The sequence below is a fragment of the Lynx canadensis genome, chromosome A1 (genome assembly GCF_007474595.2).
Source record: "Lynx canadensis isolate LIC74 chromosome A1, mLynCan4.pri.v2, whole genome shotgun sequence".
Taxonomy (NCBI): domain Eukaryota; kingdom Metazoa; phylum Chordata; class Mammalia; order Carnivora; family Felidae; genus Lynx; species Lynx canadensis.
Window position 1 is genome coordinate 32,236,832 of NC_044303.2, and position 144,179 is coordinate 32,381,010.

The 144,179-nt window shown below is 33.6% G+C and overlaps 1 pseudogene; it reads right to left on the reverse strand.

Annotated features, from left to right (window-relative positions):
* Nucleotides 1–16,366: 16,366 nt before the first annotated feature.
* On the reverse strand, nucleotides 16,367–105,294 carry LOC115523534 (annotated as a pseudogene).
* Nucleotides 105,295–144,179: the final 38,885 nt, after the last annotated feature.

Genomic DNA, 144,179 nt, shown 5'->3' on the forward strand with positions numbered 1-144,179 from the left:
TATGATTCTATATTCTATATTCCAGTGACATTTGAGAATGTTATAGTAGGAAAAATTATTAGAACTTAGTCCCCATTGGAGAGGAAAAATTCCCCAGTAATTACAATTGGGTAAGAGTTTCTGGAGTACCAAAACCAAAGATGTATAAGTAGACCATTTTGTTCTTAATAAGCATGCCACAGCCCTTTGATTTTAGTAAATGAAAAGCAGTATAGCATAAGCATATGATATGAAAATTTCAAGCCTGACAGTTATTAAGCAGAAACTTAACAGATAAAAATATCATATAGATAATTATGTTCTATATTTAAGCATACAGAACTATAATCTTGAACCAAATAATTATTTTCACCTATCTTCACTGAAAGCACTCTATGTCACAATAAGGTTCAGTGTGATTTCTTGGATTGGAAAGGAAAATCACTTAAATTAAAATAAGCTTTAAGTAATAGAACATCCTAATTTTTTGTGACTCTTGGCCAGATTTGAACTTGCAAGTTACTTCATTCTTGAAAATACCTTCTTTACATATTTATTTTATAACTTAAAGCATAGTCAATAATATTGTGCCACACTTATCATGATATTTTGTAATATATAATTAAATCACTATGTTATACACCTGAAACAAATTTAGTATTATAAATTCACTGTAGTACAGTTAAAACAATTTTTAAGAAAGAATATCTTCCTTTAACTTCCGTTTAATACTCTTGATAATTTTTTAGCTCTCAATATTTTACAATGACTCCTTTGATTAGTTGTTTTCCTTTTTTCACCATATTTAGGGCTTTTCAAGGCTTAAATCTTTAGTTTTAGTTCTTTTATTTTTATCCATACTTTACGACTTAATACATTATAATACATCTCTGCACAGAGATTTGATTTCTATATTCCCATTGCAAAAATGTCTTCTGAAGTTTGAAATTTTGCCTCCAGTATTAAGATAATAGTTATCACTTATTTAAGTGTACTATGTGGTAGGCAATACTTGTATTAAGTACCTACGTTGTCTCATACGACCCTTGAATCCTGTAAAATAGGGGAAAAAAACAAAAACCAATGATCAATCCTGCAACCCATTCTGCTTTCCTATCAAGGATTTGGGAGGTAGGGGGTAGGAGTGGAGAAGATTCTTGGATTAATCATTGTGTCTCTGTGAATGGATAAAGATGTGGTATATATACACCATGGACTATTACTCAGAGATTAAAAAGAATGAAATCTTGCCATTTGCAATAATGTGGATGGAACTAGAATGTATTATGCTAAGTGAAGTAAGTCAGCCAGAGAAAGATAAATATCATATGATTTCACTCATATATAGAAGTTAAGGTGAACAGAGGAGAAGGGAAGGAAAAATAAGATAAAAACAGAGAAGGAGGCACACCACAAGACTCTTAAATACAGAGGACAAACTGAGGGTTGCCTGAGGCGTATTGGGTGGGAGAATGGGCTAAATGGGTGATGGGTATTAAGGAGGACACTTGCTGGGATGAGCACTGGGTGTTATATGTAAGCAATGAATCTCTAAATTCTACTCCTGAAACAATTACTACACCGTATGTTAACTAGTTTGGTAAATAAAATTAAAAAAAAAATCATTGTGTCTCTATGTAATATGTAATTAGAACTAGTCTTCTATATGTTCATTGATATTATTCTCAAATCATGACAATAATTTAAGTTTAGAATATCAGTAAACATACAGAAGTTTTCAAGTATGCTCTCTTTCCCTTTATACAGATTCTTTTTTTATTTAGAATAGTTGTAGATATCTAGCATTCTACTATTTTATTTACCAAATATTTCCTTATGAGACCTTTGTTAAATATTGTAGCATGATGGCTTAAATTCAATTATAGTACAATTCCATGAACAAGCAAAGATTGGGGAAGAAGAGCATGTTTTTCATTCATTATGGTAATAATCTGGAAATTTTATATTTGATATAATTATAAGAATGTTGAAGTTATGGCCTTTTTTTGTAAAAACAAAGAGTAAAAACTCCTAGGCAGTATCAGAACATTCTACTTATGAACCTTGAGGATATGGCCTCTGTCTTTCAACTTGAGAGATGTCACGTTGCCAAAATCTTTGTATGATTCTTCTCTTTGTAAGTAAAAGATTAATCTCAGCTAGTCTGTTAAAGCCCTGTGTTTATATTCAGGGATGCTTAGAGCCACGGTGCTGACTGGTCATTGGCAAAGTTGAATCACTAACTACTGATTAATATATCCCAGGGTCCAAAACAGACAAGGGGATGACCTGTACCAACATATCAGAATTGTTTATGGAAAATGTCCAGACCGATAATTTGTACCCCTCGTTTCTGTTATATTCTCATGGTTTCTGTTTTTGATCCTGGTAGTAGTCTGGTGTATAAGCTATGTGACCAGAAATGTATAAAAGACCGCTCCTCAGATGAGCCTGTGGGTTCCCTGAGTCCAAGATAGTTCATACATGTCCTGGTGGTTCATGATCCAAAGATAAAGCATGTCCTGTGTAACAAAAAGTATCTTGGCAGCTGTATTTGGAATTCTTGGACGTCTCTGATGGGTGCTTGTGCTTTATTTATCTTGCTGTTCTGTATCTTTTGCTTTACTAAAGTCTTATGTGACTATAAAATGTGGGATCTCATGAATTATATCAATTATACATCCCTATGTAGTAGCTGCAGGCCAACAATTTTTATTTAAGTTCCTCTAAGATCCTGAAATAAACACAGATATAAAAGATCAGATATTCTGATAATTCTCAAGGTAAATATAAATGTTTTTGCTTCTGATGTATTCTTAACTATTAGATTGTTTTCTTCAAAAAAAGTCATGAGGAAATACATTGTTATGAATTTTTAACATCTAGGAATAATTGACTATACACAAATATTTTTTTAAAATTCATATCATGTTTTATTGATATATCTTAGGCAAATTCCCAGCAATATTATATATATATATATTTTATTTCTAGTACACAACTTAAAAAGACTTTAAGTCTTTGAAAATAAATTTGTCTTTAAATAAAAATGGTGCTTTCTATTGGATTAAAAATAAATTTGTCTTTAAATAAAAATGGTGCTTTCTATTGGATATGAGCTTTCCAAATTATGCAGTAACACATTCCAATGTCTTCTCAAAGACTTTATTTACTAAACATCACCGGTAATTGTTTTAATCTTTCTATTTTGTTTCATGTAACCTGAAACTGTAAATATTTGTTTTTAGTTACTTTCAGGGAATTCTTTTCATTTGCTTGCTTCTCCTATTCCCTGAGTAATATTTTGACCCAAATACTGGTTGCATGTATTCTACAGTCACTCCTGTGGGAAGATATCATTGTTCTTTTTACTTATATAATTTTCCTCTTTCCACATTAAAACGGAACATAAAATATTTACTTTCCTTTAGCTTATCTAGAATAAATAAAAACTTACTTCCCTCTTATTTTCAAATATATCTTCTGATTACTGCTATCTTTGCATGAAAAAATCTCCTCTGTGAAAAAGCCAACATCAAAATATTATGGCTACATTTACATTGACACATCTCAAGTGAAATACATTATAGTATCTAAAAAGAGATACATCTGCTGACTTTCTTTTGAATATACCTAAAATAATTGTGTTCAATAACTTCAATGGGATAATTTGAGAAGCATTGCATGAAATTATATAAAGAGTTCTAAACTTACCAAAGGCCTAATAGTTGCAATTTTTCATATTTACATTTTACATATGCCTATTGTTCTGATTCATGAGTTCCAATAGGGTTTGAGAGATACACTGAATTTTAGTAAATGAAGGTCGATCCTTCCACATGTGCTGACTAGTTCCTTACCCCAAGGAGGAAGCAGCTGCTTTATTACATCTAAATAAATGGACACCAGTTTTTCTGCACTATTAGGTTTACACCTCTAATTTGCTTTTGTTTTTGCTTTAATAAAGCAGTAACAGAAATTTTTTCTTAGTTCTGAACAAGAATTGTAAAATATTGCTAAATCAGTAATAATAACCACTGACTATAGAAAAATTGAACCATTTGTCATCTCCTGTAAAGGGAAATGGTTGGGATAATTTGTTATAGTAGGAGGGAATGAGGCTCTATTCAGCAAAGAAGCTGGAAAAAGAGAAACTTTGGTAATATTTCTAACAAAACATTCTGGAAAGAAATAGCAAACCTTAGAGCCACTTTATAGATCTAATGTGCTCATTGATATCATTAAAAAGGCATTATTTAAAGGGCATTGGTTTAGTCATTTAAATATTTCTATAAATTTTATAAAATATCAAATGAAAAGCAAGATGATAAAGAAAGAGATGGCTAAAATGCAAGCAAAAAGAGACAATAGCATAAATGTTGCAGTCAAACAAGAAATTAGCATTAGGCTAAGTGAAGTGCAAATTTGGCACTATAGAAATGTGTATTGAGAAAAGAAACCAAATTCCAAACTATAAACAATAAAAATAAGTTGAAAATATTTTTCATATGAATGACATACATACAAGGCATTATAAAAATAAGGAGCTAACACGACATTTTTAAAAAGTGTTTGAAGATATGCCACAAGACACCTTTTTTTCTGAACTGCAGGAAATTATTTAATGTTTATTTTTGGGAGAGAGACAGAGTGTGAGCGGGGGAAGGGCAGAGAGAGAGGGAGACACAGAATCCAAAGCAGTCTCCAGGCTCTGAGCTGTCAGCACAGAGCCCAACGCAGAGCTCAAACCCACAAGCCTGTGAGATCATGACCTGAGCTTAAGTCGGACACTCAACCGACTGAGCCACCCAAGCACCCCTACAGGAAATTCTTTTCTATAAATTTTTTTTTTTCAACGTTTATTTTTGGGACAGAGAGAGACAGAGCATGAACGGGGGAGGGGCAGAGAGAGAGGGAGACACAGAATCGGAAACAGGCTCCAGGCTCTGAGCCATCAGCCCAGAGCCTGACGCGGGGCTCGAACTCACGGACCGCGAGATCATGACCTGGCTGAAGTCGGACGCTTAACCGACTGCGCCACCCAGGCGCCCCAGGAAATTCTTAATATGCAAAGAGAGTGTTCACTATTTACCAATCAAGACTTATAAAAAGTAACTAAAAAAGAAGAAATATCCTCATGAATGTAGAGAATTTCAGAGGCAAAATAAGTCCTCATTTAAATGGAGAAATAGGGCAACAACAAAGAAATAGCTGGACCTCAAAATGCAGATTGTCAAAAAAACAATGGAAGACCAACCTTAAATTATTGAGTGGAAAAGATATAATTGAAAATTCTATACCAGAAATGATGGCACTTACAGATAATTACAACAGAAATATTTTTTGATAGTAAGACTTGTGTTCTCTAAAATGTGTCAAGATCAAAATCTCAATACAATGAACCAGTATACCAGAGCACAGGTAATAAATGAATTAAAATGAAACCTAATGATCTGAGATTTTAACAGCAAAAGAATATTGGATAAGTACCAATTTAATTCATGGAATGAAACAAAAATAGTTATGCTTAAAGAGTAGAATAAACTTAAGGAATTTTAAAAATTGACATAATTTCTCTCTCTCTGTGTCTGTCTATATATATCTATATCTATATCTATTTATCTATCTAGACAACAGGAGTTATCTGTTTTTTGATAAGTGAAAATTATAGGATATTTAATTTCTAGGAATAATAGTGTTTATGTTTATTTTTGAGAGAGAGAGAGAGCGAGCAGGGGAGGGGCAGAGAGAGAGAGGGAGACAGAATCTGAGGCAGGCTCTAGGCTCTGAGCTGTCAGCACAGAGCCCAATGCAGGGCTTGAACTCACAAGCCATGAGATCATGATCTGAGCCAAAGTTAAACGACTGAGCCACCCTGGTGCCCCTATTATGTGGATTTTTAAATAAATTTCTTCATCATCCAAATAAAACAGTATCCAGTTATCTAATTTCTGCTGATAACGAAGTCTATGTAATTTTATCATTAAATATATTTTATATTAAATAATAAATGTATGTATATTAAATTAAGTACATCTTAAAGTATCTAAAAATCTAACACTATAAACAAATATAAAGTAGTTTCTCTATTCATAATTACATGCTCTAAAAGTATAAAAAGTGTTAAATACTACAAATTTTTTCATGGTAGCTGATAAACCTAAAATTAAGCAAGATGAAATAAATGTTGATTGCTATAATATGAAATCAACCTGATCATCATTTTGAAAAAAATGGCAATATTCAAATTCCCTAAAATGGTAAGAACTCAGACCTTTGATTCTTTAAGATGATATGACCAGAGACCCTGCAAAGTTAAATCTTATTTGAAAGACAGCATTTCCCTGATCACTAATTGGTACAGCCCAAATTCTGGACATCTACTCATTTCTTCACATTCTCTCTTCTTAAGCAAGCTCAACTATTTCTGCGGCTTGAAATGCCACTTTTATAGGAACATTTGGCAAACACGTATTTCTCTCAAGACCTTTCTAAGCTTTAAATATGCATAACTGATTGCCTATTTTTCTCATGTAATTGAGTAATTAAGTCAATCCTAGCACATACAACCTGATTTCACCACCCTTCCTATCAAGTTTCTTAAATCAGAACTAAACATTCATTTCTGTTTATAGCCCATTCTTAATCTATTACCAAATACTATTTGTTCTACTAACAATATAAAACCTTACCTTTCTTCAAAGTATATCGCCATTATCTTAAACTAAGACACCCATTCTTACATGCCTATCATTTCATAATTATACACTAATATCAATGCATAATAATTCTAAAATATATTTTACATATTTTGTCATTCCTAAGATGTGCTTTGGGCTGTATCTTACTTATTTACAGCAGTACTCAATACCACTATAATATAAAAACTATCTTAGAAATGAGATGATGATATAAGGCAAAATACAAATTGGCCCCACATCCACCTAATGTACCCCTGTGTCTTTAGAGTGGTAGTGGGAACCAATTAGTATGATGGACATACAAAAGGGTACTGAGAAAAGACTATGGCATAATAAAAACACCACAAAAATGTATTTATGAACTAGACCAAGAGTCATTGGAAGGATATGGCATAATACCTAACTTACAATGAAAAGAAGATTATATTGATTTTCTCCTTCCCATCATGATTCTCTGACTTAAAAAAAACTGAGTATGTGGCCTTTAGTGAATGAAGTTAAAGGAATCACATGAGAGAAAGCTGTGCCAGTTATTTATTATTTTTTCTTTTCTCTTTCTATCTTATTTTGGCCTGGAGCTTTATTTTCCCTGCTTAAGAAGAACTATCGATTCTAAGAAGACTAAAGGGGTCACCATGGGACCCAGGGAGAATCAGCAAGGACCAAACTGCTTAGAGCTGTAGGCTAGAATTTCAAGTGAAAAGAGGTCCAGCTGGGATCACCAAGTAGAGGTAGAGTTAGGATTTCAGAGGATAATTTCTCTTAAAATATAAGATGTGGCCTTTTGCCTATAAATTTCTGGTTGAAATTTATAAAACCCTGTGTACAGCAATCAAAACTCAGGACAACAAGTTACCACCAACTTTACCTGGGGATAAATAGTTGTACAGATATAAATCTCCTGAAGAGCTTTCATCTTCAAGAACCAAAATAAGTCATAAATACCTACTGCAGTGATAATCCCTAAGTTAGTTAAAACAGGACCTCGGCACTTCCCAAAGCAGTTGCTAGTTATTTCTGAGAATCCTACACATAGTATGTTCTACAAGGGAGTCTGCAGTCATCTTTTGGCATTTCTATCCTTCTTTCTGTTTTACCCCAGCAAGATACTTAGACACACTTAGAGTATTTCCACTCTCCCACATAAGCTTGCCAAGTGTCCATGATTATGCTCAGTATATCCTGATATTCCCAGAGCACACAGATTTAGGCTGCCTGATGTGCAAAATGGCCGACTCCCTTGGGGCCTGAAGCAGTTTTGTTTTTATGCAGAGTATCAGAATATCTCCCCAATATGTACACTTGCCTTTATCATAATAACTGGAGCGACATTCACTATGAGATATTTTCACAATTACATACTTCCTCTTTTTTGCTAAGACTTCTGTGATAGAAACTTTTCTTCTTTAATCAACATATACGAGAGGAGTTTTGATGTATGTCTGTGGCAACAATCAGATCATTAGAGTGTGCTGTTAGATGTGTGTGTGTGTGTGTGTGTGTGTGCGCGCGCACATGCTTGTGAAGTAATCAAGAGTTGGAAATTGGACTTATTACACTAACAAGAACAGCATAAAAACAACTAAAATAAAATTTCCATTTGGATTTATTTTGATTTATTTTGTCTCCTTTATGTTCCTTGTTAGGCTCTTATTTATTCCTATCAAGTTATATATTAATGTCATCTCTATTTACACTTTCAGGTACTTTATGCTGTCACTGTCAGTCTTTCATAATTAAAAAGTGTTCTTATTGTGCCTGTATTTATCAGCCTGCCCACTTGTGAATTATAGCTTCTAATTTCTTGTAATACTGGAAACCAGCTAACCAAGCAAATTAAAATTGTGTGAAAATTGGCTATGAGTGAATAGCCTGTAAGTAAAGACTTTATTTAAGAACTGTTAAAATTACTTTGTGTTTCTGGCAATTACTGGCAATTCTCTTGATAGCTGATGTTACCAAATATGGGACTCTGTGTCGAGTGAGATGTTGTGACACAGTTTAAAATACGGGTTAGGTAGTATAGTTTTTAAATACTGAGACACAGGTATAGACTGCAATAATTAAATGCTACTTGTCAAAATAATTAATAACTGGTGTTGACGTAAGCAAATACTATTTCACTGTCAGTTAATATTTTTTCTAAATACCTACATATTAACATACTTAACATTCTACATGTTTACTTTCCTAGAATTAAGTGACTCTGTATAATCTGCATTGATTAGAATCAATAAATTTGAGATGCATCTCTTCATTTAGGAAGAGCCCAATAAATGTCCTGTCAAACTGAATGAATAAAACCACATACACTGAGACCATCATATCCCACAGAATACTTGAATTTGAAATCACCTTTAGACTCTTACATGGAAATAGGAGAAAGAGGACTCAAATGTTTTCTTTCTCTTTCTAGAATTTTCCTTTATCTCTCCTCACCAACATGTCTTTCAACTCTTCGTAGTATCCTTAGAAACCCACTTTCGTAGACTATTCAAACGGAATAGGCTTTTAGAAACAAGCCAGGCTACCTCCTAAACACCTTCCCTCTGGGAAGAAGCACTAGGCTAACAAACTGATTGAATTGATGACATGAAATAAAGGATTAATAATTTAAAAAATATATGATTTCCAAGTATTAAACTGTCCCATTAGAAACCTGAACAACATTTTTATCATATTCCACTAGTTTCCCCTTTTATCATTTCTTTAACATCATTTCTAACAAATAGTTCTTAAAAATACTGCATAAAATTGGACATTATTCATGAAGCCTTATATTAGAATGAAATTTATTTTAGGATTGGTATTCAGAAACTCTGATGCTTAGTATTTAACTGAGAAAAATATTTTTGATTTCAAATGCAATACATGTCACTAAAAACTATGTCTGTGTACCTACCTACCTATTGAATAGTACACTTCACAAAAATAGAAAATATAATCTTACCTTTGAGTAATCAGCTATGCATTCAGTGGATATTCTGAAACAGAATTAACATATCAAAGCAAATGATGTTTCCTAGTAGCATACTATTATGTTCTAGGTGACTCATTTAAGAACACAAGCTATATATGTTAGACATAATTTTTTTTTGTATTTTTATTGAGGGTGCTTGTTTGAAGAGAAAAACTTTTATTGATAATATAAATGTTAGTTAAAAGAATCACTTTTTAAAAACTCATAAAATTTATTTTCTTTTGCCAATAAATATTCTTGATTAAGTAAGGAGGAAGAGATATTTTTGGAGACTTTTTTTGGTTCTTCCCCTCCTATGTTTTCTATTCAACATAAATACAGAATGAAATTCATGTATTGCCTTCTTCTATCCATTTTTAAAGCAATGTAGGGAAATGATATTGAGCATGACATTGTCACCTCTGCAATATCTATGGAAGAAAAACAACCATTAATTGAGTCTCATTCCTATAAGCATCTATCGCAGATGCTTTAGTTCCTTTAATGCAGAGAGGCTTTTTGTTTTCATATGTGTACACATTTTTTTAAGTGAGATAGATACCTAAAGTCTTTGCAGTACATAAAAAGAAAAAGAGCTCTATTAGAAGGAACACAGATATTACAGAATGTTCTAAATATGGCAGCTAGTATATTAAGAAGTCTCAAATCATAGGGTTATGAATGAAATATTATTTTTTCCATTAACTAAATTTAATCACCACCTGTCAAATCTCCATGTTTGTCTCTTAACTGTGCCTTGAGCAGATTCCACAATTATCTAGCAATTTGAATATTTTAAAGATCAATCCAGTTAAGGATGAACTGGTTTAATTTTTCCCATTCTTCAAGTCCATACCCCAGTTCATGTTTTGTCTATGACTCTAAATGGTCCAAATGAAAAAGGAATTTTGGTTAACTTTGAGTCACTCCTTCTCTTTTCCCTCTTCCATACTATTGAGGAGAAAGAAGAAAGGTATAACGGAAGTTCTTTTTACCCAACTGACACTTGCTTTATTCTACTTTGCTGTTTTTTTATTCTATGGCTGACATTAATTGGTCATTAATGTCCTCTGTGTGGCACAAGTCCAAGGGGTTGAGGGGTTGCTGATTCAAAGAGTTGATGTGTGAGTTTTTTGGAAGGCTCTGGGGTTCTCTACCATGGACACCCTGTTCTATTTATTTAGTCCTCCTCCATGAATCCCTTTACCTCTTGTACCTCATGCATCCACAAGCTCATGCTGTTGGTGTTCACAATCTGGCAGACAATCCTCTTGGGATAACAGAAACTCAACCTCTATTAATTTCTGGGGATCCACTTGCCCTGTGAAAAACTCACTCCTTTCTGTGTTAGAGACACAATGCTTTGAGATACATCTCCAATTCTCTTCTCCACTGGGCAGAGATGCACAGGAGAGGTCAGTAAACCTTTTGCTTCAGCAGAATTCCAGCTGACAAACGAACTTTCTCCTTGTTTTAGGGAGCACACATCCTCACACACATACATATGCTCGGTTAATGGGAGGGAAAAACATATTCCTCCCCAAAGTGTGGACATTACGTGCTCACGATCTGACTACAATGATGACGCACATGTGTCTCCTGCTTTTCCATACTGCCTTCTATCTTTTTCTCCTTCCTGGTAGTTTTATAGAGCCAGGGAATTTAGGAAGTATACCGTGATCACCTCTTAGTTCTAATAAAATCTCCTGACTCCAACTGACCTTGTCTTTATAAAAATGGGTTACTTTTGGCATTTCTTTGGCCTTAATTCTGTTTCAATGGAGAAAGCACTAGTAAACACCCTATTTTCTTATGGAGATCAATATGTATTCTGGCTTTTACTTTGGACTATTCTAATTTGAATTGATATTCAAACTTTATAAGTTTCTATAGCCCAATGAAATGCAATTTGTTGAGTATTTATATACATTTTTAGGAAGTTTGTGTTTCATGTAACCATAAATAAATAATGTATAATCTATGAATGTATTATTGCCATTATCACTGAATTCTAGATTATCAGATTAAATTTATAATACACAATTTAATATGCTAAAACATTTTCTTCTTTTTTGTTATGACAATTATTATAGTATATAAAGTATTATTTTCTCTGCTCTTAAATTATATTTGACATAGACATAGATTTTTTTTAGAAACTTCGATATATTTCTCTGTATTATGTAAGGAGTAATCTGTTATTTTGATAATTAAATATTATATGATATTTCATTTCCAGAAAAAATATATAAAACTGCTTTCTGGATAGATAAAATTTTCTTTTATGCAATTAATTTTAACTTTTAGTTTATTTTTCAATTAACAACATAGAGAATCATATTTTCAGTTTGTAGTTGTTATCCATCCCTCCTTTGAAGGATTTTGCTTTCATTGAGGAAAACTTAATTGAATTTTAATAATGTAGAAGAAAAAACACACATTTTAATTTCCAAATTGATTTATTTCTGATAAGTAACATTAAAATTTTAAGGACGTAATGCTTATATGAAGATGTAATGCCTAGGGACCCCTGGGTGGCTCAGTCGGTTAATCATCTGATTCGACTCAGGTCATGATATCACAGTTCCTGGGCTGGAGCCAGGCATCAGGCTCTGTGCTGACAGCTCAGAGCCTGGAGCCTGCTTCAAATTCTGTGTATCCCTCTCTCTCTGCCCCTCCACCGCTCATGCTTTCTCTCTCTCTCTTTATCACTCTCTCTCAAAAATAAACATTAACACTAATTTTTAAATAATGCCTAGATCTATTTTTACTTGAGGCTTCCTTACCTTGAGATATAAATTGAAACCATCACTCAGTGATACTTGAGCCAAAATTCATGTGAATCTTGTGAATTAAGCAATTTAGCTCCATCTATAGTTTTTTGGTCTACCAGTATTACTGGAATGAAATAATGATTCTCTCTATACGTGGAAACGCTAATACAGATGATGTCTAAAAATCTCTTCTGATCTTTGTTTTCCCAAAATTCAAATTTTGTCATAAAATAGACCATTTCAATCAGATTAAATTAATGAATTATCTATATCTATATCATCTATATCTATATCTATATATAGATACCTATATCTATATCATCTATATATAGATGATATAGATATAGATGATATAGATGTAGATGATATAGATATAGATATAGATATAGATATAGATATAGATATAGATAGATATTTTTTTCCCCTTTGGCATTACTCATGACAGGGTGTTACGTTTTTCTAGTATAAGAATCTGATGTAGGCTGCCCATGTATTTTTTTTGATGATTTTGGTAGTAATTTTACTGTATGTATACATCAATTGGGAAAAATGACATATTTTCAACATAAAGCCTTCATTCTTTGAACGTGGATTTTAATGAACTATGCCCAATGCAACTGTAGACTCAAATACCTGAGTAGATCATGTACTCCTACAGTGAGCTGGCATGTTCATATGATCATGTGTTAATGTGTTTTTAGGATATAGTTCTTAAATCTTATTGTTCATTTTTTTGATATATGAAAAAGTCTTCAAAATCAATCATTTACTTATTTACCTGTTTACAAGCTAACTTCCTTTGTAATCAGAAGTACCGATTTTATAGTATAGTATCACTCTAAGTATGATCTGAGTATCATCACTTTTAGTACTGCTACCTTTTTAATTTGGTAAATATAGCTCTGTCAATTTTATCATTGCATTATAAAGTTCATAGGATCAGGTTAGATATTTTTAAGAGCATATTTTTAATTTATTGTTCTTTTGGAGTAATAATTTTTTTTTAATTTTTTTAACATTTATTTATTTTTGAGACAGAGAGAGACAGAGCATGAACGGGGGAGGGGCAGAGAGAGAGGGAGACACAGAATCGGAAGTGTCCTCCAGGCTCTGAGCCATCAGCCCAGAGCCCGATGTGGGGCTCGAACCCACGGACTGTGAGATCGTGACCTGAGCTGAAGTCGGACGCTCAACCGACTGAGCCACCCATGCGCCCCTGGAGTAATAATTTTAATACACTCTATTCAGTTATTTTGCATTGTAAAATTCACATTTTCTTAAGGAAATTCTTTGCTTTCACCTGAAATCTCTTTGAAAAGAATACCTTTATCATATTGCATTGTAGTACTTTTAATATATGATATACTTAAATAATACTGGGTCTATTTTTTGCTTAAAAATCCTCATGTAATAAAGGAAACTAAAATTATAGATAAATAAAATAGGATCTAAAACCAGTAACTTAGAAAAAAAGGATATAATCAATCACTTAATGACCATTACGTAGGGAAATATTATATTTGCTGCAATAAGGGATTTGCCATATATTGTTACCACACATTTATAAAATACCTGGTTCTGTTTTCACACACCTGAAATTGTTAATCTTCACAATAATATAGTGATGTAGATATTATTATCTTCCTTTTACAAATAAGGAAATAAAACACAGGAATATTATATAACTTGTCCAAGTTCAGTTAGGAGGAAAAAACAGCTAAGATTCACACTCAAATAGCTTGTATCCTTATCTATATAGCTCTATACTGTCCCTTCGTAAGATGCCTAAGTAGTTTTAATTCATTATGTGTTTCTATTAATTTTTAAATTATTTCTTGGTAAGTGAAAAATGTGTTCTCAAGCTCATAGTTATATAATTAATTCAGTCACAATTCAACAAGTAAAGTCTGTTGATATTTCAGATTCGTGGAAAAACTTATGACTTTGGCAAAATATATATTAAACACGTACAATTGGGAAGAATTGTTTTTTATGTATGGTACTACTTTTTGGGTTTACCTAACATTGCACTATAATTATTAGGGAAACATTTATGTCCCAACTTAATGTAACAAAGTTTACCGAATTAATTACTACCATGTAGCATGTAAAGCACTTGGTCAGTTTAGCTTGAACCTGTGCTGAGTGCAAGTGCTGGCCAGCCCTCTGCTCTCAGTCAGGTGGTGGAATTTCTGTATGACCTTCTCCTAGGCCTTTAGCACTAACTCCAGTTTTTTCTTTTAGTACTCTAATTAAGTCAAGGCTCTGTAGACATATTTTCTATTCCAACTAAAAAAAAAAAAAGTATAGAAAGGGTTTTCAATTTTATATTCCCCACTCCCCAGCATTATATAATTGAAATTATGTGTTTGCTTTCTAATATGAACCAAGAAAAGGACAAATTTCAGCAGAAAAATGGTGTGGTATATATTCCTGACATTCTTGACCGATAAATAAAAATAAAAAGTGAGTAAAAAAAAATTACATATCTAACCTTATCCATGACACAGAAGCATGATAAGCCAGAAAAGCATACTGATCACTGTGCACAAGGCTTTCTTTTTGTTTTTTCTCTCTCTCTATTTACTTTTTTTCCCTTAACTTCCACTAAAATATTTTTGAAGTGCCATCCTTAAGGAAGGATTTTTGAAAATCATTAATAGCTCAAATGTGGTTAATATGGCATATGTGATCAGAATAAGCAGACATTGGTGAACCTTTAGCTCATGATTAAGAGTTTTTAACTTCTGTCCTTGAGTCTCACAATAGCATCTCATTTCTTTTCATCCTCCTAGATTATGCTCCTTGAGCTCTTTTCTGTAAACACCAATCACTTGAAAATGAATATCCAGAAGATTAGCCATTTCAAGAGTCGTATGTCCTACCTTACTAAAATATGCTAATATAGAAAATTCTAAAGGATGGAGTTTTGTTTTTTTTTAATCTCTGGATTTTTTTTCCATTCACTGCAAATATCACCACTAAATACTGAAGTATTATTGCAGGCATATTTTTTATATATAGCAAACATTAAAATCTGTGATTTAGTTAAATTTTTCTTAGACTCCAAGATTGCCTGCAAAAATTATATAAGACGAACTCACATTCATGACAGATTTATTAAGGACAAGTGATATATTAAAACCTTGGAAGTTATATTTTACATTAAAGGTAAATTAAAACCATAAATTAAATGTGTGCACAGATGAGCCCGGTCTTAGCAAACAGTAATCAGGTTCTGTTTAATTTTCCTGTACTAGATAGATTCATCAAGACTCACTGAGTCTCTCTAGTAATTTTCCACATCCCCTTATGTCTGACATTTGCTTCATTAGAATCAGGTCTCCTTGCAATCATAAGGCAAAACACATTCTTATATTAAGGAGAAAGGATGGCATTGCCATTACAATATTTTAATCTGGAAAACATATATCTGCTGTTCTCTGTAATGACATATTTGGGAAGTCAAATAGCCTTTAGAGAGAGGTTTACTGTAATAAAGTCCATCTACTCCTTAAATACTTAAATAGGGAATCGAGTTTTGTTTGTAAATGTGTGCTTGTTTTAAAATGCACAGATTTTTTTTTAACTTTAGCTTATGTTCCATCAGTTTGTTTTGTCAAAACAAGTAATATCTTGAGTATTATCAAGTCAACAGGACATCAAAACAAAAATTTGTGTAAAGTTAAAGGCACAGTACATTAACAAACAAATGATCCTGTTATAAAATTATAAATGTAGTTTGGGATGGGGTGGGCAGGAGGGCAGTTACTCTAAAGTATAGGAACTGATGTCTTGAAAGTATCTCTGAAGAGGGCTGATTATTCCTTTCATCTCTTCTTATGACCTTAAGTTCTTTTAAACAAATCAGTGGAATATCACAGTTGGTAACTTGTTGTGAGTTCTTGAGGCTATACAGGTATTGTCAGGCTACATTACATGTGGTTTCCCTATTAGTTTGTTGGACGGAGTGACCCACTGCCAAGCAGATTCAATTGTCTCATGGCAACTCCTGAGTACACCCCTTGGGAGTTGTAATTTCCTCTAAATCCTTACTACTGTAAAAGCCTCCATAACCATCTCTAGCAGTCTCTGCTGCTGTAGAGTTGCTACCACTGTGGCAAGTGCTCCCACACATAGTTGCTACAGAAGCTGGAATTGCTAGTGCCAGTACTATGTTGATAGTCTCTGGCACCAAATTGTCTACTGAATCTATGACTCCTGGAATGCACACAACTGCTACCCGTGTAGTGGTGTTCATATGCCGTATTTCTAACCAAGATGACAGTACTTGTTTAGTCCCTGCAAGAAGATCCAACAAACCCTTGGTAATATTTACGCTTCTCTTAAGAGAACAAGGTAGCAGTTTTCGTACACATTCTGCAAAGCCAATGTGATGTACGTTTCTTCAATATCATTGGCGAGTCAAAATTGACAAGTTGTTTCATATTTGAAACACCCAATCTTCTTGATGCTATTGATATAGCCACTAGAATTGGACTTTTTCCATAAAGGAACAGGTCAAGGCCTCTTCTCTGTCTCTATAAGGCTGTTCTTCATGGATACTGATGTAAGCGTATCCTTTTTTGTATAAAAAAAATCCTCCAGAGAATCTGCACCCTTTTTGGTCTCTGCAAACGCTAAGGGTCAGCGAATCCTTGCCTTTTGAAAGTCAAGCCGAAACTACCATTTGTCTGACTCCTTCTGTGGGATATTCTCAGAAGTAGAACCAATCTTCCCACAGCCAGAAAGATATATTCATCAAAGAAATCATGAGCAAGCATCATTATTTCCCTAGGGAAAGTAGCACTAAACATCATGGAATGGTGATCTCCCTTTGATACCATGCTATTTTTTCAAGTATTTTACATATTTGAGCTTCAAACTCCATAGCGAACATACTATCAGCTTTATCCAATACCAAGTATTGTCAGAAGTCTAATCCAGTATTTCCTCTTTCCATCATATCTACAAGGCCTCTTAAATGGTACTAACAAGTAGCATCCATGTTCTAAGTCTTAAATCTGCTGACCAATATTGGCACCACCAGAAATAATCCAAAGAAAAACCCTAGATATAGCTTTCTCATAGGTCAGTACTGCCAATTCTCTCATTAGTGCTAATACAAAGAAAACTGGATATTTTTTTGCAGCTCCCAAACCTTCCCTTTTCTTTTCTGGTCCTCAAAGTCCCCCCTGGACCATTGGAATATATCAGACTCAAGATGGGCAAGAGAAATACTGCAGTTTCTACAGACCCTGTTTGGGTACAAGCCATCAAATATCTTTTCTCTTTGATAGTAAGAATAGCATCCCTCTGCACTGAAGTCAGGGGAGTATAACAAATAAACTGTTTCTCAGGATGATTTCTCCCCTCTCAACATCACTGAAACTTTCATTATGTGGGAGACAATTGTTGCCTGTTGCCTCAATTGGAATGTCATATTTCTCAAAGTTAATTCCAGTCTTATCTCCAGAGAAGGGTTTCTGTTCCAAGCACTCACTTAATGGGAGGGGTTTTGATCAATCATCTTCATCTGATTTGTCATACCATCAACTGTTTCCACCATATTCAAGTTTGTCAGAGCCACTTCCGTAATCATGGCTGCCAGTGCTATCAGTCTCCTTAACCGTGATCACCAAACCTTCCCCTTTGTCCATTTCCACAATCACTGAAAAACTAGACTTTCCTCTTGAGTCACCATGGACCTCAAAAGTGTTGTGCACATCCTTTATTCAAACTATGAACTGTCTTTATCATAGACTGTTTTAGTAACTTCTCTGTTCCTTAAATGCGGAGGAATATAGCACCCTTGGCTATCATCTGTAACTCCTCTATGCTGAATTATCAGAAAAATTCAGATATGTGTTAGCAAGCTGCTGGTTCAGTCTGAGCTCATTTTATACCACCACAGGATCCATATCTGAAGAGTACAGAGAACTCAGAATCTTCTTCCATGGCTCTCTAAAATGTGCAGAATGTTGTTTCAAAAAATGAGGTCTCCAGATATATAACCATGTTTGAAAAAAAGTATTTTTGAACAAATTATGACTCAAAAAAAGTTTTAAGACATTATTATTCAATAATTATAAAGCATGGCTGAGCAAACTATTTGATACAGGTATTTTCGACATTTTACACAGTTTCTGGATGAATTTTAAATTATTTAAAAATCATCTCTTCATATTTGTTTAATTGATAAATCTCTAATCATGCTGTCATTTTAGATTAAACATTACTATATACATTTCAGTCAAAAGGACTGTGATTTTGAACTTTTTTACTTGTTTATTCTATTCTGAGTTACAGTGTGATTTATGGTCTATACTTTTCTCTTTAATAAGGAGTTTACTTAATTAAGTTTTTGGCCACTAAACAAAGAATTATGAATTCACTTAATGGTTTGCAAGTAGCACGATGTAATACTACAAAATCAAAACTATAATTTTAGGAATTGTTTTGAATTCCAATTCTGATCATAAATGGGTTTGTATCAAATATTATGTATAGATAGAATCACTATGACTATATGGATTTGGGAACATATTGTTCAAACAAACATAATAGCTAATATTTCTTGACATATTCAAGGTTAAATGTTGACAGGTGCTGTGCAAACTCTTCACCCTCCTCATTTTAAATATTACATGTAAAATGCAACATGAGCAAATGCCACAGGTTAATAGATTTCCATAATCCTGTTCTATGTATAGAATTTTTCAGGTCCCAAGATACAATGCAAATAATCCAATTCCCGATACAAAATAAATTATTTTATTAGTGATGTTTTCTGGATTATGCACAGATAAAGTAAATCAATGCTTTTTGTACTTTTTGTTTCTTTGCTATTGATAAGGGATAATGAAATACAAGCCTTCAGAATGACATGATTTTCAAGCTGTAAAAGACCTACGAAAATATATACCTGGCCCATAATTTTATAGATGAAGAAATGGAGGTAAAGACGTTAACAGACTTGCCTATGTCAAGCTTGCTATCTAGGACAGATTTGAGAGAATATCAACATACCTGATTCCTAGGTCAACGTATTTTCTCTACAAGATACAACCCTTCCTTTCAGCTAACACAAATGCATAATAAAGGAATGTTTCACATTGATACTATTATTCCTTGAATTCAGCCTTTCTGTTTCACAATGATTATGCTTTCTGGATTAACTAGGAAAATAACCATCAGATTTCTTCTTTTTGTTCTGAGTACACAGTTGTTCCAAACTCTACCTTATGTGAAATTTTCTACCTCTACAAAAATCCATTGCATATCAGAAAATTAATTTCTTCCCTTTCTCAGATATTCAGAAATGTCCCAGAAATAATTGCAGCAAAAGGCTTAAGGAGAGGGCAAGCCATATGTTTAGAAGTTTGCATTTGGTGATAATTTAAGCATTCTTGGTGAAGAATGTTTAAGTATGTGAAAGATGTATGCTTTTTCACCTTATATATGATTTCTGAGCAAAGAAAATAGAGAAGATCAAACTTTAGTTCAGGAAAATCCTTCCTTCCTTCCCTCCCCCTCCCTCCTGATTTGTTTCTCTTCCTTTTCTTTTTTTTCTTGCTTTAAAATATTAATGCAAAGTGAACATGGTGGTACATACTAGAGAATCAATGTTTTCTAAATTTATATATGTTCAGTACAGCATGACTAAAAATAAATAATCAGAATATTTACATACCTTAATTCGTAACTACTAAAATTGGAAGATTAACAAACTATATGTATATAATTTTAGAAGAGAAGTTCAAATGACATAACATTCAATATATACTTTAGCTTAACTTTACATTCTGAACCCTCAGCTCTCAAATGAAATATCAAAACATTTTTCCTTATGGTTATTTAAATGGAGAGCAAACATTCCCAAAACTGTGTAGTGTGGGATTTAATTAGGGGAGATTAGTGGTCGTTTGGTCCCTTGAACTTAGTAGTTTGTTCCCTGAAAGTTAGAAATATGAAAAACTAGGTCCTCAGGCTTTTCTTCCTCAAGTTATAAATAATCCCCAAACAAGCATACTAGCTGTAAAAAAGAAAAAAGGGGAAAAAACAGAGACAATAAAAGTCTACATACTCTTCAAATACCTGCATTTCTAATCCAATGAATAATAAGGCAACTGGTCCCCTTATTACCACTGAGCAGGAGGTGGTCAATGAGGAAATCTCTAGAGATCCACGTATTGCCAAACTATTAAGATTATCTCCTTCACAGCCCCAGGACTGAAAGCCATGTCACTAGGTACATATTTTTTAAAATTATGATTTATTAATCTTTTTACTCATTTCCTCCCACTCAAAAATAAAAGTAAGGAAACTATCTGATTTCCTAAATAATGGCTATTGAGAATCATTTAGATTTTTATTATTAATATACAATGCCGAAGAAAAACTCTGCAACAAAGTAATTCCAGAGAATTTCTTACCTAGCCATATCCATCAACCAGCTCTATCTCTGAGTTGTCATATTCAGTCAGTTTCATTAAACTTAATTGTGAAAAAAAGATAAAGTAATATAGGGTTTTACCTTTTCTCTTCATATCCATATACTATGAAAACAATTCACTGAAGTTTCTACAAGTCTACTATCTACTGTTTTAGTCCATTCAGGCTGCAATAACAAAATGCCACAGACTGGGCACTGTATACACACTAGATAATCATTTCTCCCAGTTCTGCTGGAGTTGGAAGTCTGAGACCAGGGCGCCATCATGGTCAAATGAGTGTTCTTGTGTCCTCACATGGCAAAAGGGGCCAGGAATCTCTTTGAAACCTCTTTTATAAGGCATTAAACCCCATTCAGCAGGGTTCCATCTCTATGACTTAAGCATTTCTGAAAGGTCCCACCTACTAATACCATCACCTCCAGAGGTTAGGATTTCAACATGCGAACTTTGGGGGATAAAAACATTCAGAGCATAGCATCTGCTATGAGATTTGAATTCTCATTTGCCTTATAGGTTGCTTATAAGAAAATTACTTTACTTCTTTGTTTCATAGTATCTTTAGTATTCTACAATATTTTTTTTTCTGGCAATGTTGTTATGGGATCAATTAGATTATATAAATACCAAATTTCAGTGATACTTCGGTATGCATTGATGGCAAAATTAGGTTTTGCCTCTTTTTAATGACTTATACTGCCTTTTTTAACTCTAAAATTAAAGCAGTTAATATTAAATGTCTTTTCAGTTGTCCATTGGTAAATTCTGTTATAAGACAGAAATTTTGTCTGTCTTATTTGTGTTGACTCCCCTTGTAGTAGATTCCTGGCACTTAGTAAAATTTCAATGAACATATAGCAAATAAATAATTCTGGGGTTTCCAGTTCTGCATGTCAGGAGCTTGGAAGGTACCACTCCATCCTAACAACAAGTAAAAAAGCTGAAGAGACTGGCAAAATTGTCACTCTTCTACAATCCCTTAGAAAGGTGAAGGCACAAGGCAAACCACTGTCCCTAAGAGAATCTGACCAACAAACAAATACACAGAATAACAAACGTAGCAGAGTACAAACTCCAGCAGAAACTGCTGCAGGAACCAGTGTCAGGGAAGAGACCTGAGCTGTAATTGCCAAATTGCTGGAGGCTCAGTGTGTGCAACTCAGTGTTAAAAACTCCACAGGGAGGGGTGCTTGGGTGGCTCAGGCTGTTAAGCATCTGACATTGGCTCAGGTCATGGTCTTATGGTTTGTGAGTTTCAGCCCATGTCCTGTGAGCTCCAGCCTCGCTTCACTTTGGGCTTCTCTCTCTCTCTCTCTTTCTCCCTCTCTCACTCTCTTTGCAACTTGCTCACTTGCAGGCTCTCTCTCTATCTCTCAAGCAAAAACAAAACAAAACAAAACACTCCATGGGGAACCCAGTCCTCGGGGGACACCCACAATATGAGGTTTACCTCTAGAGGCTCAACCAGGTTCTCACCAATCTCTTGCAGCTTCCGGCAGGGGTAAGGAAAAAGGAGCTATTTTGAAATATACCAGACATGGCCTGCCCTTAGGAGAAACTGTTTAACCTGATGAGATATTATCAGAACCTAATTTACCTGGGAGAAGGAAAAACCCAACTTCATACTACGTTAGCCCACGTGTCCCATCCAAGGAAGTGGGGGGAGGGTAAGAAAAAAATGAAAACACTTGTAATGTTCACAGTCCTGAGGCATAGGCTCATTAAAAACCTGAGACCTGATCACAGGACTGTAGAATGCTCCCCCACCCCCCACACATCTCACTACCACGTTACTAAAGGCCTATTTATAGCAGTTCTCACCAGTATCTCCTGTCTGACTAAAAATAAAAATTATAAGACATACCTAAAGGAAAAAAAAAAAAAAGAAACCAAACAAACCAAAAAACCCACACAATTTGAAGAGACAGAACCAGACATGACAAGGATGTTGGAATCATCAGAAGGAGAATTTAAAACAATTCTGACTAATATGCTAAGGGATCTCATGGATAAAATAGCAGCATCCAAGAACAGATGGGCAAAATAAACAGAGATGGAAATCCTAAGAAAGAACCAAAAATTTTTTTGTAGATAAAAAAATCACTGTAACAGAAATGAAAACTGACTTCGATAGGTTTATTAGTAGACTGGAAAGAGTTTCTGGTCTTAAAGATATCTCGATAGAAACTTCCCAAACTGTAAAGCAAAGGGAACAAAGACTGAAAAAGAATAAGATAGAATATCCAAGTACTGTGGGGTAACAATAGAAGGTATAACATAGGATAATAGAAATACTAGAAGGAGAAGAAAAAAAGAAAGGATCAGAAGAAATATTTAAGACAATAATGACCAAGAATTTCCCCAAATTAATGTCAGACACCAAATCACAGATCTAGGAAGCTATAAAAACATCAAACAAGATAAATGCAACAACAACAACAACAACAACAACAACAACAACAAAAAACTACATGTAAAAATACTATTTTCAAAATACATTTATCCAAAAGATGTGAGGTGAGAATTTATATCCACACAAAATAGGGATGTTTACAGCAGCTTTATTCATAATTGCCAAAACTTAGAACCAATCAAGATGTTCTTCAATAGGTGAGTGGATAAATAAACTGTGGTACATACAGACAATGGAATATTATTCTGTCATTCAGTGCTAAAAAGAAATGAGCTATCGAGCCATGAGAAGTCATGGAGGAAACGTAAATGCATAATTACCAAGTGAAAGAAGTTAATCTAAAAGCCTATATACTATATGACATTCTATAAAAGCTAAACTATGGAGGCAATAAATAGATCACTGCTTTCCAGGAACTGGGCTTGGGAGTGAGGAGGGATGAATAGAATAAGCACAGAGAAATTTTATGGCACTAAAAATATCCTGTATGATATTATAATGATAGACATATATTTTTATACATTGGTCCAGAACCATACAATGCACATCAAGAACAAGCCCTAATGTAAACTATAGATGAACTTTGTGTGACTACAATGTGTCAACATCAGTTTATCAACTGTAATAAATGTGCCATTCTTGGTGAAGGAAGTTGATAATGGGGGGGAAGGCTCTACATGTGTAGGAACAGGAGATTTATGGGAAATCTCTGCATCTTCCTCTCAGTTTTTCTGTGAACTTAAAACTGTCTATAAAAGTCCTTTAAGGGAAGCCTGGGTGGCTCAGTCAGTTAAGAATCTGACTCTTGTTTTCAGCCCAGGTCATGATCTCATGGTTCATGAGTTCGAGACTCACATTGGGCTCCACACTGACAGTGCAGAACCTTCTTGGGATTCTCTCTCTCTACCCCTACCCGAATTGCACATGCATTCTGTCTCTCTCTTTCTCTCTCTCTCAAAATAAATAAATTAATTAAAAAAATAAAGCCCTTTAAAATAAAAATAATGATATACTAGTTTTATTATTATTATAAATGTTACTACTTATTATCATTTTATATTACAAATATCATTATTATTATGAAGCATATACATTTCTTTCTATATGCTACTGCCAACTCAAATAGGTAATATCATGCTCACAAATTTAAGAATTATATATATATATATAATGCTATAAAAGTTAAGAGGATAAATGTAAATTTATTATGCTATCATATTGAAGCAATGGAAAACCAGTTGTAAATAAATTTACTTTGGTAATACTGAGATATTCATTTAAAATTTACTTTTCCAAAATTATAGCTGAGTTAATACATGTATAATTATCTCTATTTAAGAACATCTGGAGAAATTGAAGTGTTCTTATACTGAGGTGAAAAATACATGTAACATGACAGGGCTTAGATTACAGCACTGGCTATGTGTCCGAAATCCTTCTTTCTACTCTCCATATGAAACTCTGTCCCTCCCCACCGTATTTTGCACTGAATCCAGTGAAGTTACTTGAATTCATATGTTCACCCCAAAATCGAACCAGTTTTCTTGGCTTCACCTCCAGGGTAAACAATGACTTCTCTACTGAAGTGGACTTCTTTACCTCTAAGTTTAGATTTTAACTAGATACGATTCTGGAAATTGAGGTATAGGACAACTTTAACCTAGGCATTTTGTTTTTAAAGTGTTTTGGGGCACCTGGGTGGCTCAGTCAGCTAAGTGTCCAACTTTTTTGGTTTCGCCTCAGGTCATGATTTCCCGGCTTTGTGGGTTCCAGCCCCGCATCAGGTTCTGTGTTGACAGCTTAGAGCCTGCTTGTGACCCTCTGTCTCTCGCTATTTCTCTTAAAATAAATAAATAAACTTAAAAAAATTAAAAATAAACAGTGTTTTGCCAAAGATATCATTCCCTGTTGTTCTTATACCTCTGCAGTGTAAATAGTATAACCACTACGTCAATATACCAAAGATCTCCCTAAGGCCTAATTTAATAAAGAATGAGTATTTTTTCATTTCTGATACAAGCATCAAAAAATAATTATGATGAGATGTTGCCTACAAGATGACCTTTAGCATGGATGCTTTGAGAATTTGTTATTGTTTTTTTATAGTGATACTATTATAGTAAAAATAATAAAATGCTAAGTACTAGGAGGAAGAGAAATGGTATGATTTAAATTATAATATTTTTGTGAGACTCTAGATTAATATACTCTGATTACATGTGGCATTTAATTAATTTATTTCATTTATTTCATTTCAATACCTGCATTACAAAAATGTCATTAATATAGCGCTTTCATTCAGATCACCAAATATTGAGTGATGTTAGAAATTTGCAATCATGTGCTAAGCACTAGAGATTTTTAAGAGAATGTCATGATCTTTCTCTCTCTCTTTCCTTGTTCCTTTAGTAGAGTGCAATCTATTGGGGAAGACATTATAATGAAATCACCATGTATTGCAGTATATAAAATACCTGTACTATATAAATGCAGATTATCAGTGGCAGACAGATACAAAGTGATCAAAGTAGCAGGTATCAGAAAAGAGACATGGACACTACATATCAGTAGAAATAGAATCTAGTCCAGGCTTTTCCATTGCCTTAATGTGAAAGCTTGAGCAAACAGTTTCACGTTTGATCAAGTTCCTTTAATCATTAAATTACTGACCAAGAGTTAAAATAGCTGATATTTCTTGGGAAGTTTCACTTTATGTAAAAACCTACTCTGGCTACTCCCATGAATATGATGATCTTATTGAGTGAAAACTGAAGCCTTAGAGGTAGCACATAAAGAGAGCATAGCATCAAGGAATCATATCATGGTGCTCTACCCCCTGCTAGTTAATGCATTCAGCAAGCAAATCACAATACAATTTTCTAAGGTCCCAGAGGGGGAAAACGTGTAATTGTATGAAATAGGATTAAAAAAATGGAAGACAGCACATGAATTCAGCTACCTACGTGAGGAAGATAACATTTCCTTTTTTTTTTTTTTCATTGCATTTAGACTAGTTTTTGTTAAGGTAGCAACTATTGATAAAAATGAAATATAAAAGACATTTACAGTTATAAATAAATCCTAAGGATGTTAAGCACATCATAGGGAGTAGAGTCAATGATATTGTAATAACTGTATGGTGACAGTAACTAGACTTATCATGTGAGCATTTTGTAATGTACGCAAATGTCAAATAACTAAGTTGTACACCCGAAACTAATAGAATATTGAGTGTCAGCTAGAATAATATAAGAAGACATTTTGAAGTGTGATTTCACAATACAAATCAGACCACCCTGGATAATGTCAATGTTTCTGTTTCTGCTTTTGATCTAGATGGGGATGTTATAACACGAGGCAGGGGCTGATAGGAGCAGAGGTGTTAAAGTATTTCCATTAAAGCAAGTGAAATTACAGAGTGAAACTTTAAAGCTTTCCTCATGTTAAAGCAATTCCCTTTCATTGGAAGGGTATAGACCTGTTCTACTGGCAGAACTCTTCAGTATCTTAATTGCAAAAATTGCCTCAGATAATAAAATCTATTTCCCCTTAAATGAATATCCCTTCCTTTTAAATTAAATTTTAAAAGTTACTGGCAAACTGATTTTTGCCTTACATTTACCCTCAAGCAAGAAGAAGAGGAAACGGATCGGGTGTTAGATATGTTCATAAAAACATTCAGTTTGTGTGAAAGAAAACTTTTATCTTTCCTGAAGGTATTAATCAAAACCTAGTACCCAAAGTAGCTAAGCTTGTGATAAGATAAATAAATTGTGCAATACACACAGAACCTAAGATGTACCTAATATATAAATGTGATACATTCTACAAACTTCTGCATAAGTATATTCCCCTCCAGAAAGTGTTTCTTTGTGAGTTTTTGCTCTCTTCTGATATTATAGAATTATTAGGACATACAGCTATTAAATAGGAACCTCATGAAGTTAAGACACAGAGTTTAGGAAACACTTTTATAACTTAACAATTGTGAAGATACTTACTGCCTGCTGCTTAAGAAAGTTGATCCTGGGGATATATAAACCATTAGACCTTGAGAAAGTATCTAAAGAAATGTACTGTTACCCCTGTAGGTAGCTATATGCTCCATCTGGGTGAACTGAACTGTGCAAATTAGCATGTGATCACAAACCAAAATAAATCCAAGTCATGAGGGAAAGAAATTAAACAGGAAGGATGAGAGAAAGTAAAGAAGAACCGCTGTCTCTTTTTCCAATTGCTTTCTTATTAGGTTTTTAAAGGAATTTGTGTTGGATGAGAAAGATTTTTACTCAGATCCACAGATATATTTTCTTATATATTTGGGAAACAGTGAGGGTATAGAAAAATATATGGGCTTAAGATGGGATGAGCAAGTCAATAGTACCTGAAAAGATTCAATGAATTGGAAAGAATCATCTATTCTTAAATCATCTATAAGCTTCGCTAAATTAAATGCATCTAAAGAGAAATCACAATTCTTTCTCTTTAGAAAAGGTTTAGGACTAGCAAGAATATTTCATTGAATTTTATTTTAGGACAAACTAAATGTTAAATTCCTTATGATAATATTTGTGAGTACCTATTATGAGTACCTATTATGTTATATTCTACCTTTAGCTCAAATGTGTGTAAATCACACAAACACACGTATTTAATGGTTTGAGTGTGTAGAATGATGACATCACATGCACACCAAGAAGGCATGAAACAGGGCTGACTCCCAAGGAGGTCTGAAAATAACTTGAAAAAGCAGGAAAAGCATATTGACTGGGGTTGCAGTGTGAGATTGTGGTGAAGGTTTCCTATGTGAGGGCTGGGTGTGCTCTGACCTTCCCCTGAGCGCCAAAGGAGGGCGCACTCAGGCTTTCTGATCCCTTTGCCAACTTCTGTTTGATGGCCTGAATGTGGTCTAACTGCAACTGTTTCATGTGTGGGTGAGAAGAATGTGTTTTCTGTTGGGTTTGGACGGAGTGTTCTATAAATGCTAAAATGACCAAGTTAACTGATAGTACTGTTCCGGTCAACTCCACCCTAACTGATATTTATAACAAAGAAGTTTCAAATTCTCCAACTTTTTAATTGTAATTTATATTTTTTTCTTTGTGTATTATTTATCCTCTTTTAAAACTATTTTAGTGCTTCTTCTAGTATTCACAACATGTATATGTAAGTAATGTATATACATAATGAAATTTCACTGTAACGCTTCATGTGTGATGCAGTTGCTGAACGGATTTCAGCAGAGTTGGGAAAGAGAGACTGAGCTGACTGAAGTCAATTGGCCAATTAAAGGAACAAGCCAAAAAAGTGGAAGAGTTAAGTGTTTAATCATTTGCTTCAATGGATAATAAGCAAAAGGCTAAAACCAAGGAAGCCCATCCCCCACTCCTAGTCCATTTTACCCCACAGAACCACTCCTGCTCCATTTGCCCCCACCAATCAAGGGGCAATGAAAATGTGGGGGTTGGCTCACTGTTGGCCTAAAGTCTCTGTCACTTTCATGGTCCCTGAAGTCAGGGAGAGCTAGAGGGAAAGGATAGGAGTGGAAAAGTACTAGGAACTGAGGTTGGGGAAAAGTGTCTTCATGGTTTCTACTTCCTCTTCCTCCCCCATATGAGACATCAGCGGAGGAGCCTAAAAAAGACCTCTGTCCAAGGCCTCAGATAAAGAGACCTAGAAATGGAGGTGATGGCAGTAGAAATGCACGTGTGTGAAGAGCATGATGTCCAGGGGGCCTCAGACCTTGACTCAACTTCCTTCAGAGACTGTAGTATACCATGTCTGTGTGGAGAGGGCAGCTTTCCTTTGTAAGATGTGACAAGTAAAGCCTTTGTAATTGCCTGTACTCAGGCCTGAAAAATCACACATAGGTTTTTTGTTTTTGTTTTTTTTTGAAGTTTTTAATTTAATTTAATTTAATTTAATTTAATTTAATTTAATTTAATTTATTTTTTCAATATATGAAATTTATTGTCAAATTGGTTTCCATACAACACCCAGTGCTCATCCCAAAAGATGCCCTCTTCAATACCCATCACCCACCCTCCTCTCCCTCCCACCTGCCATCAACCCTCAGTTCTCAGTTTTTAAGAGTCTCTTATGCTTTGGCTCTCTCCCACTCTAACCTCTTTTTTTTTTTTTTCTTTCTCCTCCCCCATGGGTTTCTGTTAAGTTTCTCAGGATCTACATAAAAGTGAAAACATATGGTATCTGTCTTTCTCTGTATGGCTTATTTCACTTGTACCCCAATGTTTATAGCAGCACTCTCAACAATAGCCAAATTATGGAAAGAGCCTAAATGTCCATCAACTGATGAATGGATAAAGAAATTGTGGTTTATATACACAATGGAGTACTACCTAGCAATGAGAAAGAATGAAATATGGCCCTTTGTAGCAACGTGGATGGAACTGGAGAATGTTATGCTAAGTGAAATAAGCCACACATAGGTTTTTAACTAGGAACCAAACTTCGCAGTTACCTTTATGAATTTATCCTCCATTCCTTTCTGGTATGCTTTATGACGTTGCTGCCATTTATATCAATTATTCATATGTTGTACACACGCAACACATTGTTGGTACAGTGCTTTGAACAGTGGTTGTCTTTTACATCAACAAAGAATAAAGAACATAAATGATTTTATTTTGTTTTCATTTATGGTTTTTGCAACCCTCTTCTTTAGGTAGTTCTAAGTTTCTGACCTATATCTTTTTTGTTCCTGCCTGAAGAATTTTATTTTATATTTCTTTTATAACAAGTCTGCTAAAAAATGATTTCCCTCATTTTTTTTTTTCAGTCTTTACTTCTCCTTCACTTTTGAAGGATAATTTCCCTGGATATAGATTGGAATAGATTTCTAGATTTTTTTTTCCATCTCTGAACAGTTATTTTAATCCATACTGCTTTTTTGCATGTTTTTTTAATGAGAAGTCTGCTGAAATACTTATCTTTATTTCTCTATATGTAAGCGTTTATTTTTTTCCTTTTTCTTCCTTTAATATTCTCTTCTATTTCCCCCCAGAGTTTAAATATGATATGCCTAGTTTTATTTTTTTGGGGGGGAAGTTTGTTTTTGTTTTTCTAATATTGCTTGTGGTTCTCTGAGATTCTTGAATTTATGGATTAGTACCTATTGTTAATTTAGTAATAATTGGCCATATTACTTTAAATATTTCTTCTGGGGCACCTGGGTGGCTCAGCCGGTTAAACATCCGACTTTGGCTCAGGTCTAGGTCTTTGGGTTTGTGAGTTTGAGCCCAGCATTAGAGCCTGCTTCCTGTCCTGTCTTCCCCTCTCTCTGCCCCTTCCCAGTTTGTGCCTAGCCATTCACACCCGCATGCACACTCTCTCTCAAATATGAGTAAACATTGAATAAATGAATAAATAAATATTTCTTCTACCATTTTTTCTTACTACTGGTTTTCCAATTATGTGTAAGTTATTCCTGGTTATTATCATTATTATCGTACAGTTCTTGGATGTTGTGCACTTTTCCTTTTTTTTTTTTTTTTTTTTTTAATTCATTTTCGCTTTGGGTTTTAGTTTGGGAAGTTTCTATTGACCTATCTTCAAGTTCATTGATTCTTTCCTCAGCTGTGTAGAATCTATTAAGGAACCTGTTCAAGCCATTTTTCAGTTTTGTTCCTGTATCTTTAACTTCTAGAATTTCCTTTAATTCATTCTCAGTATTTTCATGTCTCTGTTAATATATTATCTACATATTCTTTTGCACTGTTTATTTTTTCCTTTTGGTTCCTCACCAAATTAATTATATCTCCTGTCTGATAATTCCGACATGGGTCATATCTCAGTCTGTTTTTTTTTTTCTTCAAGTTTTTATTTAAATTCTAATTAGTTAACATATATGGTAAAATTGGTTTCAGGTGTAGAATTCAGTAATTCATGACTTCAGAGTCTCATTCTGATGGTTGCTTTAATTCTTGAGAATTTGTTTTTCTTGCCGTTTAGCATGCCTTTCAATGTGTTTTGGTTTTTTTGTCAAGTGATGCCAACATGCTATATAGAGTGATAAGGACTGAGATAAATGGGCCTTCATTGTGAGGATTTATGTTAATCTGGCTGAGAGTTGGGCTATGTTACTATATATTTTGGATATAGGTACCATAGACATCAAATTCCTTTAGTGTCCTTATTTTTGTCTTCTTATGCTTTAAGGTTTCCTTTTGTGCAGATTCTGAGAGAGATTCTGTGTCTGACATTTCTTTTAGCTGTAGTTCATAGCTATTATCCTGGAGGTTCATGGTTTGGTGGTGGGACATGGGGGAGGGAGTATTCTATAATTTCATGATTTTGTCTGTCTTTTCATGGACTACTTTTGGGGGTATGGCTTTCACAAGTGTTTCTGTTCCCCCCTCCAATGAAATAGACTTTTGCCCCAGACATCTGTTTCATTTCCTATGAGCAGCATTCACATCTATTTTTTGAAACCTTATATTCTGCTGATTTTTCCCCTTTGATAAAACAAACAAACAAACAAAAAACCTGTAACTGGGACATAATTCTCTTTTTCCAGGTAAGGTAACGTTTCAGAATATCCCTTTAGGTAATTTTTCCCCCTCAAGATTAGAACTTTTTAAAAAAAAATTTAATGTTTATTTTTTGAGTGACAGGGAGAGAGTGCAAGTGGGGCAGGGACAGAGAGAGGGCGACAGAGGATCCAAAGCAGGTTCTGCACTGACAGCAGCGAGCCTGGTGTGAGGCTTGAACTGTGAACTAAGATCATGACCTGAGCCAAAGCCAGAGGTTCAACTAACTGAGTCATCCAGGCGCCCCAAAATTAGAACTTTATTTAAAATTTTTTTAATGTTTAACTTATTTTTGAAGGAGAGAGAGACAGAGAATGAGCAGGGGAGGAGCAGAGAGAGAGGGAGACATAGAATTTGAAGCAGGCTCCAGGCTCTAAGCTGTCAGCACAGAGCTCAATGTGGGGCTCAAACTCACAAACTGTGAGATCATGACCTGAGCCGAAGTCAGACACTTAACCGACTGAGCCACCCAGGTGCCCCCAAAATTAGAACTTTTAAAAGAAGAAGAGTTTCAGCAGTTTTCCAGGTCATTACTGTCCCCTCACTCTGATCATGCCAGGAAAGAATTTTTCTCAGATCCAATCCTTGAGGAACTGCAGGGAATCCTTACATAAAACTCTGCATACCTATGAGGGATGACTTATGACAGTGAGCCCCAGGAGTTTCTCACTCTCACTATATGCTTCACTCAACTTACAGCAACCTTATAAAATAGACATTTTTGTGTTCCTACCACCCTATTGATTCTAGCAGCTTCTGCTGCAGGTAATAAAATTTCAGGATTTTTATCTCTTTGGATGTGCTGATTTTTCAAGATCTCAGTGTAGGCGTTTGTGCAACTATGTCAATAATCTGATGGGTCTCAGAAAAGCCACAGGTTTTCAGCTTGTATCGCTTTTTCTTGTCATAAAGACAATGATGACTTCCAATATGTTTACATTTCATATCTGATACTGGCAGTCCTAAAGAGCAACTTGTGATTCAGATGTCCAAGCACGTCCAACCAATGGTGACCCAGTAAGAATCAAACATCAAACCCACATGACTCCATACATAGGGAAGTGTGCTTCCAGTGAATTTAATCAGAACTCTTTGAAAATGGTTGACTTTCACACCATTTTGCCCAGGAACAATGTTATTTTAGGGGTTTTTGGTTCTTTTTAACTTCAAATAAAGTATTTTACCTAATCATAGTAACAGAACATGGAAGGGTGGCTTAGAAAATTAAATGTTTTACAATACTATTGTTCATATGGGGAAAATATGTTTCAGGTTTCTCATAAGTAATGATAAACAAGTTCTTGAAACACAGCCAGGCTATAAATTATAGTCTGCCTTTAGAGAGTAGATATATACAAAACCTGAAGAAAGTGCTAGAGCTTAATCTTAGCATTAAAACATCTAAGAAAAAATTACTTACTTAAAATGTGCATTTATTACTTCAATACATGGTGATAATTATCTGTATTTTGTCTCTTAATGTCATGTATTCATTATATAATTTATTTATTTTCATACAGATGGAACATGAAGGTACATTGTTTAGGAATAGGTATTGTACTTGGTGAGGCTTCAGTTATTTCAAACAAATCACTAACATTTATTATAGGAAAGGGGACAAAGGAAGGAAACAGAACATGAATCAATTGCACTATACAGATATGAATATCTAAATCTAAGGGGATAAATAAGTACATATTCATATTCAGGAAAATGTAAAATATGTTAGCAATAGGGGCTCCTTTTACTCATAGGTAAAATCTGATTTCCATCTATATTTCACAATAGAACAAATAACTCTCCGTTCAAAATGAATTTTAGAGTTTTACAATCTGCCTTATGTTGAAGAGTATACAGATGAAAATCCTTAAAGCATAAGAAAAGCTTTCACCAAAATAGTTTTGGGGAGTTATGTACATAATAGACCAGGGTGAATTTACTGTTTGATTCACATAATCATCACTGTCAAAGTCCGTGGAATAGCATGCATGACAAATTGCAAACATAAACCACCTGATATTTTTTTCCTTTTTGTGTTCTGAGATGGAGCTAGTGTTTGTAATTTATTCCCTATAAATCCTTCTTATGTCCTCTGTCTTCTCCTCACCTTAAATGGCATCAAAGGAACCTAGCTTGCTAAGTTTCAGTAGCCTCTGATTTTGTGGGGATTTTAGCTACCGTAAAAGATTATCATAAAATGGGTTTATTTCTTCCACAATGGCCAAAATTTCTGGAAGTGTATCCCAGTTATGCTTAAGCCATGGGTTTGAAGATTGGGTTCTTGAATGGCGGCTTTGAACACACATTAACAGTGTGATGCCTTGAAAAAGGGAAATAGAGATATGTCACTGTAACCTCCACAACTGTTTTTTAAATCTTTATTGCTTACAACTTTTAATTTTATTTTTTTACATTTATTGATATATGACTTACATTTTTTTTAGTCACACTCCTTAGGTATATGGTTTGGGGAATTTTGGCAAATGTATGCAGTAAGGTAACCAATACCAACACCAGGATATAGAATGTTACCACAAACTCAAAAAAAAAAATTGCTTGGAGTCATTTGCAATCAATATCCACTCCCTCCCTCAGATACTGACACCTAGTAACTTGATTTCCATCCTTATTATTTTGCCTTTTCAAGATTTTATATAAATAGAATCAGATAGTATGCCTTTCTCATTTCTCTTTCTTTGATCACACAAAACTTTTGCACTCCATCCATTTTGAGGGGTTTGCATCAATAGCTCATGTTGAATAGTATTTCCTTTTATAGATGTACCACAATATGTTCATCAATATGCCAGTTGATGGACATCGGTGATGTTTCTAGAACTTGGCAATCACGGAAAACGTTATACACATTCATGTACAGATGTCTGTGGGGATATTTTAATGTCTGTTGTATAAATATCTATGCGTAGGATTACAGGGTCACATTAGAAGTATACACATAATTTTATAAGCAACTGTCAAACTGTTTGGCAAAGTGGCTGTGCCAACTTGAATTCCCATTGGCAATATAAAAGAAATACAATTGTTTTGTATCCTATCAGCCATTGGTATTGTCAGGGTTGTTACTGTTTATCTATCCATCTGTCTACTTGTGTCTATCTATCTGCCTATCTGTCATCTATCTTTCATCTTCATTTTATTTATACTAGAATGTTTGTAGTGATATCTCACTATGATTTCAATTTGCCTTTCTCCAAAAATGAAGACATTGAGCATATTTTCATGTGCTTATTTATAATCCTTATCTTTCTGTTAGTCACATGTCCGCTCAAATCTTTTGCCTAGTTCTTTTTTAATTGAGTTTTTTTGTCTCCTTATTATTCAGTTGTAAGAATTCTTTAACACATGCATGTTTTGCATATGCTTTCTTCCAATCTGTAGCATGTCTTTACATTTTACATTATTTTAAGAATGAAATCCAATACATCATGTTTATAGTTTATGGTATTGTGCCTTTCCCTAACCCAGTATCACAAATATATTCTAAGTTTCTTATAGAAAGTTATGGTTTCACCCTTGATTTTGAGCCATGGCCCACTTTGAGTTATTTTTTTAATGTTTTTTTTTATTATTAATTTTGAGAGAGAGGAAGAGAGTGAGAGAGAGAGAGAGAGAGAGAGAGAGAGAGAGAGAGAGAGAGAATCCCAAGCAGGCTCTGTGCTGTCAGCATAGAGCTGACATGAGGCTTGATCCCACCAACTGTGACATCATGCCCTGAGCCAAAATCAAGAGTCAGATGCTTAAGCAATTGAACCACCCAGGTGCTCCCCACTTTGAGTCATTTTTTAAGTGGATATCTGACTTCTCTAGCACTATTTGCTGAGAAGACTTTTATTGCATTTACTTGGGAATTTATTAAAAATCAATTGACCATACATGTTTACCTGTTTTTTTTCTTAGTCTTTTTATGCTGTTGCATCTATCTATCTATCTATCTATCTATCCATCTATCATCCAATTCTGCACTGCTTTATATATGGTAAATTTATACCATGTCTCAAATTCAGATGAGTTCTCTTTTACTTTTTTCTTTTAAACTATTTAACTATTCTAGGTCTTTTGGTTTCTCATGTATACTTTTAGAATCAGACTGACAGTTCTGTAAAAAATACTTCAAGGATATTGATGGAGATTGCATTAGATCTATAAATCAATTTGAGGAAAATTGACATTGTCTAATATAAATTCTTCTATTCTTTTTAAATTTTAATTCCAGTAGTTAATATACAGTATTATATTGGTTTCAGGTATACAGTATAGTGATTCAAAAGTTCCATCCATCACCTGGTGCTCATCATGACAAGTGCTATACATAATCCCCATCACCTATTTTACCCATCCCCCCCCCCCCAACCACCCACCTACTTTTCTTCTGGTAACCATCAGTTTCTTCTCTATAGTTAAGAATCTGTTTCTTTGTTTGCCTCTTTCTCTCTCTCTTTTTCTCCCTTTGCTTATTTCTTTTGTTTCTTAAACTCTACATGAGTGAAATTATTTGGTATTTGTCTTTCTGTGGCTGATTTATTTCACTTAGCATTATAAGACCCATCCATGTTGTTGAAATGGCAAGATTTCATTCTTTTTTACAGCTGAATATATCACATCTTCTTTCTTCTTGATTCATTCATCAATTCATGGACACTTGGGCTGGTTCCATATTTTGGCTATTGTAAATAATGCTGCTATAAACATAGAGGTATATGTATCTCTTTGAATTAGTATTTTCATATTCTTTGGGTAAATATCCAGTAGTGCAATTCCTGGATGATAGCGTAGCTCTATTTTTAATTTTTTGAGGAAACTCCATTTTGTTTTCCCCCAAGTGGCTACACCAGTTTGCATCCCCACCAAAGTACAAGAGATTTCCCCTTTTTCCACATCTCACTAACAGCTGTGTTTCTTATGCTGTTGATTTTAGCCATTGTGACAGGTGTGATGTGATAATGCATTGTGGTTTGATTTGCATTTCCCTGATGATAAAGATATTGAGCATCTTTTCATGTATCTATTGGCCATCTGGATGTCTTCTTTGGATAAATGTAAATTCATGTCTTCTGCCCATTTTTTAATTGGATTGTTTGCTTTTTAGGTATTGAGTTATATCAGTTCTTTATATATTTTTGATACTAACCTTTTATCAGATGTGTCATTTGCAAGTATCTTCTCCCATTTTGTAGGATGCCTTTTAGAATTGTTAAGTCAATATTAATTATTTTAATCAATATACTTATTACACATCTTCATTTATTTTGTTCTGGTTTAAATATTCTCACAAGTGTTTTGTTGCTTTTATCACATAAGTCTTGCATCTTTTATATTAAATATATTAATTTGCTAACTTAAATTTATCCTAAAAATTAATTTTTATTTGATGCTATATATACATATATGTGTGTATGTGTGTGTGTGTGTGTATATATATATATATATATATTTACACACACATATATATATATATATAAATGGATTTACAAAAATAATGCCCAATGATTATTTTCACTAAATCATTATGTGGAAATGCAATTTATTTTGCACATTGCCTTTATCCTATAATATTACTAAATTAACTTATTAGCTACAGGATATTTTATGTACAATCTTAGGTATTTTTTTTAATTTTAAAATATTTATTTATTCTTGAGAGAAAGAGCGAGAGAGAGACAGCAAGCTGGGGAGAGGCAGAGCGAGAGGAAGACACAGAATCCAAAGCAGGCTCCAGGCTCTGAGCTGTCAGCACAGAGCCCAGTGTGGGACTAGAACTCATGGACTGTGAGATCATGACCTGAGCTGAGGTTGGACACTTAACCAACTGAGCTACAGGCACCCCTGGTATCTTCTACATAGATAATCACATTGTCATTTTGTCTGAAAATAAAGAAAGGTTTTCTTCTTCCTTTTCAGTCTCTATGATTTTATTATATTTTCTTGCTTTACTATATTACTTATGTCCTCCAGTATAATGTCGAATAAGGAGTGAGAGTAGACTCGTCTTTGCCTGCTTTCTGATCTTAGGTGAAAAGCTTTGTCAGTTTCTTTTTCTTTTTCTTTCTTTCTATTAGCTATAATGTTAGCCATAGAGTTTTCTTTACATTTCCTTTATTAAGTTAAATTGAGAAGGAAAGCTGGTAAAAACAAGATAAAAGGGACGAGCCAGATGTTGGAGGCTGGATACTCCCCTTGCTTGCTTTTGGCTTCTGTAATCTTGCTTGCCTCCTGCATCTGCCACCTGCTCATGTAGCACAACTGATAAGTGCCCCCTCCCCTTTTTCTTTTTTTTCCTTTCAAGCCCCTGCAATCCCACCCATAAAAAGATGCCAGGGCCAAGGCTCAAGGCTCAGCCTTTGGAGGTGACTCCGCTCTGCCAGCACTGGTGTGAAATAAACTGTCTTTCTTGATTCCCCAAGTGCATATTGCTCCTCTCTTCCTGGGCACCAAGTATTTGCTGTACCAAAATAAGTTCCTTACTTGCCTTAATATGCTAAGAGTTTTTTCACGAGGAGATGCAATATTTTGTCAAATTCCTTTTCTGCATCTATTAGTAAGATTGGACGAATTCCTTTTTTTAGACTGTTGATATGATGAACTATATTGTTTGGTGTTCAAATGTACTACCCTTACATTATTGGAATATAAAAACTGGTCATGAAGAGTTTCCTCCTGTTAATTATTGAATGTGATTTGCTAATATTTTAAGGATTTTTGTATCCATATTCATAAATAATATTATTCTATAGCTTTTTCTTCTTGCTGTATCTTTGCCTGGGTATGCTGTAAGGTAATTCTGGCCTCAAAAGATGAGCTGGTAAGGCTCTCTCTCTCCCCTTCAACTGTTGGAAGAAACGGTATAGAATAGATTCATTTCTTCTTTCTTTTTTTTTTTTTTTTTTTTCAACGTTTATTTATTTTTGGGACAGAGAGAGACAGAGCATGAACGGGGGAGGGGCAGAGAGAGAGGGAGACACAGAATCGGAAACAGGCTCCAGGCTCCGAGCCATCAGCCCAGAGCCTGACGCGGGGCTCGAACTCCCGGACCGCGAGATCGTGACCTGGCTGAAGTCGGACGCTTAACCGACTGCGCCACCCAGGCGCCCCCGATTCATTTCTTCTTTCAATATTGGGAGAATTCAACAGTAATGTTATCTGGGCCTAGAGTTTATATGGGAATTATTTTATTGTGAAATCTAATATTTTAATAGCTATACAGCTATGAAAACTATTTATTTTTGAGTATTTTAATTTCAGTCCCTCAAAAAATTAATCCATTTCATTTACTTACATTATCAAATTGGTTGGCATAATATTGTTCATAATATTCCCATTATTTCCATAATATTTTCTTAAAATTAATGTGTAAAATATATGCATAAATGTCAACTTCATTCTTAATAATTTATGGTTTCTCTCTTGTTTTATTATCAGTTTGGCTATATGAATCTCTAGGAAAATGTTTTTGGTTTTATGGTTTTATCTGATATTTTTATGATTCTAATTTCATTGATTTCTATGTCTATATTTATTATTTTCTTCCATCTACTTAAATTATTTTGTTCTTATTTTTCTATCTCCCAAGACTTAAGCTTAGATCATTGATTTAAGAGTATTTTTTCTTCTCTCATAATTCTATGAATTTCCATCTAAGAATGACTATAGCTGCATCTCACAAATATTTATGATTTGTTTTTATATTTATTCATTTCAAATCTTTTCTATTTTCTTATTATTTCTTCCTCAATTCATGGGGAATTTAGAAGTTTACTGGAGATTTCAAGATATCTTTTGATTATTGATTTCTAGTTTAAATTTTGTGGTCAGAATATGTTTTTATGTGATAATAATTGTTGTACATGTAGTGAAGTATTTTACATGTGGTCTGTCAGTGTCATACATGCCCATGAGAAGAATTCATATTCTGCTGGGACCCCTACTGGATGGAGTGCCCAAGTCAGTTGACAGTGTTGTTCAAACCATCTGCATCACATTTATTCTCTCCGACTTATTATATCACTTATTAGGACAAAACTTGGGAGTATCCAATTATCGTGTGTGTTTGTCCTTTCTGTTCATTCCATTCTATTTATTTTAAGTATCCTGAAGCTCTCTTATTAGGTGCATACACGTTTTAGATCTCACATTGTTTTAGATGGTGACAGAGAAAATGCTTAGATGTTATGGCTCCCTCATACATAATAGAAACAGTAGGTAGAAAGATAAGAAGACTCTATACTTCTTTTTCTATTTTCTTCTCTCACTGTGAGATACCAATATCAGAGGATATATTTTACTATGCACTTTTGCATAAAGATCAATCAAATTTGCAGCATTTTAGAAGAAAATGAAATTTAGAAATCTAATGAGTCTATTGTTATTTCAAGGTAATGCAAATTAAATAATAAGAAATTTTAAAACTTAATGATTTACATGCAAAATAAGTTATACACCAGCTAAGACAATTTAAAGTTAAAAATCGGATTAGCTCTCTTTAAAAAATATATTCAAGACCTCTGACCAGCAAAAACTTTGCATTAACTCATGTTGAACAGTAGTTTGTTCTGCTGAATATATCCATTATAAAAAGATGATAGCAGTTAAACATAAATAAGATATGGTTAATGATGAGAAAAATCAACATCAATAACATACCTATCCTTAGATTCAGACCTACATTTCTTTAGTAAATCACTTTACTGATAGAAAGTATTTAACGTCTGTTAAGTTAATAGGATTTCCATGTCTCATAGTATAAAGGTAAATATAAGTACATAAATAAGTCAACTAACAGTCACTATCACTGTAATATAATTTTACCCTTCAGGTCAGAAATATGGGGTCATAAATAAATTAGATAAATAGGTAGACAGACAGATAGACATACAGAAAAAAAATATGTTCTTAATTGACTTTTACATTTTATTCAATTTTTCACAAAGAGTAGACTAATTTCAATTAATTTACATTGTTTTCATATAATATTAAGTCTTTTTTCTTGAAAACTATTATGTAAAACCATTTATTTCAAGTTGACAAGAAATAATATTGAGATATATCTTCACGCCTTATCACATGTTTAACTTCATGGAGCTCACTTGGTATTTAGCAGCATAAGAGCAATTTCATGATGTTATAAAATTAAAATAAATAGAATATTAGAAGAAAGGTGTTATCAATGTTCACAATTTCGACTTTTTAAAATTAAATAAGCCATATTTTAAAATATATTTCCTGACTAAATGGTTTTGAAATACTTACCATAAAGTCACTGCATTAAGTGTGTTATCACAGTGGACCCTTTGGATATTAAGAAAGGAAATAAAATTAAATAACCAATTTTCCTTCAAGTAGCTTCTCAGTCATTCTGAAGAGTCTTGAAATACCTGTGATTACAGCTATTATTTGGGCTATTCGAGTAACACAGGAGAAGATATTCACATTTGTTTTCCTTTTTGCTGTAATAACTTATGGGTCAGCTTATTCTGGGCCGGCATTGTGTGATGCCAGATGCATTCAGTTGGGTGTCTACTGTCAACCATGATTCCTTCCTATTTAGGTTAATGTACCTATTAAAATGATCCACAGATGAAACTTTTGGCCATGAGGCCCTACACATGGGAGTGAAGATCAGCAATGGCACATCAGATTACCGGAAGTAGGAAAGAGGATTTTGAAATGAGGCCTAGGGAAAATTGGTCAAATGCGGAGAAATAAGTATGCAGCAAAGAAAGCAGTGGCTGCAGTGAAAGACATTAGTTTTTGTTGTTGTTGTTTTTAGTAATAGTGTATATGGTATGTATGTTGGAAAAAGGCATGCTCTGGGCCAAAAGTGTATACTGATCTAAATACAAACTAGAGTGGTACACATAGATTTTGATATCTACTTAGATTTGAAAGTAAATAAGTTCTAAGCTACACATTACTCTTTGAAAAGTTAAAACTCAGCAAGACAGAGGTGTTAAAGTGTCCAAGCTAGTACTTTCAGTGGTTTAATTTAAACATTTCAAATATATGTTAATGTAATTATGATTTCTACATCATAGTAGTACGGATTTTATACCCCAGTGACCTTTCATTTTAGAGAGTGTAGAGAAATAACGGTTTTAAATTGTTGATGATATCAAATGCTACAATTCAGTTTCATCTCATTTGTAAAACTATAAGGTTGAATTACATGCTATTATTATCTCACAATTCATTTCTTTGGCTGCAGTGAAGCAATTATATTATGTCTTCTTGGGGAATGGAAAAGTGTCTCTCTCTGTCTGTAGCACCAGAATAAGCCCTTTTCACAGTCTACTATAGTCTTAGAGACTACATAAGATTTAAGAGGAGGGAGATACACAGATAACCAAATAAAGCTGTAATAAACTAAATAGTCCCATCCTTGCATTCCTATAAAGACAAATAATGCCAGTTAACAGAAAAAAAATTTTTGCAAGCATCCAAACTTTTGGGAAGAGTAATCTTGTTCTTCAATCCATCTCATAAATATGAACACTGATATTGACTTTCTAGGCAACTACATTAACCCAATGAAATTGTCCCTTTGTGAATTCAGCCAAAAGAGAAAAAAGAAAAATAGACGATGGTCATTGTAATGGCTAAAAATGTACTGTAAGTTGAGAAATTGAGAAAAATTAGAATAGAAGGTACTAGAATAGGATCAATGATAACAACACGGACTCTTATTCTTCTTTATGCTATCCTCACGACATAGTTATTTTTAAAAAGATGCTAGTTTTAGGTTTTAGATATGAGTTAGAGGCAATAAAGTTAATTTTAGTAAGAGCTATGTAAACAGAAATAGATGTTTGGAAAACACTGGTAGGGAGCTGGTGGTTGAAGATATTAAAATAATAGCATTCATTTTACCATCGTCATAGAAAACTAGGTATTTATTGGTCATTCCTCTTAATTTATGAAGGAGTCTTTTCTATTCAGGGTCTAATAGCAACAAAAGCATAAAGCTTAACAGAAAGGTCAGGGAAAGAGACAAAGAGAACCCTAGAAAAGCCACTGTCATCTTAGAGGAGCTGTGCATTTGAGAAGCAATATTGGAGATTGCACACTATGGAGGTAATAGGAATCATTAAAACAGCTCAGCCAAATCAGTAAACAAATAAGCAAACAACAACAAAAAGTCCTAGTGTTCGTGGGTCAGTGTACAGAATTATGCATTATTTAAAATGTCCATTTTCAACAAAAAAAGAAATTCATAGAAACAGAAGAGTGTAATCCATAAAAAGAACAAAAGTATGCAACAAAAATTGTCTTCAAGAGGGGCCACTTGTTGGATTTAGCAGACAGGACGTTATTTATTTTAAATAAATTCAAAGAACTAAAAAAACATACTTACACAAATATAGGACAGTATGACAATGTATTATCAAGAAAATAATATTGATGAAAAAGACAGAAAATTCAAAAATAAGAAGCAAATGGAAATTCTGAAATTGAAAAGCACAATAGCCACAATGACAAATTCACCAGAAAGAAGAAGCAATCCAGAAATTTGAAGATAGATCAATTAAGATTTTTCAATCTGCATAACAGAGAGCAAAAGAATAAATACAAATGAAAAACGCTTCAGAGAAATATGAGGAAGCCAACTGGGAGATCAACATACCCAAATCAGAGCAAAGAGAGTAGAGCATACAAAATATTGGAAAAAAATGATAACAAAAACTCCCTAAATTATATGAAAAACATTAATCCACACATCAAAGAATCTCTAACTCCAAATAGGGTAAATCAAAGAGATTCATATCTGGACTAGTCATACAAAAATGTTGAAAGACAAAATTATTGAAAATAGCAAGAGAAAAAGAACTCCTCACTTACAAACAAATGCCAAGAAAAATAACAGCTTACTTCTCATCATAAAAAGAAATGAAGGCCAGAAGGCATTGAGACATCATATTCAAAGTACTGAAAGAAAGGGGGGAGAGGAAGCCTGTCAACAAAGAATTTTATATACAGTAAATCTATGTTTCAATGATAGAGGCAAATAAAGACATTTACAAATAAACAAAAATTGAGAAAATCCATTGCTAACAAACTTTTACTATGATAAATAATAATAGAAGCTTTTCAGGCTGAAACAAAGAAACATCAGAGAGTAATTAAAATGTATATTAAAAACAGCAACAACAATGAAAAACAGAGTACCATTAAAGGTAATCATGAAGATAAATATCAAACAATATTATAGCATATTTTTACTACTCTGAATCACAAATAAAACAATAGCATAAAACAACATGTATTGTTGGGAATAAAAGAAGTCCAAGAGAAGTTGGGGGGAGTACATTCTTACTGGAGCAAGAAAATGACACCAGATGATTACTCAAATTCAGAGAAACAAAAGAAGACACACAGAAATGGTAAGGAAATTCTCAAAAGCATATTTTTACTTTCTTTTTTCCTCTCATCTCCTTTAAAACCAATAAAATTATGTAAAGTAATAATATTATTGTTTTTTTCACATATATAGATGTAATATTGTATAAAATAGTAGCATAATAAGGGAGATGAGAGAATAGTGGTATATAAGAGTAAACTTCTGTATCTCACTGAAATTAGATTAGTATAAGTCTAATGGAAATTCTGCAAAGAACGGATTTATCTTATAAATCTCAGAATATTACCACTATGAACATAATTCAAAAAACTATAGTAAAGACGAAATTAAAGGAATTATAAAGGAATTATAATGTTAAATAAGAAAGTATTTATTTAAAGCAAAAAAATGGGGGTGTTTGGAGGAACAAAAAAATCATGAGAAATTTAGAAATCAAAATAGTATATGTGATTGATAATATATCAATAGTTATATTAATTATAAATGGATTAAATCATCCAATGTAAAAGCAGAGTTGTAATATCAACAGTGCATAAAAAGGAGTACAGACCATGACTAACTGGGATTTATTCCAGAATTCTATGTTGTTTTACCATCCAAAAATCAATAATTTAATAAGTAGAAATACATATTTATATTTAACAAAGACCACAGGATCATTTGAACAAAATGCAACAACCTTTCATGATAAAAATAATCATATGCTCATAGATTAGAATACTTAATACTATTAGGAGACAATAATCCATAAATTCATCTACAAATTCATAACAGCTCAGCTGGCTTTTGCAGCAGTCTTTTTTTTTTTTTAAGAGTCCATAAATAAACCTTCATATTATGGTCAATATTTTACACAAGCCAAGATAATTCAATCCTAAATGAATGGTCCTCTCAACAAACAGTCTGGGGCAACTGATACCCATATGCAAAGAATAAAGTTGGACTCCTTCCTCACCATACACAAAAAAATAAGATAAATCATGAACTTAAATATAAGAGCTAAACATATCAAGCTATTAGATTAAAAAGAAGAATAAATCTAGTTAACTGTATTTTAGGCAAAGAGACTTCTAGATAGGACACAAAAAGCAAAAGATAAAAGTAGATAAATTGGACTTCATGAAAATTTAACAATGTTTTGTTTTAAAAGATAACTTCAAAAAAGTGAAAAGGCAACTCACAGAGTGGAAAAAAATATTTGCAAATCATATTTAAAGAAGTTGTACCTGGAACATGAAAAGATCAATTATAACTATGATAAAAGGATATCTTATTTTTCAAAAAATGTAAAAAGTATCTGAAGAGAGATTCCCCACGGGAAATATGCAAATTGACAATAAGCGCCTAAAATGATGTGTAACATCGTCAACCATTAGGAAGCTGCAACTCAAAATCACAAAGAGCTACCACTTCAGACAAATTGGATGTAAAATGAAAAAAAAAACAATAGGTGGTAATAAGGATTGGTGAGGATGAGCACAAACTGAGACCATTATAGATTGTAGGTGGTAATGTAAATGGTACAGCTGTTTTGAAAAAAAATTGATAGTCCCTCAAAAAATTCAACATAGAGCTTACCATATGACCCAGAAATTCCACTCCTATGCATATACCGAAGAGAGATAAAAACATATGCCCACACTAAAACTTGTGCAACAGTGTTTAAAAGGAATTACACATAAGAGCCCAAAGCTAGAAACAAAGGTCCATAATCTGGTGAATTAATAAATCCAAAGTGATGTATCCACTTAATAGATTACTATGGCAACAAATATGAATGCATTCCTGATAGATACTAAAACATAAATGAACTTGAAAACACAATGCCAGTCACAAAAGAGCACAAATTGTAAAATTTAAAAGGAAGTTTCAAATAGAAAATTAAGAGAGAAAATAGATTACTGATTGCACAGGGCCAGGGGGTAGTTAGAGGAAAATGAGAAGTGACTGCTAATGTGCATGGATTTTCTTTTGGGCTGAGGGGGAGAATGTTCTAAAATGGAGTGTGATAATGTTTGTACAACTCTGTGATTACACTAAAAACCAATAAATTTCATACTCTAAAGAAATTAACTGCATGATATATGAATTATATCTAAATAAAGCTACTTTAATAAACAAGCAAACAAAATCAACTCAACCTTGGAACCCTTCCATAAGCCTACAAATTCTGCTTATCTTGGCCTTTTTTTTTTGTTTTTGTTTTTGTTTTTGTTTTTTTAACTTACAAAGACCTAACCTATTGCACAATTTACTTATTTAACTGAAGGCTTTCTCTTCCTTAGCTGTAATATAACCTTTATGTAAACAGGAATTTTTTTAGCTTAATGAAACCCCTTAAAAGCATTAAAGTTGGGGCACCTGGGTGGCTCAGCCAGTTAAACATCCGACTTCAGGCTCAGGTCTTGATCTCATGGTTCCTGGGTTCCAGACAGTGTCAGGCTCTGTGCAGACAGCTTGGAGCCTGGAGCCTGTTTCAGATTCTGTGTCTCCCTCTCTCTCTGATCTTCTCCCGCCCACTCTCTGTTTCTGTCAAAAATTAATAAAACGTTAAAAGAAAGTGGGGTGGGGTCAGACCTAGGCACAAATGACAGATAAAGTTTGGTCTTAAAGCAAAAAAAAAAAAAAAAAAAAAAAAAAGAAGAAGAAAAAGAAGAAGAAGAAGAAGAAGAAGAAGAAGAAGAAGAAGAAGAAAGAAGCATTAAAGTTGAACAAAAATCAAAATGGCTACACTAATGCTTCAAAGCTCAATTTAAACTAAGTAACCTTTTTCCTGTCTTCCGCAAATCTCCCCTCTTCCCTTCTTAGCCTTTTGTTTCAGGAGACTGGTACCACCCTAAAGATAGGACAAAGGAGCCTGGAATCAAACACACAATTTCTGTTGAAACCAGCTAGATCTTGTATTTCCCTATAAAACCCTCCAGCCCCCTGCTACTGGAGGGCTTGCAGTTTTTGAAGGCAATAGCCTGCTGTAGCTTCCTTTGCCCCAGAAAGCAATAAAGCTATTGCTCCTCTGTATCCCGAACTCTGTTTCATGATATATTTTGGACCAGAAGCACAGAGGTCAGTTTTTGACAGCACTCTTCTTTTCTATTGATATTTTTCAAGAGCATAGAAGATGCTTAGCATACAGTAGTAGTACCATCAGAATATCTTCCTCAAAATATATGACACGTAAAGGGAGGGAAGATGACTTTACATGGAGAAGTCTGACAGAAAAACCTAATTAAGGTTAACATCACCAGGGGTGAGGATGGTCTGCAGAGTGCACATGTGATATGATGCTGTGAGAAGAGCTAAGAAATCATTTTGCAGTGTTCCTGCCAAAAGCACATTGCCAAAGTCTGGTCGTGAGAAAATACTGGCCAGGAATTCATAGAGGATTTTTCTACAGGGTGGTCAGCCTATGTCTTGTAAGACTGTCAAAGACATACAAGACAGGGAAAGACAAGAGAGAAATAGTCCAGAAATAAGTAGATTTTTGAGATATGGCAACTAAATATAATGTTCCTTCTGAATTGGACCTTAGCACAGAGTTGAAAACAGTCTTTGTTGGGACAGCTGGTGTAATTTAAATGAGATTTGGGATGTTGGCTTCCTGATGGAGAGTTTTGCACCTTAATAAAATTAGACAGTTCCCTGGTTTTTAGAGTATGTGCTGCATTCAGTACACAAGCATAATGAAACATAATTAAAATCTATATTCCACTTGTACAACTCTTTCCATGCCTGTATGGTGAAGGGAAAAAGGAGAAACAGAGAAGAGACAGAGGAAAAGACGGGAAAAAAGAGAGGGAAGACAAGATGCTTACAATGATAGTATCTGGGATAAATGGGTCATGGATGTTCTTTGTATCATTCTTGCAACTGTTCTATACATTTGAAATTATATACAAATGAGAAAAAATAGTAAAAGGCAATAAAATAATTGAAACTGTGAATGAATGAATTATACATGATGAAATGTAGGTATGAAAGTGCAAAAAACAACTGAATGTATGGAATGTCCACGTTTATGAGAAAAGTTGGAAAACAAGAGAAGGAAAATGTAAATGCCACAAACGAAAATATTTACCAAAACAGAAGACTGTAAGAGATTTTTGCAGTACATGAATATAATCAAAATTGCTAAATTCCACTGAGGTTTCAAAGAAAACATTTGCAGGTGATAACTTGATAATGTTCATCTGTATTTCGATTTTATCAGTTGAGCCCTTAATGTGCTTTACATTCAGGGATCCAGGGGAAGAGAAAAATGTAAGGATATTCTCTAACACTTCATCAGAATAAAGATTTATTTGACAAGGGTTCATAAAAACCAGGATGATCATGTGATTATTTTATTCCCAAAAGAATCTGACACGGATATTCAGCAAAATTTGGTTAAGAGAGATGATTTATCTTATTTTACCATATCGTTTATTTAATTAAATAAGGTTTCTAAGATAAAGAATTTAAATTTTTTTTTTTCAACGTTTATTTATTTTTGGGACAGAGAGAGACAGAGCATGAACGGGGGAGGGGCAGAGAGAGAGGGAGACACAGAATCGGAAACAGGCTCCAGGCTCTGAGCCATCAGCCCAGAGCCCGACGCGGGGCTCGAACTCACAGACCGCAAGATCGTGACCTGGCTGAAGTCTGACGCTTAACCGACTGCGCCACCCAGGCGCCCCTCTAAGATAAAGAATTTAAAGAACGGGAGTTCTCTCACATCTTTCAAAAGCACAGAAGCAGAGATATTATTGTCCTTCTTCCTTTTCTTCCTCTGATGAGTTCTTAGTCACTCTTTAATATGTAACCAGTATTTCTCTTTCTACAGATTGCCTGGTACAGTCTGACTGAGTTCTCCATGCTCTGCTCTGATCCACATCTCTGTCTATGTCTCTAACGTAGCACATACTGCATTTGCTGACAATGTTCCCACAATTTCAGGTTGCAAGCTTCTCAAAGACAGATAACAGAGATAAGCTCAGACATTAGAATACAACCGGTGCATAGCAGATAATTGAAAACTTGAGAGATGAAAGAATGAAGAAAAATGAATAAATCTAGCACAATCCTTCATTCACAGCCTTTAAATCAGTAAAGAATGTTGATGGATAGTAAATTGAAGTATCAGCAGGTAATGCCCCAAAGAGAGAAGGCATTACCAACAAATCCCTACTACTCCCAACAAATAGCTCTTTTATTCTATGACAGCATACTTGATACTCTGACCTTCTCAGAAAAACACTGCCCTACCATATCTTAGTTTGATTTGTAGTTTTGTCTTTTGCTCTCTGTCGCTCAGAGACTGTCATCTAAAATCTAACACAAAGTAGGGGAAGTAGGGAGTTGTGAAAATTAGGATATTTATGTTTTGGTTGCCAACTAAGGAATGCAGTTTTCTAGAAAGAAATCAAAGAAACATTTAATAAATATGTGTTTGGTTAAAGAAAAAAATGATGTATTAATAATAAGTTCAACCATTAGGTTTCATAATAAATCATTATTAAATATAACATTGAAGCTTGATTAAAATACAATTGGCAAGTGGTAGTATTTTCATAATATTTTGTATGCATTTAAAGATTACTAGCTATAAGTTTTCCAAGGATGAAAGAATGTATTATTGCTCTGAGTCTTATACTGTTATTTGATAAGGTGGTCTTACTACCCAGACAGAAGTTTTATTTCTATAGTGATGTGTAAATTATTTTATTTATAACTATTTGTATTGCTTATTAAAGAAAGGTCCAATGTTGACCCAGGAAGAATCCTGAGGATACAAGTGTGGTCTACATTAGTTAGTGGCATAAATGTTAAAGGTCAAATGTTAATACACTTTATTGTTTCTCAAAAGCACTAACATTGAATTAAAAATACCACCATTGTCTTAAACCCCATGGAACTCATCAAAATTCATGACGAATAAATGGTTTTTCAGAGAGAGAGAGGAGGTAACTTAGTAAATGACAAAAATGAGGCTGACTTTTTAACTTTGTATGATTGGATAATTGTTCCATTTGGGTTTTTTAAATATAAAATTTAGTGTTTATGTGTGTTTTAAGTATTATTTGCTTAAACCAGGACCATCAAGTAAGAAAAACAAAAGAAGAAAAAAAAACCACTGATCAGACCTACTCAGGATGCTTAACAAGATAGTCATTTGTAAGATAAGCAAAAAATCCATACTATTCTCCAACACCAGCTTGAAAAATAACCTAGGCTATATCACAGAAAATGACTCTGAAATTTGAATGATACATCTGCACAAACATTCAATCATATATTCAAAAAAATGTGGGCATCTACCTCCCATTAATCAGAACATAATTAAACTAAAACAAATTTTACAGAGTTGCATTTCAAGGCGTTACATCTTTCCTTAAACCATAGACAATGCATAAAAGAAGAAAAATAATGTTTTACAGAGTTGATGTTATAGGAGTTTGTTATATCTTCCAGCAGCCTTTGTATTTCCACTATATGAAGGTCTAATTAAGGCTATTTTATTATGGTTTATCAGGATTTGGGACAGAATTGGCTCTCTGATGAATATTCTGTATTTTTATAGGGTTGTGGGATATAAGAGTATACACATTTGCCAAAGCTACTAAAATATAATACTTAAAATCTGTGCATTTCACTGCAGGCCTTTATGTCATAACTCTTAACAGACAAAAAAAAAAATGACACAGAGGATATGTTGGAAATTTGCTGCTTCTCAGACTTCTCAAGTCAATAGAGCATGCATCAAATTCAGTGATTAGAAAGTCCCAAAAATCTAAATTATGAAGGACGGAGGGATAGATTTCCTATATAGAGTGAATCCCAATTCTCCTACTTTGTACTGGATTTTAAAAATTAAGGCTTTATTTAACAACAAAGTACCTGTCTTGGTTCTGTAACTTTCATCTTCATTCATAAATAGGTAATTAGGTCCCTGATGATGGAAATGCATTTTCTATTAAACCAAACTTCTTTTAATGTAACAGCACAACTCTTTTATTTTGTGCCTTAAAATGCATATACCCTGGGTGTGATATATTAGAAATACATTTAATTAGAGTCTGGATGTGTATGATTTCAATACTCAAAAAGATGAAATTGGTATAATAATGAAAGATAAACCTATTTTAAAATGTTTTCATTTTCAACTCTGTTACATTTAAAGCCACTAGTGGAAACTCCTCTATGCAAAATGAAATATGACAACATGAGATTAAATTAGAATATGGGATACAGAAAAAAATGTTTTCAGTTTTGTAAGATTCTTGCATTAGGTGTCAAAACAATACCAGCAAAAATCTTAAATAATGAACAATGTAGATCAAACATGATAAATTGCCTTCCAAAAGAGAATGCTAAAAGAAATAGAAAATAAATTCCCTCTGAAAATAAAATGCTGCATATTTAATCAGAAAAAACTGTCATCATACTACAACTTTAATGTCATCCTGTAATTTCACATATCATGCTGATAGATGGCATCTGATATTTGACATGGCATGAATTTAAAAGATTCCAATCTAGAAACTAATATTGTAATGAAAACTGAAGCAAACTGCCTTGCTAAGCCAAAACATTTTTTCTAAGAATTAAATTAAACAAAACTATTGTAGAATATATTGTTTTAAATTAAGGAAACCTAAATAAATTAGAATGAAATAAAATTTTGCTAATTTTGTCATATTTGTGTAAAAGTCCATTGAAATTAGTAGGCAATTTAAGTCATAAAAGGTATGACATGTATATAAACTAAAAAAATTTTGTTTTTAACTATGTATCTTTTGTTCACCAAATGGCTAACTGCTTCACTTCTCAGAGAACCTAAATAAGTAGATGTTTTAAATGTGTCTAAAATAGTTGGCAAGGGACAACATGAGGAATTAGCCACATACATGTTTGTATTTTTACTTCTCTATTTCCTTATATCTTTGGGCCACTTGTTACTTATCTCAGGGACTGTGCTTTTGAGTACGTAAAATAGAATAGCAATATTTATTTCATATATTTGATCAAAAAATCAGGTAAAAAATATATAAACTTTTAGGCAAGTTCCTGGTTACTAGTAGTAGATAAATACATGTTAATTTCCTTTACCATTACTATTTTTTTTAGACATGCAATCCTTGAAATTGTTGTTTAATATTGTGAATACACTTAAATAATTTTTCTTTAACATTGTATTTCTATTTAGTTAAGCACAGATTAACACAAAAATATATTATGGGTAATACATATCATAAGTCATGGAAACCCAGTCAGTATAAGAGATAATTATGTGGCACTTGCAATATTGGAATTCTATTTGTTCATTATATTTTATGAGTTAGTTTTTTCTTCAGAAAATGGGATTAAAACATCATAGGATAAAGTTATGACATTTAACATCTATATTTACACTTAAAAAGTGGTACAGTAAAGCTAAAGTGCTTTATTCCATGACAAAATCCCCTGGAATATCTAATATTAAACATTACCAAGTTATATCAAGCTATTGCATTATTACAATTCTGAAGACCCCTGGTAATTTATTTCATAAGTTTTTCATGTTCCCTTAAGATTCGCCTCTGAGTTGTGATTAAAGTAAACTATGCTTACTATCCTATTTTTGATATTATGGTATAAAATTATTTAAAACTAATATTTTCCACAGATTCATTTATATAGAGACTTGGTCCAATAAGGTGTATTCATATAAAATGTGCATTTCCTTCAGTTGATTAAAGAGTTCAATACACATTATATCCTTTCACACCACTTTTATTTTCATTTGTAATTGACATTACCTAAACTAGCAAGGGATATAATTTAAGTAGAAGAAAAAAACATTCAATAGCAAATTCTCAGATGTGTAAAAATGATAATTTATATTTCCACTGATAGTTCTTGCATCCATATAAATAGTTTCAACTAATCCATTTGTTTTTTTTTAAGGTTATTTATTTATTTGGGGGGGGCGAAGAGAGAGAGAGAGAGAGAGAACGTGCAAGGCAGAGAGAGAGGGAGAAAGGGAGAATCCCAAGTAAGCTCCACACTATCAGCACAGAGCCTGATACAGGGCCCAAACCCACAGAACATGAGATCATGACCTGAGCAGAAATCAAGAGTCAGAGGCTTAACTGACTGAGCCACTCAGGCACCATTGTCTTTTTTAAGTAGCTTCAAAAAAAACAAAAAAAACAAAAAAAAAAAAGCATTTTGTGATACACAGGGAAGTTATTTCAAACACAGTTATCATCTCAAATCCTCTAAACTTTAATTCTGTTTACTATTGAAAATGAGAGAAATGAGGTTTTCTTATCTAATTTGTCATTTTCATTTGACTTTTTGAAATAGGCAGATTATGATGGCTTCTTAAAATGTGCTGATGTTTTAATTCTTGGGGTACATGGGTGTCTCTGACAGTTAAGCCTCTTCTGCTTAAGTCATGATCTCATGGCTGGTTCTGGAGTCTGCTTCAGATTCTGTATCTCCCTTTTCCCTGCCCCCCTCTCTCTCACAAAAATAAACATTAAAAAAAAAAGAAGTTCTAATTCTTATATTTTTTGAGAAAATGAATAAGAATTATTTTTGTCAAAATGTTTTCTTATGAAACACATGTATGCAGGGGAGAAAGAGAGAGAGGCAAACCATAAAACAGACTCTTCACTAAAGGTTGCTGGAGAGGAAGGAGGTGGGCAGGGGAATGGGCCAAATTGGTGATGGTCACTGGGTGTTACATGTAAGTGATGAATCACTAAATTCTACTCCTGAAACTAATATTATACTAAGTGTTGACTAACTGGAATTTAAATAAAAATTTGAAATAAAATAAAATATAAAATAAAATGCTTTCTTTAAAATTGCTTTCTGCAAAAAAAAAAAAAAAACACACAAAAAAAATTGCTTTCTGAAATTTTAAAATTGCTTTTTGCAGGAAAGAAAGAGTTTTGGAAATATTGCAGGAAATGTCTGACTTCCTTTTTAATGCACATATATAGATAACTTTAAAGGAATCACATATAAAAGTTTTTTTTATAAACACTGTCAAACATTAAAGGATTTGATTCATTAAAAGTAGAATCAACGTGAGAATATGATACATTTAACCTGCTCTGTCTCACGTTACATAAGGAAAACTTTTGGTTACACTTATTTTAACAGATTGTGACAAATTTTGCCAGAGTAGTATATGTAAAGACAAAAGAAGCAGGAGTTGGAAGAGGAAGTTTAGGTTTGACTTTCCATGTAGTCTGAGTGTGTTCTTGTAGATTACATTTACTGTATCAGAGGATTTGTTTTCTGCTTCCTAAAGGGAGGATTATGCAAGCTGTTTCCACTAGTTCATAGGGATACCAAAAAAGATAAAATAATTAATGCATGCTAAAATGTTTTGCAAGTTGAGAATTAATGGAAACATAAGGTAGTATTGTTTCTAATATACTATATTCATCATCATCATCATCATCATCATCATCATACACAAGTAGATTCTAGCTTACACCTAAACATAAAACTTATTTCTCTTGCCTTCATATGGTGAAGTTTTCCGAATTTATTCCCTTTGATGTTGGAGTACCCTGGTACCAGGAATCCACTAAGAATGGAGAGGTACAGTGATCTAAACGTGTTGATCCTTCTCAGTTTTCTACAACGAATGAAAAAGCAGAATTTTATCCTGACTCCCATTATGTTTAAGCCCCTTGGGTTTAATGTTATCATCAGTCTTGTTTGCTTTTACAAACCAGCTGGACACAATGATTAGAATGACTCTTAAACCAGCTCTAGCCTTAAGAAAAATTTTAAACTGCTACTATAGAGCACAATACTAGGTACCAAACAGGACACAACACTATTCCTATGGTGAAGAATTACAAAGTATATTAAAACACCATAGAAAGATTATAATTTTAAAATATAAATGTGGAAAATTGGGCCTTTTGAATATTATTGTAAATAAACTGCTTAATAGCAATAATCATTTCTGCTAGAAGTAAAATAAATGCTAAGGCATATTTCATTACTTGCATTCACTCATTCAAACAAATTTATTGATCACCTACATTAGATTTATGAACTACTAAATCAATTATTCTATACACCTTTCCCTCTTGTTCACTGAAGGCAATCAGAAGTCATACTAACAATGAGGCAAGGGATCTGATGGAAATATGTTTAATACAACGGAGGAGAAAGAGGAGATCTTCAACATAAAGGCCCAAAGTCTTAATAAACTAGGAGGTTATTAAGTTTCAGTAAAAAAGCAGTATGACATATATGCAAAAAACAACAGAGCCCCAAAACGTTTGAAGCACACATAGATAGAATTGAAGGGAGAACTAGATAGTTCTACAATAATAGTTGGAAAACTCAATACATAATTTTTAGTAATGGATATAACATCTAGACAGAAGATTGATAAGGAAATTAAGGGCTTGGACGATATTAAAGATGACCAGACCTAACAAACATATATAAAAACCTCCAGCCAACAGTAGCAAAGTATTCATATTTTTAAATATACAAAATGTTCTCCAGGAGAGACCATGTTAAGCCAAAATACAAATCTGAATAAATTTAAAAATATTTAAATTATACAAAGTGTTTTCAAAGACCATTAAAGAGGAAATCTAGGAATCAATAAACAAATATGTAGGAATTAAACAACATATTATTAAACAATGAATAAGACAAAGAAGAAACGACAAAAGAAGTCAGAAATTAATGAAAATGAAAACACAGCCTACCAAAACTTAAGGGATATGGTGAAGACAATATACACTGGGGAATTTAGAGCTGTCAATATCTACATTAAAAAAAGAAAACTATCAAATCAGTAATCTAATTTTATGCTTTGTGGAACTAGAAAACGAAAAACTCGCAAAATCAAAAACCAGATGATAAAAGAGTAATAAAAATTGTAGAGAAATGGAACACAAAATAGAAATAAAATTGAGAAAATCAATAAAACCAAAAATTGGTTCTTCAAGAAGATCGAAAGAATTGACAAACCTTTAGCTAATCTGACAAAGAAAAAAAGATGGAAATAACTAAAATCAGAAATAAAAGAAGGGTTATTACTATTAAACCATTACTACTCTTAGTATTAAAAATAAAAAATATTATAAGAAAATTCTACAGTCATATATTGACAAATTAAATAACCTAGATTAATTGGATAGATGTCTAGAGACACAAACTCAATAATAAATAGAAAATCTCAGCACCTTATAACAAATAATCAAGTTGAATAGGTAACCAAATATATCAAATCAAATAAAAGTCCAGGAACAAATGCTACCACAAATTTAAAGATGAATTAACAACATCCTTCTCAAACTCTTCAAAAATGAAAAGGATGGAGCTTTCCCTAACTCATTCTATGAGGTCAACATTATTCTGATATCAAGACATAAAGAAATCACAAGAGGGGCACCTGGGTGGCTCAGCTGGTTGAGTGTCTGACTTCAGCTCAAGTCATGATCTCATAGTTCGCGAGCTTGAGCCCCATGTCAGGCTCTGTGCTGACATCTTGGAGCCTGGAGTCTGGAGCCTGCTTCAGATTCTGTGTCTCCATCTGTCTCTGCCCTCCCCTGCTCGTGTTCTTCTCCCTCTCAGAAATAAGTAAACATTAAAAAAGAAACAAAATCACAAGAAAAGAAAACTATAGACTACTAACCTTTTTGAATATAAGATGAAAAAGTTCTCAACAATATATGGCAAAACAAATTCAATAGCATATTTTTAAAAAAATTATACATTATGACAAAGTGCAATTTATTTTAGGAATGCAAGGGTAGTTCAACATTAGAATAAAATCAATATAATCTCTGTTTACAAATGGTAAAATTCCATGCATACAATATCTGAAGATTCCACAAGAAAGATACTCGAGTTAATAAAAAAAGACTAACCTCAGTAGCAAAGTAAGATAAAAATCAATTGTTTGAATGGGACCATAATAACTAAATATGAAAAATATATTAAGTAAACAATTCCATTTACAATTGGACTCAAAGGGACAAAATAACTAGTGTTAAATTTAACAAAGGAGGTATAAGACTGGTATAAGGAAAACTTAATAAAAAAAACACTGTGGAAAGAAATTTAAGAATAAGGGAGTGACATAAGCGAGATGACAGAATAAGAGCTTGTAGCTTTCAACCTCACAGAAAAACAATTTTAACAAATATCTCTAGGTGAGAATGCATTTTTAAATAAATGTAAAAAAAAATGTTTATTTATTTCTGAGAGACAGAGTGCAAACAGGGGAGGGACAGAGAGAGAGAGACAGAATCTGAAGCAGGCTCTGGGCTCTGAGTTGTCAACACAGAGCCTGATGCCGGGCTTGAACTTACCAACCGAGGGATCATGATCTTAGCCAAGGTCGGGTGTTTAACCAACTAAGCCACCCAGGCACCCTGAGAATACCTTTATAAGAGCCATTAAGTCCAGCTGAGAGGTTCCAATGAGGCAAATATGCTAATAGATGTATTGAAAAGGATAAAAAGAACAGTTTTGCTTTACATGGGTCACTGTTCCTCCAAGGTGGTACAGCTCACTGCCAGGAAAGACCTCATAGCCTGCAAGTTCTCAAACAGGATTACATGAAAGCAGTGAGATCCCAGCTTCCTCAGCCTTGTGGGACCTGGCCTAAGAGGTCCATTCCTGTCTCACCCATGCAGAACCCTGAGTAGATTGGCACAGGGGAATAGTCTGGAAACAGATAAGACCAGGGAAAAGAGGTGGAACTCAACAATTGGCTACCAATCCTACCAACCATTCATGGACTCCAAGGGCCCTGACCAAAATCCCAAAGAGCATCTCAACTTCGGAACCACTCAACTAGCTAATGAGCTCTCCCAACACTAGGCAATAGTGAATTTGAGGCCTGGAACAATCCCATTGTTATGGGTTGAATTGTGTCCTTTTCATATACTGAAGTACAAAATGCCAGTACCTCAGGATGTGACCTTATTTGGAAATCAGGTGGTTGCAGATGTAATTAGTTAAGCTCAGATGAGGTTATACTAGAGTAGGGAGAGCTCCTGTTCCAAAATGACTAGTGACCTAATAAAAAGAGATTTTGTCACAGACACACATACAGGGAAAACACCACAGGAAGATGAAGACGAAGATTGGAGAGATGCTTCCATTGAGCCAAGAAATACCAGAGACTGCCAGCAAAGCACCAGAAGCTGAAGGAGAGGCTCTGAACTGATTCTTCCTCATGGCTCTCAGAAGGATCCAACCCTCCTCATGTCTTGAGCTTTTGAATTCCAACCTCCCAAACTATGAGACAATACATGTTAGTTGGTTAAACCACCTAGTTTGAGGTACTTTGTTACAGAAGCCCTGGCAAGCTAATACAACTGTAAACTAATTAAACTTAATAGACATATATAGTGCACCTCACCCAATTATAACAGAGCACACATTCTTCCCAAGTACCCAGAAACATTCTCCAGGATAGACCATATGTAAGGCCACAAAACAATGCTCAATAGATCTTAAAAGCTAGAAGCTAGAAATCCATTAACAGAAGGAAAATTGAAAACTTCGTTAAGTATGTGGAAATTAAGAAACAGGCTCAATAATATTACTTAAGAGTGCAAAACACACACACACACACACACACACACACACCAGCTTAGTTTATGCAAAAAAAAAATTTGACAAAACCTAACTTACTTTCCTGACCAAAAAAAAAAAAAAAAAACAGAAACAAAACAAAACAAAAAACAACAAAACAGTTCAGAGAACCAGAAAGAGAAGGGAAATCCTCAACATGATTAAATATGTTTATGTTGATAGTGCTGCTATAAACATGGGGGTGATGTTTATGAAAAATCCAACATAACATTGTGAGTTGTGAATTGAATGAAATTGTAAATCTGTAAATTATACTGAATGGTCACTTTAAAAAGGTTGCTTTTATGTTATGTGAATTTCATCTCAGTTTTAGAAAAGAACAGTATAAAAATCAGTATTTTTGGTTTATCCTGAAAAATCCTGGAGTTAAGTGTTGCAGAAGTATAATAATAACCAAAACTTTCAAATATAGGATAGATGATTGGTGATGAAATATACAAGACTTGGGACAAGGCTCGTCTTCATTTGTATCATTACTGAGAATCTACCTGTTTCCTGACAGCTTTTATTTGTTCTCTTCATTTTCATAAATGCACTGAGTACGAGTTCTTTAGAGCACTCATTCCCTTATATCATATATTTTTATTCTCTGGTCTATCATCTATCGTTTTGTATATATATGAGAGAAAGGTCACATTTCCTCTATGGCATATATAAATTGCACAATGTTAAATCTTTGATAATCAGATACCGAACATAGTGAGCAAGAAATCTTGCGTCTTAAAATAGCATATTAAATGCACAGATTTAGGGATTTTCTAGAGGAAACAATTCTTATGAGCAGATAAGTGATGAATGATGAGATGCTCTAGACTTCTGGGAAAAATCTACTCAAATGGTTATTCTACAAGGACAGTCACCTATAGGTGAGTATCCTCCTAACTTTGTTTTCGTTTTTCCTAATGATTCTATTTTATGTGTATATCATGTTGTTGTCTTGATGGCTGATGGAAAATTGGGATGAAAATGGGAAGACATTTTAATGATACAGTTTCAATGATACTAAGATTATAAAAGTGTCCTCCCCACACTCAGTATTACAGGAGATATAGATTTCTCCCATCATAATGGTACATAACAAATTATCAGTAGAATTTTCCAAAATGGTGTGATCCAAATTGGTCATTGCTTTCTGTATGTTATCTGGGATGCCACATGGGAGATTAATTACCATAGAAACTTACATTCCACTCTACACTACAATATATATGATATACATACTATACCTATACAGGTAATTTGCATTTTTCTCCTTATATGTCAGAGCATTTAAAGTTTCAGATGATATCTTAGGAATAAATGTTATGAGACATTAAAAAATTATTAAATTAAAATTTTTGTTCCTGCACACTTAAGCTGTTTTGGTAAACAAAAGCAGAATTTCATGAATGGTAACTTATGCAAATAAAGTACAAATGCCTGAAGTAATTGACTGGTTTCATATGAGTAAACATTTCACCCAACTAGTGAGGAGTTTTTTTTATACACTCTGAATTTTGCTTCTGGGGTTCCAAAGACATGCCATTGAACAACCTGTATCCCTTCAACCTCAATATCATTAGAATAATGTATTCAAGAGTAATAAATCTCACATAATACCTGAACAAATAATAGGAGGAAGCATACATACATACTCATGCAAACGTACAGCTATCTATGCCTAGTACCATCATGATAGTCACAATGGTATGTTTCCTTTCTGCTACTTAAGATTGACCCATTCACCCTGCTCCCAACTTATACTCCTATCTTATAGTTATTATTTTCTGCTTTCAATGTTTAATTGCTCTATCTTTAGTTCTACTCCCCTAAGGATTATAATAGGTTCAAAAACTTTATAAAACTAATGACCTAATGAAACAAACACAAAACAATTTTTGACACTTTACCTCCCTTTAAGATCCGTAGACACCATCTCTATTTCTTCTCCTCTCATTCAATTCTTGACCTATCAGTATCTAGATATGTATTCTTTTTATATGGAATTGTAATCTCTTATAAAGTTAGAACTGAGATGTGGAATGAACACATACACAAAATGGAAAGTTTCTATAAGAAATCTATGCTAGCTATGATCCATCTATCTATCCACCTGCATACTTACAGTGACAGAGAGATCTGATCTTTTCCCTAGGTTGGCAGGGGTGGTAGAAAGAGAATAGTGTCTTTTCTAAAAATTAAGATAAGGCCCAAAGACAAATTACTGCTGGTGAGAATGCTAATGCTCAATCTTTTCCAAATTATCTATGTAGAAGAAAATATTTTTCAATCTATCACAAACCATTACTTTTTAAAAATATAATAAAAGGCAATATATAAAAATAAAATGAAGTAAAAGTCATATTGAATAAAAATTCATAATATTGTCAACAGAACCAAAATTATCATATTAAATTGTTAGCAAAACATCTAAATTCTTACTCTCATTTTTGGTATTTATGTTACAGTCTATGACCAAACAGTTCTCATATCAGCTTGGGCCCAAGAACCATTGCTGTATAATGGCACTGTCCAGAATTTTTTTTTCTTTCCTCATGTGTGACTATCCATTATAATGAAAGGGGATTAAAAAAAAAAAGTAATGAGGAGTTGGAGGCATCAATATCTCACTTTCAGTAACACATATAACAACTAGATAGAAGACTAAAAAGAATTGGGAGGCTTGAACAAAACTATAAGACCTAACAGACTTCTATATAACACTCTACCCCAAAACACGAGAATACACATTCGTGTGTACTGGAGTGCACATGAAATATTCTCCAGGAGAAATCATAATATATATTAAGCCATAAAATAAGTCTCAATAAGGTTAGAAGAAATTGAAAACATACAAAATATATTTATTCACAACTGAATAAAATTTAAAGCAGTAATTGAAAGATATTCAGGAAATTCACAATATGTGAATTTTAAACATATTTTTAAAGCATCAAAGAGTTACAGAAGAAATATAAAAGGAAATTAGAACATACGTTGAGATGGATGAAAATGAAAACAACATACCATCACGTATGAGAGTCACCTCAAGCATTGTTTAGATGTAATAGCTATACAATCTTGAAAAAGAACAAAGCCGTAGGACTCCTCAATTTCAAAACTCTCTCACTGACATTTATCTCCTATCTTTTGATAACAACCATCTTAACCGACGTGAGGCAATATGCATTATGATTTTGAATTGCATTTCACTGATGATTAGTGATGTTGAGTATCTTTTTATACACCAGTTGGCCATTTGTATGTTTTCTTTGGAAAATTGTTCATTCCTTTGTCCATTTTTAATTTAGTTATTTGAGTTTAATGATATATATATGATATATATATATGTTTAATGATATATATATGATATATATATTTAAAAATATATAATGATTTATATATTTTCAGTCTTAACCCCTGATTTCAGATATGTGGTTTGCAAATATTTTCCTTTCCTGTCGGTTGTGTTTTTGTTTTGTTGATTGTTGCCTTTGCTGTACAGAAGATTTTTTTGTTTGGGATAGTTCCTACTTATTTTTTTTTGCTTTTATTGCCTGTGATTTTGGTTACAGACCTAACAATTTAGGTTTATTCCCAAGAGAACTGAAATTTTATTGTTACGTGCAAAGTTGAACATGATTATTCATAATAGACAAAAAGTAGTAATAACCCAAAGTATGTCAATGAATGGATGGATAAAAAAATGTGGATTTTCCATAAAATGAAATATTATTTAGCCATAAAGAAGTAAAGTATTGATACGCAGTACTATTTGGATGATATTCTTAGCATTATTCTATGACACAGAGGGCAGCACAAAAGACCACACATTGAATGATCAAAGCAGAGTAATCAAATACATAGAGAACACATTAGGGGTTGCCAGGCATTGGAAGGAGAGAGAAATTGAAAAGTGACTGACAATGGATATGAGCTTTTTTGAAGGAATGATGAAAATATTCTGGATTTAGAAAATGGTGATGGTTGCACATATTTATGAATATACTAATAAGCACTGAACTACATTTTCAAAGGGTCATTTTCATGTTCTATGAATTATACTGCAATTTAAGAAATAGGTAAAGAAAATGAAAAAATAAAATAATCATATAGATTCAATCATATAGATTCTAAAACTAGAACAAAAACAGCAATTTTAACAACAATGAAAACAAAGAATATTTATTTGAAACAGAACAAGTAATTCCCATATATAGGCCTTGTTTAGATCACCATCAAAACAAATGAACTACAAAAAAAGCATTTGGGGGGCAATTACAGAAATTTTAACGTAGCTGCTAATTAGTTGATGCAGAACAATTATTGTAAATTTATTTCACTATGATAATGATATTGCAGTTATTCAAGAAAATGTCCTTATTTTTCAGTATTTTATATTGAAATATTTAGAGATGAAATGTCATGATATCTTGGATTTGCTTTAAATACCTCAATGAAAAGAAAAAAATAAGAAACAAATGTTCAAAAATATGAGTAATTCTTAAATCTACATGGTATATGTATCATGGTTTATCTTGCCATTATCTCTTCTTTTATGTTTGAAGATATTCATTATAAAGTATCTTTTAAATAGCAAACTTTATCAAATTTTAGAAAGTAAAAGAATGCTAAAATCTTGGATTTTATCACATAAAAATTTCCATTATTGACAATGTTTGCTGTTTTAATTCTCGATATTATGTTTCTATCACATATATGAACAATGATCATTAAAAAAAAGTAAAAACAAAGTACAATAAATAACCTTGATCTTAATCTTGCTCACTAATAAAACACAATATAAACAATGCCCATTGGAAGAGACAAAACATTTTAAACAGAGATCCAGTCTTAGTTCACTGATTTTAAAAGCTTATTCTCCATATCTAGCATTATCATGCTTTGTTTTATAACGGCTTCTATATCAGGCACAGAATCTCAATATTATTTGATTAGAACATTTCTTCTAAATGCCAGCCTATCTTACTTCTCACTTCAATTCTGTGCCTCAGTTTTCATTTATACATTTGTTCCTGACAGAAATATTCTGAAGTTACACGTGTTCTTTAAGGGCCAATGTTATTACTGCCTTATCAATATCATTTCCCACATTTAGCTAGGTCTAAAAGTATGCCAAATTTCTGGGACTAGCTTTAGAGAAGTTTGTAAAGGCTAAGTTAAACTTTCCTTTCATGTTGGGAAATGCCTTTTATTAAAACACGCTAGTCTTTTTTTTTTTTTTTTTCTTTTTTAGGTGTTGAAGTTCTGATTGCTTGGAAAATGCCTTTATCATAAAAATAGATGCTCAGATACTAGCATAAAATTGTATGCAAGATATTCTCTTCAGGAATGTCAAGCAATCAAAAGAAATGATTACTTCTCTCAAGTGCTGCAAAGAGCCTGTAACCCCTTTCTTTTTGTACCTTTCACATGAACTACAGTTTATTCTTTTATCTGTTATTAGTTTTTCCTCAAATGACATCAAATAAATGTTTTCCACATCACCATAATACCTCAATTCTTCATTCTTGCAATAGAAATAGAACTGAAGAAAATCTGTAAACTTTGTCTCTAGCTTTTCTGTCAATGTAAAACATTTGCTCCATGGTATTAAAGGTAGTCCCATAAGTCGTAACAGTTTCTGTGCATAAAATCTTGCGACTCTAATATGGCATCAAAAAGAGATGTGAGCATTAACCCATACTAAATATATATATTTAATCACTGAGATTTTTTTAAAGTATGGTTAAAACTCAATATGACAAAGCATCTTGGGCACTGACACATATATTAAATTTTTATCAAGTTATCTAGTACTTTATTTCAGCATATTGTTAATATTGTTCATAACACTGAGAAAATTACCCAATAGTGAGATTTTATCAATATTATTATGAGGAAATTGAAGTAATAGGCTTAGCAATCGCTGTTATATTCAAAGAGAGTAAAATGCTCAACTTGTGAAGAGTAATTTTTAAATTTATATTATTTATTTAATTTTAAGGAAAATGTAGTGATATAATTTTTTGAGAAAAAATGGTGTACAAGATGACTGAGCAAGGTGGTCTAGATTGGAAATAGAAAAGTAAATACAATCAGTTAATCAAGATATTCTAGATGTGAGTTTGATATCTAGTTAGGTCATATTAAGAATAATAACATCAAGGGACACCTGGGTGGCTCAGTCGGTTGAGCATCAGACTTTAGCTCAGGTCATGATCTCACAGTTTGTGGGTTCAAGCTCCACGTTGGGCTCTGTGGTGACAGCTCAGAGCCTGGAGCCTGCTTCAGATTCTTTCTCTCTCTCTCTCAAAAATAAGCATTAATTTTTTTAAAGAATAATAACATCAAAAAGATTCTTCATAACTGGGGTGTCTGGGTGCATCAGTCAGTTAAGTGTCGAACTTCAGCTCAGGTTATGATCTCGCGGTCCCTGGGTTTGAGCCTCGTGTCAGGCTGTTTGCTTACAGCTCAGAGCCTGCTTCGGATTCTGTGTCTCTCTCTCTTTCTGTTCCTCCCCCACCTATACTCTGTCTCTCTCTCTCAAAAATAAGTAAACATTAAAATTACTTTAAAAAGATTCTGCATAATGAACCATTATAAAAAAGATACTCTATTTCACTGTAGCTGCTTAAAGTGTAAAATAATATTTCTAACATAAAATCATATTTATCCAAGTGAGTACGGAATTTTCTCAATGACAGAGACTCTAGCAGATTAAAGATGGAAACATTTGACATTTTTCCCATCAAGTAATGTGTGTGCTTTTTCCTCCCTTTCAATTTGAATGGGCTCTATAATTGCTTTAACCAATAGACTATGGCAGAATGGACACTGTGCCAATTTCCTTTCACTGGCCTTAAGAGCTGAGAGGTTTCATTTTATAAATCTTGAAAGATTTGCTCCTGGAATTTACAGTTCCTGTGTGAGACATTCATTCACCTGGTAGAAAGAACACATGGAAAAATACGGAGACTACAGTGGAAAGGGCGATGGGCCTAGCTTTGCAGTCCTCTCTACCAAGATGCCTATAATGTGAGTAAAGGCATTTGGGGTTCTCCATTCAAGTCAAGCCACCTACAGAATATCACACGCCAAAGTCATTCAAAATCATGTAGAGCAGAAGACTTGGCCAGCGAGCTGTTCATATCACTGACCCACAAAATCATGAGATGTAGTAAGATAGTTGCTGATTTTACCTGATAAGTTTTGGGGTAGTTTGTTATGTAGAAAAATGAAAATCAGAACAGTGACCGGACTCATTCAACACTACTGAGCATGTACCCTTATCATCTATCTGAAGATACTTATTTATAAACCAAAATGTTAAAGATTCTTCCTAACAATCACCATTCCAAGGGAATTCTTTCAGAAGGGGAAGTGTAATGGTTGCTCCTTTTCACAGTACAAATGCACCAAATTCATTTTTACGTGTGTGTTTCTAGCCTAAAATGTAGACTTCCTCTGTATATGAGTGTTTCATTTAGTTCTTATCAGTATGCTTAGGGGTAAGAACTGGGTATTGGCAACCGGAGGGATACTGTTTACTTATAAGTAAATAATAAAAATATCCTGTATTTTACAAACCTTGCATGTGAATTCAGGACATTAATTAATGTGGATATTAAAGACCTAACGTACTTGTTTGCCAGAAATTAGCTACAAGGGCATATCTTGCTTCTAAGATGACTGGGATCTTTAGGTTGACTGCCAGAAAAGGCTAAAATATTATTACTATGTAAAAAAGAAAAAATCATATTGGAGGAAAACTGGCAATCTTGGCCCCAATGTATAGTAGATACATATCACTGTTAGAGACATGTTAACACTATGGCAAAAACAATGTCAAGTCATTAAGATTTATGTTTGCAATTATATATTTACTGTATACCATTGGTTCAAAATATACTTTTTCACATTTTCCTATTTTATATATGTACTTCTTTTTGTCAGTTCTTCTGATTTCTGTTTCCTTCCAATTTTTGTCATGTCACCACACTGACCCATACTTAATCTTTCATCATTAAGTATGATGTTAACTAAATTTTCTATATTGCCCCTTATTAAGTTAAAGAAATTCCCTTCTATTTCTAACTTGCTGAGCATTAGTATCATGTCTGGATGTTAAATTTTGCCAAATGCTTTTTCTGATGATTTCAGATGATTTCTAAAGTCTATGAACATAAGTTAAAATGATTGATTTATATGTGTAACAACAAACTTGTATTTATGAAATATATTGCAATTAGTCAAGATGCCAAGATGTATTTTCTATTTTTTTCTGGGGGGAGGGAGGTATTTTTAATATGACTTGCTAAGGTTTTAAGAATTTTAGCATATATATTTAAAAGGGATATGAATTTTAGTTTTCTTTTCTTTTTTTTTTTTTTAAGTTTGTTTTGAGAGCGAGCCAGTGGGGAGGGGCAGAAAGAGAGAAGGACAGAGTTTCTGAAGCAGGCTCTGTGCTGACAGCAGCAGGCCTGATGTGAGACTTGAACTCACTAACTGTGAGATCGTGACCTGAGCTGAAGTTGGACACTCAACCAACTGAGCCATCCAAGTGCCCCTAGTTTTATCTTCTTATAATGTCTTATTTTAGTTTTGGTATCAGGATAACGTTGACATCATTCAATGAACTGTTAAATATCCCTGTGATGATGAATTTTATGCGTCAATTTGATTGGCTTATAGGATGACCAGATAATCTGGTGAAACATTATTTCTGGCAGTATCTGTAGGAGTTTTCTGGAAAAGATTAGTATTTGATTCAATAGATTGAATAAAGAGGTTCACCCTCACCAACATAGACAGGCATCATTCAATCCCTTGAGGGTTCAACTGGAGCAAAAAAAAAAAGGAAAAAGAGGGTAAATCATTTCTTTCTTCTGGAGCTGGAACTTTGATCTTGTCCTGCCTTCAGACATTAGAGCTGTTGGCTGTCCTGCTTTTGGACTCTGGGAATTAACCATTGGCTCCCCTGGTTCTCAGGCCTTCAGCCTAGCACTGAATTATAACCCTGGTTTTCCTGACTGTCCAGCATGCAGATGGCAGATTGTGGGAGAGTTCTTGGCCTCTATAACTATATGAGACTATTCCCTATCATAAATCTCTTGTATCTGTCTATTTTTAATATAGAGCCTATTGGTTCTGTTTTTCTGGAGAACCTCTACTAATATATACCCCTTCTGAATTTTCTGGGCATGTTTGAGTAGAGTTAGTATTATTCCTTTTTAAATATTTGGTATATTTTTCCAATGAAGATATCTGAATCTAGAGTTTTCTTTGTGGAGAAGTTTTAATTACAAATTAAATTATTCTTAATAGCTAAACACATATTCTTGAGTGAGATTTCAAATATTTGTTTTTCAAGAAATTTGCTCATATTTCCTAATCTAAATTAATGTTGTGTTTTCAGTGTTGGGGTCTTATTCCAAAATTTGTGCCCTAATTTGTCATATTCCATTGACTCTAATCCAAGTCATTCTCATTTTATTTTACTTTATCTTATTTTATTTTTTTTAAGGTATCAGACATCCTTACTGCAATTTCAGCTGGGATATTGGTACAGTTGACACTTATCCACAACTTTTATAGCTATTACACACTGTTTAAATGGATGTGCTGGGGCGCCTGGGTGGCGCAGTCGGTTAAGCCTCCGACTTCAGCCAGGTCACGATCTCGCGGTCCGTGAGTTTGAGCCCCGCGTCAGGCTCTGGGCTGATGGCTCGGAGCCTGGAGCCTGTTTCCGATTCTGTGTCTCCCTCTCTCTCTGCCCCTCCCCCGTTCATGCTCTGTCTCTCTCTGTCCCAAAAATAAATAAAAAAACGTTAAATGGATGTGCTTATATAGGGATTATAAAAATAATTTAGGGATGATATAGTATTCCTGGAAATTCCTTCACTTAGCTTACATATATGACATATTCCTTTAATTAAGGGAGGAAACCAAAAACATGAAGTGTGTTTGATATAGATTGATTAGGGCTTGATTAGTAAATATGAATAATAATTAATTTAGCAGATATAAGAACGTCTGGGTAAAATTTGCCAAGTTTTCTTATATAATTTCTTTAATGTTTATCTTTTCTACTTGGAAAGTAAGTAGTTCATTAGTGTTTTGTCCTAAGTGTAAGTTAAATAATTCATATATGCTTTTAGTTAAAGAAGACATTTAATTCAAGTATTATATATGGAGACTGCTCTGTAGAGAATAAATATCAGCTTATTTATAAATGAATTCTAAGAAGTCTTTGATAAAGAAATGTCAAACTGTCATGGAATTTTTTGAAAAATAATTAATTCAATAATTACAAACCAAAATGCATGTACAATGTGCCATGTTTAAAATTCTCAGGTACTTTTAGCGACCAACTTCAGCTCAGGTCATGATTTCACGGCTCATGAGTTTGAGACCCTCGTGGGGCTCCATGCTGACAGCTCAGAGCCTGGAGCCCACTTCAGATTCTGTGTCTCCTTCTCTCTGCCCCTCTCCTGCTCTCTCTCTCTCTCTCTCTCAATAATAAAAATGAACACGAAAAAAAATTTTCAAGTACTAATATATGTACTATAAAAATAGGCTAAAAAGGGGCACCTGGGTGGCTCAGTTGATTAAGCTTTTGACTCTTGGTTTCAGTTCAGGTCATGATCACATGGTCCCTGGGATCGAGCCCTGTCTCAGGCTCCACACTAACAGCATGGGGCCTGCTTGGGATTCTCTCTTTCCATGTCTCTCTGCCCCTCCCTACCCTCTCTCTCAAAATTAATAAATAAACTGAAAAAAAATACTCTAGGTACACAGGAAGGAAAAACAACATTAGTTTAAAGATATTAGTAAGTGGTTTTATGGATTTATGTTTTGGAAGACTGGGGAAATGATTTCAGACAATCTAGATTATAATTTCAGCCAAAGATATGTCAACCTTGGTATATATTCATTCCATGTAATAGAAGATTGAATTTCAATGCAAATTAGAATAATAATACCCTAGAATCTGGTGGAGTTTTTCCATTACTAATAGAAGTATTCTCTTCAATTTTCATTATTCATACAAATGGAAAAGAATAAGATTTTAACATTCTTAAGCCCTATTTACTAAAAATTGTAAAACAACTAAAAATTTTCAGTGCCCTAATATGTATAGTATGAAACACCACTCTTTCAGGCTCCTTCAATTTTACCATTTGTGTATTTACATATGGGCAAATTAATATCAAAACTAAATCTCATTGTAATGAACTAACACAATTTTGCAATTGTAGGAATAATGAAGTTAATATAGTGTCTTCATCTGAATAATCTTGTTTAATTTTATTCAGGAAAATCTTGAAAATCTGTTTCTAATAATATATTTTTGTTTTGATGTGAATCCCTTCAATTGTGGACTTGGATGAAAGTGATTTAAGAACGGAAATGGCATTTGCTTGTTCTTACCTATAAGTGATTTGCCTTGGCATCCTGGACCTTCGATTTTGTAGAAAAGATTGGTAATTACAAAAAAAGAGAAAATATTGGAATTATAAACAAGAAAGCAGGGCACATTTGTACAGATTTACATGATGTTCTCTCTTATGTTACATAAACTCCAAATCAATTAATGTCTTGAACAACATACACATACCTCCAGGGGACATATCAAATACCATGTTTCATTAAAGGTTAAATTAGACTGAAAAGATATCAAAAAAATATAAAATTCACAGTTTTCCATAAAGAATAACCATAAGCACAACAGAATTAGATCTAATTCTTTATTATCCATTTAATGTATTTATTTGTATTCTTTTATCAATAATTTTCTTACATTCAGCTAATAGTACCATTAGCTTTAGTTTTGTGGTATTTTAATATTAGCATTAGCTTTGTTCATATGGTGTTTTATGTCTATGTTAATTATCCAAATATAGAGGAAGTCATTTTAGAATAAAGCAAAGAAAATCAAAGCAAAGCAAAAATAGAGCACAAAAATCAAAACAAAAACAACTACATAGTATTTTTGATTTTTTAAATTATTCTTCGGTACTTACCCCATGGGTATGTACATAGCAGGTGTTCAATGTATGATTTGCAAGCAAGTTAGTAAGGGAGAAGCAAATAAAATTATGATTAAGAATATTTTCTTTTTTATTGATTAAATTTTGTGTTTCTGTGTGGAGTGTGTGTGTGTGTGTGTGTGTGTGTAGTGTGTGTGTGTGTGTGTGTGTGTGTGTGTGTGTGTGTGTTAGAGATAGAAAGTAAACTCCAGAATTTAAGATTGACTGTGAGGGCCAAAAGTTTTAGTCATGACAAATTTGTAATATCAAAAGATGAATTAAGATACTTGGAAAAATGGTAAAGTTGAAACACCTTCAAATATCAAAAATAATATTTCTTATACTTCTTATTGTTTGTCAAAAGTAGAGGGATGATAATGTAACATCAGAGAAGGGACTAAGATATGGGAAGAAGATTGAGGAATTTAAGCTTACAAAATCTGTGCAGAAATCTCCCTGGGAAGTGAAGTTTAGAGTTGACAACACCTGATTTCATGGCTTTGAGGAATTCACGTGTAAAGAAAATCCCTCAATTTAGTGGGCTGCTTCCTCATTTATCACTTAGGATACTCAAAAAAGGACATGACCAGAGGAGGAGGAAGCTTGGTATTTTATAAGATGTGTTATAATATTAAATTGGCCATGAGTAGACACAAATGTTTTGAGAGTATAATAAAGTGATCATCTTTGTGTAATGAATGTGGTATTTGTGCTACCATTTATGTAGCCTTTTAAAAGTCTAAGATCAAGAGGAATTCCAAGGATACACAGAGACACTAATGTTCAAGTTAAGATCATTGTGCTTCCAGACTGTGATATAATTGATCATAAAGATTTTGTCAAAATTTATTTAGAATACGATCCTTTAGGGAAAAATAAATACTGGGGAAAAACTGTGATTTTCTAACATATACATGATCAGATCTACATTTTAGGAAAATATACTCTTAAGATGATTATTAGGCTTGTGAGCTCTACTTCTCATTTCAGCCTATGCTATGTATGGCTTCATAGATCATTAGTTGCCTAAAAAACATCCATCTCCTACTAGAAAGAGAGCTCTGATGTTTAGCTAGGCAATACCTCCTGGAGTAAAGACTGCATTGCCAACCTCCTTTCTGCATGACTATGTGATAAAGTTATAATTTATTAACTTCAAGCAAAACATTTTAAGACATTGAAAGGGCTACTTAGGGGAGCTAACTCAGTCAGAAGGGGTCTCTCCCTTTATCCTTCTCTCTCCCCTTCTTCAGGCATGTAACTCAGATGTGATAGATCGGTACCTACCTAGGTTTGGACCATAAAGTGACTTTGAGGATGGAAGCCACTCATCACATATTTCAATTTATTTTTAATATTTTAATTTGTTATTAAATAGACTTTGTGGGTATGGGTAGATGCATGTGGGATGTATGTGTGCGTATTTGTATGCATGTTTTTGAAACATATACTGCTTTCTATATATATATATATATATATATATATATATATATATATATATATATATTTGTATTACTTTTTCTTACATATAGCCAAAAAATTAAAATAGTAGTGGGTTGAAGAAAATAGAAGCGTCCCTCTCTAATGTAAAATCTCCGAAGTTGTCAAGCCAATATGATGGTTCCATGGTGTCTTTTGCCACCATGGCTTCAGTACTTTGCTCCAGCAGTTTTGTGACTAATTATTGGAATCTAGGGTATAGGGCTTGGGGAGATAATGGGGGGAAGTGTGAACATTTTGATTTGTTCTAAATGAGAAAATACATTTTATTATGGATATCAATATAATTACTTTTATCCATAAAGAAGATATTGTAAAGCCTTGGAACAGTGCAAGAAAAATAGTAACATGAAAGAAATTATTTAAATAAAGTTAGAAATTTATTCAAAAAACTGTTTTTTAGTTATCTATAATTGCCACGAATTCAGAGACTATCTTTCATTTAGGCTATCTCAGTGATTTTGGCATGGCTAGTTAAATGTATAATAAAGGTCAGACAGACATATAGTCTGTGCAGACATAATATTAGCAACTAAAATGCAATTCAAGATGAAAAAGTAGGTATACGAAAACAACCTCAAGAAAGGAAAATTGATACTTTTAAATAACCTCCTTATTAAAAAATGCTGACAGTTTGACTCACACCAGAAAAGCCTTTTAAGGGAAATGTCTTTTAAGCCATAAACCACAAACCTAAGCCTTACATGGATGTTCACAGCTGCCAGCCTTTTCTAGAATAAAAAATTCTTGTGTGCAATCTTTCATTAACTCTTTTCTGTCACAATTACAAGCATCCAAAAAAGCGATGAGCAATAAAAAACAATGTAAAAACTCTTTGGATTAATTTACTTGGATTTATAATTTCTTTGAAAAAATTAATTTAATTCCCATTAATAAAAATCTTTACATTTTATGGTATTTATAGAGATGTTAATTTTTTTAAACTGAAAAGACTTTCTACATGCTTTCCTGTCAATGTGTTGCCATTTATCATTAGTTTATGCTTATGGTCTGTTAGTCAGTTTCAGTCCATGTGACAGTACTCATGTCTAAGCCAATTTCAATTAATTTCTTAGTAAGATTTTTGAAACACAGTGTCAACTGATTTATTAAAACCATTTTTACAACAAATGAATTAACAATAGTCACTAATTATTTCAAATTAAGCAATCTATTTTTTTTGACATTACATATTCTCCAAACTTTTTTCCTACACTGATTTTTATTACATAGTACTTTTCCAATTCTTTGTTTCCTAAATATGCAGTTGTTGAAAATAACTTTTATTGATCATCAACAAATTTTTGCCTCTCTTCCTTATTAACAAAATCCAAAGTTTGTTCAGGTATCTCAACTTCGTTGGATTCAGGATACGTGTAACACAGTTCTCAACCAAAGGGTGGGACTACAATTTTGTCTCATCCCATCGTGAAGTCCAATTGCATATGGCAGTGAAAAAAATATGTAATGATATTTGCAACAATTTGGGCAATATAATTAATGAAAATATATTGAGAATAATCTTGAGAGTGGTTTTACTTGTTCATTATGAGATACACTCCTCTTTTGAGTGGATATTTTCAGTTTTACATATGATTCCTAGTATTGCAGTAGTTCCCTTTATAAACCATGAGAAAAGTTATTCTAGAAAGAATATTCTGAGAGGGACAATTTGAAAAAAACAGAAAGAACTTGGAACTTGGAAAACAATGTTGAGCCCCGTATAAATCGTAATGGAACTTTCTGGTTTCTAGAATTTTGATATTGGTTAAAGTAGTTTCATTTAGATTTTTGTTATTAAGGCTATGCACATTATTACTTATATCACAGTGGAACATAATTTTATTGTAATCATCCTTTGTCCACAAGAACTTTGTTCTATGGCATAAAAATGTCTTGGCTTCCAGAAAAAGACAAAATCCCAAAACCAATGTGATCTACAGTTAATATACAGTGTCTGTTAAGTGTTCATAGAATTAAAAGGCCTATGAATTCAAAAGGGATTGTTATAAGATCAAATAGCATATTATAAACTAACTACATAAGAATAGAAATAATTATACTAAAGAAAAATAATGTGGGTGTTCATTAATGTTTAATATGCATGTCTAAATGTGTACGGTCCACCAGACAGACACTAGCCCTATGTAATTATTTACATTCATATTTAAAGTAATTGGTTTAAATTAAAATTAAAAATTTAGTTTTTCAGTAACATTTCAAGTGTTCAGTAGTCAAATGTGGCTAGTGACTCCCACACTGCACAACAGACACATAAAACATTTCCATCATTGCAGAAAGTTCAATTGGACAGCACTGGTCTAAATCAAGAGTCAGCAAGCTATGATTCACAGACCATCACTTATTTTTGTAAATAAAATTTGCTGAACACAGCTATGCCCATCCATTTATTTATTGTCTGTGGAAGCCTTTATACAACATTGGCAGAATCAAGTACTTGCAACATAGACCATATGGCCAGCAAAGTCTAAATACTGATAATTGGAATCTTTAAAAAAAATTGCTGAATTGCTGGGCCATGTCTAAACAATAGTCTAACTGTCATAAACATATATTGATATAATAGCTACATGTAAATATTTTCTTCAAGGGTGACACAAAATGCTTTTTAAACACTTTTTTCTTTATTCTTTAAAGTTTATTTATTTATTTTGAAAGAGAAGGAGGAAGCATGCATGAGCAGAGGAGAGGAGAGAGAGAAGGAGAGAGAGAGAATCCCAAGCAGACTCCATACTGTCAGTGCAGACCCTGGTGTGGGAGTTGAACTCATGAACTGTGAGGTCATTACCTGTGCGCATATCAAGAGTCAGACACTTAACTGATTAGGCCACCCAGGCGCTCCTTGTTTATTCTTTAAACAAAACATTTGAAGAACGTAATATATATTTTGAATCATAATATATATTTTTATTCCTCAGTCTTCATAATATTCTGCATAAAAATTACACCTTTGTTCATATTCGGACATATAAAAATTAAAAAAGATGAACTTTGATTTAAAAGTAAAAGATACTACCTTAGATTTTGTTTGACTTTGGCATATTTCACAAACACATTTGTCATGTAATTTGTAGAGTTTTTATTTCTTCCAGAAGGATTGCCTTTGATCACATGTATAAGAAATCACTTTTCATATTGCCAATCTTTAGCAATAATGCCAGTTTAAAGAGAATCACTTCTTGCACCTGCTAACTGCATATCTGTAGAATGTAAATTGCCTTGGATGTATACTTTTGTCATTGTAAGAAAACCACAAATCTCTTCTGTATTCTGAATAATCAGAAATGCTGTATAATCAGAAGAGTTGATTACAAGTGAAATTGACTTATACCCACAAATGAAGTATTTTAGGAATTTCTAAAATTATAAGGATTATGGTTTTTTCCCCAATTTCCTATGATTTAGACATCAAGTTTTGCTTAGAAACTAATTTTAAGGTCTGTTTAGAAGCCAGTATATGCAAAGTGTCACTGGAAAGAGCCAGAATGTTGTAGAAGTTTGGAAAGAATTATCATTTGTTTATCATCACTTTATAAAATACGATGTATTGATTAAGAACTTCAGTGTTTCAGTCAGACTTCCATGTTTTGATTTTCCATTTCCACTTTTCTCACTTGCTAGCTGGGTAAACTAGGGCAATGTGTTAGGGTACAAGTTAAGACATGGTAACAAACATACAAAAAATTGCGGTGACTTAGCTAAGAGAGATGATTACTTCTAAGTTACATAATATTCTAGAACTGAGCAGTCCACATGATGGCACATCTGCCCAGTAATGTGTTTCACAGCACTAAGAATCATTTTGTTCATTTATTCACTTAGATATTGCCCTATTCTTCATGGTCAAAATAAGACGATGATGAAGTCTGCTTTTTCAACCTTCAGAAAGAGTTATGAAGAATAATTGTGAGGGTGAACAATTTCCTTTTAACCAACTTTAGCATATCACTAACAGTTGTATTCCATTGGTTAGAACACAATTAAATGTACATAATTATCTTCAAAGAAGAATTGGTGTTTTACCTAGCTAACCAAGTGTCTAGTTTGCGAAAATCGTGTTGGAGAGCCATTGTTTCTTTCATGTTTCACAATTTTCTTGTGTTTACCTTGCATCTATTCATGGATTTGTTGTCAAGCAACAATGTGAGTACATGCAAAACCCTTGGACAGGCACCTGAATCCTTGATAACCTTATGTCTATTTCTACTTATGTAATTACTTTCTTCTGTGAACTGCTTTGGTATAATAGAGAATTATAAAGAGGAATAAAAATGCTTTATTTATTAAAATTGTGTTTTTCAATTTTGTGATGATGAAAAAATTAATGATCAATAATAAAATAAATAACCAACTTAGTGATTTAGGCTGATCGTCATTTGGATAACTTTATAAGATTTTATTTTAAAAATAGTTTAATTGGTGTTCCAATATACCACTCCAGTGCCTTTTGCTAAATTATTATATTGCAAAGGAATATTTCAAGTAGGTTGGGAGAATCATTAAACTATTAAGAAAACATAAAGTACTATGAGCGTTTTGAAAATTCTGGGTAAGGCAGATGAAAATACATGATTTTCTAATCGAAATTTGATAATAGTTGTAGGTGAGAAAATAACAGGATTTTAATGTATAAGACAAAGGACAAATCACAATAGACTCTAGCATTCTGTTAGCGGAAACTTTATTTAATGTATTAATGGAATTTAAATTTAAGAGTTAAGTTCTTAGCTAAGGAGCTAACCTGCTCACGCATCATCAGGTTCTCATCCTGAAGAGCCAAGAAAAACCCTGTTGCTTCTGGCAGAGGGAAGGGAAAAAGTAGCCATTCTGAAACAGCCCAGGCACGCTCTCCATCACAAAGGTCTAATCAAGCGAAGTAAACACTTAACCTGAAACTTATTCCTGGATAAAATAAAAATATCCTATTCCAGCACACACTAGCCCTCCAGTTTTAACTAAGGTAATAAACAAATGTTGAGAAACATTTGTGAGGAGCCTGGGATATGGGAGAAGACAGATTTAATTGTAAGATTATAGAATATTTTACCTCCCCCCTCAACACTTACTACCACATCAACAGGGCTTCAGTATAACTGGATTATAGCTAAAAGACCTGCAAGACAAGGAGGAAGAGGAGTTATGGATATCCAAAGACAAAAGGGGAAAAAATCAGAACACAAGAGAAGTTTAAACCTCTCACATATACTACTACAAGAAACATTAAACAGCCTAACTCCTAGCCAGATTAAAATAAACATTTACACTAAGCCATCCTCAGTCAAATCCCAGCAAACTCTTCTTTGGACATAGAAAGTTTATATGAATAACCAACATAATATTGAGGAAGGAGAACTAATTTGGGGGAGTGACACTACCGACTTCAAGACTTACTATAAACAACCATAGTCAACACAGTTTAGTATTGGCAAAAGAACTGACAAATAGATCAATAGAACAGAAGAGAGAGTCCAGCAATAGACTCACACTAACTGATCTTTCAAAAAGGTACAAAGGGATCTCAGTAGAAAATGGATATTCTTTTCAGCAAAAGTGCTAAAAAATTTTTAGTTTGTAAGTGTGTAAGCAAGAAATAGATGGATAAATAGATCTAATCAAATGCCTTACAGCTTTCACAAAAAACAACTCAAACTGTATCATTGGATAACAGGACTAATTTTCAAATTTAGTATTATAAAACTTATAAAAAAAAGCATAGGACAGTATCTAGTTATCTAGAGATTGGCAATAAGTTTTTAGATGCAGAACCAATGTCATAATCCATGGTATGAAATATTGATAAGTTGATCTTTTCATTAAAATTAAAAACTGATTTAAACTGATTTAAGACACTGTTTTAAAAAAAAGTGAAGACAGGGGCGCCTGGGTGGCTCAGTCATTTAAGCGTCCGACTTCGGCTCAGGTCACGATCTCATGGTCCGTGAGTTCGAGCCCCGTGTCGGGCTCTGTGGTGACAGCTCAGAGCCTGGAGCCTGCTTCAGATTCTGTGTTTCCCTCTCTCTCTCTGCTCCTCCCCCGTTCATGCTCTGTCTCTCTCTGTCTCAAAAATAAATAAACATTTAAAAAAAATCAGTTAAAAAAAGTGAAGACAACTAGAAATTTGGGAGAAAATACTTGTAAGCACATATCTGAAAAGTACTTGTAACCAAAATAGTTAAGATCTGTCTTAAAACTCAAAGTAAGAAAAGAAAACAAAATAAGAATAAGGCAAGAGGTCTAAACAGATACCTCACCAAAGAAGATATACTGATTTTAAATGTCTATGAAAACATATTCAACATTATTTTTCATCTGTGTAATTAAAAGTACAATTCGATACCACTTTATATCTTTTAGAATGGCTAAAATTAAAAAAAAAAAAAAAAACAACTGACTATGCCAAATGCTAACAAGGATGTAGAACAGCAAGACTCTCACTCATTATACATTGAAATGCAAAATTCTACAGCCACTTTGGAAGATACTTCTGCAGTTTGTTACAAAGTTAAACAGTCTTATCATGAAATCCAGCAAAGTTGTCAGTAGGTATTTATGCAATTGTTTTCAAAGCTTATGATCACATAAAAATCTGCAGACAAGTATCTATTGCTGCTTAATTCATAATGACCAAAAACTAGAAACAACTAAGATAATCCTTTAATCGATGAATGGATAAACAAACTGTAGTATATCCTTACAAAGGAATATCAGCAATAAGAAAAAAAAATGAGCTCTCAAACCTCAAAAAGATTTGAAAGAAACGTAATCAAATACCACCAACTGAAAGAACAGAGTCTGAAAATTCTACATAGCATATAATTCCAATGATATGACATCCAGAAAAGGGAAAAAAAATATAGGTGCACTAACTAGATCATCGCTTGGTGTCAGTGGCTTACAGGAGTAAGGTGATAAATAACTTATTTATCCTTATGGAAACCTTATGTTGGCAAAATTTTTTTTGGTACCCTAATGCTGGATGCATGTCGTTATGCATTTGTAAAAACCCATAGAACATAAAAGCATAAAGAGTGGACCTTAATGTGTGCAGCTAAAAAAAAATCACTTAGGAGGTGGGAGAACCAAAAAGGAATAAAGATCAGAGAATTCAATTTTATTACAAAATATTGAAAAAAATCCGAAGAGGAGCAGGAGATAGGGTGGGGACCAAATTAACTTTGGAAATGAGTAGAATCTGTAAAATTAAAAGCACAAATGGACTGTATTTTAGTTGATAAAATGTTTCCCATGGTATACAGGTTTACAAAGTAATACTGGTATACACACTGGAATACTGGAACTGAATTTGAAAAAATGGTAGATGGTGGAAGTTAAGTTTCCCACTCTTAGAATGGGAATTTACAGATAAGCCAGAAGAGGAGGCTAGAAAGCTCTATGCGGTAATAGGTTAGAGTTTGAGACATCAGGAAATATTGATGTTTAGCTTAATCTACATATTAACCTATAACATATTGTTATATATAAGAATGCTTACAGATATGTGTTTATGCATGCTTTAGTATACACACGTTTTTCTGTGCCCTGTCTGCTGAAAAACCTAGAAGAAATGACACTCTAGGAGCAGCAAGCATTGGTCTCACATCACTATCTTAGCTTCCAATACCTTTCTTCAATGAAAGGAATCAGTCTTCCTTACTGAAATAGCTTATTCTAGTACTAGGATGGGAAATACATGGCAAGCATGGGTCACCCTACAGCGTCAGAAAAAAGAAAGTGTTAAGAAAATAAATACGCACACGCGCGCGCATTGGTGGGGGGGCAGCACATCAGTGAGCACAGGAGTCAGCTGAAACACATCCTCATGGTCAAAACTGAAAGGAAGAATTTGAACAAATATCCAGAGAACTATTACCCAAAATACAAATAATAATAATAAAATATGTATATATATATATATATATGTGTGTGTGTGTGTGTGTGACATGAAAATTATGAAAATCAAATCAAACTCAACAATATGTAAAAAATAGGATATCACTTACCTATTTTACACATATTTTAGCACATGGCAAAATGGAGTTACCCCACATATTCAAGCGTGGTGTAATATTTTTAAATCAGTCAGCATGTTAACATTAATAGACAAAAGCATAAAACCACATGATCATCTCAACACATACAGAAAAAATAATGTGTTTAAGTGGATCCATTCTAAATAAAAACTTTCAGTAAACCTGAAATAGAAACAAACCTTTTAACCCAATAAAGGGCATCCATGAAAAACTGAAAGCTAACACTATATTTAATTGTGAAAGTTTGAATAGTTGAATTGTTTTGAATAAAATAGTTGAATATTTTGAAAGTTGAGTTTTTAGGGGGAATCCTAAAAAAGAACAAGATAAAGGTATCTGACCTCAAAACTTCAGCTCAAATTGTCCTAAAAGTTCAACCTAGCAAAATAATCCAAAGAAAGAAAAAAGAAAAGAAATAAAAACAATGAACATTTAAACGGAAAAAGTAAACTATATTTACTCACAGATTACATGATCATCTAGGTAGAATCCTGATGCAATCTGTAAATCTTACCAGAACTAATAAGTTATATTAGCAAGGTTGTAGAATACATGATCAACATACAAACAGCAATTGTGTTTCTATATACCAGCAGATATGAAAATCAGAAATTAAAAGAAAATCCTATTTATAATACAATTAATTTAGTGAAGTGCTAAGGGCTATATATGACAAGAATGCAAAAACCTGTACATTGAAGAAATATAAGACTGATGAGAGAAACTAAATATTAGATTTTGAGAAAAATAGAGACACACCGTGTTCATTGATTGGAAGATTCAGTATTTCTCAGGTAGCAGTTCTCTGTAAACTGATCTGGAGGTCCAACAAAATCCCAAATTCATACGGAAATGCATGTGTCTTGGAACAGCCAAGTAAACTTTGAAAAGTGAAAAACAAAGATGAAGGACTAACACTACCTAATTTCAAGACTCTTAAAAGTTAAAGCAACCAAAGCATTTTGGTATTGGTATAATCATAGTTGAATGGAACAAAAAAGAGTTCAGAGGTAGATCTATTTGCATATAGACAACTTATTTTTGACAAAAGTTGAAAGACATGTAAATGGAGAAAGAAAAAAAATTTCAACAGTTGTGCTCGATTAGATGAGTATCTGTATATAAAAAACTGAACAGTGACAAGAATCTTACACCAAATAAAATATTAATAATTTGAAATAAATCATAGGTCAAAGTGTAAAGACTTAATCTATAAAATGTTTAGAGGAATACATTAAAAAATGCTGTGTTAGTCAAAGATACCAAATATGTTTCTATGTTTATACAAAATGTTTATGTTTTTGTTTATACAAAAACAGAGAAATTGACAAATTGGACTTCATCAAAATTAAAAATAGTTTCTATTTGAAAGACAATTTTAAGAGAATGAAGAGATCAGCCTTAAACTGGGAAGAAACACTTGAAAGTCATGTATTCAATAAACAACATAAAATGCAATTACATGTGTTGTCCTCAAATTCAGTAATAACTCAATAGAAAGTGGCCAAAAGATTAGAACAGGACTTGACCAGAGAAGATACTTGGATGGCAATTAAACACTTATAAAGATGCTTTCCATCATTGTTCATTAAGGAAATGAAAATTACAGACAAAATGAAATGGTACTGCATAATTATTAGAATAGTTATAATTTCAAAAGACTGACTATATTAAAAGAGTGAGAATATGAAAAAACTGAAACTGTCATAAATTGCTAGGAGGAATGTAAAATGAAAGAACGCTATTGGAAGTCAGGTAGTCAAAAAAATTAAACCCACATTTACCATATTATCTAATCATTCATTTATAGGCATTTTTGCAAGAGAAATGAAAGCATAGACCCACACAAAGACTTTTTAGAGATAATGCTTATAGCTGTATTGATTGCAATAGGCAAAACTGAAAACAGCCCAATAACTATTAACAGGTGAATGAATAACAAATTGTTGTATATACCTATGGTAGAATACTATTTAGCCATAAAAGGAGTGAACTAGTAACATATGCTACAACACAGGTGAATCACAAAATAACTAGCTGAGTAAAAATAAAGAAAGAATACATACTGCATGATTCCATTAATATAAAACTCTAGAAAATGCAAATGAGTCTATAATGAGAAAGCATATTAGTAGTTGCCTGGGCACAGGGTAAGGAGGAAGAAAAGTACAATAGGACATGGGGAAACATTTGAAGGGTCTAGATATGATCATCATCTTGCTTGTAGTGTTGATGGTTTCATGGGTGTAAATATTGGTGTAACAATATTGGAAATGTTTGTTAAATTGTACTTTATTCACAAATCATTGTATGTCAATTGTTACTCAATAATAAAATCAACCCAGGAAAAAAAAATGATGTGTACATTAAAGAAATTTCCTTAGAAATAGAAAAGTAACCAGGTTAATAAACTCATATATTTATCACCAAATTTTATCATTATTATTGCATGAAACTGGAAATATTTTTGGCAAAACTGTAATTTCTGTTACATATGCTAAAATGTATAAAATCAATAAATTACAATAACTTCAAAATAGTGCCACACTGAAATAAAAATAAATTTTTAATTTAAAATTTATGTAATAGAATTACTCTTGATCATTAAAATATGTTCACCAGGAAAGAAAGTATCTAATTATGATTTTGTAACAGAAAAAAATGTAACAGATAAATTGTACATTTGGATCTCTCATTGCATCTAGGGTAAACTAGCTGAACAAATAAAACTACTTGGAAAAGTTAATGTGGTAGTGAAATTGCAGGTGGGCTTTTTACCGCTTAACATTATGCCATTCATGCCATTTTGATACATTATAAGAAATAAGAGCAAAAATAGTAAGTCTATATGAAACAAAACATTTTTGTCCTCTCTTTGTACAAATATATCTGAGAGAGTAATAAATAGAAAAAAAATAATAAATAAAATAATCAATCACATAAATATTTTCACTAAAATGCTACGGGACACCAGGATATTATGAAGAAAGTAAAATAATGTAAATATGTTTAACAAAAATCCAATCCCACTACCAGACATTTTGCCTGTGGCGAGGATCTCATTTTCTAGAACTTCTCTGAAAATTATCTATCATGTTCATTTTTAAAATAGAGTGTATTATTCTAAGCAAAATAAGTCAGTCAGAGAAAGACAAATACCATATGATTTCACTCATACGTGGATTTTAAGAAATAGATGAATATAGGGGGAAAAAAGAGAGGGAGGCAATTCATAAAAGAGACTCTTTCTTAAAAAAATAAACTTTATATACTTATTTTGAGAGAGGGAGAGAGAGACAGAGAGAGAGAGAGTGTGTGTGCACACATATGCTTGAGCAGGAGAGGGAGAGAGAGAGAGAGAAAGAGAGAATTCCAAGCTGGCTCTGTGCTGTCAGCAAGGAGCCTGACACGGGGCTTGATCTCACCAACTGTGAGCCACCCAGGCATATCAACAGACTCTTAACTGTAGAGAAAAAGCAGTGTTGCTGGAGGGGAGGTGTGTGGAGGGATGGACCAAATGGGTGATGGATATTAAAGAGGGTTGAGCACTAGGTGTTATATGTAAGTGACGAATCACTAAATTTTACTCCTGAAACTAATATTACACTATATGTTAACTAACTAGAAGTTAAATAAAAATTTGAAACATTAAAAATAAATAAATAAAATAAAATAAAATAAAATAAAATAAAATAAGAAGAATACACAAAATTTGGAATGTAGGAAATTGTAAGCAATCTCAAGAAAATTTCCAGGTTTTCAGACCTTGCTTATTTAGAGATACAAAGAAAGTGTATTTTATTCCAACAGATTCCTCAATAAAATGCCCTGGAACAAATATCCAAGGAAGAGACTTAATCATGTTAACTTTAATGCTTTTTTTCTTTTTTTTTCTAACTTTTGCACTAACAGAAGTCACTTGATATTTATTCAGAAAGATAAATTATAGACACTGTTTTACATTCAGATCAAATAAGTGATTTGGGGGCACAAGAGAGGGCAAAATTAATTAGACTGAGAAATAAAATTCTTGATATTAGCACTTTGCTTTTTTAAAGTACTAATGTGTAGTTATTTGACTTTTTTATTTTTGAAACTGACAAATTTCAAAAGGACTGAAAAAACTGTACTTCTGAAAATGCATATTCCTTGTTTAAGTCTTCTCAAAGTATGAACTATACACAATAAATGGTTTGGATAAGGCTGAAGTCATTTTGGAATTGTTGCTATTCCTATTTTTAATGCAGTTTAATTAATTATATTTGAACTGCAAGTCTTTCATACCTTTTTAAAATCTACAAAAGGAATTGAGTAAAAAGTTGCCTTCCATTAGTGTCCCACAGCTACTCATTACCCAAAGCAACCTGGTATAATTTTCTTCTAAATTATTCCAAGAATATTTTGTTCATTTACATGCAAATTATGATATTTTAGATATATACTTTTTGTTATTTTTAATTAATAGGCTTTATGTTTTTAGAAGAGTTCTAGATTTAGGGAAAATTGAGCAGGAAGTAAAGAGTCTCCATAGACCATACACCCACCCTTCAGCACAACTGCCCCATTATTAACATTTTACATTAATATGGTATCTTCGTTACAAAAAATATATGTATTTATACATTGCTATTAATTAAATTCCATAGCTTACATCTGGTTTAATTCTTTGTGTTTTGCTTTCTATGAGTTTTGAAAAATATATGTCATGCATCTGCCATTACAGTATTATACAGAATAGTTTCACTGTTCTAAAAATCATGTGTTTCACATATTCAATTCTCCCCCTTAATACTCCAGCAACCACAGGTATTTTCACTCTCTGCAGTCTTTCTTTTTGCAGAATGCTATATAGTAGAATCATACAGCTTGTAGCCTTTTCAGACTGGCTTCTTTCACTAGCACTATGTAATTAAAATTGTTTTGTGCCTCATCTTTTCATGCTTTGATAAATCCATTTCTTTTTTGACGTTGAAAAATATTTCACTGAATGAATTAAACACAGTTTTTCCATTCACCTCTGGAGGAGATTTTGGTTGCTCTCAATGATGGGCAATTACAAATAAAGCTGGAATAAACATCAGTGTGCAGGTTTTTGTGTGGACATAAGTTTTCAACTCAATTGGATAAATACCTATGAGCGCTGTTGCTGGATCATATGGTAAGACTATGTTTAGCTTTCTAAAAAAATCATGCCAGCTGTCGTCTAAAATGGTTATACAATTTTGAATTGCAACCAGATATGAATGAGAATTTATTTTGCTCTGCATACTTACTAGCATTTGGTATTTTCAGATTTACGGATTTTAGCCGTTCTGATAGATGTGAAGTGGTGTCTCATTGTTTCATTGTACAATGTCTTACCATTCGATGTTGACCATCTTCTCATGGGCTTATTTGTCATCTGCATGTTTATCTTGGTGAGATATCTGTTCAGATGCTTTGCCCTTTCTCTAACTGGATTATCTGTTTTGTTATTGTTGAGTTTTAAGACCTCTTTATAAATTTTGGGTACAATTTCTTTATCAGGTATGTGCTTTACAAGTATTTCAAATCAGTTTTTGGCTTAGCTTTTCATTCCCTTCACAGTGCCTTTCACAGAAGAGAAGGTTTTAATTTTAATAAAGACCAACCTCAATTTTTTAACAAATCATGCTTTGGTGGATTGTATTAAAAACTGATCCTTAAACCCAAGTTCATTTATTTTCCCCTCTGTTACTTTCAAGAATGTTCATAGTTTTGTATTTTCATTCAGGTATGTGATCCATTTTGAATTAATGTTTGTGAGAGGTTTACGGTCTGTGTCTAGATTAATTTCTCTGTATATGGAGATCCAATTGTTCTAGTATCACTTGTTGAAAGGGCTATTGCTCCATTGAACACCCTCTGCTCTTTTATTACTGAGCTTTCTAGTCTGTTCCATTGATATATTTGTCTATTGTTTTACTTATACCAAACTGTCGTGATTATAGTAGCATTATAGTCAAGTCATGTCAGTCCCCCAGTTTTGTTCTTTGTCATTGTTTTGCCTATTCTAGATCTTTTACTCTTCAGTAAAAACTTTAGATACAATTTGTCAATACCTGCAAAACAATTTTTTCTGAATGCTGCTTAGGAATGTGTTAAATCAGTAGGTCTATTTGAAACAACTGACATCATAACAAATCAAGTCTTCCCATTCATGAACACAACATTTATCTCCATTTATTTACACCTATGTTCTTTCATCAGAGTTTCATTACTTTTCAAAAATAATTAATGGGGGTGCCTGATGGCTCAGTCAATAAAGTATGTGACTCTCTTGATCTCAGAGTTGTAAATTCAAACCCCATGGTGGACATAGAATTACTTAAAAAAAATCTTAAAGAAAATAATTTGTGTACATATTTTGTTAGATTTACATCTAAGCATTTCTTTTTTTCTTTATTTTCTTTCTTTGGTGCTAAAGTAAGTGATTTTGTGTTTTTAATTTCAAATTCCAATTGTTCATTGCTAATATATAGGAAAGAAATGACTTTTATTCTAACCTTACTTTAATAATTTATTCATTCCAGGAATTTTTTATATGAGATTTTCTACATAGATAATCGTATTATTTGTTAATAATGGCAGTTTATTTTTGGCTTTTCCAAACTATAGAACTCTCTTTTTTTCATCCTATATTAGCTTCCATTAGCTGGATTTCTCACACTGTTGAATAGGAGTAATGAAAAGAATAATCCTTGCCTTGTTCCTAATCTTAAGACAGAAACATTTATGTTTTCACCATTGAACATGTTAGTAATAGGGTTGCGTGGGTGACTCATTTGGTTAAGTTTTCAACTCTTGGTTTGGCTCAGGTCGTGATCACGGTTTGTTAGATCTCACGCTGACAGCGCTGAACTTGCCCAGGATTCTATTCCTCTCTCTCTCTCTCTCTCTCTCTCTCTCTCTCTCTCTCTCAAAATAAATAAATAAACTTTAAAAAATATGTTAGCTGTAGAGCTTTTGTAGATGTTTTATAGCAATTTGAAAAATTTACCTCTCTTCTTAGTTTTTTGAGAATTTTTGTCATGAATGGGTATTAGATTTGTCAAATGTTTTCTCTATCAGTTATATCATTTGATTTTCTTCTTTAGCCTGTTAATGTAGTGGAATACACCAATTGGTTTTTAAATGTTGACAAGCTTTTGCATAGGAATAAATCCCAAATGGCCATGATGCAAAATAATGCTTTTTATGTAATGATGGGTTTTATTTGCTAAAATATTCTTAATACATTTTGAATCTGCATCCATTAGTTTTGGTTTGTAGTTTTTCTCTCTGTAATGGCTTTATCTGTTTTTTTCTTGTATTGGAGTTATGCTACCCTGATAGAATGTATTAAGGGTAGCAATTTTCTGGAAATTTCTGGATTCAGTTTTCTGGAACAGATTGGAGAGAATTGATATTTCTTGTTTAAAGCTTTGATAGAAGCCACTAGTGAAACCATCTAAGACTGGTGTTTTATTTTTCCAAATTTAATTGTTGATTCAATTTCTTACTGGATAAAGGTATGGTCAGAAAACCTACTTCTTTTGTGAGTTTTGCTATTTTGATCTTTTAGGATTTGGTTAAATTCATCTACTTTGTTAAATTTGTGGTCATATTTGTAATTTGTAAATATTATCTATTTATTATCCTTTAAATGTCTACAGAGTCAGTAGTGACAACCTCTCTTTTATTTTGGGGTCAGTAATATGTGTCTTTTCCCTTTTTTTCTTGATTAGCCTGTCTAGATATTTATCATGTTATTAATATTTTTAAACAACAAGCTTTTCATGCAATTTTAGCTATTGGCTTCCTATTTTTAATTGCACTTTTAACTTTTAATTATTGTTTTCTTATGCTTGTTTTATGCTTATAGTACTGTTCTTTCTCTAGTTTCCTAATGTAAAAACCTTGATTGATGATTTTACATCTTTTTTTTTCTAACATGTGGATTCAATGCTATAAATTTCCCACTAAGTAAGCATACTTTCACTGCCTCCCACAAATTTTGATAACTTGTATTTTTATTTTCATTGAGTTTAAAATACATTTTCACCTTTCTTGAGACTTCCACTTTGACCCATGTGTACTTAGATGTGTAGTGTTTAATTTCAAAATATTTTCAAAATTTTTCAGCTCATTCTGTTATTGGTATCTAGTTAATTCCACTGTGGTTTAAGAGCATGATATGTATGATTTCTATTCTTTTAAATTTGTTAAGCCTGTGTTTTTGGACAAGAATGTGGTCTATCTTGGCAAATGTTCCATTGTACCTGAGAGGAATTTGTATTCTGCTATTGATTGATGAAATATTCTAGAAATGTTAATTAGATGCAGTTCATAGATGGTTCCATTCAGTTCCACTATATCCTTACTGACATTCTGCCAATTGAATCTGCCAATTACTGACATAGGGCTGTTGAAATATCCAACTATGATAGTGGCTTGGCAGATTTCTCCTTGTACTTTTATCAGTTTTATTCTCTCATATTTTGATGTTCTACTGTTAGTTGCACATATGTTGAGGATTGTTATGTCTTCTTGGAGAATAGACTCCTTTAACTTTAAGTAATGTTCTTCTTTGTCATGATAATGTTATTGTAGTTCCAAAGACTGGTTTTTCAAAAATAAATAGGGCTACTCCAGTTTTCTTTGAGCTGTATTAGCATCGTATATATCTTTCTCCACCTCTTTAATTTTAAACGATGTATTTATAATTAAAGTGGGTTTCTTATAGGCAACACAGTTGTGTCTCTGTTTTGTTTGGTGTTTTAAAATCCATGCAGTTAAACTCTGTCCATTAATTGGTATATTTAGACCTTTTAGATTTACAGTAGCTATTGATACAGTTGAATTAGTATCTAGTATGTTTATAGCTGTTTATCTTCTTTACATTTGTTGTTTCATTTTTACTTTCCTTTTTTTCTTACTAATCCAGTTTAAATTAATAAACCACTTAAATCATTTTGTAAGATGTTATGAACTTTTATACCTTAGTATATCAGTTGTACTACTTATTTTAATTTTCTATATTTCCCTATACATTTATAAATAATATAACTCTACTTTCATTTTTTTAATGTTTATTTATTTTTGAGAGAGAGAGAGACTGTGCACATGAGCAGGGGAGGGACAGTGAGAGAGAGGGAGACACAGAATCCGAAGCAGGCTCTGGGATCTGAGCTTTCAGCACAGAGCTGGACGCCGGGCTTGAACTCACAAATCGTGAGATCATGACCTGGGCCAAAGTCAGGTGCTTAACCCACTGAGCCACCCAGGCACCCCAATATAACTCTACTTGCAAATAACACTATATCTCTTCAGTTACTGCAGATAGACTTAATAGATTAGGCCAATTCTCTCAATCATTGCTATCATTTATTTCATTTATGAATATTCTATGACCACTCTATACATTGTGGTTCTTATTAATTTAAGGTTATATATTTGATTAATTAAAAGTATGGAAAATAAAGATTTTATTTTACTCTAATTAATTCCTTCTCTGATTTCTTCCTTTCTTTATGTAATCTGCATTTGTGATCTATTTTATTTCCCTTCCCTCTGAAATACTTAACATCTCTTACATCTATTTGTAATAGATGCTCTCAGTTTTTGTTTATCTGAGAAACTGTTTATCTCCCTTCATTTTATGGAAGGCTAACTTTGCTGGATACAGATTTCTATGTTTCTGGGGTTGTTTTCTTTAACAATTTATGTATTTTATTCTACTTTGTCCTTGTTTATATTGTTTCTGATGAGGAGTCCAGTGTAATTCTTATCCTTCATCAGTAGGAAAAATGGTTTTCTCTTTCTGGCTGTTTGCAAGATTATCCCTTTGTCTTTGGCTGCCTGTAGTCTCTTAAGATGAACCTGGATGTAGGGTATTTATCCTGCTTTGCATTCTCTGAGCTTTGAGTTCTGTGGTTTGATGTGTCATTAATTTTTGAAAATTTCCTGCTCTTATTAATTAAATACTTCTTTTCCTCCTTTCCTTCTTTTCCTTCTGATCTTTCTAGCAAAGTATGCTATGCCTTTTGTAATTACCCCACAGTTCATGATGATCTGTTAGTTGTTTTCATCCATTCATTTTGTTTTGTTTTGCATTTCAGTTTGAGAAGTTTTTATTGACATTATCTTCAGTCCCACGGATTCTTTTTTCAGCCTGGTCCTAACTGTCTGATGAGACCATTAAGGCATTCTTTATTTCTGTTACAGTTTAATTTTTTTCTAGCATTCCCTTTTACTTCTTTCTATTAATGTGGTGGAAAGGGATTGACAGTAGAATGTATTTGTTAATTGTATGATTAAATTTAAGTTATTGGTGAGCCTGACTTCCTAAGCTCTGACTTTTGAGTGTCTTTCTTATCCTTTTCCTCTCTACTTCAGAGGAGCAGGTTAAAGGGGGCTGGGATTGGATACGTGCTCTTTCTCTATAGCAGATAAGTATCTGGTAAATTTCCTTTCAAGGGGAGATCTTTGTAATGGAGAATATTCTGGGCATATTTCAAGATTTTTTCCCTGCTGCTGCATGAAACTTTTAAAGGATATTTTTCAGATCTTCATCATGAAAATCTGATATGGTTCATAGAGACAAAATCTTATAAAGTTCAAAAGACTTCAAAAACTAGGGCCTAGCAGATTTTAACTCACAAGAGAGTCTATGTTCAGTCTCCATCAATTTGCCAAATTACCGGTTAATGTTCTTACCAGTTACTAGCTCCTGTGGTTTATTTCAGGTAAGTTAATCTCAGCTTTGATTCTCTGTACTTGTCTGTCTCTCAAATTTCCATTGGATGTGATTTCAAATCTCTAATGGATCTAAGAAAAGTTCCTGAATTTCAATTTGTTAAATGTTTTTTCCTTGTTTTTAGGATAGGAGTGACAATGTCCAAAACAGTTATATATTGTAGCTAAAGCTGGAAGTTCTTTTTTTTTTTAAACAAATTATATGCATGCTATATACCCTGTACATTGCTTTTTGTTAATTAGTATATCTTAAGGGTTTTTTCTCATTTTGCAGTTGCTTAGTGGTTAATGTTTAAATGTTCATCTATTTATTTTAGAAATATTTATTATCAAGTGCCTGGGTGGCTTAGTTAAGTGTCTGACTTTGGCTCAGGTCATGATCCCATGGTTTGTGCATTCAAACCCCACTTCGGGCTCTGTGCTGACAGCTTGGAGTCTGGAGCCTACTTCAGATTCTGTGTCTTCCTCTCTCTTTGCCCCTCCCCAACTCATGCTCTGTCTCTCTTTCTCTCTCAAAAATAAATAAACATAAAAACATTTTTAAAAAATGGTTTGGTGTGTTAAAGCAACTTGTGTAAATCATCTTGGTAGTTATTCAATATATTCTAGAAGAAGGGTACCTGGGTGGCTCAGTTGGTTAAGCATCTGACTTTTGATCTTGTCTTAGGTCATGATCTCCCAGTTCATGAGATCAGGCTCCACACTGGGCTCGGTGCTGATGGTGCAGAGCCGCTTGGGATTCTCTCTCCCTCCCACTCTGCCCCTCTCCTGCTCATGTGTGCACACAGTTGTGTGCACACACATTCTCTCTAAAAATAAATAAATAAAATTTAAATATGTGCATGTATTTATATATATTCTAGAGGACATACGTTTCATAGATACATAACTATTTTAGATTCAAAAATGTATTTCAATATGTTAATTCATTTATGAAACACTCAGCAATGTATTCACAAAAATCCTGAAACTGTCAATTTGTTGGTAAATAGGTAAAATATGTTGTAGATACACTAAATAGTTACATCATTATCAGGAGGAAAAGAGATTATGGGAGTTAGTGCTTTTACTTCCATTTTAGTACTGCTTTACACTTTTAGTAAGTTGTATTATTGAATAAAAATAAATGAACATTAATTAAATTATAGTAACACCTTGGTTTGTGAGCATAATTTATTCCAGAAACATACTTGTAATCCAAAGCACTTGTATATCAAAGCGAGTTTCAAGAGCCATTGGTTCAGTTGTGCTCATGTGATATTCGGCATCACATATTACTCGTATTGCAAAACATCGCTAGTTTATCAAGTTGAAATTTATTAGAAATATTTGCTCACTTGAGGAACACTCACAGAACAAGTTACTCACAATCCAAGGTATTACTGTCTATTAAATCAACAATGGCAACATTTTATTAATATTTATTAATATAGACACACTTGTACATTATTGTTTGGAATGTGACTTCTAAATAAGCTTTATGAGAAGTTTTGCAATATGTATCAGTACTCTTATCGGTATTCATGTATTGATAAGCAATATTTAATCTTTAGAGAGAAAAAAGCAGCAATGCAAATAACATTTAAATAGAAGAGCCATTGCCTTTGTGTTAATTTAACAAGAAAACATAGGAGCAATTTATAGGTAACAGAATGTTGAACTCAAATATATTATTGCATATTTACAGAATAACATTATTTTTGAAACACATTCAGTTGTACGTAAAATGATTAGTATTTAATATTAAAATTTAAAAAGCAGTATACAAAATAATAAAACACATGTTGCCTATTTTTAGTACCTTAAAACCTAAGAACACAAATGTGAAAATATAGAAGATTTGGAAAAGTATATCAAAAATTTTTTTTCTAATTTTTGGCTCTTACAAATAGCACTGTTATGAATATATTTACATACATCTCTTGGTGCACGTATGTGTGAATTTCTTTTGGCTATACGTTTAGTAGTAGGATGCCAGTGTCACATCTCATGTCTATACTCAACTTCACTACCTACACCCAAACAGTTTTCCAATGTGGTTCTACCAATATATTTTCCTACCAGTAGAGTGTGAAAGTTCCCATTGCTTTCCAACCTTGTCAATATTTGATACTGTCAGTAATATTAATTTTACAGTTGTAAGTTTTTGGTATTCTTTTCCTGTTCATCTTTTATGTTCTTACATTCTAAAATGAATAAAAATAAACATTATAAAAATGAGATAATAATATACTAAATGTTATGTTTCTATAGCTCTTCTACTTAAGTTTTATATTTCCTAGGTTACATATGTAGAATTCATTGCATAAACCGTTTAAGTAACAGGATTAATATTCACGCCAAATATATTGTGGAGATAAAATGTTCTATAGATTTTAAATGACATGGGATAAACTGCATCATTTTGTAAAAGGGACATCCAGATGTGGCAGAGGGATAGATTAGGAGGCCTTTTTGTATCCTTAATGTGCCTGCATCTGTGATGATAACAGTCCTTTATTAATAAGAGGGTTCTTCTCCTTAATTGGAAATTTCTTGGCCTGCTGTTCAGCGTTTGTTAGGAGAGTTGGCAAAAGGAAACATAGTATTACTTCTGTTTATTTCATAAGTACCCTTGTAAATAATTGTGTAAAATCCTGTTATTCACAATTCTTAAATAACGAATAGAGATTATTAGTCCTTGTGAACAGAGCTCATTATCTTTAAGCTCTACTAGAAAATATCATAGAGGATTTATTTGCTATTCTCCGAAAGAAACATATCATAGTATGTGTACATATGGTCATAATCTCCTGTCTTTCAGGTCTCCCCCCCCATAAGAATTGTCTGCACAATTAATATGTATAGGAACATTACATATGTAGAATATGTCTTTCACCTTTTCAGTTTGTTCTCTGGGATTTGCATGTCCTTACTTAACATGTTCCTTGTTTCTGTTATTATGCAAGAAATCATGCCTGATTAAGTTCAGACAGTTTGCAAGGCAGGGGGTTTGTGTAATTGCGATCATGCTCTGCAGGTTTTTACTTAATTGTCATCTCTTCTGAAACTAGATTAAAGGATTTTTTTAGAGTGTGCTGCTCACCTGTTTGTTCATTACATTAATTTAAGTTGTCTTCCCTGCTATTTGTTAAAAACCTACCACCAGGAGAATTCGGTGAGGTCATTTTTTTCCCCATCCTATCTGCCTAAAGGCATTATATCACTTTGTCATACAGTATCATGTATCCAGTAAACTCCGACTTTTCTCAGATATCTAGGATGATGAAAGTACCAGAATAGGTCCATTTGTCCCTTGGGATAATTGTGTCTACCATTCCAATCCATGAGGATGAGCTTTAAAGCATTTAAAGTATAAGTATCCATGAAAGAGATTCTAATATAAAATCTAATATAAAATATATTCCTTTTAACTCAGGGTGCTGCAAATCCAAGGAACATCAATTGTGCCACTTTTTTTTTTCTTTCTAAAACAGGCAATAATAGGGAATTCATTTTCTGACTTAGGGTCTAATTCTTCACTTTCTATAGACATGGCAATAAACCCCATATTTATTTACCTGTATTGTCAATTAACCTTTACATCTTTAATTTCTGTACTTGGAAATTTGAGAATATACATGTGACATAGTAACTGAGCATAAAATATTATGTAATATCATTTATTACAGTATTTTGCTGTATAATAAATCATTTATAGTTCCTCAAAAAGAGATAACCAAAGGAAAAAAGTAGTTAACTTGCACGTTAACCCCAGATTACTGGTAAATGTACAGTTTGTATTGAAAACTGATTCTGTCTGATCAAACTGATTCTGTCAAATCATAGGCTTTTTAATTTTTGGCACATTTTTTTCTGTGATAACATGGTACTTCAGCTGCTTTTTGAGCTATTACTTGAACTGTGATTGTGAATTAAAGCCCTATTGTAAAAACCTACTGTGTAGCAGACCATGAAAACAGTTTGGGATATAGGAAATATATCAGCATAACACGAACAAAACAACACAAAGAGAAATCTAAATCAAGCATCCACACAATATAAAATTATTTTAATAAGAATTTCTACATTTTCATAGTGAGCAGCACTTGGAAATTTAAAGAGTAATCCTATCACCTACCTGTCATTTATGAATTGCTACATATAATTAAGATGAAGCCTCCTGTAGGCGCAGGAAGATGGCGGCGTAGGAGGACGCTGGGCTCACCGCGCGTCCTGCTGATCACTTAGATTCCACCTACACCTGCCTAAATAACCCAGAAAACCGCCAGAGGATTAGCAGAACGGAGTCACTGGACCCAAGTGCAGACGAGAGGCCCACGGAAGAGGGTAGGAAGGGCGGCGAGGCGGTGCGCGCTCCAAGGACTGGCGGGAGGGAGCCGGGGCGGAGGGGCGGCTCGCCAGCCAAGCAGAGCCCTCTAGTCCGGCTTGCAAAAGCGGAGGGGCCTGACGGACTGTGTTCCAACAGCAAGCGCAACTTAGCGTCTGGGAGGTCATAAGTTAACAGCTCTGCTCAGAAAGCGGGAAGGCCGGAGGACAAAGGGAGGGTGAGCTGCGGAGCCCCCGGACGACAGAGCTCAGTTTGGCAGGGAACAAAGGCGCTCGCCAGCGCCATCTCCCCCGCCCATCCCCCAACCAAAATCCCAAAGGGAACCGGTTCCGGCCAGGGAAATTGCTCGCTCCGCGCAAACACCCAACTCTGTGCTTCTGCGGAGCCAAACCTCCGGCAGCGGATCTGACTCCCTCCGGCTGCCACAGGGCCCCTCCTGAAGTGGATCACCTAAGGAGAAGCGAGCTAAGCCTGCCCCCCCTCCCGCCGTGCACCTTGCCTTCCCACCCCAGCTAATACGCCAGATCCCCAGCATCACAAGCCTGGCAGTGTGCAAGTAGCCCAGACGGGCCACGCCACCCCACAGTGAATCCCGCCCCTAGGAGAGGGGAAGAGAAGGCACACACCAGTCTGACTGTGGCCCCAGCGGTGGGCTGGGGGCAGACATCAGGACTGACTGCGGCCCCGCCCACCAACTCCAGTTATACACCACAGCACAGGGGAAGTGCCCTGCAGGTCCTCACCACACCAGGGACTATCCAAAATGACCAAGCGGAAGAATTCCCCTCAGAAGAATCTCCAGGAAATAACAACAGCTAATGAGCTGATCAAAAAGGATTTAAATAATATAACAGAAAGTGAATTTAGAATAATAGTCATAAAATTAATCGCTGGGCTGGAAAACAGTATACAGGACAGCAGAGAATCTCTTGCTACAGAGATCAAGGGACTAAGGAACAGTCACGAAGAGCTGAAAAACGCTTTAAAGGAAATGCAAAACAAAATGCAAACCACCACAGCTCGGATGGAAGAGGCAGAGGAGAGAATAGGTGAACTAGAAGATAAAGTTATGGAAAAAGAGGAAGCTGAGAAAAAGAGAGATAAAAAAATCCAGGAGTATGAGGGGAAAATTAGAGAACTAAGTGATACACTAAAAAGAAATAATATACGCATAATTGGTATTCCAGAGGAGGAAGAGAGAGGGAAAGGTGCTGAAGGGGTACTTGAAGAAATAATAGCTGAGAACTTCCCTGAACTGGGGAAGGAAAAAGGCATTGAAATCCAAGAGGCACAGAGAACTCCCTTCAGACGTAACTTGAATCGATCTTCTGCACGACATATCATAGTGAAACTGGCAAAATACAAGGATAAAGAGAAAATTCTGAAAGCAGCAAGGGGTAAACGTGCCCTCACATATAAAGGGAGACCTATAAGACTCGTGACTGATCTCTCTTTTGAAACTTGGCAGGCCAGAAAGAATTGGCACGAGATTTTCAGGGTGCTAGACAGCAAAAATATGCAGCCGAGAATCCTTTATCCAGCAAGTCTGTCATTTAGAATAGAAGGAGAGATAAAGGTCTTCCCAAACAAACAAAAACTGAAGGAATTTGTCACCACTAAACCAGCCCTACAAGAGATCCTAAGGGGGACCCTGTGAGACAAAGTACCAGAGACATCACTACAAGCATAAAACATACAGACATCACAATGACTCTAAACCCGTATCTTTCTATAATAACACTGGATGTAAACGGATTAAATGCGCCAACCAAAAGACATAGGGTATCAGAATGGATAAAAAAACAAGACCCATCTATTTGCTGTCTACAAGAGACTCATTTTAGACCTGAGGACACCTTTAGATTCAGAGTGAGGGGATGGAGAACTATTTATCATGCTACTGGAAGCCAAAAGAAAGCTGGAGTAGCCATACTTATATCAGACAAACTAGACTTTAAATTAAAGGCTGTAACAAGAGATGAAGAAGGACATTATATAATAGTTACAGGGTCTACCCATTAGGAAGAGCTAACAATTATAAATGTCTATGCGCCGAATACCGGAGCCCCCAAGTATATAAAACAATTACTCATAAACAGAAGCAACCTTATTGATAAGAATGTGGTAATTGCAGGGGACTTTAACACCCCACTTACAGAAATGGATAGATCATCTAGACACACAGTCAATAAAGAAACAAGGGCCCTGAATGAGACATTGGATCAGATGGACTTGACAGATATATTTAGAACTCTGCATCCCAAAGCAACAGAATATACTTTCTTCTCGAGTGCACATGGAACATTCTCCAAGATAGATCATATACTGGGTCACAAAACAGCCCTTCATAAGTTTACAAGAATTGAAATTATACCATGCATACTTTCAGACCACAATGCTATGAAGCTTGAAATCAACCACAGGAAAAAGTCTGGAAAACCTCCAAAAGCGTGGAGGTTAAAGAACACCCTACTAACGAATGAGTGGGTCAACCAGGCAATTAGAGAAGAAATCAAAAAATATATGGAAACAAACGAAAATGAAAATACAACAATCCAAACGCTTTGGGACGCAGCGAAGGCAGTCCTGAGAGGAAAATACATTGCAATCCAGGCCTATCTCAAGAAACAAGAAAAATCCCAAATACAAAATCTAACAGCACACCTAAAGGAAATAGAAGCAGAACAGCAAAGGCAGCCTAAACCCAGCAGAAGAAGAGAAATAATAAAGATCAGAGCAGAAATAAACAATATAGAATCTAAAAAAACTGTAGAGCAGATCAACGAAACCAAGAGTTGGTTTTTTGAAAAAATAAACAAAATTGACAAACCTCTAGCCAGGCTTCTCAAAAAGAAAAGGGAGATGACCCAAATAGATACAATCATGAATGAAAATGGAATGATTACAACCAATCCCTCAGAGATACAAACAATTATCAGGGAATACTATGAAAAATTATATGCCAACAAATTGGACAACCTGGAAGAAATGGACACATTCCTGAACACCCACACTCTTCCAAAACTCAATCAGGAGGAAAGAGAAAGCTTGAACAGACCCATAACCAGCGAAGAAATTGAATCGGTTATCAAAAATCTCCCAACAAATAAGAGTCCAGGACCAGATGGCTTCCCAGGGGAGTTCTACCAGACATTTAAAGCAGAGATAATACCTATCCTTCTCAAGCTATTCCAAGAAATAGAAAGGGAAGGAAAACTTCCAGACTCATTCTATGAAGCCAGTATTACTTTGATTCCTAAACCAGACAGAGACCCAGTAAAAAAAGAGAACTACAGGCCAATATCCCTGATGAATATGGATGCAAAAATTCTCAATAAGATACTAGCAAATCGAATTCAACAGCATATAAAAAGAATTATTCACCATGATCAAGTGGGATTCATTCCTGGGATGCAGGGCTGGTTCAACATTCGCAAATCAATCAACGTGATACATCACATTAACAAAAAAAAAGAGAAGAACCATATGATCCTGTCAATCGATGCAGAAAAGGCCTTTGACAAAATCCAGCACCCTTTCTTAATAAAAACCCTTGAGAAAGTCGGGATAGAAGGAACATACTTAAAGATCATAAAAGCCATTTATGAAAAGCCCACAGCTAACATCATCCTCAACGGGGAAAAACTGAGAGCTTTCTCCCTGAGATCAGGAACACGACAGGGATGCCCACTCTCACCGCTGTTGTTTAACATAGTGCTGGGAGTTCTAGCATCAGCAATCAGACAACAAAAGGAAATCAAAGGCATCAAAATTGGCAAAGATGAAGTCAAGCTTTCGCTTTTTGCAGATGACATGATATTATATACATGGAAAATCCGATAGACTCCACCAAAAGTCTGCTAGAACTGATACATGAATTCAGCAAAGTTGCAGGATACAAAATCAATGTCCAGAAATCAGTTGCATTCTTATACACTAACAATGAAGCAACAGAAAGACAAATAAAGAAAATGATCCCATTCACAATTGCACCAAGAAGCATAAAATACCTAGGAATAAATCTAACCAAAGATGTAAAGGATCTGTATGCTGAAAACTATAGAAAGCTTATGAAGGTAATTGAAGAAGACTTAAAGAAATGGAAAGACATTCCCTGCTCATGGATTGGAAAAATAAATATTGTCAAAATGTCAATACTACCCAAAGCTATCTACACATTCAATGCAATCCCAATCAAAATTGCACCAGCATTCTTCTCGAAATTAGAACAAGCAATCCTAAAATTCATATGGAACCACAAAAGGCCCCGAATAGCCAAAGGAATTTTGAAGAAGAAGACCAAAGCAGGAGGCATCACAATCCCAGACTTTAGCCTCTACTACAAAGCTGTCATCATCAAGACAGCATGGTATTGGCACAAAAACAGACACACAGACCAATGGAATAGAATAGAAACCCCAGAACTAGACCCACAAACGTATGGCCAACTCATCTTTGACAAAGCAGGAAAGAACATCCAATGGAAAAAAGACAGCCTCTTTAACAAATGGTGCTGGGAGAACTGGACAGCAACATGCAGAAGGTTGAAACTAGACCACTTTCTCACACCATTTACAAAAATAAACTCAAAATGGATAAAGGACCTAAATGTGAGACAGGAAACCATCAAAACCTTTGAGGAGAAAGCAGGAAAAGATCTCTCTGACCTCAGCCGTAGCAATCTCTTACTCGACACATCCCCAAAGGCAAGGGAATTAAAAGCAAAAGTGAATTACTGGGACCTTATGAAGATAAAAAGCTTCTGCACAGCAAAGGAAACAACCAACAAAACTAAAAGGCAACCAACGGAATGGGAAAAGATATTTGCAAATGACATATCGGACAAAGGGCTAGTATCTAAAATCTATAAAGAGCTCACCAAACTCCACACCCGAAAAACAAATAACCCAGTGAAGAAATGGGCAGAAAACATGAATAGACACTTCTCTAAAGAAGACATCCAGATGGCCAACAGGCACATGAAAAGATGTTCAGCGTCGCTCCTTATCAGGGAAATACAAATCAAAACCACACTCAGGTATCACCTCACGCCAGTCAGAGTGGCCAAAATGAACAAATCAGGAGACTATAGATGCTGGAGAGGATGTGGAGAAACGGGAACCCTCTTGCACTGTTGGTGGGAATGCAAATTGGTGCAGCCGCTCTGGAGAGCAGTGTGGAGGTTCCTCAGAAAATTAAAAATAGACCTACCCTATGACCCAGCAATAGCACTGCTAGGAATTTATCCAAGGGATACAGGAGTACTGATGCATAGGGGCACTTGTACCCCAATGTTCATAGCAGCACTCTCAACAATAGCCAAATTATGGAAAGAGCCTAAATGTCCATCAACTGATGAATGGATAAAGAAATTGTGGTATATATACACCATGGAGTACTATGTGGCAATGAGAAAAAATGAAATATGGCCCTTTGTAGCAACGTGGATGGAACTGGAGAGTGTAATGCTAAGTGAAATAAGCCATACAGAGAAAGACAGATACCATATGGTTTCACTCTTATGTGGATCCTGAGAAACTTAACAGGAACCCATGGGGGAGGGGAAGGAAAAAAAAAAAAAAAGAGGTTAGAGTGGGAGAGAGCCAAAGCATAAGAGACTGTTAAAAACTGAGAACAAACTGAGGGTTGATGGGGGGTGGGAGGGAGGGGAGGGTGGGTGATGGGTATTGAGGAGGGCACCTTTTTGGATGAGCACTGGGTGTTGTATGGAAACCAATTTGTCAATAAATTTCATAAAAAAAAAAAAAAAAGATGAAGCCTCCTGTGCTAAACCACATGCAATAATTTAAATCCATAGTATATTTGCAATTATTATCAATTATTTTCAATACCCTCTGAGAGTTTTTCCTATTGAAGCCCTACTACATATTAAGAGAAATTCATGTTGTAAACGCTGTTTGCACAATACATCTAAAAATTATTCCCAAAATGATTTAAGTGACTGCATTATGTTCAGAGGGATAAAATTAGTCCAGAAATTATTTGAGTGACAGTATTATAGTCAGAGGATGTTTATTTGTGAACTATATAAATGACCGAAATAAAATGGTGGCCCCAAACAAGAGACTGATTACAACCTAGTTTTTATAAGCGAATATTATATTAAAAATGTGTCATATGAGTTTTAAAATGGTTGCAAATGTTCAGGTATTGTGCTTGCTAAAAAGCAAGAGGCATGCCACTTCCATTATATTATGATTCCCTTTTAACATATGAATGTATATATTTGAGACTAATTAGTCTTAGAATATATGATAGTGGATGATTTATTCTCTTTTTAATTTTTTTTTAAATTTTCACTTTTTGAGAGAGAGAGAGCAAACAGGTGCAGGCTCATGCACAAGCAGGGCACAGGCAGAGGGAGAGAAAGAATCCCGAGCAGGCTCCACACTCAGAGGGGAGCTGGACACAGGGCTTGATCTCATGACTGTGAGATCATGACTTGAGCCTAAATCAAGAGTTGACCACTTAACCAACTGAGCCACCCAGGCATCTCAGTAGTGGGCACTTTATTCATAACATGAGAAGAATATTTTTATATCTCCCCTAAAGTGGAAAACCATAAACACTAGTGTACTTAAAATCCTCATAAGAATTTTAAATGTAAAAAACTAATGGGAGTCCAAACCAGGTAGTGCAATAGAACATTAATTCAGAAAACCAGGTTTAAAAATGGAATAAGTACCAATTCAAATAAGAACTTTTGAGGAATTCCAAAGTTAGAAAGAGCTGGAACCTACTACATATCCTAAAAACTGAAGGAACCGAGGGAGGGGATTTTGTGCCAGGACCCAGCACTGGGGTAGGTCAATGGAGCTGAGTCAGTGAAGAGGCAGCCATCCTTAACAGAACCTGCCAGCTGCAGAAACAGGGAAAGAAATACCCTAGGCTTCTCCTCTCTCCTATTCTCCAATCTCCTGGCAATACTTTTTATTGGCCAAACTCATAGGAAAAGAGTTGGCAGGGGATCCCACAAAATGTGGTTGGTAAATCTGTGGTATGGGGAAGCTACATAAGAACAGAAAGGCAAATGTCTTCACTTCAGGTTCCACCCATTTTGTTAATCAGTAAATGTTTTAACCTTTCTTCCAATGTGTCACAAAGCAAAAGTTTGCACTTTCACCTAACATGAAGTAATTATCTTTTACACAAAATGATATCATCTCACCTTATCTCCTATTGGGAAAATATAATTAAAAACAAAATATCTGAACCCAGAAAACCTCCTGACAAAGGTAGAAGAAAAACAAAGTTTTATTATATATTGAATATGCATTGAACCAGGTGATGATGCACATCATAGGCAATCCACGAAGCGATTGCAAAGGCAGGAAGAAATCTTATCATTGTATATAGCCAAACATTTACAACATGTTACTTGCATGTTCTCAGGATAAACACTTGAGAACTGGTCTTCAAATAAAAGGACTCAACAGCATCATTCGTCACGTAGTTAATCCAAAATCACTTGAAAATTGGGGTGGACATCTGTGTTAGCTAATTGATTTTATCTAAAGGAAAGTAAACTTCTCATATCTTTATGACAGAAGGTAATTATGCAATCTGGAAATTTGCAATTTGCAATTTGGTCCACCAATGTTAGACTCCTACTCCCCCAGAGAAACTGGAGATACGGACATTATCTTCTCTGATGTTTATATTTCAAGGAGATGGTTCTCAATTCCTTGAGAAAGAAATCCTTAGGGCTGAAAGCTAGCAAGAGCCTTACTAAAATTTTAACAAGATTTATATTCATTTCAAAGAAACAAGAGAATGAATTTACAATTATAAGTTTTCTAAGGTACATGTTCTAAAAACATCATTTTCAACAATGAGAATTAAGCCTTTTATTTGTAGTTTATATTTGCCCTTACAGTCCCAAAATAAGGAGAGACACATTGTCCTATCAATCACTGTAGTCTTCTCAAAGCTCGGGATGTTCATCTCTCTCCCCAGGTCTAAAGGCAACCACTCAAGGTGCGATTAGCCATGAACTAAAAATCAGAACGTTAAGCCCCACCAACACTCTTTACCCAAAATACTAGAGGAAAAAAAAAAACAAGAAAAGAATTTCATAGTCTGCATACCTATGCATAATAAAATATTTGCTGCTGTCACTGTCCTCATTTTGACAGTGGCTCAAGAACGTACAGCTTTTATTTAGCAATATCACTATTCAGTTTGTTGTTGTATATTACCCTAGTGCTGTTTGAATCTTGGAAATTTCTTTTCTTTAATTTTATTTATTTTGAGAGAGAGAGAGAGAGAGAGAGAGAGAGAGAGACTTAGCATACATGTGAGCAGGGGAGAGGCAGAGAGAGGAAGAGAGAAAATCCCGAGCAGGATCCAGGCACAGCAGGAAGCCCAACATGGGGCTCCATCCCACAACTGTGAGATCATGATCTCAGTCAAAATCAAGAGTCAGATGCCTGGGGTGCCTGGGTGGCTCAACTGGTTAAGCATCTGACTCTTGATTTCAGCTCAGGTCAGGATTTCACGGTTTGTGAGTTTGAGCCCCACTCTGGGTTCTGAGCTGGCAGTGCAGAGCCTGCTTGGGATTGTCTCTCTCTCCCTCTCTCTCTGACCTTCCCCTGTTCACACTCTATCTCTCCCTCAAAATAAATAAATAAACTTAAAAAAAAAAAAGAGCCAGACACTTAACCGACTCTTTAGCCCCCCAGACACTCAAAGAAATTTCATTTTAATTCATAATCTTCATTCAACAAAACAAGTAGGGCCATTCAGGCCTCATTCAAAATAACCAAATTATTTACATACATTTACGTTGTATGGTATAATTGATGAAATTATGAAGTGGGGCTCATGAGCAAACAGCAAAGAAAGAATTCTTGAGACGTTTTTGGTGCAAAGAGGTGATTTTATTATAGCACGGGGGACAGGACCCGTGGGCAGAAAGAGCTGCATTGGGGTTGTGGAGGAGTGACTGATCATATATTTTTAAGTTAGTGAGGTTTAGGGATAGTACAGGTCTGTAAGGAATTTGGAAGCAAGGCTTTCAGAATCCTGAGGGGCTAGCTACTGTTAAGATAAGGTTACTTTTAGTCTTTAATAAAACAAAAACATTTAGGCACTAAGGCAGCCTTGAGTTCCTTGGGAAGATCACGCTCTGCGTGTTCCAAGTGTCTATCAGTGAGCTGCAAGCTGTACAGAGATTTAATTTAAGCTACATTTCTCTTGTCTTTGTTTCCCTCATCACAATGGACCAATTTTTAATAATATGTGCTATTTTAACAGTAATAATAACAGTGATAACAATATATTTGTTTGATGTCTATAACACCAAGTATTTGAGAATGACAATACCATACAAAGGATCTCTGATGATTCCACAAGAGTCTAAGCTTTCAAAGTGATAGATACTTTGATTAGGCATCCATATGAATAAGAAAGCATTTATTTATACTAGGATTATAATTTTTCAACCCCTACTTAAGATCTATAAACACCATGCAGTATCCTTACTTCATTCTGAGATCATCAAGTTACCCAATGCTTCATTATGAAACTCTTCCTGTGTCCTTTTCAAACTTAAAAAGCGAGCCTAAGTTCTCATTGCCATGACTCACTTTCTGCTCCAGCTGCTATTCAGACTGTCCCCGTTTTCATCCAAACCTCCCTAAATAGTCTGAATTCCATATTTTCTCTTTCTCGCCATCTCATTTACCCATCACTGACAGAGATCCGATTTCTGCCACTTCTGCTAAGATCCCCCGAACTTACTTTTTGCTAAATCCTTTTCCCATTATCTGGGTGTAATGGTTCTTCTGGTCACTCTCCTCCTCTGGCATCTTAACCTTTGACTTTTCTACAAGTTACCTTCAACCAATTAAGAATGAAGAAGGAAGAACACCAACATCCAACATGTCCTTTATTTGAGGAGGAAGCAAAAAGCTTTAACTCTGCTGTCCACCCATCCTTCTCTGCTCCAAATGGTTAATTGTCCTTTATGAATGTCTGGATGAACATGCATATTAACTGACACGTACATTTTAGAGTCAGGAAGCCTGGGCTTAAATTCTGGCTCTGCCACTTACTAGTGTGTATTTAAGAAAATATCTGTGTTTCCATTTTTTTCATGTGTAATATGGGTATAGATATGGGGATAAAATAAAGATAATTTATCTCGTTTTAGCAGATTTTCTAGCACAGAATTATTTCTGATTCATCAGGTTAGTGGGGAATTCAGATATAATAAATCAAAGAAAACTGAAACAGTGCTAGGCATACAGGAAGCAGAGTTGCTAAATGCCATGCTGGCATGGCTTTAAAAAATCAAAACGTTTGGAAAGGAAACATGTTGTACCCTGTTGTAAATGGCTACAGTGAATGAGTAGTTTGCTTTCAATCCCAGAAGTCTATGGTGTAAATTACAACCATGACAATTAAAATGCTTGGGAAAAAAATCTGATATTTGGAAACTGAGTAACAAGACAAAAAGCAAACCAAGCTGGTATCTGAATAAACATAACCAAAGAGGTTAGTCTAAAATTAACTACCATATATGCTATTTTGCTTTTTTTTTTCCATGTAAGAAGCTAATCCTCAGACGCTTCTCCTAGGTCATCAATGCCCCACGACTTCATGATTCTCACCTACACCACTACTGCATTTTCACAGTTTAGTGTTCATGGGGCATCACTAAGCTCTCCAACTCCAACTTCAATGAAGATGTTAAAATAATGATATAACACCATACAATTAAAACACAGTGAAAGATGACATAATAAGACTACATTGATATGTATCCCAGGAGATAGAGGAGACCAACATTCCTCTATGAAAAATCACACACACACACACACACACACACACACACACACACACACAGAGTCACTATAATTCTAAGGGCTTGATTCTGTAATCTCTCATCTCTGAAAGACAGGATAAATCTCTCCTGCATCTTACCTATACAATCTCTTTTTACAAACCTTGATAAACCATCAGGCCTTCATTCTGAGAAATACTGCTCCAGAGTACATTGACTACAGTGTAGCTATTAGCATTTGATTATAGGTTTTAGGGATTGTATTTAGAGGCTTCAATATAATATTGATCACACTGCTTTATTTGTCCATGTGTTGAAATATGAATTTGCCTGGGATTCTAGACAGGGGCATTTTAAATGCTCACATCTTTGGCACTCCATTGCCGTTTTCATATAGATTTTCTGTTTGGCAATTTTATGAGAGTTGACTTACTACACAATTAGTGAAGCCAGTCCCTTTGCTCAAAGGGAATATGGGTTTATAAGAATCTTTTATTGTGTAATTCAAATACCCAACACTTTATATACTTACCATTTGCCTTATTTCAGTTCTGTGAACTATGTTCTCCATGAAAATAATTCTTGATTTCTACCCACTGATATAAAAAAGATCTAGTTTGCCGATAATAAAAATTAATGCCTTTAAAACATTCATAATACTAAGTCCATTTTTAGTATTTCTTAATTATACTAATGATGATGTGATATAAAGGATTAGAGATCCATACCCTGATGGCATGGATGTAATTGAGAACAGATTAACTTTATTAACTGTTGGGTAGGTTTATACACCTTGGTTATCTTTAAATGACATTTTGGTGGTGTGATGTTTTTTTAAACATCCAATTTTCCATATATTGGTTTGTTTTAATACTAACATTATTTGCAAATATCTGTCCACAGATATCTTCTTACTTGTAATTGTATATTTCCTTCTGACTGCCGAGAGTATATCTGCTGAAAATGAAATTACACGTGAGTGATTTTCTTGACATTGGTTTAGAGATGCAATTCTTCTGTCAATTTTCACAGGAATACTTGGGGAGTATGCTAGATAATACCTTTCTTTATTTTGAGTTTAAATATTCTTTTTTTACTATAACCCAGCCCAGTGACTGCAATAGAATATCCTTCTGCAGAATGTTCACTGTCTTCCAACAAATCTCTTATTTGAAAAATAATTCCAGAGATTTTATTTACATTAATCTTGGTAAAGATGACTATAAATATGGTTCAGTGCAAAGTCACTAAATAGAATACTGCTGTTTCCTTTTTTGCCTTATGTTCAGGTTTTGGAAAATAGTTCTACAATTAAATAAGTACAAATCCTCTATTTGTCATCACTTGGCACATTTTTCCCTTTCTGGATTATTTGGGTTTTTTTTTTAATCTAGGACAAAAATATTTCATAATATACTCCTTAAAAGAGGGATATATTTTACCATAGGTAAACAGTGACTGAAATACACCTTTCACAATCCAAAGTAATTGAAAGGTGATACTTAATCATATACCTACTTCCCTTATTTCATATTTTATTCTGTTTCCTTGTGTGCTTTGCCATTTCTTCAAAAACCTGACACTGAAAGTGAAAAAAACTTATTTTAAAAGTATATTCTTTCGGGCACCTGGGTGGTTGAGTCAGTTAAACGTCTAACTTTTGACTTTGGCTCAGGTCATGATCTCACACTTCATGGGTGCAAGCCCCACATTGGGTTCTGCACTGACAGTGTGAAGCCTGCTTGGGATTCTGTCTCCCTCTCTCTCTGCCCCTCCCTCACTTATTCTCTATCTCTTTCTGAAAATAAATTAAAATAAACTTTAAAAAGTATATTATTTAAATAAGCTATGGAGAAAAGACCAGATCATTTCATCCTTTCATTATTCATTGCACTATTCATTTTTTTTTTAATTTTTTTTTCAACGTTTATTCATTTTTGGGACAGAGAGAGACAGAGCATGAATGGGGGAGGGGCAGAGAGAGAGGGAGACACAGAACCGGAAACAGGCTCCAGGCTCCGAGCCATCAGCCCAGAGCCTGACGCGGGGCTCGAACTCACGGACCGCGAGATCGTGACCTGGCTGAAGTCGGACGCTTAACCGACTGCGCCACCCAGGCGCCCCTCACTATTCATTTTTAAAGTGGCTATGAAGAGCCTACTTAGTCCAGGGTACTGGTTTAATATGTATAAAAACATAAAATCAAGTATAATAGTACCATTGTTTCTAAGGAGGGGCCAGTTTTGAAAAATCTAAAATATAACATTTATTATAGTTGTTTATAGTGAACAATAAAGTGGGAAGTAGAAAGAAATGAACTTAACCTTCTTTCTACATAATAAAATTCAAGAATGCTCTTGCTATCTATTGATATCCTTATACCAACCACCCTATCCCAGGATGACCAGCCACTACTGAGTCCTTAGAATAGTCTAAATTAAGTAGTGTTACTTGACATTCAATTTTTTAACATCAAAATTATTTTGGGGCTATTTTAACTGATTTTCTATTTCTTCTCTTTGCATAAAGGATGTTTAGTAAACATGTCTGACTTGTGAATGATGTCTGGTAAAATCAAATTTAAGAGTAAACTTAATTAGATCCACAGATGGTGAAACATAATTGATGATAATATGTCAATATAAACTTGAAATAACTGTTTCTAAAACTGTGTCAACACTAGGAACAAAATAACAGCATTATCAAGCACTGTACTTAAGTGGTTTGAAGAGTAATGCAGTTAATTTCTAATTTCAGTTCAGATGTCCTAGACACGAGAAACTCTTTGGTGTATGTGAGCAGTTTTTCTTCAATAGGATAGGATCTGCTGCAGTAATGAAAGAAAAAAGATAATTTTTCATGTTGATAATATATAAGCTATTCTTCTTATGAAAACTATATGGGGCACTACCACCTGAGCAAGGGAGAAGAAAGAGTACATAACCTTTCCTTTGGATGATTTAGTGTCTGCTGTAATGAAATAACTGTGATACTGTGATTCTGTGTGCCAGTGGTCACCCCTCATTTGTATATGACAAGATGTGTGTAAGTATAGGAAAAGTACTATTGGATGAAAAATGACCAGGCAAAATTTTTAAGGAAAGAAATATCAAGACCATTTTTAAAATTTTATGTGCAGTGGACTTCGACATCTACTATGAATGAGGACATGGAACTTGGAAATACAATTAATCAGATTAGGAAAACCACAGCAAGCCACTAAATTACAGAAAAACTACAACAACAGTCCTTTCCAAGAAAAACAGACAATATTTTGCAGTAAAATAAGTTACTCATTTATATTCACATTTAATTTTATCAAAGTCAGTTTTGATTATTAAGAGTAATCCTAAATAATCCTTCTAATATAAAATGATTTATAATTTACTTCTCAAGTATTGTTTTTTAGTGTGAATTTCAATTAACAATAATGATAACATTAACAACAATAAAAATAATGGCTATCATTTTGGGCTGTCTTGTATATCACACTCTGTAACTTTACATATGCTTATTCGTTAAGGATATTAAAATATGAAATCTAGTTTACTAATTCCTGCACTACAGGTTCCTAAGTTGAAACTCTGGGATAAATATGTAATTCTTTCAAGGAAACACACAGAAAAAGAGACTATGATTCAAATTCAAATCTGCTTGATGAAAGCCAATGTTTTTGAAGCATCACATTCCTAGTAATTTAGTAGAAAATCCATGTGTTGCCTGAGTTTGGCACACAATTGTCTAAAAACTGTGGCTCTTCATTTAAGTTCATTTTTTTCAAATGTGCTCTTTCCTTTCTATGTAGCAGCATGTACACGATGCATAATTGTATCCCTTCATGTAGATGAGACAGAAACAAAAATTTCATCTTTGTGTAGTTTATATACCAATACACACACACACACACACACACACACACACCATACATAGAAATGGTAATATATAAAGACTCAAATTTAGCATCAATTTCCTCACATATTCTTTAAATCACCATGAAAAACCAAAATTAAGTTGGCTATTGGACTGTTGAGAAGGAAAAAATTGGTATGGTATATAATTCTATCCTTGTCTTCCTAGAAATTATGTTGCACAGGTTACGGATGCTCTGAGAGATTTTTTTTTTTTTAAATAAAATGTCACTTTTCTTTCTTTCAAGGTACAATGTACCAAATTTGAGGCATAAAGATGTTGAAGATCTATGCCTAATTATCGTTGTTCCTAATTATCATTTCAAAAGGTAGCTAATGATCCATATGAACAGCAGGAAACCTATGGCTAACCCTGTTACTCAAAGTTTTGATCCTTCCTCTGTGTTCCGTTTTCCAAACTTCTAGTGCTGTATTTTTCTTATATTCAGTAGCTCTTCCTCCCTCTTCCTCTCTGTTTTCTCCATGTGAAACTTCAAAATGTGCAACTATTTCATTCATCCACTTTTACCTATTTCCATGGCCTACCATTAGCCTCCTAGGTAACTACAATGTTGACAAAAATATCGATAATTTATTGTCCCACATCAAACTATGTGCCTAAGCCTATAAAGAATAAATCAAACCAAACTATATAAATTTTATATTTTTGCTGAAATTACTTCATTTTGCATTATCCTTTGGTTACTGGGTTCATATATACATGTTTATGCATATGAAATTCACAAATTCTTGTATTTTAACTATCTCTATAGATTGACTCTATAGAGAGTTTGTGAAGTCAAGTTGGATTTTTTTCAAAAACTAAATTGGTTGGTTTATTTATACTGGCATCAGCTTTTTATTAATAGACTTCACAAACTGGCTCATAACAATTTAATGCATTTGAATAATAGAGTTAAATGTTTCTGAAAGATATAAAAAAGTCTGAATTATTGGAGCTGAGAATGTTTGAAGGTTCTACAGACATTTGTATCAGGCTCATGTAGAGCAATGGCATGTAGGAGTAGAAACTATGAAAAATATCTACAATTTGTTCTAAATTAAGAGGCATTATGAGATTAAAGATTATTGACGGGCCCTTAATAAATGGGACGCTGGGGAAAATGTAAGATAAAGTTAAATATTAAGACATTTAAAAAACTAAATTAGGAGTGACATCAGCAAGTTGACCAAATAAGATTTCCTTTGCACATAACCCCTTATTAACAACAATAATATGCCATCCATCCATGGAGAAAAGTGTCTTTGTGGGAGCTTTGGGATCAAAACAGAAGGTTATGAAACCCCTGTACACCCCAAGACCCTGGAAAGCCATTTTGAGAAGACAGGTTCTCACCCAGACAACTGGCTCACTGATCATGATCCTGGTTACAAACCCAGACACAGCTCTGCACTCCTGAGAACAGTTATGCCCCTGTTTGGCTTTGTGTTTATCACCAGCACCATATATCAAAAGACCTGGAGTAGTCGTGGCCCCATGCGTATCTGGTACTAGGCATACAGATATTGGTCTTGGCTGTGGACCCTGAATTGGCCCATGAACTGCCTCTAGTTCCTCTCAGCCATGGTCGAGGGCCCCTGGAGGTGAGTCTGCTAACCTCAGTCAGACTGCAGATTCTGAAAGGGTCCTGACCTTCTCAGATGCAGTCCATGAACAGTCCTGCTAGTATAGGAACCAGGCAGCAGACACCCCCATCTGTGTTGCCAGAGATCCTGAAGGGACTCTGCACTGGGCGTAGGCTCCCTCTCAGCCAAAGTCTTCAAGGGGGCCTGCTGGCATAGGGACTAGGAAGGAGAAACCTCTGTCTATACCTTTGGAGATTCTGAAAAAGCCCTATCCATAGCTTCAGCTTCCTGGCAGCCATAGTTTGCCACTGTACCAGCGATCCTGAGGGTCCAGATTCCCAGTGGGAGAAAATAGTCTGCACCCCCTAGCAATCCTGAAGGAGACCTATACTAAGCACCAGTCCCCTCTCAGGCTTGCTGGCATAGAGACCAGGCAGAGGACACTTCTGTCTGTGTCTCAATGACAGCCACAGAACTGGCTCCAACATTGCACAACTGTGTTTCTGGAGGTCATCCTATCAGTCCAGGGAACAGACAGAGAAAGAGGACTTTATCTGCAGAAAACAGTCTTTGGAGACTTGAAGAGGTGTTTGTTCTTTTCAATGCACAGGCACCAATACAAGTCTACCCACACCTTGAAGAATCAGGCAAATATGACAACACCAAAGGGAACTAATACTTGCAACTGATCTCAAAGAAACAAGATCTACAATTTGATTGACGAAGATTTGAATGTGTTCATTCAACTAATATTTTTGGAGAACCCACTATGTGCAGGTAAGGTTTACAGACTATATTCGAAGAATAACAATGCCTGGTTTTCCCTGCTACCAAGGGCTGGGATGGGCACAGAAGACAATAAAACACAGTGTGAGGAGGAATATATGATTGATCACAGGAAATCACCTAGCCCAGTCTTGGATGGATTGTGGTAAACTGACATAAAGAACATGATTTCTAAGTTGAGAGCTGAAGAGAAAGTAGGCAAGAGTCTGAATAAGGAAATATTGGCATTATTTATATAGCAAGGAGGAAAGACAGAAGATTAGAAGTATAGGTGCCTATATGTGCAGATGTAAATTCTTATTCATTCCATCATTTATTCATTCACTCATTAGAATATTGTTGGAAGCTAACAACTTACTATATTCTTAGGGATAGACATTTGACAATTAAGCATGAATATTCTCTCTGGGAGCATGTTAAGTGAATTAGATATTTTGATATAAAACGCTTTAAGAAGTATCTGTCCAATTCTAAGTTATTTCTAATTTTACACCACACTTCAGCTTGATATTTTGGAAACATTTTGTTATATAATCCTTTCTCAGAGATCTCATAACTTTGTGCCTTCAACATTGATATATTGGAAACTATTGTACTTCTTTCTTATAATCTCCGCTTGTTTGAGATGCTTCTTTCCCTTGTACTTTTTGCATTCTTTCTTATCCATCATTTGTTTTCTGCCCCCATAGTTCTACACACCTTCAGTGCTGCTGACAATGAGCTTCTTCCTTCTAATTGTAAAACAAACAAAACACACACACACACACACCCCACATAAACAAACAAACAAACAAAAAAACCACATACAAAGTGTAAGTGAACCTATTGGAGAAGGGTAAGAACATAGTTTATGCTCACAAATTCCTTAGAAGTTTTTTTTTTTCTTTTCCCCAGAAGACATTTTATTTGGACCTTATCATGCCCTTTCCCCTGTATTTCTTGATAGAATATAAGCTGTTTGGGGTCTTACCACATTCTCCTTAATTTAAACGTTCCCTCTTGCCCACAAATATTCAATAAAATTTTCCAACACATTTGACATTTTAACAGTACCTAATAGTTTTGTCATAAACCCTTCATTTTAGGAAAAAAGAATCTCCATTTATTTTTTAACTTTAACTCTGAAAATGAATTAAATTAATTTAGTTGAAAATAAATTGAAAACAGAAACAAATCTTCAATTACTATTCTTCCATAAAAACAGAAATTATGTACCAAGAGTATCAGCATACATTTTCCAGCTCTGAATACACAAAAAATGTTCTATTATTGTTGTTACTAATGTTCACTTCTGCACATTTTCTCATATAAAATATGACATATTGAATACTGAGAGCTTTGGTATAAGTGATTCCTTGAAAATCTCATGTATTTCTGTAGGTCTTCATAACATTTTAATAGCATTCTATTATCTTCCAAATAAAAAAATTCATGTGTGTGTAAAACATTTTTCTTGACACTTTAAAGTGAAATGATTTTCTTTACAATTTGAAAGAAAAATGCATATTTAAACAGAAACGGATACAGTGAAGGGAGGAGTTTTTGAAGTTCAGATAATTTCCTTCAAAAGAATATAGTACTCTCAAAAAAGATTCTTTAACGTTTAAAAAGAACAAGGATATTTATGAGGGTTTTTAGTTTAAAAACTAAATGTTATGACTAAATATCAGAGGGGTAGTCAAACTACTTTCAAAAATCAGAAGACTACCTCAATTGTTAAAAAATAAACATTAAGTATTCTTCACTTATATATAAAAATAAATAATATATTAATCTTGCATATTCTTTAAGAATTACTATTTAAGAATAAAAATATATAATAGTAAAACTTTGCTATACAAGTACATAAAACCTACACGAATAGGAAAGTAATTTATTATAAGTAGAATCTAATGAAACCCTAGACTATTAATTAGACATTGTCTATAATGTGATAATAACTGGCTTTGTAATTTCAAAAAATACCATAAATTTCCAAAATATGTTTAAAATCTGTTTAAATTTGAACATATTTTTGTTGTAAATTTTACATATTTTTACATTACTAAAGAGTTCATGTCTTATTCTCATATATAACAAGGTTTAGGCATGCTTTCACATTAATAATCTACAGTATTATATGCAATCATATACATATGTTATTTTTTTCCTCATTTATCTTGTGAAGACAATTTTCCTAGAAACCTCTGACTGTCATTTCTAGAACAAACCAATTGATTTCTAAGCTTACTGAAAGACTGCCATAATGAAATTTTATCCTATCTCACTCCTGGTTTATTTTGAAAATTTGAAAAGATCAGTTCATTGAAATACAAATCACCTACAATAAAATGCACATATTATAAATGTACAGATTGATGAATTTTGACAAAGCTGTGTAATACCTACCACAATTAATACATTGAAAACTCCCATCCACCCTAAAATCTACCTGGAGCCAACTCCCCATTCTTATCCCAGAAAATCACTGATTTGACTATCACAATGGTCACAACACACAGTGTTGCCTATCTTAAAAAGTGATATGAATTGAATCACATAGTTACTTATAATTGTATAATACTTTAGAGATTATATTGATGTGATATCTATAGTTTAAAAAAATTTAATTCTTGTATAGTATTCCATTTTATGTTTATGTCTACATATGTTTATTCTGGTTTTGAACATTTGAATTATTTTTAATTTGGTGCTGTTAACAGTAAAGCTACAATGAACAATCTTATACATTTTTGTTGACATATATTTTCATTTCTTTTAGGTCAATATCTAGGTGTGCAATTGTTGTGGCATATGGTAAGTGTAGATTTACATTTATAAGAAATTGTCAAATGGCTTTCCAAATTGGTTGGACAATTTTAAATTTCCACCAATAATGTATTAGCACTCTGGTTTCTGCACATCCTCTCCAAAACTTAGTGTTGTCCATCTTTTTAAATTCTGGCTTCTAGTGAGTGTGTAGCGCCATCTTATTGTGATTTTAATATGTATTTGCATTATTCTGATAACTAAAAACCTGAACAATTTTTCTGGGGATATTAGTTATATGCATGTTTATGTGTGTACATTCATATGTGTGGTGTCTTTAACTTTCTAAATACTTTTGTTGTGTTTTTCTTCTTATTTATTGACTTATACTTTTTTTTTTTAGATGTTCAAGATACAAATTCTTGGTCATATATTTCTACTGTGAACACTGTATTCCAGTGTGGCTTTACTTTCCATTTTTTAAAATGGAAGTTTTTGAAAAACAATAGTTTTAACTTTGATGAAGCCCATTTATCAATTTTTTCTGCTTTAATTAGTGAATTTTATTGTTTATATATATGTATATGCATATATATATGTGCATATATGCACATTTATTTATGTGCATACATACGTTCTTATTTGTGTTGACCTATACACTTTAAAACAACATAAGAATCTACCTCAATTTATGAGTCTATAGAATAAGAAAATTATAGCATTCATTTTTTAGGATTTTTGGCATTACTGAGAAAATTTGTGTGAAATACTTTGTAAGTGATCCAGTGCATAATAAGCACTAAATAAATATTAGTTATTATTATTGCTAAACCAGTCAAAAATTCTGAGATTGAATCAATGAAATTTCTAAGCACAAGAGTTTATAATTAATACTTTATATATTTGTGACAATAACTTGAGTCAATCAACAGATTAATTTGACAACCCAGCCTTGTATCAGTTCTTATAATAAATCCAACAAGGCGTGTGTAATATATACATTCTGAAAGCTAAAGGAGATTGATAAGGAAATGAAAGATGTAAATAAACTAAGAGATAAACCATCTTCATGAACAGAAGACTCAATGTATTTAATACTCAATATTTTGAAGATGTTAATTTTTTCAAATTGATGTATAGCTTAAATGCTATCACAGTCAAATTAATTTTGTGCAAAGAAAAAGAAAGTTGGAAAAGTTGACACAATAAAAATATTTTTAATGTTTATATATTTTTGAGAGAGACAGAGACAGAATGCGAGTGGGTTAGGGGCAGAGAGAGAAGGAGACACAGAATCCAAAGCAGGCTCCAGGCTCTGAGCTGTCAGCTATGAGATTATGATCTGAGCCAAAGTCTGATGCTCAACTGAGTGAGAAAACTTCACATTATGATTTAATATATATATGATTTAATATATATAAATTAAGACAGTGATTAAGGAAGTTTAATATTAGCATAAAGACAGACATATGGAAAATAGAACAAAAGAAATAGTTCAGAAATACTTTCACACATATAGAATCAATTGATTTTTTTGAATAAGGTATTAAGGAAAAGCAATTGGGAAAAAGTCTAGTGTTTTCAACAGACGTTACACGAACAATTGAACATCTCACAAGAAAAAATAATTGAAATATATTTCATCTTTTACACCACATTATAGTTAAAAAAATAAGATGAAATAAGTTACATACTTAAATATTATTATCTTTTTAATTCTAAAGTAAAAAGAAGAGAAAAATCTTTGTGACACTGGGTTATCCAAAGATTGTTTTTAGAAAAAAACATAGTACAATAAGTACAAGACTGGGGCACGTGGGTGGCTCAATTGGTTAAGCATCCTACTTCAGCTCAGGTCATGATCTCGTGGTTCATGAGTTCAAGCCCTGTGTTAGGCTCTGTGCTGACAGCTGGAGCCTGGACCTTGCTTGGGAGTCTGTGGCTCCCTCCTACTCTCTGCCTGTCCCCTGCTCATGTTCTGTTTCTCTCTCTCTCTCTCAAATATAAAAAATAAATAAAAAATAAATCAATGAAATAAAAGTTTAAAAAATTAATATACTGAGCCAAAATTTAAAATTTCTGCTCTTTAAAACCACTGTTGAGAAAATTAAAAGATAAATCACTGACAAGATGAACATTTTTCTGAAACATACATCTGATAAAGATCGATAAGCAGAATTTAAAAGGTTTTAAAATTAAATAAGAAAAAAAATAGTTGATTAAAATTGGGCAATATTGGGAAAAAACAGACAATACACCAAAAAGGAAAAATAGATATCAAATAAACACATGCGAAGATGGTCAAAATTCTTAGCTGTTAGGTACATAAAACTTTAAACTATAATGAAATATGACTTCATATTTTCTAGAATGCCTAAAATATATAAAACCAAAGATGAAAACAACAAGCAATATCTGACATATATGTGTTAATAAAAAAAAAAGAATCAGTAAAAATTTCACATATTGCTGGTAAAGGATGAAAATGTCACATTTGGGTAAGGTAACATTTATAGAGACAAAATCATATCCAGGACTGCCATGGGTTGTGGGTGGGGAGAAGAGATTCACTACAAAGGCACCTGAGGGAGAGAATTTTTGGAGTGATAAAAATGTTCCAAATCCCAATTCTGGTGGTGGTTACATAACTGTCAAGATTTGCCAAAACTCATTGAATTTTTACCGTTTAAAGAGTGAAGCTTACTGCATGTAAATTACATGCTAGTAAACCTGACTTAAAAAATGAAAGGAAAGTAAAAATTTTTTTGACAAACAAAAGTTAAGTTTTGTTTGTCTACAGCAGAGTTGATTTCAGCAGACATGATTGCAAATGTATTTCCAACAGAAGGAAACCAATCCCAGCAAGAAGCCATACTTCCATGCGAAATGAAATGAAGACCATGATAAAGGTAAATACATTGATATATATAAATAAATACTGACTATTTAAAGCAAAAAGCTAATTAAAATTTCTTAAGGAAATATTTTAAGGAATCGCTTTAAAAATGTATATGCATAAATAAAATTTATGAAAATGGTTACACAAAAAATTGAAAGATCTTAACTTTTAGGATATTTAGAAAAGAAATATTAAGCATAATTATGTCAAAAATTACCATCATCTTACATTGATAGTAGAATAATGAAATGAATTAGCCAAATATTTCATATGGGTAATGTTATTATGTGCCCAAATCTATAAAATGTTGGCATATATTATGGAATTAGCATGAGAATATTTTCATACATTAACATATATGAAAATAAATATATACAGTTATATTTAAAACAAAATATTTAACATCTGTAAGTATTTAATTAAGTAATACCTGTAAATTAAAAGTTGGATGTATTCATTAATTAGGGTACATCCATGTAATATGTTGGCATGGCCCTTAGAAAACATTCCTTTGTCTACTTAGAATTCACCTTCTTTTGCGGAATTGTCTTAATATATAAAAGGCCCAAAAATGCCTGAAATGTGAAGGGAAACATGGGTATTAATGATGCTATAATAAGGTACATAATGTATAATAATGTATTATACAGCATGTAATGATACTATTATAAGGTACACTATAAGAATCACTGAAATTTCCATTGATAGGTGAATTTTCTAATTGAACCTGAGGCAATATTTTCTTGTAAGTGTTTCAGATAAAGTGATTTAGGATTTAATGAGAATTAGTATTCTCATGTGCCCCTACAACCTATGCTTTTTCCACAAAACAGAAATTTCATGTTTTAATGCAAGGTTCTCTATTATCAAGAGTAATCAAGAACATGAAAAACAAGTACTCTGAGATCAAACTAGTTAAAGCCAGTATATTCTAGATAAAGATCTAGAAAAATTAATCTGAGAGAAAATAGAGTTCAGGGTAGTTTTTTATGTATGCTTATATATTATTCTCTTGGTAAAAGAAAAGGATGTTTGAAATATGGGACCAGATTCACATTGATTCTTTCATTGCTTCTGGTCTTATTCCAGTAACACAGTAATGTGCATATCAATATCCCTGCTGGGAAGCAGCATCATTAATTTTCTATTTTCTCATATCCTAGCTTTGCCTATTCCACATTATTTTCAGAAACATTATTTTTTATCATCTTCTATAGTTTTTAAATATTCTCAGGGAAATGTTTTAAAAATTTAAAACAATCTATAGGTTTTAGTCCCATTAAAATAAAAATGCTGTTTTAAATGTATTAATAGATATTATTTGGGGTTGTATATATTATCATCTCTGAAACTTCAAGGTAGCCTTAAGTGATATTCAATTGCCTATAAAACATGTTAAAACTTCTCTCTTCTGGAAGTCCAAGACATAGCCTTTGAATTGGGACGTTAAGAAAGAGTTGAACTGATACTGGATAAAGTGAGCTTTTCTCCCTAGTCAACCTCTCTACTCCCATTATGGAACCAAATAAAGAATATATGGCACTGAACTTGGTTAAATTGAATGGAACTTCTTGATTAGTATGGCTTTAGGCATCAATTTCAGAGGAATAATTCAAATTGTTAACAATAAGAAGAGTTAATTGACTATGATGTTAGGTAGCAAGATCACAAGCTAGATTCGTGGAGTCAGGTAACGATGTGGTGCATAGTGTAATTAGAACTTAAGAGCATTTCAGTTTTAAGTTAGCACGAGTTCAGTAATGATTGAAGGCCCAATTTTATAGGGTTAGTGATATGGTTCATTTTAGCCTTCATGACTTAAATGACAGATGCTTGTACCTGTACAAAATATTCGAATAATTTCCAGTGATTGGTGATACAGCATACACTTTTAAATTACTATCATGAACAAATAGTCTGTCTCATAGTCTTCCCCTCACTCACCTGAACCTTGTAAGGTCAACAAAGACAGTCTGCATAAGAGCCTTATGTTAAACAACAATATGAACTAGGTTCCATGGTTCATCTAAATTATACTCTTAATCTATATTTCTAGTAAACGCTCATTCCAGCTTCTGGTCTATAGGGCACATCACTTATTTTTTTAAAGCTTATAGTCACTCTCCTTACGAAACACTAAAAATAGTTGATTCTTCCTTGTTGTTTTGCTTAATGGAACAAATAATGTTAAAGCAGCAATTGATTCATAGCTACACTTCCTCAAGCAAATCTCAGTCAGGGCAAGAAACTGACAAATACGGGGAGAGAGGGATTGTAGCTAGTTGCTAACATAGAGGTTCTCAAATAGGCTTATGGAGACTATAGTGTGGGACCTTTTAAATCTTCCTGAGATGAGTGATAAGGCAGGGTGAGAAATTTACAGAGAAAGAAAGATTAATTCATGTTAAGATTCCATCGTAAGAAGTAATTTCTTAGTTAGACATAGAACAGCAAAAAGCATATTCAAAGAAAAGAAGAATAACAAAGCATAGTATACCCTGGAAGCTATCTGCATATCAGTGAATTACTGATAATATATTATTAATATTTGTTTCAGAAATCTGTGAGAATGAAAATGAGATGTCAAGAAAGAGACAGTAAAGATAATTTATTCACAATCCACTTGGAAAATTATGTCATGTCTGTATCATGCACTGGGCTTGGTATTAGAGATTATGTGAACAAATGAGATAGACATATCCCTGTCTTCACAGACCTTACAATCAAAGGGGCAAGGACTGGGAATGGGGATACAGAAAAGGTATTAAGAAAATAATCATAAAAACATGGTGTGAGGACATACAGCCCTGATAAAGAAATGTAAGGTAGGATTTTGCAGCAACTCAAAGGCCAGAAACATTTATCTGTTGAAATGAGGTCTCTTCCGAATTCTTTATCATAGGGTTGAGATTCTATTGTGTATTTATTGTGCATGCAGAATTATTTACAGATTATGTTATACACATGAGAGATGGAGAACTAAATTAGAATTTTAGAAAATCATTTTTTAAAATGTTGACAAAAGAATGGAGGAAGATTAGAACCAATGCTGAAATACCATTTAAGAGGCAAATGCCACACAACAGACAAATTATACGAGCCAAATCCAAGGCAGTTGCAGTAATAACAAAGAGGAGTGTATTGATTTAAGAAACTGTTAAGAAGTAGAATTAATGTAACATATATATCAAGCATAAATTTTATTTTTGATGTCTTTTACTCCCTTTAAAATGAAAATAGTCAATACTATCCAGGGTAAAAGGAAATGGCCACTCTGAAGATTGTATACATTGTTATATCTCTTTTGGGAAATATGTTGGTAATATGTGTGAAGAGTCTTCAAATTACTCATGATCATTGACAGTTATTTTTACTTCTAGGAATCAATCATATGGAAATAACTGTAAATAAAAGTGTCTTACACAAGGAGTTCAATAAAGCATTATTTATAATAGTAAAATAAATGGAAATTGCCTAAATCTTCAATTCAGTAATTATTTCTTAGTGTACAGTTTTTAAAAAGTAGATGTTGAATAGTATAAAGCAAAAACAAGATTACATGGCCTATAATATCGAACCTACTGAAAAATGTGCATAAGGTAGAAGAGATTGATCAAAGTTGTAAATTTTAACACTAGGTCATAAGATCATTTCGTATTTTTTCTTTAAAATTTATTTTTAAAATATTTTAATAGAGACTTCTATTATACTTACAGTCAAAGAAAAGTTAAATTTACTTCACTATTCTTAAGATGTGGTAACCCACTGCATGTAGTGGTGAGAAATAAAATTAATAATGCAAATTTAAAAGATTTCTAGCTTTCTGGCTTGACATGGATACTATATTTTGAAGGAAAAAATGTGTGTAAATTTGAACTTGTTGAATCAAGCGGATTTAGAAAATTTCAAGGGAGACCAATAAACACTAAAATGTGGCTAGCTAAGTACATATTTGAGGAATATGGACTAATGTATACATATTAGTCAGGGCCATGCCCTAAGATAATAAGCTAATACCATTAAAATAGTATGTGCAAAGTAAGAATGCCAGAGATGGACTTACGGATGATACACACATCAACATGCAACTAAAAAAAAGAAAAAAAAAGATTCGATCATAAATATAAGAAGACAATTAACGTACTTATTTATTCCGATAACAAACAACCCATCGGTTTTCAATTTAACATATGTTTTAATCTAATTGTAAGTCAAGGACTAGTCTACACCCAATCCTACAAGAATTCAGCTTCAAGGAGACAACTGAGGAGTTTTGCAATTAGGTAATAGGTGAAGGCTGTTCAAAATCACCAAAGGACAAGTTGGCAGCATAGTTAGGGAACCCTGTGCTAGTCTCATCTTTCCAACACAGCTAGATCAACATCAAACCATTTTGAACACGTAGGAAATCAATCTGAGAATTATGAGAACAGTCTGCATAATTTGAGGGAGAGAATGCAGCAGGTACATGGTGTAGAGAGGCAAACTGGGGAAGAAAATAGCCACAGTACCACAGAGGGCAGGCAGCCATTTTCATGTAGAAGAGAAAACAGAAGGAGGGGTAGAGCAGTGCATCAGGTTTGCACAAGAAAGCACTCTCCTAGAAGGCAGCTAGAAAGAAAGAAAACATGCACAGAGTACTGTACCAAAAAAAACAAAAAACAAAAAACAAAAAAAACTGTTCCCCAAAACCATGGATGGGGGAAAAAGTAGAGGATTGCAATACCGCCAGTTTTTGTTTTTTGTTTTTTTTTTATTAACAGAGGAACACAGAGTCTGAAGTCAGAGGTCAGCACCTGGAAGTGCTCCAGGGAGGAAGCGGGGCAGAGCCTGGGAGCGGGCAGCATGGTCTAAAGATCCCTTGGGTGGCACGGGGAGTAGCAGTTTCCCTGCTTGGAGTGTATTTGGTGGAGGTGATACTACCTCTCCATGGACAAAAGACACAATGGGAGCCATCAAGTCACCACGTTCACCCATATAGGAACAAAGTCACCAGCTGAGGGCAGCAAATCTTGGTGCCAGCTTTATGTTGTGATTTATCACAAACTCTGAAGCTTCTGTGTGGTCATGTGACCATTTCCTGGGACAAGTCAGTACCAGGCAAAGTGTGGGAAACATTCCCTAAGAGGATCAGTGTTGGTCTGAGCCCTAGGGGTCTCTGAAGTGTGGTTCTGAAACACAGCCACACCTGAGATAAAACTCTGGAGGGAGGCACCACTTGGTAGGTAGATAGCTTGGACACAGACATGGGGAAGGCAGGGAACTGACAGAAGTAGGGGACATGGAAGGGGTGACTGATCACTTGTCTCTGAGGGCATGAACTCTTGCTCTGGAGACTAGAGAATGGGGTGAAACCATTTTCACCATTAGCCCACCAACACTTTTCAACTCCAATGAGCTAAACAGCACCACCAACTGGAGAACAGAGCAGTTACATCAAGCCCTTCTATGTGCCCTCAGACCAATCCCCAGTAGGGAAAGTAGGCCTGATAATCAGAGCAGCAGCAGGCCCCTCACCCAGAAGACCAGCAAAAATCTCTTCCATGAGCTTAGTCTACTGACCTTAGAATGCTGCAAAGTTTCAGCTCTAAGGGAAACTGGATCTAGCTTCATTTGGGTTTTTTTAGTTTGTTTGTTTATTTGTTCATTATTTGTTGCTGCTGTGGCTTCTGTTTTGTTTTTGTTGTTTTTCTCTTCTTTTGTTTCTTGGATACAGAAAGAAAAAAAAATATTTTTTTATTTTATTTTATTATTTTTTTTCTCTCTTTTCTCTTTTCTCTTTTTTCTATCAAGTTTCTCTTAAGAAGCAGACCAAAACACACCTAGGATCTACTTCCTTTATCTGTTTTTTTTTTAATTTTCAAATTTTTATTTCATTCTGTTATTATTATTGGTTTTTCTTCCTCTAAAATACAAGATGGAAGAATTCACCTCAAAAGAAAGAATAGGAAGAAATGAGAGCCAGGGATTTAATCAATGTAGATATATGTAAGATGTCTGAACTAGAATTTAAACAGCCATTATAGGGGCGCCTGGGTGGCGCAGTCGGTTAAGCGTCCGACTTCAGCCAGGTCACGATCTCGCAGTCCGTGAGTTCGAGCCCCGCGTCAGGCTCTGGGCTGATGGCTCGGAGCCTGGAGCCTGTTTCGGATTCTGTGTCTCCCTCTCTCTCTGCCCCTCCCCCGTTCATGCTCTGTCTCTCTCTGTCCCAAAAATAAATAAATGTTGAAAAAAAAAATAAAAAAATAAACAGCCATTATAACGATAACTAGTTGGGCTTGAAAAAAAACATAGAAGACACCAGAGAATCCCTTTCTGTAAAAATAAAAGACTAAGTTCAAGTCAGGTGGAAATTAAACATGCTATAACCCAGATGCAAACCCAAATGGAGGCCATAAAAAGGAAGGTAGATGAGGCAGAGGATCAAATTAGTGATACAGAAGATAAAACTATGCAAAATACTGAAGCTAAAAAGAAGAGGGAAACAAAGGTCAGGGATCACCACGGCGGACTTAGGGAACTCACCAATTTATTAAAATGTAAACATTCGTAACATAGGAGTAACAGAAGATGAAAAGAGAAAAAAATGGGGCAGAAGTATTATGTGAGCAAATTATAACTGAAAACTTCCCGAATCTGGGAAAGGACAAAGACATCAAATCCAAGAAGCACAGAGAACTACCATTGCATTCAACAAAAAATGACCATCACCAAGGTATCAGAGTCAAATTCACAAAATGCAGACAAGGAAATAATCCTGAAAGCATCAAGGGAAAAGCAGTCCTTAACCTACAAGAGAAGACAGATCAGGTTCACAATAGCTCTGTCCCCAGATACTTGGCCTCCAGAAAGGAGTGGTCTATTCAACATGCTGAATGTGAAAAATACACAGCCAAGAATACTCTATACAACATGACTGTCGTTCACAATAGAAGAGATAAAAAGTGCTCCAGACAAACAGAAACTAAAAAAGAATATGACCACTAAACCAGCCCTACAAGAAGTTTTAAGGAAAGACTCTTTGAGAGAAAAACAAAAACAAAAATGGAAAGGACCAGAGAGCAGAGAACATCATCAGAAACACCAATTCTACAGGTAACACAATGGCACTAAATTCATATCTTTCAATAATCACTCTGAATGTAAATGGACTAAATGCCCCAATCAAAAGACATATAAAAATAGATTAAAAAACAAGACCTCCTCCTTTGTTGATCTCAGTGCTGGTTACAATGGTCCATTAATTTTGGGAAAATCTGTTTACGATTTATGCACATTTATGTATAATGTAACATCATGAACTTCAGTAAAACACTTACCTAAAATTATTTTCAAACACATAGATTAATCCTCTCAGCAATTTGTGATGAATACATTTTTAAAGCTCTAGAAATTTTTCATGGAAAACTTGAAAAAATATGTAATTTAAACAACACTAAAATATTCAGCAACAATTGCTGAAAAGCAAACAGGTATTTATAAAACATGTATATAGAAGAATCCATAGTGATCACATTACTGTGTACCTTCAAAATATTGTGGCTTTTGAAAAAGTTTTACTTCGAAACGTACTCTGATTTCTGTTAAGCATGAAATTCTTGCACAGTTCAGCAATTTATAATCTTTGGTTGAAGTTGATGCAAACTCTTTATCTATTATCTCGTAATTGCAAATGTAATCCCATTTCACCCTATGCTGTATTCAATCTATCAACTCAAAGTTCTATCAGGGAAATTACAATAAGTACATGCATTCACAGTTTTTAACAAAAACAAATTATATCCTTTAAACAAATTCATGACATACATTTATAAAACATATATATATATATATATATACATATATATATATGTATATATATATATATATACATATATATATATATACACACACATACACCAAGTTCCACAAAATGGGAGATATCCATTGACACATTTATCTGTCATATAAGCATAAATGTTAGTTTGGTAATTTTATTCTGTTTTCTACACAAATGCATTGGTGTCACATAAACACCCTACATAAACATTTTAGCATTTTAATCTAAATTTCTCCTGCTTTACTATCCACTAATAAAATCAAATTAGAGAAACAAGATCTTTAATATTTTTCAAACATACATTCTGAAGTAAAAAAGCAACCTTTGAAGACACAGAGCTTATAGTTGGCTCAAGGAGAGAATAAAATGTATTTTGATACTGGTCTATCTTTTCATAAGGTTTCTTTAAAATCTCAAGGGTGAAGAGACAAAATTTATTTTTCATTTTTAAATAATTTTATATCTGAACCGAATTCTAGTATATCCAAGATGCCTACCAAACAGTTTTAAATCAACAGAAGTGAGTATGTTAAGATCATAACTGTCTTTTTTTTTGTGTTTGTTACAAAGTGTTTTTGTCATAGGAAATTTCCCTGTTTTCAGCTAAGGATTGTTTTCAAGGAGAATGAGTTTTTCTCAGTTTATTTCTACCCTAGAGAAGTTCCCTATGCATATGTATAGAAAATAATTGAGAATTCTTGCTGTTTCTTCCCAGGGATTCTTTTAAGTAAACTTCTAATATCCCATAAAGGAAATAAGTAGAAAAGGTACAATTTATATTTTGTGTTGCTTAGGAATCAGATTGGTTTCTACTTAACAGGGAGAAATGAAGGCACATATTAACCAATCGAATGATTTAAGTTTTTCTTGCAGACATGACCTTGTTGATATCATTTTCATCTTTGGATCATCTATATAGTTGTCATTTGATTCCATGCCTCCTTTTTAATAGCAAAGCTATGTGGTTTATAGTAATTCATTAAAAATAAGATGTTTCTAGAAAACATATTGCCACTTTATGAATTAGATAGCAACAGAATAGACACACAAATAAAATATGTAAAAATTTACCTTTAATCTTTTACTATGGTACAATAAAAATCATAAGCATGTGAAATGCATCCAGTTTTTGAGTTAAGCATACAGATGCTTAATTCTATCACTTACACTCCAATGAAAAAAATACTATCGTGAGTTTGTGTTGAGTACATTTAGGCATATTTCATGACATTAATCTCCCACACAAACTATATCTCTCATTTAAAATTTCTGTGCCATAAATTACATTCTTTCACATCTCTCCAGAATTTAAGAACCTATTAGTCTTTCATGGTCAACATCCACAAATATTCTTCTATTAACAATAACTGAAAGAAGTATCTCCCTCCCCTCAGATACCATAATAGTTTATCAGTGTTTCTACCAGATTATTTAATATATAATCATTTCTTGAAACAACATTTTAAAGCATACTTACTCTTATTTTTATAAGGTAATATCTAAAGACTAGAAATCTGAATCTACAACTAAGTATATGATTCTTAAAATATTTTCACATTTGTATTAGGTATTTAGTGTTGCTGTTAATTTTTTGAATTCAACACGGAATATTTTTTTTGTCAGTAACTAATACACACTATACTCTGGAGAAATCACCTACTTGTTTCCACAGAATAATTGGATTAAAAATGATAACTGTATGTTATTAAAATCATGTGTTTTGTATTTTAAAGATTAGATTTCATATTTGATTTTAGCTCACCCCTCATCCCACACAAGATGGAGTTAAATCTTCAGTGATTTGGAATTCAACTGGGACAGGCTCTTTATCACTCCCTATGCCTTTTTTTCTCTCATACCTTCCTCCTGTTGCCTCCAACTTGACTCCAGTGAGGAAGACACAATACCCTTGGCCAGCAGAGAGGGTAGCAGCTATTTGTGATCTGGCAGTGAGATTTGGTGATGCTGTTAAAGGCACAATCACGTGCTTTCAGTGACAAAACAAGAACCCCCAAGTCCCCTTGGTTAGAGTGGTATTAATATCCTTGGCTAATTTGGCAAGCTTGTCATCAGTGATGTTTTCTTATAGTCATATTTGTCAAAACCAACCCAACTCTTCCTTGAGACGCAATCATGTGGACTTTCTTGCCTCTACCAGCAATTTAAAATACCCAAAACTTCTCAGGTTTCAGGATCTCATAGATGTATTGAGCATGATTCAGTTTTTTGTTTTGTTTCTGTTTTGTTTGTTTGTTTGTTTTTTAATACAGCTGTTGCAGACTGATGGGAATTTTATAACAAGAGTCAGGATGCAAGTCTCTTTGATGTGGGCTTTTGACAATTGAGTCACTTTGGACTCATCTGTGGGCTCTATAATATCCTATTGCTTACAGATGCAGGGAAAATGCCCTATCATTACTTTATAAATACATGTTACACATTGATGTCAAATGTTTTGATACATATTATATGTTTATGTCACATACCTTGATACATGTTACATGAATGAATAAAAGGTGATAATCTATTAAATATTTATCACCACCCTGGGTCATATCCCAATTTTGTGGGACTAAAAAATTATATATAATAGTCTACAAAATTATGAATGTCACATATGAAAGTGAATATTTGAAATGATAAATTACAACGAACTATAAATTATAAAACTATTATGTATATCACAAACATTTAATCTAGAAGAAAACAAAGGATATTGATTAACTTTCCAAAATAACTACATTTTATTTACATTTTGGTTACCTATTTTTTAAAAAAATTTCTCTTCAGATGACAATAAACTTTTAAAATAATATTCTAAAGAGAGAACAGAAAGAAAATTCAACCTTTTCTTTAGCATGGTTGGCTAATTTTGCTCATCAGCATTGATGGCTTAAAGAAATATACCTCCACTTTGCAACTTTGTTTTTAAATTTTCTTAATGTTTATTTTTGAGAGAGAGAGAGAGAGAGAGAGAGATTGAGAGCAGGGGAGGGGCAGAGAGAGATTGACAAAGAATCTGAAGCAGGCTCCAGTCTCTGAGCTGTCAGCACAGAGCCTGATGCAGGGCTCAAACTCACAGACTGTGAGATCATGACCTGAGCTGAAGTCTGATGCTCAACTGACTGAGCCACCCAGGCACTCCTACACTGCAACTTTTTATCGGTAATGTGGTGTACATTTTGAGACTTGTCAAGAAGGAAAACTTTAAGTGCTTGTATTATACGGGCTGTAAGAGTTCAAGGTATTTTAACTATTCTTGTGTAGTGACAACTCTGAAATAATTTTTAATTCCTGACGCTCACTATTTTGCTGTCAGCATCTACTTCAAATTGGTTTATTATGAATTTTACATCATGACAACATAAACTGTATTTCAATAAAAATTGTAGAAGTTAATTTTATCTACCAAAGTTAATTCCTCAAAATGAAGCTATTATTGGCACACTTTTATGTGCTTTTCGGACCCTATAAACTGTGTATTTATTTACCATTACTTGCATATTCCTTCTGCTTTTTCATTTTTAGTTTGGCAATGTTATGATTCTCACAGTGTTCTTTATCTTTTGTTGTAATTTTCATTATCTCTAGTCTAGTGACTATCATGACTCTATTCCCTGTCTTTATAAAATGACCATAAAATTTTTAGTTTCTATTTCATGTATAAAAGTTTCGACATTACAAAATTTATGAAATCTTCTTTCTCTCAGTTTATGCCTTGAGTCTCAACTGCAATAGTTTCTTCAATTATGTTTTAATTTTATAGGATCATTATTTCTAAAAAACAAATAAATTTAATAAGGTAATAAGACATATGAAACAGTAATTCAAATTCCTTTAGAATTTGACATGATAGTGTATAAATCTAAATAATTAGGCATTACATTGCTTGTATATTATATATGTGTGTGTATATATATTTATTTATTTACTGAAATACTATGTAATTTATATACTCACAGGCTATATATAATTATAGTACCTACTATATAGTATATTATATATTATATAGGGTAAATATTGAAGGGACCTTTACAAGCAATGGGCCCTAAGGTTTGAGCTTCTTTACATTCAAGGTAGCTCTGTCTAAAATAACATTTTTTATTTCACAAATGATGACACTACATTAGTATTATACCACATTAATCAAAATGAGTGAAAATATATTTTTAACATTTTGTCATAGAGTATACATCTAAATTCATACTCTAATTTATACTCTAAATTTATACTGTGATTCAGATAGGTTGGAGAAAATGTATTCCCTTATTCATTCATTCATTTGGTTAAAAACTTTAAAAAAATTAAAATTGTAAATTCATACATATTGTGTGCTCTGAAAAAGCGGTAAATAAATGAACATGGTCCTTGTGGGATACAGAAGATATACAGTAAGATGGTTTATATTAATATAAGTTATATTAAGTTATAATTACTATGTAAATAAAAACAGCTGATATGAAAGAAAACTGATATATAACTAGGGAAGAGGATTAGGCAAATTTACATTGCACGTGTGAGACTAGCTCCCAAGGTAACATGATATTTAAGCTCATCAAATAAATAGTAGGAAGTAATAGGCATGTATTATATAATATTTATTTCTCTATATTGTGATGACTAAAATAATACATTTTGGTGTACAACTTCTGTAAACGCACAAGAAAAAAAAATGTCAACAGAACTGCCTCTCATCAAAACAATAGTTTCACTCATGAAAATTATAAAATAAAATCACTTAAGAACTCTGGAAAATGTTCTAAAAGAACACAGTCACTGGAGAATCTTTCATTTAATCTACAAAATCCCAGTGACAACAGTAAGAGCATCTGTGGCATGTGGGACGGGGCCTACTCCCTTACTCCCACTCTAGCTTTGTGGTGTGGAAGCTTTACACAGGGTGCTCTATCTTGGTTAGGCATGGCCACGAAGATGGGGTTTGTCTCACCTCTCACCTTCTTGTGTGACACTGCAATTTCAACCTGAAAAGGACAGGTTTCTGACATCCTCATCATCCCTGTGCTCCCTGAAGCACGTAGCAGCAGCTGTACTTCCAGCAGGTACAGCTGTGAAAATGAAGTCTCTGATGTCCCATCCTGCCCTCACTTGTCAGGCAGAAGCTCTACCCAGCCATAGCAGACTGAGACTTAGGATACAAATATTTCATACCAGCATTAAGAGACTCTTAACTGGAGAGAACAAACTGAAGGTTGCTGGAGGGGAAGTGGGTTGGGGGATTAGTTAAATGGGTGATGGGCATGGAGGACGGCACTTGTTGGGATGAGCACTGGGTGTTATATGTAAGTGATGACTCACTAGGTTCTACTCCTGAAACTAATACTACACTATATGTTAGCTAATTTGAATTTAAATAAATTAAACAAAACACATAACTATTTTAAATATATTCAAAGAACCAAAGGAAACAGTTAAAATATAAAGGAAGATATGAAATAGTGTCACATCCAGGAGAAAATATCATTAAAGATATTGCTGTAAAAGAAAGGAGCCATATGGAAATTCTGTAGATAAAAAGTTTAATAAGTGAAATGAAAAATTGACCAAATGTCTTCAACAGTGGATTTTGGCTGGCAGAAGAAAGAATTAATGAACTTGAACATAGATCAACAGAGACTATGCAATCTGGAAAAAAACAAAAAAAAAAGGCAAAGGAACAGATTCTCTTAGAAATGTGGAACGCCATTATTCAACCAAAGTTGAGGAATGGGGATATTATGGAGGAAATATGAGAGGGACACTAATGGAAATTATATGCAAGGAAATAATGTCAATGGCTGAGAGCATTCCATAAGTTGAAGAAAAACATTAATCTATACACCCAGAAACTCAGCAAATTTCAAGAAGGGTAAAATGAAAGAGATTCAGCCCAGTCATATAATAGTCAAAATATTGAAAGTCAAAGTTAAAGAGAAATTCTCAAAAGCAGTGAAAGAAAAAACAATGCATCATTTATTAGAGAAGCTTAGTATACTAATTAGTACCCAGATGTTAATAGAAAAATGGGTCAAAATGTTAGGCCTCATTGCCCATGATATTCTTTAGTAAGTAGGTAGGTGAGTATATGTCTACAACATTGGTGGTGTTGAATCAATTATAGTGATTGTAAGAAAGAGTAGAATCCCACAAACACATAAAGAAAATGTATGCTCCCAGTTCTGCAAATAAATGCCAAAGAATAAAAGGGATGCCTTTAGAACCATTTGAACTGAATGATTATTTCATTCATATTCTATTTTGTATGCTAATAAAGCATTATTATTTGTGTTAATTTAGGTAAAATTGATAAAATAGCTGATGATATCTACTAGCATGGTAGTCATTTCAAAATTTTGCTAAAAATGGACAAAATTAACCACTATGCAGTTTTCACTTAATAAGATGAATTTAATATAAAACATGTATTTTTTCTGTAACAAAAAAAATTAAGATGGATGAAATCTCTTTATTGTGGTTTAAATTTTTGCTTGTCATCCACCTACTAGAGGACTTCAAACTTTCATTGAAGGAAAAGGCACATGATAACTGACAAGTAAAAGGTCTTTAGAAAAAGTAAACAGAATAATTATCGTATGTAAACAGACCATTAAATATAGAATTTATTAAGTGGCAGTAGCTTTGGGAAATTATATAGGTAAAACATTCCAAGAGAAAGCAGGATGTATTTGAGATTTAATGAATGTAATTTCAAACCTAACAATGATAAAATGACCTGTTTATATACTTACATGAAATGTATGGTTCTCACTTGAACTTCATTTAAGTGGAATAATCTGACTAAAACCCTACCTTGAGAAATATTAACATTTCCTCTTTAATTATAGCACACAAGATATTAGATCCAAAAGAAAATCTCATGGTAGTGAATGAGAATTTTGCATTTTCTCTCCTATGTAGTTTTCATACATGAAAATTGTCAGTTATCATCAGCTATTATAGGAAAAAAAACACAAAATACAATGAATAATATAACTAACCACTATGCAGTGACAAATCAGTTGTCTTACCATTTTTTGTTTCACTTTTGTAATTATTTTTAAATAAACTAGGAATTAGCCGTTCCAAATTAAGTCATTGTGTCCCCTCCTTAATCTCTATCCTCTCTTTCTATCCTCAGATAAGAATGATATTGTTGTTGATATTTTCCCTATTATCCCTATGTAACTTTTCGATATATAAATATATTCGCTAATATAGTAGAGCACTTTTGCATATTTAAAATTTTTATATAAACATTGGATTTATCATTCCACAACTTAAAAACTATATATCCATGTTGTTATATGCAACTCTAGTTTAATCATTTTAACCAATGGATAATGATTCAGTCTATGATTATACCAGATTTTTTGTTGTATTCAATATTTGGATATTTAAATTGCATATAATGGGAGGGGAGAGTAACATTAATCTAACAAAAAGTAGTTCACTTTTTCCAAATAATGTTTATCCACAGGAAGTTAGTTTGTTCCTAGTATTGAATTCACAGTTCATGGATATGAGTACTGAAGGGTATGTGAAATTCTTGGTCTTCCCCTCTTAATTGAATTATGAAGACCACACTATAGACATTATGGTCATTTTGAAATGAGGAGGATAAAGGAAGAAAAGTGCATACAGGTATGTGTCAACTGATCTCCCTCTTAAAGAGTTTTCCTGAAAATTCCACGTGAAGTTTTCCATATGCGTATGATTAACCAATGCCGTGTCATACAGATGTTCCTAAAAGCAATTGAGGTTTGGTAATTTATTTTCTTTTCTGACTGGGCACAATAACACCCAAGTAAAATCAAGTTTACATTTTTAAGAAAAAGAATAAATTATATTTGTAATTTTTCTGTAATAAATAATACAATAGTAACATTCTTATGAATTTATTTTACACATATGTATATGTACTTGTTTAGGATGTATATAGTTGTCTAAATATAAGGTCATAAATAGAATAACTAAATAATTTACTGCCCAAACTGGGATCATTTCTGGAACAAAAAGGGGAGATATTCATTATTATGCCAGAAAACAGGTGAATAGTTGGACTATCCCATACAAAACTAATGTTTAGAATCATCTCAGTCATATAGCATATGCCTCTTCAAATTAACCAGATATTACTAAATTGTAAATTAGTTCCAAGCTAAGATAAAACCAACAGTATTTGAGAATTTCCTTCGATCTCCATTCTAGCCAAAATTTTCCTACATCATATTTTCTAGTCTGATGTAGGAAAATTATATACTTCTAGTTTTCATTAGCATATCCATGGTCACCTGGTTATGTTTATGATCTCTTCCTAAAATTTCTGAACAGATCTATTACCCAATTATCTTTTTAATTTTTTGTCTTTGCAACTGATTTTTAGTAAATATTTATATACCCTGTGTTTTATGATCATCTTACAAGGGTGTTAGTTTTCAGTGTGAGGACTAATGATGTACACACACACCAAGAGGTGTGAAAGTTGGTTACATAATAAATATGCAGTGAGCAGGTCCATTTTCCAAAGCTGGTCTGAAATTGGTTTCAGAGTGGGCAAAGAAGACTGACTTGTGTTTTTTAGGATGAAGCCTTGCTGAGTGTTCCCACATATGGTTTAAACTTTAAATTCTTGCCAGCACAAGAGAAGGGAGCACCCAAATTTTCTTACCAGTCTTCCCAGATGTGAGATAAAATGACAGGAGGAAGAGTGAGGTGAGGATTAAAAGCTCTCAGCAGCCAAAGATCAAAAAATGGCCAGACTCTTTATTACACTTAACCTGTAATGTTTGATTGATAAATGCAATGGGTCATGTTTCATTTCACTGTATTTTAACTTACTTAAGCAAGCCATTATTGCATTATAATGCCCGCAGACTGAGACTGGTAAGGGAGGTGAAAATCACGGTGAAAGCTTATTTAGGAGTTTGACATCACACAGCATGCCTGGGTGGCTCAGTTGGTTAAGCATCTGACTTTGGCTCAGGTCATGATCTCACGGTTTGTGAGTTCAACCCCCATGTCCTGGAGCCTGCTTCAGATTCTGTGTCTCTCTTTCTGTCCCTCCTTTGCTCACATTCTGTTCTCTCAAAAATAAATAAACAATTAAAAAATTAAAAAAAAAAAAAGAGTTCAACATCGTGCATTCTGTGAAGTAAAATCAGAACCTTGGTCATTCATTACCAGTGATGTCTAGACTGTATGAAGGGAATAATAGTGTTTTGGTTAGACCTCATGTCATTGTTTTAGTGGATGTAGGGACAAGCATAACTTTGATTTATATTTTGGATAAATACAAGGCAAGACAAGGCTTCTCCCTTAAATAAAGAATCATTGTTGCTGCCATTGGCCAGCAGGTGACCCCCCAAAATTCTGTTAACGTGCATTTATTGCTTATTTCTGGCTAGGGCATCCCTTGCCAAGATGCTTACTTGATGTTTGGCTCATTATGCTAACATTACATTATGTTTGGCTCAGGTGCTATTCTTTATTAGGTATGTTCTCTTTAAGGGATGAAAAGGCAGCAACTCCCCACAGAGCTTTTTGATATTTAATAACAGTGATGCCATCTATAAAATTTGTGAACTCCTTTGATATTCACTTAGTTGTATCCAAATGACTCCCTAGGTAACCAAGTGTCTTAGTCCATTAAGGTTGCTATAACAAAATACCACAGACTAGGTAGCTTTTAAACAGAAATTTATTTTCCACAGTTCTGAAGGCTAGAGGTCCAAGATCAGGGTGCCAGCTTGATCAGGTTCTAGTGGAGCCCCTTTCGGATTATAGACTGTAGATCTTTAGATGTGTCTTTACATGGTAGAAGGTATTTGGGAGCTTTATAAGGTCTCTTTTATAATGGTACTGATCTCATTCATGAAGATTCCACCTCATGACTTATACATCTCCCAAAGATCCTGCATGCTAATACCATCATATTGGGCATTAGGATTTCAACTAAATGAAATTTGGGCGTCACACTCAGATTATAGCACCAAGAGTCTAGGAGAAGACTGAAATCTTCCAGAGCTGGGACTGCAAAAGACAGAAGACTGGGAGGCCGTCCTTCCTGCATACTGGATATGCCAGAGGGCTCAGATTTGGCTCTATGCTCTAGCAGACAGGCTTTGGTGCCCATTCCTAACGAGTAGGGTGCTGCTTCTGTCTCAAAGTACAATAAGCAGCTAGGTACAGAGGATGGGGGGCATGGGTCCTATCAGAGACTTTGTTTCCAGAATAGCTCACTATAAGGCCAGCAATCGTCCCTTTCATTAACATAAAATGGGCCTGAGGAGGGCAACTTCTTCTACGAGAATAAACAGACAACTTATGGACATCATAGGTGGTCCTGAGACTCAGCAGGCCAAAGCCTCTAAAGAAAATGTTTCTTCTCTTCTTTGGCATTAATAGAAGCACCTGTTTTATTGCAATTTGGACAGATTTTAGGGCTTTTTTGCTGGAGGGAGCCCTATACAAAACTGTGGGGATTTGCAAGTAACAACAAATGAGCTTCAGTAAAACTTATTGGTGAAGGGTGTGTTGCTTCTAGAACTCAAAGACAACTAAAAGATGCTGAGCTAGTAGTAACATTGTGGATGCTGAGAGGGTGAGTAATCATTACTTGACAATGTTAGGGATGGAGTGGCTCTGGTTTTTCCAACTAACGTTTAGGATTTTAACTGAGAAAGGGGAACCTTGTACTATGTGTAGGGTAATGGTCCACCCCCCTTCCAGTAAGCTCCTTTGTGAGTATTTGTGTGCTCTCGAGTAGTGTTCAAATGATTCTCTCCAGAGGAAGAGATCAAAAGAATGATATCTCCTAGAGGAAATAGGATGGGGTTAAGATCTTGTCTGTAAGTGTTTTGTGTAAGGCCACTGAGGTACCCCACAAGGATCTGGGCAAAGATATATTATGTCACTTTGGAGTAAAGGCAAATTGCAACTATATAATTTACTTATTTCTGATGCTGTAACAAATTAATTCTTAATTCTGTCTGTAATTTTAATTTAGCCTAGCCATGCCATCTAGCAACATATTGATAGATTCTGAGTATTAGTGCATGTATTCTCTATTATTTAATAACCCCGTTTTCCAAAAACTTACAAACTTGCATTTTACTTCTTCCATTTGTTTATGAGTATCTTGCTTCTGTTTCACTTATAAACTGGTCAAAAGTTGGTCTATTCTGTTAGTGTTGTTAAAGATATTGTTTCTGTATACTGTCCATTGATTTATTTGATATGTGTGCTAACTCAAGAGTATGTTGGGTTGTTTTCCTCCTTTTGTGTTTTATAATTTTGGATAGTGAACTCATCGTTTTGGACCACACTCTGAGGGAAAAAAAATGTTTCCTGACATCCCTCTGAGATGATAGTTCTTGCCCCACCCTCACTGTGCTAACAAATTCTTCCCATCTTCCTTATTGTCTCTCTGTGTTATTTTATTATCCTAGTCAGCTTCTTGCTGAGTATAAAGCCTTTCATGGATGCTAAATAGAGATATTTATCTCAATTCAACCTCTTACTTCTCATGTTCAAAATCTCAATTTCTATCCCTAGTGAGACATCAAAACTTAATCTTCTTGGTTCCATAAGTATCAATCTACATTATGAAATATTCAGGATAGTGTTCTTTTTTTTTCCACTTGATTTTAACTCCTGGAAATTTCCCTTAGTTTCTTTGAAAATTATCTACTCATTTCTGAAGTGTTTCTAAATGTTTGTAGTTAAGAGAGTTTTCAGATTATCTAATCTCTCATATAGTGTTTTCGTATACTTTATTACTTTTTTATATTTAAAGAGTCTTCTAGAGAAAAGAGCATTATTACTAATAGTTGACAGTGAGACAGTGATTTATCAATTTACTATATATACATTACATACTTTATTGCACTTTACATACTTGACTTTAATACTCACTGCTCTGTAAAATATGTATTATTACCATAGGTTTTTCAGATAAGAAACCTGCAGCTTATTGACATTAATTGGAAATTCTAATTTAAGTTGGCCTGATTCCATCCATTCAATCATTCATGCATGCACTCATCCATTTATTTAACAATATGTGCACAGTCTAGTGGGAGAGATGGATATAAAACAAAAGTAATTGAAACATAATTATCTAATTGTAGTTGTAATGATAACTATGAAAACAGATTGTAGTTTGCAATGAGAGCTTATGGCCACATGTCATCAATGGAGACTTCCCCAAGGAAGTGATGTTAAACACTGACAAAAATTTTGTAACATTATAGACTATGTTAAGGTTGTATGTATGTGCATGGTGTATGAGTGTGTGTGTATGTGTGTGTGTGTGTGTGCGTGTATTTGAGAGAGAATGTGTGGGGAATGAGAAAGAAACAGAGTGATGGGTGAGGAAAATATAAGGGTGTTGATTTTGACATTTGCAAAGGCATTTTTAAACTCTAACATGAGAAGCTATGGGTCCACTCAGAAAACCACAGAAGGATAATAGGAGTATGTTATATGGAAATGAAAAATCCAGGCTGGGGCCAAAGCATGTTGGACCTCTTAGGTCACTTTAAAAGCATTAAAAAGATATTGAATGTTTTTATTGTAGTGAAAGTACAGAGAAGGATGATATGCTTTAAATTTTTATTGTCCAAGCTAATCCAGAACTTTCAGTTTTAATAATCACTTGAGATAAGCATTATTAAGTCTTATGGCCTTCAATACTTGGGAGTTGTAATTCCATGCATCCTTAAGAATTACGTGCATACACTAGATAAGTAAGGCAAATGTGGGAAAGACATTACAACTTAAATAAGTTAATATTTTCAAATGAAATGGTATAGAAATAATGAGTATAAAAATTAATGGAGAAACTGTGACGAGTTATATTGAGAGTTCAGGTAACATAGGAGAAAACTAGTTTAAATGTCAATTGAGAACTAGTTAGGTAGTTTCTTCTTTTTCATCATTACAGGGAGTGCTTCAATAAACATTCTCATATCAGTCTACTTGTACACATGTGTGAGAGTTTCTCTAGGGTAGACACTTAGAAATGAAATTTAAAGGTCATAAAGTACATGCATTTTGACTTTCTGGTATAATTAAATTCTATACAAAATAACTTAACCGATATATGCTCCAGTCATCAAGAGCTCATTTTCAGAACTTTAAGAACATGGTCTTTACCAGTCAGTGAAGAAATATTAAAGGAGTTACAGTCATGTAGCCATAATGAGAGCAAAACAGACACATGCCAATCCCCTAAACTGGTAATGCAAAGTCAAGGCTGGTATGATATTTCTACTCTCTTATTTTTCTTTTACATGATCCAAGAACTTGGCAAAAAGTAGTAGCTATTTACGGAAGTGGAGAGAGAAATGGAATTTGTGTAAATGGAAATAAATCTCCCAAGGTATACCCCCACATCTTCCCAATGAAATTTTTAGACTTGGAGTAGCCCAAGCTACAAGAAAAGATATATTTTAGATATTCCAAGTTTTATGAACACTTTTATGACACTTCGTATATGCACAAAACCTTATGATGTGCATGCTATTATTCTTCTAATTTTACGATCAGAAAACAAGCATACATTTGTTATGAATTTTCTCAATGTCACAGAGTTTTGGAGCATTGACACTGGGATTTGAGCACATGCAAAGTGTCTGGAGAATCCATGATCTAAAATCACTATGTGTTGATATCTTCTAGGACTAATGACTTATTAATTACCAAGGTGAAACTGTTTTTGTGACTGGGTATGACCAGATAACTTAATATTCTCTAAGAACTCTAAAAATAGTTCAGGTTTCACCTAGGAACAAAAGAAGAATGAGTATTAAGATTTATAGGTCTTAAGAGTGGAAGATATTTGCTTTATGATAACACCCCATTTAGTTTCTGCACTTTCAATATAATAAATATTTCCTTCTAATCAGATTTGGGGTAGGCAGGATGCCCCTGGCCCGAGAATTAGCATAAAGCTCCGTGAACCAAAGTGTTTCCTGCTGGAAGTGAGGCCAGTCTGGAAAGGCTATAGACATGCTGGAAGGTACTGAGGCTGAGATGGTAGCTATATGATTAGGAAAAGGGCAGCTTTGGCTTTATTAAAGAAGCTATTTCAATTAGATGTCTGCAGGAAGATATCTCTGAGGAAATTATGAAGGAGCATCCTGGGAAAATCAATTAGAGCTTTCCTTAAACCCTTAACTACCAATGACAGATAAAGACAATATTAGTCAAGCAGATTATTTCCTGACCTATATCACTCTTCTCTCTTATAGCTGGATCCCTACGGGAACTAGAGGTAGTCCAATGGGGGATAAGTGGGGGAATAACACAAAGAGGGAAATAAAACAAATCAAGCATGACCTATTCCTTCACTGAAAGTTTTGTAGCTTGAAGCACTGCCAAGGGAGAGAGTAAATTTTTTTACATGAAGTTTGAGATCTTCATCATTAGAATGAAGTAGAAATTTTATCCAAGTTGTAGGGACTAGTATGCTATCTAAGGGTAAATAAAAGTTATGGGAACTATCAGAACTTTCATTTAGGGAACTATGAAAAACCAGACTCATAAAATGGTTTTGAATGGCTATTGGAAAAAAAAAAAAAAAGTAATGCTTTTTATTTGCATCCTATAGAGCTGCACTCCTTCTCTCTTTTTTCAAAAATTTTTTTTAATGTTTACTTATTATGGAGCGAGACACAGAGCATGAGTGACAGAGGGGCAGAGAGAGAGGGAGACTCAGAATCTGAAGCAGGATCCAGGTCCTGAGCTGTCAGCACAGAGCCCGATGCAGGGCTCGAACTCACAAATTGTGAGATCATGACCTAAGCCAAAGTTGACACTTATCTGACTAAGCCATCCAGGTGCCCCAGAGCTGCACTCTTTCATTAAATAGCTATATATAGAAAGATACAGAGATACAGATACAGATGATAGATAAATAGGCAATTTTATTTTCTGGAAACAAAAGATGAGACAATTAAAAAAAATTTTTTTAAATGTTTATTTATTTTTGAAAGAGAGAAACAGAGTGTGAGCAGGGGCAGGGGAGGGACAGAGAGAGAGGGAAACAGATAACCTAAAGTGGGCTCCAGGCTCCACACTGTCAGCACAGAGCCTGACACAGGGCTCGAACTTGTGAGCTGTGAGATCATGACCTGAACTGAAATCTGAAGTCTGATCCAACAAGGTGCCCCTAAAACAATTTTTTAAATGGATTAACTTAATTGAAAAAAATATCAGCTGAAAATCGTCATGAATTAGACCTTGAATTAAAACTCAGTTAATTTCCATAGAAATCAGAGAGAGTAAAGACAAGTTCCTAATCTCAATGTAGTAAAAAGGATACATATCATAAAATAGGGCAAAAACTCTAATTCCAGATATTTAAAAAAAAAATAAATCTTAACATTAAAGGCAAATATTCTGTCAGAAAAAAATAATAACCAAAATTACAAAATTGCAAAATGTCAAAAAACAAATACAGTGAAATACTCATGGGTCAGTATATAAGTTAAGGCCATGCTTTGATGAATTACTTCTCAAAGTAATGCTATATAAAATAAAGTGAAATACCAGTTTAGTAAAAGAGTAACAAAATGAAGACTATAATAAAATAATAAAAGTAATAAAGATGAAATTAGAAATTAATAAAATATAAAGTATAAGATTAGATGTTTTTTAACATTTCGTGAGAAATATAAATGAAATGAAATGGATCTACTTAATAAAGAAACTAGATCTACTTATGGCAATATGTATGATTTTTAATATATGTAATTCTGAAAAAATTCTCAATATAATTTATAAAAACACAAACTTCAAGATTTTTTTTTACTTCTGGGAAAAGGAGTAAGTTATAAGATACATTTATAATATTTTGGGTTTTTGAATTAAGAAGGCAAAATTTCGACATCAGTTTCACTTGAGTAGTGTTGTTACGTATGTTGGTTACATTATTTTATGTGATTTATATGTTACTTAATAACAATACATGTTTCCTCATTAAAATATGAAACAATGAAATCAAAGGAAACTAAATAAATTAAATGAATTTATGTTTGCCATTGAAAAGAAAGTTGATAAGTTACAGTCACTGCATGAATAAACACTACACACTCAGAAACGCGTGTCTGCTAAAATTGCTAAAGCCAAGGGAAAAACACAGACACTTACATAAGAAAAGCCTACCAAATTTTAAGAAGATTACCAGCTGATAGTATTTAACTTTCTCTAGGGCAGGGCATCAGGGAATTAGGAAAGCTTCTAATACCACAATATTCTCCATTATAACCTCCCTAAAGAATAGAGAAAGCACAAAAAAGAACTATACAATTCTTATGTATGAATGTTAATTAAAAAAATGGTGAATATTAAAATTACCTGGACAATGGAATAAAGCAATGAAATAAATGTTCTGGTGTGGGTATGAAAGATCTGCAAGTTACTCATGATACACATATTTATGAATGTTTATATACGTATATTAGCACACAATAATTTTTCTTGATATATGCAAGGGAGACTAGGAAGAAAATGGAACTTTCATTGTAAACTCCGGTGTACCATTTTTGTTTTGTTCATGTGGCTTTTTTCTCTGTTAACACATTATTAGCCAACTTTTAAAAGCTAAAGTATTTCAAATTACCAAGGAAATGCCATGAATTACTAGGATGAAAGTGACAAGGAAACAGGCTGAATCAATCAAGAGAGGACTCTAAGTATATATCTTTCTCAGGGTAATATAAGTGGAGTTAAATTCAAAAAGACTCTTTTGAGCATATTTAATTGGTTAAATTTGGGTGTAGTATCAACAAATGAACACACCTGGACTATTTTTTCTTGATTCTGTTCTAAGAAAATCTATGAACAATCATCTGCACCATCTGCTGTCGACCATCTGTTGAGGGAAAGGAGTGGACACACTGGTGTTATATTTGTTTAACAAAACACTATTTTAAAAATACTACAGAGCTAGCAAACACATGGAGGAAAGAAAGTTTAGAGAAATGCTACCTTTGGCAAAAAGAAAAGAGAATGACTCTAATCAGAATAATCTGCAAAGCTATCTATGACCTAACTTTTCAAAAAATAATTGACAGGTAAAAAAATTGAGTCAATTTATCAATGGAAGATTTTCAGAAAGTTTTATTTTTTCAAATAACTGGTACATTTAAAAGATAGCTATAATGCAACTGTATTTATCTAAAAAATACTACTAAAAGTAGTATTTTAGGAAATTAACTTTTATCAACTAAATCATAAAATTTTAAATTATATCAATTCATTTTACTTTCTTTTCAAAATAGATTCATATGCTTTGTTTTAACTAAGAGGAAAAAATATATGAAAGAATGGATAATGATGGAGAATTTTACCAGCTGTTTCCACTGACTGAAGAAAAAAGTGAATTTAACCAATGCCTTTTCTACAAATGAGAACGTTCCAACAATATACTATTTTAGTACTTCGAAACATACAAAAAAATTGTCCTCTAATAAGTGAGAGACTTAAAAAGTCTTTACTTTTTAAGAGAAAGTGATATTTATAATTTGATTATCTATTGAAAATATGTAATAATTTTCTATATTGTTGGTTTCCTAAATTTTAGGAAAAATTTTAGACAACTTCAGATGATTTACATTACGTTACAGAATTTGATAATACACAAGGACCATGAGGAGAAAATGAAATTTTTCTTTTAAAAGGATAAAAGGATGACAGTATATTATTTCTTAAAACATTTATATATCTTTCTTTAAACCATATACTTCTTAAAAGAAGTAAAAAAATTTTTTTTCAAAAAGAAAGATAATTGGAGAGCAACAGTCTTCAAATTTTTAGTTTTAAAAACAACAACTCATTTAAATAGTATCTTCAGTAGGACTCTAGTATATAAAATTTTATAAAACTTGAGTCAGACTGGCCTCTCATTTGACTAGAGAGAGTCTCTAAGGACATCACTTCAAAACTAGTATGATTAATAAATTGGGCAGATCAGGTAACTGAAATTTGCTGTTTAACTTTAAAGTCTACTTATTATTTTTACAATTTATTTTTTCTTATCCCCATCACTTTCCCAGCCACAGAAATGTGATTTCTAATCCAAACATTCCAGTACAACTCTTCTGAATAGTGTCATGGATGACCACCTAGTGGCCATTTCCTGGGCATTCTTCACTTCTCTT